Source organism: Diadema setosum, chromosome 19 (genome assembly GCF_964275005.1).
Source record: "Diadema setosum chromosome 19, eeDiaSeto1, whole genome shotgun sequence".
Classification (NCBI taxonomy): Eukaryota; Metazoa; Echinodermata; class Echinoidea; order Diadematoida; family Diadematidae; genus Diadema; species Diadema setosum.
This window is the reverse complement of record NC_092703.1, coordinates 10,691,540-10,827,254: the sequence shown is the minus strand read 5'-3', so window position 1 is coordinate 10,827,254 and position 135,715 is coordinate 10,691,540. Positions and strand designations below refer to the sequence as shown.

At 38.8% G+C, this 135,715-nt stretch overlaps 4 protein-coding genes across 4 annotated transcripts; 1 reads left to right on the top strand and 3 right to left on the bottom strand.

Annotated features, from left to right (window-relative positions):
* The first annotated feature begins 28,075 nt into the window (after positions 1-28,075).
* Positions 28,076-56,366, top strand: LOC140243129 (histone-binding protein RBBP4). Its single transcript, XM_072322857.1, has 12 exons — positions 28,076-28,202; positions 31,567-31,714; positions 38,500-38,550; positions 39,113-39,207; positions 39,852-40,025; positions 47,365-47,480; positions 48,322-48,482; positions 49,173-49,236; positions 50,280-50,342; positions 51,701-51,855; positions 53,583-53,751; positions 54,326-56,366. The coding sequence occupies exons 1-12, from the start codon at positions 28,184-28,186 to the stop codon at positions 54,395-54,397; spliced, it is 1,287 nt and encodes a 428-aa protein (XP_072178958.1). The 5' UTR covers positions 28,076-28,183; the 3' UTR covers positions 54,398-56,366.
* Positions 56,367-65,306: 8,940 nt separating this feature from the next.
* Positions 65,307-70,058, bottom strand: LOC140243014 (galactose-3-O-sulfotransferase 3-like). The gene is made up of 3 exons (XM_072322754.1): positions 69,993-70,058; positions 67,412-67,572; positions 65,307-66,438 (listed from the first exon to the last, which is right to left on the bottom strand). The coding sequence occupies exons 1-3, from the start codon at positions 70,056-70,058 to the stop codon at positions 65,454-65,456; spliced, it is 1,212 nt and encodes a 403-aa protein (XP_072178855.1). The 3' UTR covers positions 65,307-65,453.
* An 11,192-nt stretch (positions 70,059-81,250) lies between these two features.
* LOC140242747 (galactosylceramide sulfotransferase-like) lies at positions 81,251-104,262 on the bottom strand. The gene is made up of 3 exons (XM_072322505.1): positions 103,550-104,262; positions 85,468-85,655; positions 81,251-82,358 (listed from the first exon to the last, which is right to left on the bottom strand). The coding sequence occupies exons 2-3, from the start codon at positions 85,611-85,613 to the stop codon at positions 81,359-81,361; spliced, it is 1,146 nt and encodes a 381-aa protein (XP_072178606.1). The 5' UTR covers positions 85,614-85,655; positions 103,550-104,262; the 3' UTR covers positions 81,251-81,358.
* Positions 104,263-112,202: 7,940 nt separating this feature from the next.
* Positions 112,203-125,730, bottom strand: LOC140242799 (metabotropic glutamate receptor 2-like). The gene is made up of 4 exons (XM_072322554.1): positions 124,978-125,730; positions 121,435-121,675; positions 113,650-114,800; positions 112,203-112,994 (listed from the first exon to the last, which is right to left on the bottom strand). Exons 1-4 carry the CDS (start codon positions 125,728-125,730, stop codon positions 112,359-112,361), a joined length of 2,781 nt encoding a protein of 926 aa, XP_072178655.1. The 3' UTR covers positions 112,203-112,358.
* Positions 125,731-135,715: the final 9,985 nt, after the last annotated feature.

Here is a 135,715-nt window from a genome sequence, read left to right as displayed (position 1 = left end):
GAGTATAAAAACATAGAGCGGATAATGCTGCGACGTGAATTCTTACTTTGTTGTAACCGGAATTTTGTTATAGCCGTGTTCGTCATATATGATGGGGTGCGCTGTATTGTATGATACGCTAATCATCACCACTCAGTTGTGCCAAGGTTGTGCTCCTATCATGGTTATGAACAGGGCGTACTATACGTTTCACAACTGCGGCTCCCCAGGAAAACATGAAAAAGTTCCTCTTTCCGAGCTCTTAATTGATTTTCCTGCTCCACCTACAATAAATTGTTGCAAATGGAGGAAATCCTATGTATGTGTCAAAGTGCTGGGATCCAGCACAAACCGGGAATCCCCTGCCCCTGTCCCCGTCTCATAACTCCAGACACACTTACAAACACACACACACACACACACTTATGCAAATGCTTCCTTGAAAAATGATCCTTCAGACACAATAAGTTGTTTACGGCACAATATTTCTCTCTCTTTTTTTTTTCTTTTTCTTCCATGCACTTCCTCCTCACTTAAGCCAAGAGTTGGGGGGGGGGGGGGGGGGAAACTCTTCAATACTAGCTTTTTGATCGTTGTTATTATAGTCTCGTATTGATGAGGGATGCGATGTGAATTGTGTTGCTAGAATTCATTAACTTTCCACATTTTCATCTGCTGTAAGCCCCAAACTCCAAATTTCTGTCAGACTTTGGCGGGAATCATTTTGAGGGAAGGAGGATGCAAAGTTGTTCAGGTGGCCCCCAAGGAGGTCCCAGGGATGGAAACCAAAAAGGTCCTAAAGTGACTAGCTTTTCAAAGACCTCCAGATCCAAAAGGGGTGCAATGGACGACGAAGTCACACATTGCATGCCGGTGCTATTGGAGGTAACCGTTGTGAGTCGTTCGTGACATCATGCAGACAGTGGCACTGGTGGCTACGTGATCACCTAAGGTCAGGTAGCAAAGACCAAAAGTTGAGGATGGGACCCAAATTTTAAAAGTGACATATGATTTTATCCCTTGTAGTGCACAATCATTTTTATCCAATTTGATAATTAAGGATCAGTATACTATTGGATTGTTTCAGGAGCCTAAGAGCAAGCCCCCTACACAAAATTTCCAAAATTTTCTTTACTCAAAAATCCAAAGTAGTAATACAGCCAAGTTGTACTGTATATACTAGAAACTTTGCTTATTACAGTTTCAGTGATGGAAAAATTTTGGCCTCATATGAGGGGGTTAATATGTTGGGAGAGGGCATGCAAATTCCTAGAACTGACATATTATTCGTTACAAGGAAGAAAAACTGACCTGCCAAATTAAGGCCTAGAAGTTGTCATTTTCAGGGGTTTGGATATTGTTTCATGTTTTCCCACTTTTTGGCCTAGAAGTAAGACTATAAAGCAATAATGACGTAGAGATACACAGGACTAGATAACATGCTCTCCGGATCGAGTCAAGTTAAAATCCTTGTGTTGTGAGGTAGACGAACACCAATACAGATATAGTTGGGACCATACAAATCAACAAAAGTAATAAGGGAAATTATGGTATATGTAGTTTTAACGAACAGTTAATCAGCTCGTTTAAACGAAACATCTACGCACCAGCGTTTGTTATAAAGGGGCTCATGATATACACGGCAAAATAACAGATTTATTGACAGTTGCAGGGATAGTTAATTTGATGAAATACTTTTTCTGTTATTGTGCAAAAGGCATGAGACGTCATTCATAAGGAGATGGGATTATCTCATGAATACGTGATAACACATTATAACCCTCATGAAGGTCATGCCGGGGCGGAGCAAGCGAGGACGAAAGTACCATAAACTTTAATCCTCTCCTTTCTAGTCAGTTGCCGAGGTAAATTATATTGTGTGTGGATACATTTAAAGGTGCATTGGTCTTTAGCTACTTGAAAAGGTATAGTTAACATTTTCGGAGGGGGGGGGGGGCACCACAACGAAAATTCCTCTAAGGTTGAACTTGTCTTAAAAGCTTGGGGCAATGTCGAGCCAACGGGGGTCGTTTTTATAATTATTATATTTTTTTTAAGCTCAACAAAGTCAAAGAACTCGGGTCATTTTACTACAAGCGTATTCGATTTATTTTTTTTTTTCGTCCGTTTTCTCTTCTTTTCATCATGTTCATCTCTTGTTAAAACTGATTTCCGGCCTATCCAATAGATGCCCGTTTGAGAGCTTCGCGGAATCCCACTTTGCCTTCAGGGCCGTGAAGGGTCGTTTTTTTTTTTCTCTCTTTTTTTTTTGTGTGTGTGTTTTACGTGGGATTTGAGTGCAATATGTGTGTGTGTGTGTGTTTGCGTGTGTGTTCTCTTTTTTTTTCGGAGTGGGGGAGGGGAACCACATAAAAATCATTCGCTGTAACTACATGTATGTAAAGATTGTTGCTACAGTTTCGCATCAGTACTTGATAGATAACTAAATCAAAACTGTGTTTAGTATAGAAAGTTCTTTCGATTGTCGTGATAGAAGCAGTAATAATGATAACGATAATACGTTTCAATTTATACAGCGCGTGATAGTCTTAAAGATTCTTTGTTATATCATATGCGCTTTACATAACCTCCGTCTTATGCACCACCCCTCCCCCCGCTCAAAAAAAAAGAAGAAAAAAAGATAATTTTTCAAAGAATTTACAAATTGCTTAGTGTCTGTTTGACAACTTATTCCACAGAACAGGCGCTGCAACAACAAAAGAACGATCTTCATATAAAACAGGTGGATGAAACTTGTTCAGTATAAAGGAAATGCTCATTAGAAGACCGGAGGTTTCTTGAGTATAGCATAGGAAGAATATTACGATAGGCAGTAACCCAGAAACTGACCAGAATTACACAGTCGTCCAGCGTCGGGTATCAAATCGATTTTTTACTTGTATGACGACATCCAACGGAATTCCAACCCCCACCTCCCCCCCCCCCCACTAACACACACACACACACACACACACACACAAACAGCAAGATCCAACACACATTCAAATACTTCACCCCACCCTTCTCCATTAACACGATAAAGAAAGAGAAACTGATGTTCCATGTAAACAGGAAAAGAAAACGAAAATGTATTGTTCTATACTGTTTGTGTGGCTGAATTTATCACATGATTGTATTGCACAGGCTTTGTCGTGATGGTAAGACAATAATGTTTATTACTGTCTGTAATATGATCTTTCCTTTCGGAAGTTATTCTCCGAGGAGCAGTGTTCGAGTCACATGAGAATTACACAGCATTTTCTCCACCAGGCCAATTGCGATTCTCCCACACATCAAAACATACTTGATATACCAGTTGGGAGTGTATCATCATTACGCTATATTTCTGGATCCGTTCTTCTTTTTTAAACGACGGTTTTTCAGTCATCTTGCATGGTGTCTTTCTTCCCTTGTTGGCTTGATTTCTGTACCTCGTGGGAAACTGTGACTTTGTTTGTTTGTTTGTTTGGTTTGTTTGTTTGTTTCATGTAGTCAAGGAGATAAAAGCCCTCTATCAGCCGAGAGGCCTTTTCTCTAGACCTTTTTTATTTTCTCTAGACTGTGAAGTCATGATATAAAAAGAACAATTCAAAGAAACAAAGAAAAAAAGAACCATGGACCCCATGGAAGACCAGCTTAGCACACCCGAATATGGGCTCCTTAGGGTGGGATTTCACGGAGCACGCGAACGATTTGCAAAGGACGCGAATGGCAAAATCCAGCATTCGCATTTTGGTCTGCAAAAGATCGCCAAACGAACGTGAGGGTTCGGAAGCGTCGTCAATTGTTCGCGAATGTCGTTTTTACTTCGGCGAGAATTTCAAAAAAGTTTGAAATTTTCTGCGAACCTTTTCCGCACACTTGGTCGTGATTTGCTCGTGAATTGTTCTCGAAAGTGTCTTTAAAGCCTCGTCATAATATGCGCAAGACCTTCGCAAGACACGCGCGATGTTCGCAAAATATTCGTGAAACCCCAAACAGACTCGGAATCTTTGGAGAATGTCTCGCGTATGTTACGCGAAATCTGCGAAGTTTTTCCGATCATTTTACGACGTAATCGCAAACTGTTCGCGTACCTTTTGAGACATTCTCGCGAACGTTTAGCGCACGTTTGGGGGATGTATATACGTTTTATACGTTTTCTACAAATAAAAATCGTAGCATACACCTAAACATCAAACAGTTATTAACAACTATAGTAACATAAGAAATTAAAGACTAGCAAAGAGAAAGAAATATTTGATATACAAAAAAAATTGCAGAATACAGTTAAAATTAATCTAAAGTATGTACAATTTTATTTGAAGTGCAATTTTTATCATCAAAGTGCAATTTTTATGTACTTATACTTTAGGAAGATGCTTCCAAAATGTTTAATGAACTATTTTCAAATGAGTGATAATAGAGGATATGATAAGAGAATCAAAGATAGATTTACATTGCCTTATGCCAGAACTATGCCATCATATACTTCTATATTTTTTAATGGACCCAAAATTTGGAATGCTATTCCGGTCGAAATAAGACAGAGTTCATCGCTGAATGTGTTTAAAAGACAATTAAGATTGCATGTTTTAAATCAGTATGCCAGAATGGTGTAATAAACTTTTTTCTTGTAAAACATGTCAGTGTCGTGTATGTGTGTGTGCGCGTATGTATTTGTGTATTAACTCATAAAGAAATGTATTCATTCAATACTTTAATATCTTATGAATGAAATAGTATGGGGACAGGACTTTTATATAAGGCATAGCCTTTGTGTCTGTCTCCGAACACTTTCAAATGTATTGTATTTTCGTACTGATGCTTATTGTGATCATTCTTTTCTTGTTATTATGGTGTTGTCAATTTTCTGTATTCTCCTGTTTGTTTGTTTTTTTTTACAGAAAGTGTTGAATAAATCTGAATCTGAATCTGAATCTGAAAGTATAGAGATTATGTGTTGGAGGAACTGCAAAAAAAAAAGGAGATACGTCCTAGGAAAAAAAATGTAGGCAAGCACACAATAGAAAAATGAGAGAAAAAGAAAGGAGAAATAGAGGAAAGAAAAAATTCAACTCAAGACAGCTTCCACCTCTCCTTGGGTACATTTTCTCCCATGATTATTGAAAAATTTTCGTTGTTCGCATTTCCGTCGCGTGTTCTTCGTGTACGTAACATGCTGTACTTTAGCAATGATACACACGACATTCGCACATACGTCGTGGAAACTTCGCACAAATTGCGCAAGAATAGTGTTCGGCTTCATTGTCGGAAAACATTCGGAGAAAAACATTTCCGAATGTTGGATTTTGTCATTCGCGTCCTTCGCAAATCGTTCGCGTGCTCCGTGAAATCCCGTCTTGTGCCATCTTCTCAGATGGAAATGACCAAACAAACCATAACCTAAAAAAAAAAAGGAATAATCATGATATGAAAAGCAAAAACAACAAAAGCAATCATTCGAGGTGCTTGTCTTCTTGTGATCAATACGAACACTTCATTATCACATGAGCATGAGACGAAGATGATCAAATTTGACGCAGTTGTCAAGCACTAGCGATGTTGTGTCTCACCAAATGAGAACGCATCCACGGGAAAAAGGCGTGATAGAGGAAGGGTGATGGGCAGAGTGATATGCAAAGACGATAACTACGTACCGTAAAGAAGGATTGCAAAACAAAACAAAACAAAGCAAAAAGACTTCATGGTCGTTAGGGTGGGAGCATCCTGGAAATACATAAATCCCAACCTTAATGCCATATAAAATCAGACAGACAAACAAGGCCTTTGCAATGTTCAGTGGATAAAATAGAATACTCGAGAGTATCTCTTGATGGCCGAAACCATATTTTCATTCAGCCACTTATTCTTCTCGATGAAAAGTGCAGAATCCGCCATAATGGAATCAATCCTTGAAAAAGGTCGCCCCAAAGGCCAGAGAAGCCATCGCGTGACCCCGTAAATGACGTGTTTTTATAGTAATGAATATACACAAAATTATATTTTACTCTTTCAGGGAGCGTCGATGATTTAATTTTTTATTCAGCCTGAAAACCAGACAAACTGCCCCAACATGCCCAACGAATGATCTCGTGCCCCTCCGGCCTGTCCATTATAACATGACTGATATTATGCCTGTATTTGGAAAAGAGTTCTTAGCTGCACAATGTGCATGTTCCCTTTCAGCGAAACGTTGACATATAGATAAGCTCAGCTGCAATACTTAATTGCTTCAGCGATCCTTTGTGCACACTACGCTTGCGCACCGAAAAAGGAGGAGAAAAAGAAACGAACAAAACAGCAAAACAAGACCACAGGAAGACAACATGCATGCGGTATTTGTCAATTATTAGCATAATCATTGCCTAACTCTCTAACAGGCTTATTTCGGAATGTCGGATGTAACGAACCTTCTTTCATTTCGGATTAACGAACCTTCGAAATAAAGAACCTTACTTCATTTTTCGTATTTCTAACCTTCATAACTGTACGAACCAATGGATTAACGAAAATTTGGATCAACAAACTGTAGCTGGCTTACTATTACACGACTCTGAGTTAACCTCAAAATACGTGCAGCTTGAACTCCGAAGTTCATTGGCCCTCTGCCAAAAGCTAAGAAAATCCATCAAAAATCCGTGAAAATTCCCAGATTACTACCAAAATTTAATAATTCGTTCCTTGTGTCATTATGAACTTTTCCCGCAAGTTTCATTCAAACACGTTCACAACTTTTTGACTTATTTTGCAAACAGACAAACAAACAAACAAACGCCGATGAAAATATATCTCCTTCCTTGGCGATGATAAAAATGCAACTTCATACATGCAAACTAACTCACCCTTAACTGCGATCGATCGATTGATTGATTGAGTGAGTGAGTGAGTGAGTGAGTGATTAATTAACTATTTTCCATTTGTACGTGTATGACTACAATTTACGTATTATCATATTCTATGATGGGAAATGAAACTCATCTTGTCTGTGCAGAAAGAACTACGCTTGAAGTTTGGAAAGGCTGAAGTAACTCTTTTTATGCGGGTATTCAAAATTATCTTGATAAGGGTTTACATTCCTCTCACTTTATGGAAATCTGAAAGTAACCGTTATTATAAACGGTTTGATAATAACTGTTGACTAGGGTCCTTGTAGGCGATTATTTGGCTATAACTAGAGTGTAGAGCATCGAGGTCAATGAGAGAAAAGTATCACAGTCTGGGAAATCGGAGACACTTCAGTGTGTAAAGTGTCGGGGATCATGCACACTATTGCAAGTCATGTCACACACATTTATTCCACACCTTCCATCTGAGTCATCTACTGAAGATATGGAGTTATTTAAGTCGCATAAACCTGAAGAACTCTTCAGGAAAAACCCATCGCTAACGGTGTAAGTTACGGAACCAATTGTACCTATTTCAATAAGATGACAAGAAATTTTAAGAAGGGAATTTGGGAAATTTTCCTACATACGACGAGTAGATTTCGTAGAAGTTATTTAAACCATCTGCAAGGTCGTGGAGTACTCTCATCTCGAAGTAACTACTAAGTTCAACGTTCGGATTTTGTTACGTAACAGTTTATACTACCCGTGCACGGCTACGTTTCAAGGTGCCACACCAATATTTCGTCTGATTTTGAAGTGATGTACCTTTTTACAATATTGTTTGCTGAAAAGCCGTCTCAAGACTCCAAAGTTATATCTCAGCACATTGTTTCCTATCATGATTTTGATGGATGTCATCCGTCTAGATTTGGTCAAACATTATATCGGTCATGGCATCACCAATGCTTATGTTTGGCCTATCACTAATAATGCGCTTGCTATGAAATATGATTACAAAATTAACTAACCCTGAAATTTAGGAATAGGTAGGCCCATGGCATGTAACAAAAAGAAAAACGTCCTAATCACCCTGCTTGAAAGAACACGATGTGTTCATATACAATGTATGTGAAAACGCTCGAATTGAATAGTGTGAGGATGATTTAACACTGTGGTGCGGTTTTTTACAGAGTGTCCACATGCACATAATGTTCTGTTTCACACTGTGAATGACATTATTCACACAATTTGTTCACAATGTTGAAACGCTCGAGCATTTTACCATCTAAATGGTACTCTCAGATACTGCACGATAATTGAAATTGTGCTTTAATCATGTTTATTATTATTATTTCATTGCCACATGGGTAGCGAGGACCAATTTAATTTATTCAGTATTTCCTTTATTTTTTTTTTCTCCAATTTTGCAAGCGCCATTTGAGTTGAGCCACTTCGGCTGATGAAATTGGCTTGAATCATTAATCGTAATATCGTGATGTGTCCCTTCATGAGATTTGATTTGCCTATAATAATATGCCTTGTGCGTGGGTGTAATGAATTTGGTATCTTCTTCATTGTTTTTTTTTTCCCTCTGATATGGAGTTTCGCACTGCAAATTTCCTATTAGAGCGGTGTGTCTGAAAGAGAAAGTTTATCATTCATCATGAAAAATGTAAATTCATTGTTATTGATGTTGTTACTCGTTTGGTGTCAGTCACGCACTATCGATCACCATATCGCTTTACGGAGCACAGTTATTATTTCATTATAGCAGCTGAAAACTCACAAAATTCGTGAAAATTTACTGTCATAGATAGGTGCAATCCCCCCCCCCCCGCCCATCAAATATATATATATATATTTTTTTTTTAAGTACAGTAAAGTACGAGCCCGACACCCACGAGTCATACGGCCTATGAGCTAGGCAAATCACGAGCAATATGTGAAAAGGAGCAAATAATTTTGTGTGCTCCTGTAGTGCGTTCTGAAAAAACAAAAAAACAAAAAACAAAAAAAAACAATGAGGAATTGGGGGAGACAGGTGTGATCTATCTACCCCGTACGCCTCTGGGTGTCCGTCTCGGTGACACATGAATGGGCCCATAAGGCCCTCACCAAAATATAAATGAAATCCATAACGCAGCTAAAGAAAAACATTGCCAACATAACGATATAAATAAATGATACAAGTCGGATGAGAAGTAAGGATGATATGACATTTTAAAATGTCAGATTTTTTTTTCGGAAAGCATTCTTGACCAGTCTTTATGAGTATTCCAGTCATCAAGTTGACAATGTCATGCACTCTCTGCTCTGCCATGGACATCAGATCACTACTCGTTGGCGATCACTGATGCAGTAAGCTTTCTGTGAGTGCGTTGTCATGTATACTGGCACAATTTCTTATTCATTTCGTATACAGAAATGACAAAAATTTCATATTTCAGCTGTATAGATATAAAACTTGTCTTAAAACCACCCACAATAAAAAAGAACAAATGTCAATTCTGATATATTATCTTTGTGTTGGGAACATGCTTTTTCTATATATTAGCTAAAAATGACAATTTTGCCGAATTAAAGAGTGTGAGGTTATGACATCATCAACTCGTTTATTTGAATATTCATGAAGATTGGTCTAGATTTTTTTTTTTAAATGTGGAATTTCAAAATGTCATATCTTCTTTATTTCTTGTCCGAGTTTGGTCATTTTTGTATCATTCTGTAGGGAAATTGTTTTATCTTTCTTTTGAAGTTTATTAATTTTCGGGGTGGATTTCCTCTTTAAGTACTTCTTTAACGTTGTCAGAGGAACAGCTGCTCTAGAATCTAACAACCAGAATCAGTAGCCACCATGGTAGCGTCAGCTAGGTGGGGTTATTCTTTAAGACTCCACGTACATCTACCGGTCGGTGGAGGAGATCTTTAAGTTTGTGTATCATTGACCAGCTACACCGCAAAAACATAGATGTCAGATTAACACCCTGGGTGTTAGATGTAACACCAATAAAGTGTCAACAGAGGACCACACCGAGAGATGTAGAAAGTATGTTGTAATGGTGTTGAAAAGTGTTCAAATGACACTTCGTGGTGTTAATTTTGACACTGTAGCTGATGGTAGTATATTTGACACCTTTTCTTTTAAAAAATCAAGTACTTTACCGGAAAGTTCATCATCAGATCGAGCCAAATTAAACCTTTTTAGTAATACCTCACTTGTGACGTAACAAGGAATCTTCTAGAAGTTCTGATTGAAAATATCTTGTATCTTCTTATTATTTTCTTTGTTTTTTCGCAGCTTTAATTACGCATATCTCAAACTCAACAAGGATGGATTTTGCTCGTTTTGCGATAAACTCTTCATATGTATAGATGTACAGCGGTGAATAATGTATTTATAACAAGATTTGTGATTGGTCAAATTGATATCACGTGACATTCATTGATTTCGCTGTATAGTTAACGGTCGTGAATCATGCTCCCTGACTGATGAATAGTGAATCCCGTGTTTAAGCAAGTAGGAATAGGCCATGTTCTACCAATTCGATGTTCCTACTTCCTTGCTTTCACCTTTCCAATTCTCTCCCTCCCCCCCCCCCCCTCTCTCTCTCTCTCGCTCTCTTTACATCCTTCCTCTAATCTTCACTGTAATTCTAAGTTGTAATTCCTACTTTCATGTACCTGGTTACCGGCTGGACCATAAATTATACAAAATTTTGATATTTTTGACGTATTTTGCACAATTAATTTGATTATGCAACTCTCGAATTAGCGTTGCTGTTTCTTTCCAAAGCTACTTGTGTTTATCATGTATTGTTGATGGTTGATGTCGCTTGCGCTGCGCAACATTGTTCATCAGAAACTCCAGATCAAACAGTTACCTGGTTACCACTAGATTAAAGTTTAATTTTCTATAATCTTATCTGTCCTTGCATGTATACATATATATATATATATATATATATATATATATATATATATATATATTTATTTATATATATTTATTTATATATATATATATATATATATTATATATATATATATATATATATATATATATATATATATATATATATATATATATATTATATCATATATATATTTTTTTTCTTCATAATGTCGCGTGTTTGAATAATTACTTGCTGGCATAACATGCACACGCACTGCAAAAACGTTGGAGTTAAATCTAACACCTATTAAATGTCGATAGAGGACCACACCGACAGGTGTAGAAAACATGTGATGGTGTTGAAAAGTGTTCACGTGGCACTTCGTGGGGTTAATTTACTTGACACGGTAACTGATGATATTTTAGACACTGCGCTGGTGTTAAATCAACAATGACACTGCATGGTGTTGATTTGATATTGCTGGTGTTAATGTCAGTGGTATAACATCCGCCCAGTGTCAATAGGAGAACACACCAGCTGGTCTTACTGGGGTGTAAATGTGTTCACAACTTTTTAGGTTTTCTTTTTTTCAAAAATCAAGTACTTTATTGGAAAGTTCTTAATCGTCTTGTTGAAGTTCAAAATCGACAAGAAGAACAGTAACTAATTACCCATTAAAAAAAAACAGTTTTATATTTTGAACTGACACCCGGAGGTATAAATTTAACACCAGAAATAAACACAGGAAATTTACCACCAGCTCGGTGTTCCACATTCAACACCGGACTTTTTGTAGTGCACATACAATACTTCACACTTTGGGCAGCTCCGTCATCCTGTTCGTGCCTATATAAAGCGTGGATCGTCTTGTTTTTCATTTAACATCTCACACACACACACTCACATTCACACTCACATACACACACACACACACACACACACACACACACACACACACAAACACAAACACACTCACAATGCAATGAAACAATCGTGTAAACCATTCCAAATATAGAATACAAAAAACAATCGTGTAAACCATTCCAAATATAGAATACAAAACCAGAGAACAGAATATTTATTATAGGAAAGAAACAGACACCGATACACGGTTGTTTACAGATTTTCCCCAACCACTGCGTTTGGCCTACAATCTTTCTCGCTTACAAATCTACTTGATGGATAATGAACACAACGCAACTAAGAGAAGAAAAAAAAAAATCATTAAGAATGTCAGTCTTGGTAAAACAAGAACACAAACTTAAACAAACCATAAGAGGCGATACAATCACTCTGTGTAGATACATTTTACAGATATTATAGAAAACTCTCCTCGTTTTCATGGCATCTTCTGCTTTTTAGCTCAAGAAACCCTAGTGGGAGTCCAGCGCGTACGAATCAGCCTGAGTTCATGGTTTGAGACTCACAAAGCTGGCTTCACCTCCGCACGTCATATGAAACCTCACTATACTTTATTGTGCTCTCTAACTTAAAGTTAACCAGCAAAGAGTGCCCCATCGTTGGTGGTAAATAGCGCACGAAAATTATTTCAATAAATATGGGCCGTCAGAGCGATATATATATGATGTGGTTTTATCCGAGAAGCTAAAGATTTAAGTCAGTCCTCAATCGCGCTTTGCTGCGTTCAGGTGGTCAATATCCGATACCTATTTGCGTTGGTCTAATCCTGCTTAGATAGCACTATATAGCTACACCATGATTGACCTACCACCATCACTTATCGAGGATAACACTGCCATTGGTGTTGAAAAAATAGTATAATTTTTTAACATGGCGTATACTAGTAAATGTAACAGAGAGCGAAGAATGCTTCGTTGACTGGGGATTGACATTTGAAAGTGAAAATAGACAGTAAAAAGAGAATGCCGCGTTCACAATTACATATCTGTTAGGCCGACTACAATATTGCCAAATCAAAAGATAAACGCGGAACTGTCTGATGTTCAGAAAGGTGGATGGCCTTCGTCGCTTTCAGCTGAGGAGAGTGTAGTACAAGAGTGCTCCATAAATATACAAATTATTAATACATATTATATCACACCATTCGAGTGGAAAGGCAAATATACATGTATGACTTCAACGGACCGTCAGCACACGGACATTTTCAGTCCGGATTGGTTTTAGATCGACTAGTGAAAATACGGGTAGATGGTGGAGGATTTTAAATTGCCATTTAGCGCAATGCATCGATCCTCTTACAGACGTTAACAATCAATTACTGAAGAGCGCAGGAATTTGCCCGACAAAGTGGTAATGAAACATGCGATGTAATCACGCAATTTGTTCACATGTTGATTTAAGGCTAAAACAATAACAAGCAAAACAGCTCTTGATTCATATTTAAACAAAGTCTAGCTCCTTCAAGGTCAATTCGCATTTTAATTTCAATTTTCCCTTCACTCAAAACATGGATGATAATGTACAGTTTGTGGGTGTGGCAGATATTAAAATTTTCGATTTACTCGCTACCAATAATTTTATGAGATTGTTAGGCGATTTGATGAGAAACTGAGAAAAGTTGCAAATATTGATGTATGGTCGAGATTCGACGTAGTTTAAAATCGCCGTATTTCATGAATCAGATAAGACTATGATTGATTCAAGAAAAAAAAAAAAATCGGTAGATTCATGTGTCTCAGGCTGTCCCTGTGGAATGAAGACGACGCGACGCTGTTTGATGGTGCCGTGGCGGTCTATGACTGTGAAGAATCTGTTGACTTGAAGTCTGCGGTACAGACTGTAACGGACCGCTTGCTGCTGTGGAGATTGGCGTGTGTCTGACGACCAGAGAGTGGTTGACCGGAGGAGGAGGGTTAGATGACGGATGAGGATGTGTGGTTGTTGCCATGGAGACTGGGACTCTCTCTCTCTCTCTCTCTCTCCCACACACACACACACACGAGACACAGACACACAAACACACACACACAACATGCCCTCTCTCTCTCTCTCTCTCTCTCTCTCTCTCTCTCTGTCCCTATCTCTCCGTGTGTCTTCCTTCTAGAGGAATCGGGCGACGGCAAAGCTGAGCACGATGTAGCAGGCGCTGAACACGGCGCTGACCTGTGACCCACTGGTCGTCATCGCCATCGTGGTCATGGTGCCGTTCGTCATCGTCTGAGAAGGAGAAGGAGACAGAAATTATTAAAGGCCTCTGAGCAATCTTCATGGCATATATACTGTACACGATATATCACACGAGGGTTCATCCCACGAGACCGATACCCACGATGGCGAGTCATACAGCCCACGAGTTCGACAATGAAAGAAAGATCCATGAGTCATGCAACCCACGAGTCATACAGCCTATGAGTCCGACATTTAGGCAAATAACGCCTGTGATTCCGACACTAGGCAAACGAAGCTCACAAGTTCGACAGTAAACAAAAAAAGGCACACGAGTTCGATACTAGGCAAAAACGGCCCACAAGTTCGACATTATACATCACGGGGCTTAATGTGTCAGTCTCGTGGGCCTTGTCTGCCTTGTGTCGAACTCGTGGGCCTTGTTTACCTAGTGTCAGACTCATTGGACTTATTTGATTAAGAGTCGAACTTATGGGATGTATGCCTAGAGGATTGTATAACTCGTGGGCAGTATGACTCGTGTGCTGTATGATTCGTGAGTGTCGAACTCGTAACGTGAACCCGTCCACGAGGAGTTTGAGCATGCATGTCGCTGCAACATGCTCAAATTCTTGTGCAGCATCCTCAAAAGCCAGCAATATATGCAACATCCTCGAATATTGGCAACGTGCTCAACATAAAGTGTTATCTACATGTGAAAAAAAAAAACATGTGCAAACCTTTTGAGACAACATATTACAAAACAAATAAAACATGATACACAGAACACTGAAGCAGCACAACGGGAAATAAGTCGCGAAATATTGCGCCGCACTTGTGATGGGCACGCATTTACAATTTTCGCAATAATTTCACGTTAGAGCTGCAACGTGCTCAAATTTCAAGTTGTGTACCACCATTTATATTATACAAATTACACACGTCATATACATATATATATATATATATATATATATATATATATATATATATACATATGTATATATTTTTTTCATCGACATTTATGACCACTTGTTTGTATGGTAAACATTCTGATAGATATTGCTATGCAAATAAAGATTAATATAAGGACACAACTTAAGAATTTCAGACCACCAATGAAAAATAGTGATATCAATCTATAGATCCTGCATTTGGGTTGTTTCTTTGTCGCAAGTACATGGAATTTTGCGCAAGGTGATTTTTCGACATCATTTATGTTGGATTCTAACAAGAAGGCGATGAACATTTGATGAGAAAAAAAAACAATAGAATCCGTGCCCAAGCTCACAGTAAATAGAGTTGCCGAGCGCGCATTGCAGATAGACTAATCGGCAAGGCGGATAGAGTTTGAAACTTTGGTGATGAAAGTTTTACACACGTAGCGAAAGGAGACATTCATGGGAAAAAAAAAACCCGAAACCGAATGACAAAAAGAGCAACTGACACGCATGTACCACCTCTCTTTCTACACATATACATAAATTGAAAAATTAGATGACGACGATGGTGTAATGGTGATAGTGACGATGACACGGACAACGATATTTTACGACCAGGTAACATCCCTTCGTGTGGTGGTGGACGATAGCCAACAGTGATTCATTTTTACACTTGCTAAAGGAAAAGTTTAGCATCAAAATGTGTGTGCATTGAGTGCCAAATGCAGCAAAATTCCAGTAGAACACATCAGTGAAAGTTTGAGGAAAATCTGACAATCAGTTCAAAAGTTATATGAATTTTCTTAGAAACTTCACTAGAGTTTTCTGCCAATGCTGAATATTGCTGTCATTCACCCAAGCGACACATAACATTTGGATGAATTTGTCTTTTAATTTCAGCCGGGACCTATCGATTATAATATCATGTTGCAATCTTTTACAGGAGCTGTGAAATTGAATTCTTTTTTTTTTAATCTACCATCTCAAGGGAGAATGAAGAGAGAGGGCAGCACAAGCTCTTCAAGTCATGATGTTACGATGTCCGCTGTGATAGATTTTATTTCATGTAAAATATCTCCACTTGAAACTTCGCCTCCTGATTATCGTTATCATAATCATCATCACCAGACAACACTTTCATTCACACAGAGCTATATAATATATAATTACAACACGACGCGGAGTAGACTTGCATGATAATAATGGTGTTAGCATGAATCGTTGTTACTATATTGTATCTATAACAAGTAAACACACATTAAAAAAAAATGACTGGTAACAAGCTAATGATGTGATGACTAACAGACAAAGGTATCAGACGAAACTTTTGGTTCGTTCAACAACAACAACAAAAAAAACTCGTAGGACCTTTTTTCTGACTGTACAACCGCATGGCGTGAACATGGGTGAATCAAATACAGTAGGTGGAAACAAGTCAATGGTACGACAATCTAATGTAGATAAAACTTTGCCAAGCGAAAGGATGATAATGCAATTTTCACTGACACACTTCTTTTTTTTTTCTGATGAACTCTCATGATCAGGGTGCATTTTGACCTTCTTATATTTCATATACGATCCGATTGAATGTTTTCTGTTGTAGTTTGCTTGATTGATTTTTGCTTGTTTAAAGCCACCTTGGATAGTTTATGGAGTATTTATTGAGTAGCAAAGTCTCGGTTCCATGTTCTGATGGCATTGATGACGGCGACTGGACATATTTGTAGAGCTCACGATCCTTGCACACCTTGCACACCAGCCGACGTGTTATTATGACAACAATATTTTTTATGCGATGCACTCATCAACACGACGTGGGATCCATGGCGACGCCCATTTTTATGATGATGACTGGTGATAAAATTCCCTATAGCAATAGGACATAATAACGACAGGGAAAGATCTTATTACACTCATGATGCTCATTCAGTTCAATGTTGGGTCTTCGTGCACAAAACGAGCGATGGAAGTGAGATCAACGATCAATGTTTTAAAAAATCTCTTTCTCTCAATATCATACATCGCTGATAAAGAAGCAAGACGCGGGTATTCGACCACACCCCACCCCTTGAGAAATATCTAGTTATCTTTCTCACATTGCGTGATATAGTATTTATCTCAGAGTCCACTATATTCAGTTCCTTATTGCTGTCTTAACTGACGTGATCCGATAACGTTTATCTACACTTGTTCCTCTCTAAAGTATATGATGACGCCTGCTTTCAGAGGAAACGAGCTGTCGTTACATTATTTTCAACAATAATGTTGATAACGTTGTATATACGGCGTATGCGTCTAAATCGTGCACCAATGAGATATCACATACCTCTTTGAAGTTACACAAACGGGTCTCAAAGTATGCGCTGACGGTTGACTTGATTTTCATTAATACCACTAATATACCAAAGTAATAATGGATCTCACACAATTTCCCTTCACTGAAATGTATTTACTCAGTTAGGCGTGACTTGGTCAAAATACCTCGGATAATAGTCATAGAGTGACAGAAACATTAAACATCAAAGTGCCAAAGTTTTTTTGTTTCTACTTATATTTTTCGTTATGTTGCCTGTTGTTGCAGAAATATCATGAGCAGGGATGTAGTGAAAGGTTTTGTCACTGCTTAATGCAATCCCTAGTTTTGTTATTATTTTCTGGTTGCTAGAACAACAGCTAAGGCAACTACGCCTGTGTCTTCTGTTCGAGCAAGAACCTTGCGACAGTCCAGGAAAACGGCGTCAGCGATTATAAATTATCAATGTTATTATACCGTATACGTCATGGTACGTACAGTGATGCAGGGATCTGCCCTGCTCGTGATTGCACAAAGAAAATTATCACTATACTGGCCAAGTCTACAAAGTATGTGTGTATTGTATATCATCGGGAAAAACTAGAGACTGCTCTAGTCATGCTCTAAATCGTAAAAGCATGAAACCCATTTAACCATTAGGCCTATTGTGTATATGTTTTGAAAACATCTTCCCTGAGAGCGCTCGGCTTTTTTTTTTTTTTTTTTTTTTTTTTTTAAGCGCTAGGAAACGGTCGACACCACTGAAGTCGTGTATACAATTATTGTCTGCTGTGGTTCCTCACATTTCTTATCGGGCGTGGACAATCAACACTGTCTTCTTGATGATTATCTTTGAATATTATATTGTTTCACTTGAAGAGCATTGCTCTGATATAAACCTACGCTCAACAACAACAACAAAAAATATATAATAATCATGACACTCATCTTTCAGTGTAGAGTATTCAGGATAGTAAATCAGCTTTGATTTGACCATTGAGTACCACCGTGAGTACTCATCATCGATGTAGACTCGTATTACTGTCAGAATTTTGAAGGAAATTATTAAGAAATACAAGAACCATTTGTAATGGTACAAGCAGAAAAACCCGTCTGTTGAACGTCATTTTCTGTACGCTTATAGACAGACGAACGAAGTGTTCTCGGTGCTTAGCAACCATCCCTCTTTGATAGTTTCACATAATGTTACTCAAACATTTTTCTTGTCAAACAAGAGGTTATGAGCGCTTTAGAAATGTCTTTGACTTTGCTCGAAGACAAAATAAGGTGAAAAATTATAATGAAATCATTGAATGCTTTACGTGTAAATACCATGTATTTGTATTCATTCAACGGCCCTAGCCCGAACCAATTTTGTGCCTATATGTTTTATAGGGTTTAAACATTTTAATTCGCGTTTGGTGATTGGTGATTTTCGTGATTTTCGTATTTCCATGTGGTAACTATAATCTCACTGCAGGAAATAAGTATGAGTTTGTGGAGCAAATTATTTCATCGAGATGACACGCACCTGATTTGGGTTTATTTCTATAAGTATAGAGCCTCGGTAGTTAAGTTTAATCTGACAAGCAAGGTAAGAAAAAAAAAACTAAAGCTATGCAGTCAACACAGAGCCTGTTTGGTATAACGAGATCTCGATAAAATTTTGAGCTTGTCGAAAAAAGTATGGCACGGTATACTTTGTGAGCGTGTGGACATTTTGGAGCCGCTGCTAAGACGTGAAACAGCGTGATGATTATGCAGCAAGCGGTGACACATTTGTTCCTGCAACAGTTGCTCCGATCTTATTTTCTCCAAGGACAAAGGGTTAGGGTTAGGGTTGTGATAGGGTCTTATAGGTTTAGTTTGATGTGAAGATTAGGATTAGGGTTAGGGTGTGGGTAGAAGTCATGCTTGGCTTAGCGTGCAGATATTTCATTTGAGCAATTGTCGCAGAAGCAAATGTCGTGGAACCACAGCAAGCTCACTGGTTTTATTAAATGAAAACGGCTGATGATAGTCCCATAAGTTATTTTAGGTGTCACTTATCACGTGTGATTGATACGCTGTCGTTCATCCAGCTATATCAGTCATTTGAGTCGTTGATGCAAAATAGACCACTATATTATATCAAAATCGTTTGTTTGTTTGTTTGTTTGTTTGTTTGTTTGTTTGTTTGTTTGTTTATTTATTTATTTGTATCAAACAGGAGTTAAAATACTTGTATTTAGTCGATTGGCTGTTTTTCAGCAAGTCCGTGTGATATACAAAAACGAAGATTACAGTGAACATAGAGAAATACATACAATGTAACATCACATAGAAATTTGGAACAATGCGAAATTATCGGATAAGAAAAATTATGGAAATATTATTGAACATCAATCTTTGGTAAAAATCAGCTACTGAACTTTCGTATATACAAAATAATATATATAAAATATTCGGAATCGGAAAGGGTTCATAATATGAACACAAAATTGTTCCTAAACAAAAGATGGACTCATAATTCAAGTAATAAAACAGAATTAATATCCTTTAAAGAAAATTATTCTGCTAACCTTTACTTGTCTTAATGGGTTCCGATAACTGGTTAAATAATTGATTTGCTAAATGGTATTTTTTTTCCTTTGTTTTTACAAAACTGGGTCTAGATTTCGGTAAAAGAAGGCTTGTGTTAGATTCATGAGACTGTATTATTAGATATTTTGTGCTAACTCAACAAGACGAAAAATCAGGGGGGAGTTTAAGAACAAGGTCTTATCTTAATTTGACATTGAGTCAATCAGTGCGCAGTCTCCCATACAAAATAAATTGATGTTGTCTATATATTGTGACGTAATACACGTCTTGAGCATTTCGCAAAGCGCTGTTTTGGAGTACCTGGAGACTTTTTACGTTACCAAAATTCAGTTTCATCCCCATTACTCGAAGTGGGGTAGAATCATTGTATTACAGAGGATTAATTTATCTAACTGATTCATATGTTTGTTTGTTTGTTTGTTTGTTTGTTTGTTTGTTTTTGATAATTGTAACGCGCTTCGAAACATGTTTGTATGAAGCGCTATATAAATATTTCAGATTATTATCATTGTTATTGTTAATAATGCTATTGTTTGGTCAAAGTATATATTAGTTGTCTTGCCCTTCTTATTAAGCTTAAATATTATGGATCTAAATCACCGGCTCTGCTTTATCTCATGTAGTCTCCTTACACTGTCGTCAATGAAATGGCACTAATGGCTTGACACAACAGAATGATGTCAGAAGTTACCACATCACAGTTTCTGAAGAACTTTTATCAGTGTCCAGAGTATTTCTACAGCAATTGAGCGACCATGAGGATGATTGCATGGACATTTTGTAAAAGATGCGCCTTTTCGGATAAAATTAATATTTCCATGGGCGTGATGGACTAATTAATGTTTCAAAAAGGGAAGAAAGAGAGACTTTTATGAATGAAAGCTGAAGAATGTTGACTGCAATAGAATGGAATGTTTCGCCATGGCATGTGATTAGAGAGTACAGATTTCCCATAGCTACCTGCGTCGATTCAAAGAGTACCGTTGAAACCACAGAACTGTTTTCCGTAGATTCCGGCTGCTTATTATAGCAAAGTATTAATATCATTTGTTATATACACTATTTAGAAGATAAGACCAAAATGATACAGTCGGGAAATGTTGGCGAGTTTTAGCGTACTGTTTTGCATTCATGCTTCGTTTCGAGACTCAGAAACGAGTGTTAGATTTCACACTTGAAAGCATGGAACAATATTAGAGTAACGGTTACTTTCTTGCTCTTAATAATTTTCTTAATCTGTTGCTCTTATATCATTATGCGTGATCATGTATCTTAAAATCAAACGTGTGTGTTTTCTTTTAAAAGATATCCACTCAAACTCAAGCTGCTTTGGCAGTTTCGATTATGAATGTCAACATCAAGAGGATTTGCATTAATTGCCCCCATTTTAAAGCGTCTAAGGCATGGCGAGGAAAACAGGCCTTCTTAAACACAGCGTGCTAAACTGTTCGCCTGGCTTGCTCAAAAAAAAAAAAAAAAAAAAAAAGAACGGAAAGAAAAGGAAAGATGTGCACAAGAGAAACTAGGATCTTGATCATATTCAATGAAGAGTTTAACCTCAAAGCGGGTTAAGTGCTATTTTTAAACATTTTGTATAGTAAGTCCATCACCATGATTGTATGGAGCAAAATAAAACATTGCCAATGATACCTCACATATGGCATAACAAGGAATATTCTTGAAGTTATGATTAAAAGTATATATCGCATATTTTCTTTTAAAAGTATATCGCATATTTTCTTATCATTTTCTCTGTTTCTGGGAAGGTTGAATTGTAAATATCTAAAAATAACAAGAGTGGATCTAACTCGGGTTTTTTTTTTTCAATCAAACTCGTCATATTATCATGTTAGAGTTTCATTCAGGGACTCGAATTGAGGCTGTCTTTTAAGTGGGCTTGATCATCTGCACGATAAAGGGAAGAATACAACGACTCTCCACATTTCTGATTGATGGTAATAATTTCTTTTAGTCAAACTGGAGTAAAAGCAAGAACCAGCTGAACAAAATTATACTTATAAAAAGTGCAAAACTTTGTTGATCATAATAAACCAAGCCCATGAACTTCGATATCTGAATGTTGTAAAAATATAGGAAAAAGACAACAACGTGGAATTTAATTAATGACACTTTGACGAATAAAAACAGACCTCGAGGGACTTCAACCACGTCATCATGAAAATTAAATTGTATTCCCTGATGTCTGTAGTGCTGTTGGTATCCCAGACATCTGTTTATACGCTATACATTTCATTATTATTATCATTATTATTATTATTCATGATGTAATTGGAATCGGAAGCAAGTATCCCCCAGTGAGAAATAGAAGGCGAAAAGGCATTCCGCATCAGTCAAGCACGCCAGGAAAAATGAGTTTAATTTGTGCGATTAATTATCATGATGGCACTTAATTTAAGGTTACTGTTATCATTAGCATGCACATGCAGACAGGTTTATTCCCATTCTGGTGTGATTATGGGTTACTCTTAATCGATGAGGGGCTCATTAAGTGGATGCAGCCTTAAAACATGCAAAATTAACTATCATGATATTTAGTGTTAATTGGATTGTGTCTGACTTTTTAGCACAAGTCGATTGCTTTATTCACGTCAGTTCAGCTTATTTTCATCAAACAAAACGTAATACACGATACACAGCATACATTTTTGTCGACTCACTCTGTTGAGCAATTTGAAAAAAAAAATACAAGTCAATGAAATATGATACCAAATATATACATTGACATAAATAAGATAAATAGATAAATACACATAATAATTATTCTTATATATGCACAAAATGCACTAAAAATTAGACTTTTAGGAATGATGCACACACGTTGCAACACGGATGAAAATATTAACAGACATGGATGCAGGATATTTTTAAAGTTCATTACTTTTACCTCCTGTGTCGTCATAGGGCTATCCGTTGTGGCCTGTAAAGGTTGTGTTGACATAAAGAAAATTATGTGAAAATGGGCAAATATAACGGATTACCATCTTCACAATTCTCTTGCTGGCATTCAAATTGATGACTCCGATCGTTGGAAAAAGGAAGAAGATGAGAGAGAGAGAAAAAAAAAAGATCTGTGGCGTTCGCCCAGGGACACCTCATGCATGCGCAGGCAGAGTGTTTGTTTGTCTGTTTGTCTGTTTGTTTGTTTGCTTGTTTGTTTGTTTGTTTGTATGTTTGTTGTTTCTTCTTCTTCTTCTTCTTCTTCTTGGACGAATCGGAGGACTCCTGATTAACGCAATTTTTGAAGGAAAAATAATATTCATTTGTCATTCTTATCTGATTTCTGCAGTTGAAGGGACGGTGAGAGTGTGGTAATGTCCGTTCATAGCTAAACAACATCCCGTACTCAAATCACCCTTAATAAAAGGCGAGAGAGACAGAGATAAAAAAAAAAATCAAGGACTGCCACGGGGATCACACACAGGATATAAAACTTTGGAAATTTTATCAACAGTTTGACGTGTTTTCGCAGCACGTTGACACTAGTCACATACACAATCATATGGTAAAATGCAAAGCTTAGATTGGTGAAGATCAAATTATCCGACAAGTCGTCCACTCACTTTCCTCACAACTCATAAATTAATTCCCTCTCGTTTTAAATGAAATGATTTAACAGAGAAACGCTATCTGTTGTATCACACGATTGCAAATGAGTTAAAATGCTTACAAAAGACTTTTTCAATGCGGAAGTTGTATTATTATATTCAGTGTATTGAATACCGACAAAGATGAAAAGAATTGTAAGGAAGCAAGGAAGGCTGATGTCAAAAAAACTTTGATATTTATTGTCATATTCCATGTCCAATTGACACTGAATATCTATCATCATATCTGGTTTGTCAATTAACTGCAATAATCGTTTGTGTAAATGTACTCTATTCCTCAGGATGAACTTCAACATGAAGTATAATTAATTCCCTTTGACGGATTTCGACAAGTAAGTATGACAGTGAGTGTTATAGAAAGATATATATATATATATTATTTTTTTTACTACGAGTGTGTGATTAATATGTCCGATCAATTTTGGTACACAATTTTTATCACATGCATGTCATCATGTTAATAAATGACACGTTACAAGAAATGGATGCCGCTCATAAGCCGAAGAGCACTCCCGATCCCTAGTCATGCTAGTGGAAGGGGGAGGAATATCATCGTCCCCGGAAGAGCACGCCGCTGGATTATGTCCCGCTAATTACCACGACCCCCTTTCCTCTCACCCTTTGTCACCCCCTTGCAAATTACCGAGTCCGCCCCCGTGGAGTCACCTGTCTCCAGCTCTAGGAAATCGTACATTATATTATTTTCACCCCTTCCGGGTTCGCAAGAAGTCCAAGATAGCACGGATCTTAACGAAGCTTATAGAGTCACGCAGTGATCATGACTTATAGTGTAGTCCTGAAGTTGGGCATTAACAGCGATAAGGTCGTATTATAAAGACAGTTTGTTTCTTCGATTCCATTTCCACCAAAACTGCAATAAAAACATTTGAATATAGGGCCTATGATGATACAAAATCAGTACAACGATGTAATCAAGGAAAATATTGTGAACATTATTGTGAACAATAAAATTATGTTGTGACTTCTTTAAGCGAAGAAAGGAGGTTCCTATAGAGCGACACATGAAGACTGATTTATCTTTTAGAAAAAACCACACAGACTCCTCTGCCCACCATAAAGAGAAAGTAATATGTAATGTTTTTGGTGAAAAGAAAGTTGATACAAATTTCGAGGATAGTTTTCGAGAAATGAAAGTATACAAGATCAATCAAAAACAAGACATCAGTGAGATCATTTTTTTCTTTCATGTGTCATTTGATCTTACAGAATCTGAAATCGATTTGAATATCAGTGTCCGTTCGACTTTGTACCTAGATAAAATCCAACAGCTATCATATGGGACTCTCATTTTCACTTGCGACTGTCCAATGTTCAATACACCCAAACTACCACACTGAAGGGAGTAAATTCATAAAACAAATGATGAACATGCTGCCACTGACATCGTGCTCTCATGTGACCGAGGCGACTATTTCGACGCGCTCTTTCATAATTTTTCCAATTTCCAATTTCCAATCGTCATCTCGACGTTAGAAATTGTGCACTGGTCGATTGAGACGGCGTTCTCTTCCCATTCGCAATCGTCTCAGAATATCTTACCGTCGTTGAGGAAAATATAAATTCTAGTTACCGCACGAAGAATAATTGCACTCTTTTATACAACACCACCAAATTAAACAGTCAGCCCGTAAAAGTTAGATTCAAACATTTCACTTCATATTCCAATAAGTGATAATGATAGTGTACATCTGCATAATAACTTTGCCATAAGGGGGCTTCAACCGTTAATGTGTCACCATGAGAAGAGGTTTATCATACTTATAAAAATAACAATCCCGTTGACTTCTCCAGGACATTATCAAACCACTTTTACATTTTGAATTACAGTAAGAGCTATTGGATGCGGATTTTTTGTGGGTTTCTTTTTTATACTTTCATTGAGTCTGCGGGGGAAGACTCTCTGTTGGGAGAGGTTAGAATGGGCGGGTGCTATCGTCGGGAGAGCGATCTCGGATAGTCCTACCAGCGAGATCAAAAGGAGTCTTTAGGGAGTGGCTTTAAGGTTTAAAAGCGTGTGGATGGTTCAGACGTATTTGAAGCAGTTAGAATTCTTTGCCCGTGCATAGCAGGGGGAGAGAAGGGGAGTATTAGCGGTATAAGGCCATTTGAGATGACCAAAAAGTATCACATCCTTTCATAAGGAATATTCAACGATTTTCAATGCTGTGCAACCTTTCACAGATTTCATCTGTCTTCACCAATCCCGCATAAACTGGAAGACATTATAGTTTTACATTACTAAAGTGATGCTTCCAACACCTGAGGAAAAATAATCATGACATTTGCGGGTTTTTTTTTTTTTTTATTTGTACTATTATAGGAATTCAAAAAAAATCGAGAAAGCAGTTCAGCCGATATAACGATGGTGACATATTTACAGAAAAGAACAAAGTATATTTCATACTTACGTTGCTTGTCGCATTTGTCTGTGCGTAGGCTACCATAAATAAGGCAAAGGTGATGATACACACGAAAAGGGCCTTCATGTTGCTTGGTGGCTGGTGCGTAAGTTCCCAGATATGAAAAATGCAGGCAAAAATCCCTGAAAATGATTGGTTTCGTTGATTCTTTAATAAAACAAAAAGTTTGCCCCCGAGCGTGCAGTCGTATATTCACAACCGGTCTCTTCTGGCGAGAAAGTGGCTACTACTTGTAAAGGGCCGTCGGCGAGTAGATTGCCTTGCAACACTCACCGTCAGAAACAGAATGCTGATAACCCACTAACTCGTTGTAGGGTGTGGCGCGATACGACGTGCGCCAAACATTTGTCGAGAGCTGAAAGACTTCGTCCAATCATCGTGCAGATCGAAGCGCAGTCACATCTATGATACGGAAGTTATATGGTCGAAAAATGATTTAATCCCTAAATGGGAGACGGATCAATGGGGCAACGAATTCTTTCTCTCTCTTTCTCTCAGATGACATAGTTTGAATTATCTTAGTTTTTCGTTTCTTCCTATTGTGTGGGTGTTTGTTTTGTGTTTTTTCGGGTTATAAAAGTTTCATTGTCGTCATTGTTGAGAACCACACCCGTAGGCCGATTTTGAAACGGAGATAAAAACAAGATTGTGGTAAACTTGCCAATCATTGTCTTAAAAAAAAATGGGTGTATTCTGGTTCATATATTATGATTCACTATATTCTTATTATATTTGATGTACATTCCTTCATTGAGAAGTATGAAAATGTATTGAATTGAATTGAATTGAATATATAGTTTTAACAATAATATTTATAATAGCAAACTCAAACAAATCGTATTATTTTTGTTTTGTTAGCGTGTCAACCAATAATCAAATCGTCATAAAAAAAACACACACACATGTTTACATAAATATTATGTATGGCTGGTTGCGAACCTGTTAAGAACAAAGACCAGGGGGTATCTCTGTTATGGAAAACAAACGGAAAAATTAATGCAGTCATATTCGATCATATTATCATTCATGTACAAAAAGCGAATACAAAAAGAGTTTCGGATTCTCGCAGTTTACTAATAACGTGATTTCCCCGAAAAATCTAAAGCTATTATGATTATAACTGAATCCGATATGTAGGTTAAGAGATTAACATAACACAGGTCTGGATATGCACTTCAGTAAATGTTTACAAATTTGCCCGTGTAGAAACTCTTCCGCTTGCGGCCGTCTTTTATATCGAAATTTATCATTCTTACGACCATCAACAGAAAAAAAAAACCCAAGGCAAAACGAAGGTTAACATAATATAAATTGTCTTCTAGTTTCGTCTTGAAGGAACATTAGGGCTTGTCATTATTGTTTGAAGCAGATCAGTATTTGTACCAAAACCGTACAGTGCGTATTCCAGCCATGAATCGCGTGCTAGCGGGAGTGAGAGGGGGAGAGGCTTCTGGGAGGATATCTGTCAAGAGATGGCGCTATGTATAATAGCAAAACAATTTTTCTTTTCCCTCGTCCGCGGAGACTCATGTTTCTTTCAAAGTTTTTAAAGTAAGGCTACTGTGAGAAAAATGACCAAAAAAAAAAATATATATATATATATATATATATATTTTCATTAATACTAAACTCGTCACATAAAAAGAAATCTTTTTGGAAAACATCATTATATTATCACATGGAGTGCAAACCACGTTACAGGGATGGTATAGTTTTGGTTGAGATGGGACTTCATGTTTCCAACTTTTTTTGTGAGATTATTTGCAAGTTTTTTAATAAAAAATAACAAAAATAGGCCTAAATATTCATAGACAATGTGAATGGTTAAGGGTAGGCTTATGTTACCTCTTGATCCGCGTATACATCCTTAGTCTAGAATCAGACTATATTATATAGGCACCCTACGCATGGAGGTGGACGCAAAGGGATGAGTTTTGTCTTTTTCAGAATTGAAATTTAATTTGAATATGGTGCTCACTTTGGTGTGATATTTGCAAATTGTTCAATCCCAAAAGTAAGAACAGTAAGGGTCGGGTTATACTATGACCCTGACACCTTGACCACCAACTCTGACTTCCCCCGTCCTCCAGTTCCCCCCGAAAAAACGCTCCATGTCTCGCCCATTTCCAAGTCCTATGTTATGACCAACTCGATGGACATAAAGTTGCCGACCATAGTCCATAGCTGGAGGCAGGGAGGTAGGCTTCTAGTAGCTGGTGGAGTCAGGGAGGTGATAGGAATAACCAAAGAGCGTACAAGGTTTACGCTCTTTGGGAATAACCTCCCTCGGCTGGTCAGGACGTGGAGGCAAGCAGCGGAAATTGGAGACGAGGAGATAATGTGTGCTCCCCATAGAGCTGTATTTACATATAATATAAGGTGCTCCCTGAGTGGCTCCCTCTATTGGCCATCATTGGTAAATGTAGCGCGACATTTTGCTTGTTTGGCGGGGAAAATCCATTGTCCAAGACCGATAAAAAAAGGAGAGATATCTCCGGATTTTGTCTTGAATTCAGCAAAGAACTCCAGCAGCCATGGCTGAGAAAGATAATGGTATGTATTCGAGAGTGTTTCAAACTTGTATAAATGTACGTAAACTACCTTCGAGACGTTGGTGTAGTCTTTTGTTCCCGCGGTGTGAGAATGCACGTTCTCTTCTGATGTTGCGTTGGCCATGCTACTCTGTACGAGGCAAGGGATGCAGATCAATGGACACATGTATGCACGATCACAGGGCCGGGCGAGCTAGCCAGCCAGCCAGCCTGCGCCTGGTGCAGAGCAGTGACAGGGCCGGGCCTGGGGGTGTTTCACGAAGAATTTAATTCGAACTTAAAGTTTAAGATTGACTAAAAATTATGGTATGCTTTGTGTGTCATCAAATTCAATGTTGCTCAACTTTCGTAAGATTTTGGTGACTTTTGTCATGTAGGCCTAGCCATTGGCATTGCCATTCGATGATTCTAACGTTAGGGCTCCTGATTTGCTTCGGCACAGCACTGTCAGCAGCACAACGAACAAGCCAATAATAATCAAGAAATGGGGGGGGGGGGGGATGTTTTATGAAGTCGAACTTGATTTAGGATTGACTAGAAATTATGGTATGCCACGACATTAGCCTAATCATCACCCACTTCAAATTTTCAAATGTTTACAGAATAATTCCAGTGTGATTTTATATACAACTAGAACAAGTACAAAGCCCCTAATTTTCGGACACTTAAGCTTTAATTTATTGCAATATTTGTTCAACTCAGATAATACTCAGCACAATCATATTTATCATTATGTATGTTAAATATATCAACTTAATTTTTCCCAATATTGATTTTGTTAAATACATTATGAAGTTTCACAGAATCCCCAAATATTATCACCTTGTCAATTCCCCAAAATTCGGACAGCCTCTCCAAAATTTGGACACGCGCCGCGCTGTGCGCGTTCAATGTCAATATGCATACAAGGCTGCTGGAAATGAGCGCGCGCCGTACCTTGTTGGCACAAGGTTGCATCGGGGACATTGCGGCGCCTGTTCGTGTCCGAATTTTGGTGACTCGGCATTTGCATTCAGCCCCTATTATTCACTGCATCGGCACGTACAAACATTTTGTTTTTCTTTTGCGTTTTTGAGGATACAGTACCATCACACTTTGAGCTTGCAATAAGCGAAAAATCTTGCGAAAGAACGGTGTAATTTTTCATTTTTTAGTGCTTTTTCAGCGACCCTGATTCTTTACACGGGACTTAATTTGTGTGTGCTTTGGCAAAGTTGCCCTGATTCTGCATTTTTGACAGCAAAATTTGGGATTTTAGATGGATTTTTGGAGGTGACTCGGGCACTTTCCTGTGGTAAACGAGTGTGCCAGTATGTAAAATGATGTGATATGTTTGTGTTGTGACAATAGAATTTGCTGGCTTGTGATAAGTGAGAAGTGTCCGGATTTTGGAGGCCGGGCGAAAATTGGGGGTTTTACTCTAAATTTATTTGTGACCCGCTACAACAAAATGGTCCTAAAGTCGCGCACGGTCGAATCCGTGAAAATCGAGTTTGAAGTTAGAGCATCAAAATTGTTCAAAACTTACGATTTTCTGAATTTGACATATTATTAGAGTCTGACATGTCTTCTATCATCTGTCGAAATTTTGAAGCAAAATGATGAAAGGAAAGACCGAAAAATAGCGTTTTTCTGGGCCATGTTTTTTGGCGTTTCAACGAAGCAGAAACTGGTTCGAACATTTGGATTGAGCGCCACACATAGGCTCCGCCCCTAACAACGACCAGAGTGATCTCATTGGTCAGCTTGCTGCTTGCCGCTAACCGAAACGTGAAGCTCGCACACTGCCCAGTCGACTGTTGCGTGCGGGCGGGTTGCGCTATGCCTGAGCATTTCGGAGGTCGCTAGGGCTTAACTTCTATTGTCCGGAGGTGAATACTGACTTGCGTGTCTCACCTGATTGTGATTGCTTCGCAAGGAGAACTTTTAGGGCGCTTTTTCTCGAAACAGTGATTTCCAAGACGTCTTGACATGCTCTCATTTAAACATCGATATCTCCGCAGCCGATTATTTTTATAAGACGTGTTATATATCAATTTAAAGCAGAAAGATTAGGGAATTGTGTCGTGCAATTTTCAAATAATCGACCTCGCCCGACTTCAGGATCATTTTGTTGTAGCGGGTCACATTTTATCTTGTAGACTAGTATCAATGCGCCATTTTTTCCTTTAAAAGAGCAAAAAAAAAAAAAAGAGTCTAGCCCCTGGTTACTACTATGATGTTCTTGCAGTCATCTTGCAGAATGAAATGTCCACGCTGATATAGCCTATCATTGGTATATTTTAGAAAAAGAAATTGCCTGCCCCCCCCCCCCCCCCCAAAAAAAAAAAAGACCGGGGGGGGGGGGGGGGGAAGGATTATAGTGATTAGCTACTAGTAATTCAGTTCAAATCGCACAACCTCATCAACACAGTCACACAATCACACCGTTTACACACAACCTCAAAGGCAATATGTCACTGTGCATCACAAAACGAACAAAAAGTCGCACACACTGATTTTGTGTGAGGACTGAAAATCGGTGAAATGGGTCAACCTGGCCGATCTTGACTTTTTCATATTTTCTGAAAGAGCAAGTCTTCTTCGACATTATGCTAAAATTTGGGATCATAAAACGGGCAGGAAAGTGTGTTTTTTAGCAGTTTATCTCAAACATTTTTTGGTAGAATAGTGTGATTAGGTGTGTCTTTAGAGTCCCCTTTTCATTTCTTAAAAACCTTGTACACACTCTTCACTTTCAACTCTAACTTTTGAAAAGATGATGCTACTGCTTAGAAAGTTGGCATTAATTATGGACAGAATGTGTTAATAAGGCATGCTCAATTTCAGTTTAATCTGATAATCCCTTCATTGTTGTTACTCCAGTGGTTTACACGTACATCCTGTTTTTTTGTCCCATTCATCGCACAGCCAGCACGGCTTGGTAAAGATTAAGCACTTGAATAGACATTGTACTTCAGAGCCTCTTTTCTCAGTTCACACTTTTCCCCGAGTGTGTGCTTTCTTTCCAATATTTAGATAGGTTAGGAAAATCCATTTGATTTGAGTTATGCATCATTTTAAAGCTTAAAGTCTGTTCTTTTAGAATACTCTTCACTCAAATTTCATGTCTGGCGGCTTTTTTTTTTATCATGGCTACTACTAAGAACACTGATCAATTCAGTGCTTATTTACATCGATGCAGGGCAATTTGTCAATCAGTTGCAGTGAAAGCATCTCGACGGAAGAATTTCATGAATTTGGACTTTTTGTTTGTTTTGTGATGCAGGGTCACATATGAAGTAGTGGGTGGTCCTTAGACTTGTTTCGTGTTGTGTTTGTCCCTGCTTATCACTCCTGCTTCCCATTTTCATCTGCATCCATAGAAACATTCGATGACGCCGTCGAGGAGAGGGTGATCAACGAGGAGTACAAGATCTGGAAGAAGAACACGCCCTTCCTCTATGACCTTGTAATGACACATGCCCTGGAGTGGCCGAGTCTGACTTCACAGTGGCTTCCCGATGTCACCAAGTATGAAAATGTGTTTGTGTCTGTCTGTCTGTCTGTCTGTCTTTGTATCTGTCTCTTTCTTCCTTGTCTATCTCTGCCGACAAATTGGGAAACACTTGATTGAACATTTCTTTGTTTAGGAGAAACTTAGAGTTTATGTCAGGCTTACAAGTGGCCCTACTTTTCCTACTTTTTCCTACTTTTTTACTGCTGTCCCTACTTTTCCTACTTTTTTGCTCAAAATCCTACTTTTTCCTACTTTTTCCTACTTTTTTGGTGAAAAATCCCGCAAAAAAAAAAAAAATGTGCAAGGCTACCCGGTACTTGAATATTTTATATTCAGAAATGATAAGTAGACTCTAGTTGCAGATTCTTACTGGTGGGGAGAGCCTCTTCAGTATGAAAGAGGGATAACACAGACCAATCAACCACAAGACTGCTGCCAGCCTCAGCTTTTGCTCCTGTGCAGATGTGATTGATCCCACTGATATTGCAGCCTAGGACTTAGAGCAGTGCTCAACCAGCTCTCATCATCGCTCAAAATTACCAGGTAAGCTTGCCATGTACTTAAAAGTAGAATTTGACATGTGACTTCCAAAGAATACAACTGAGGGAAAAATGCTGCCTACAGCCAGTTTTAATGAATGTAGAGTTCAAGCATATCATGTCTAATGCATGTGCTGGCATGCAAATCCTCAGAAAACAGAAATTTCCTTTGCTAAAATATGGTTTACTACGTAAATCGTAAAGGTCATGTCAAAACAAGAAATGACACCTTCAGATCCCATTTGCCTGAAATCCTTCAGTAATATATGTTTTGATAATAATTAACAATGATTACAATATGAAAAACTTAATATAAAAGTAAGCTTTTCACCACAGAAACTCGATCTGGTTGATGTGAGGATGAGTTATTCCCAAGAAAGCATGGATTAGTAGGGACCCATTTGCATGAAACTTGCATATTACTGAGGCTAAATCAAAAGCACTGCTCCCAAAGGTAAACTGGACCTTTAACATGAGGCATATGACTTGTGATATCTATTTGAATCATGGGCAGGTGGTACATGTAGATATGACTACTAGAAACCTTAATTCATCTGAAGGTAAACAACTGAGGAAAGTTAGTTGCTGAAAAATCAGATGAACAAGAAGAAATTTTTAATTAACAGATCCCACAAATTGTTAACAAGGAGTGAGAACAACAGTAATTACTTAGCCATCGTGAAAGATAAAGACTAATAGAGCAGAAACCTCTTTATGGACAATCTTAAAAGTTGATAGCTTGTAATGTATCTTACAAGTATTGTTTAAGAGGTTGAATTGCATCATAGGTAAGACATACATTACCTCGAAGAACTTAAAAGAAAGTAGGAAATGGAAGAACTTCACAGAAAACAAACACAAAAATAATATTTCAGTAACGTTTAAAGATTGATTGAAGTTTAAACCATGAGACGTTGAAGTTCACTTCCTGATGACACTTACAAACTATCAGGAATATGTAGAGAGAAAAGCCATCTAAAGCATTACCTGAGAAAAACCCTAACATTTAGGAAAGATAATGAATGCATATTCCACAAATAAGAGCAAGTGTGTGGATGTTTTAAGTTGAACCGCCAAGAACAGTTTGTTAAGTTTGGAGGAAACAAGTTGCAGTAAAATTAGAAGCCATGATGTCTTTTTATTCCACAGATCTTGCAAATTTTAGTTAAGGCTGAACATCTTTTTATTACCCAGCTAGTTTGAACAAGATATGAGAAAATGGTAGAACAGAAATCTCGTAATGAAAGTGGTTCAAGTGTGATGAGTCATTTGAAGTGACATATCAAAAATATTGAACCATCTGAAAGAGTCTTGGTAAAATGTGAGACAGGGAAACTTCTTAAAGGACAAGTTCACCTTCATAAACATAAGGATTGAGAGAATGCTGCAATGTTAGTAGAATACATCAGTGAAAGTTTGAGGAAATTGGACAATTTAAAATTTTTGTGTTGGAACCGCTGGATGAGGAGACTACTAAGGCTCGTGATGTCATATGAGTACAACAGTATAAAGAAAATATAAAGAAAATTCAACATATTTTCACTTATTTTCACATAATAAAAGAGCACCTGACTTGCCTCTTTCTAAATGCAATGGGAATAATATTACCCATAACATATGTCAGTAACAAGTCAAGGGAATGAGTACTTTTTTTCAAAAAATAAAATTTTGTGAAATTCTCTTTATATTTTCCTTATATTGTTGTACACATGTGACATCATACACTGCAGTAGTCTTCTCATCCAGCGGTGACTGCACAAAAACTTCAAACATTCATAACTTTTGAACGGATTGTCCAATTTTCCTCAAACTTTCAATGATGTGTTCTATTAATGTTGCTACATTCTCTCAATCCTTATGTTAATGAAGGTGAACTTGTCCTTTAAAGAAGAAAAAAAGTGAATGGATGGATGTGTATGCCAATTGTGTCAACATACAAAACTTTAAGTTGAAGGTGAAAACCAACAGAACAATGGAGAGTATCAAAATTGAAAGGGCACAAATACACTGTATTTAAGGGGGGGGGGGGGAATTGGGAACTGCATGGTAAATATACAGATCTCCTAGAGTGTATTTGTACTCAAACAACCAGAGAAATCAGAGAAGCTAGCAAGGACTAAAATGATAATGACAGTCACTGTTTATTTATTCTCCAGATCTTGCAAAGAGTAGTTTATAAGATTAACATGCTGAAATACTGAGCCAGCAAAATATCTGGAGAATGAAAAGCAGAGTCTCAACCATGTAAAATTTCAAAGGCGGAAGGATGTAATATTCTCAAAAGATATGAAGAAGTTTGATTTCAAGAATATTGAATGAACTTAAAAGTGGCTGGAATAATTGCAAAATGGAGAATCTTCTTGAAAAGGTCAAATAGCTGTATGTGTATTCAACAAAAAGGGTCATGATGAGCTGAAAAAAAGTTGAATGTAAAGAACTATTAACTATGTCCAGTAAATGTGGCAAATATTGCAAACAGTAGTAAGTCATTGGAAAGTACAGAATGATTATTTTCTACAACTCTTTCTAAATTAACAAATGTAAGTTGATTCAAGAATATTGATGGAATCTAGCATCAACAGAACACCAAAGAAATGAAAACTTATTTATTTGTTATCTACAGAAAATTATCAAAAAATAGAGTCATTTTTTGCTACCTATAAAGTCGGTAAGACTTGTACAGTGAGTGAGAAACAAAAAGCAGATGTACATGTATGCTCCTCACATCTTGTAAAGTGGAGTCATTTGGTTATATTACAGTCTTATGTTACTCTACATGCAAGAATACTACATTTCTCTAATGCTGAAATGTAAAGTATTTACTTTTTTTCTCTCTCTCTGTGGCTGTTTTGTGTTCTAGTGGTTTAAGTGTTTCAAATTGAGCTTGCCTTGTGTTTCCGTCTATATCATATGATTATGAACTGAGAAGATAATCTATATCACTGGAAATTCAGTTGTGGACACTGCCATAAACTCACAGTATCTGAGTGTGTAGATTTGTAGTGGGTCAGGATTTGCAAAATAAAGATGTCAATTCATTGGTAGATATAATTTCACTTCGTAAGGCCTCACTGTCATGAGACAACCCATTTTTCATGCATGTCTTGCTAGAAATGTAATATGATAACACATGCTCTCAGAGAGTAATACCGAGCACTACATATAAGTAGTTCAAATTATCCTGTTATTTTGAAATGTTTGAACACATGTTAAGTGCTTACATGTATTTGAAATTGAAAGTCTCTTGGAAAGATATAATTTCACTTCGTAAGGCCTCACTGTCATGAGACAACCCATTCTTCATGCATGTCTTGCTAGAAATGTAATATGATAACACATGGTCTCAGAGACTGATACTGAGCACTACATATAAGTAGTTTAAATTATCCTGTTATTTTGAAATGTTTGAACACATGTTAAGTGCTTACATGTATTTGAAATTGAAAGTCTTTTGGAAAGTAAGTATATTGCTTATCTCATGGTCATTCAGCTGGAACCTGAAAGCATACTAAGTTGTTGTAAGCATCACTTGAATAACTTCAAATGAAAGTAGATAAAAGTGTCATGTTTTTTGTCCCCGCCGAACGAGTTCGAGCAGGGGACTATGAAACGGGCTCCGTACGTGTGTGTGTCCGTGTGTCCGTCCGTCCGTGTGTCCGTCCGTCCGTCCGTGTGTGTGTCCGTGTGTGATCAAAATCTTCAATTTGCTACTTCTCTGTCATTTATGAGCCAATTTTGATTCTGTTTGCTTTATATGATAGCACTACATGGGAGCTTTGAAACTTCTACACAGAATTTCAGTCGTGACCTTTGACCTTGACCTTTGACCTATATTGTACATTTTGCTACAAAATGCTACTCCTTCGCCATTTCTAACCCGATTTCGATTCTGTTTGCTTTATGTGATGGCACTAGGTGAGGGCTTCAAAACCTCTACACAGAATTTTGACCTTTGACTTCTTTGACCGTGACCTTGATTTTTGACCTGTATTGTACATTTTGCTACAAAATGCTACTCCTTCGCCATTTCTAACCCGATTTCGATTCCGTTTGCTTTATGTGATGGCACTAGGTGAGGGCTTCAAAACTTCCACACAGAATTTTGACCTTTGACTTCTTTGACCTTTGACCTTGATTTTTTGACCTATATTGTACATTTTGCTACAAAATGCTACTCCTTCGCCATTTCTAACCCGATTTCGATTCCGTTTGCTGTATGTGATGGCACTAGGTAAGGGCTTCAAAACTTCTACACAGAATTTTGACCTTTGGCTTCTTTGACCTCTGACCTTGATTTTTAACCTATATTGTACATTGGCTACAAAATGCTACTCCTTCGCCATTTCTAACCTGATTTCGATTCCGTTTGCTTTATGTAATGGCACTAGGTGAGGGCTTCAAAACTTCTACTCAGAATTTTGACCTTTGACTTCTTTGACCTTTGACCTTGATCTTTTTACCTATATTGTACATTTTGCTACTAGATGCTACTTCCGGCGGGGACATATATTACGCACCGCGTAATTTCTACTTTTCCTTGTTTAAGTTGCTTTTGTCAAATATCCTTATTTCCAATCTTTTTTACATTTTGGAATGAAACACATATCTTCACAACTTCAAAACATTCAAATGAATGTAGATAAAAGATGCCATCTTTTAATTATGGAAGTGTATAACATACCTTTGGCATAGGTGTATAACTTACACATCATGGAATGTTTATGTCATATTTTGTGGGATGATATGTGACCGTCCATCACAAAACCAACAAAAGGTTGCATGCACTGATTTTGTATTAGGACTGAAAATAGATGATATGGGCCAATCCCGCCAATCTTGAGTTTTTCATATTTTCTGAAAGAGCAAGTCTTCTTCTATAATATTATACTAAAGTGTAGGATCATAAAACAAAAAGGAAATTGTGTTTTTTAGCAGGTTTTTTTTTTTTTCTGGAACACTTTTTGGTAGAATAGTGTGATTAGGTCACTGGTGTTTCTCATAGAGTCATCTTTTCATTTCTTAAAAACCCTGTCCATACTTTTAACTTTTAACTCTAATAACTTTAGAAAGGACGATGCTTCTGCTTTGAAAGTTGGCATTGATCACCTACAGAATGTGTCAATAAAGCATGCGCAGCTTAATCTGATAATCTCTTCATTGTTGTAGCTCCAGTGGTTAACATTCTGGAGCCCCTTTTCTCAGTTCACATTTTCTGGAGTGTGTGCTTTCATTCCAATATAAGGATAGGTTTGGAGAGTCCATTTGAATCGAGTTATACATCATTTTTCATATTTAAGTTTGCTCTTTCAGAATCTGCTCTTAATTAAAAATCCATGTTTGGCAACTTTTTGTTGGTGTTGCGATGCAGGATCACATATATGGTAGGTGTTCATGTCAATCACAAAATTATGTCTTTTCTATTGTAATAAGTGATCAAGATTCATATTGACTGTACAGTTGAACATGCATTTGTGTTTGTTTCCTGACATTGTTCTAACAAACGTCTGCCTTTGTTGTATTTTTCAGGCTCTCCCAGGAGCAAAAGTGAGGCTGAGGCAGCAGGGTTGTGAGTACAAATTAAGATTTACATGTAACAGCAAGAGTTCTGGTGAGTATCGACGAAAACTACTCCAAAAAGCCTGCACATGTCCTGATTCATTCCTACTTTTTTTCTTTAATGCCCTACTTTTTCCCTTTCATGTCCTACTTTTTCCTACTTTTTTAGAGATTTTGTTCCTACTTTATTCCTACTTTTATACATTATCCTGCTTTAAAGCCTGTTATGTGTTTTATACCATTTTTTTCAGCGAGGAATGTACATTTTTTTTTATTACACTTTTTGGACTTTCAAGTCATTGTGTGTGTTGAAAGGTTGTTAGTGTTATTGTGACCACAATACTTTGAAGTTGTGTTTTTTGTGATTTCCTTCCCCCCCCCCCCCAAAAAAAAAAAACCGACACCTTTAAATCGTAACTACTTACTTGTGTGCCAGTCAGTGGGAGTCATGTGAATGGTCACCACATCATCTTTTGTGCATAAATATAGCAATAACCAATGTCGTCACGTGATTTCGTTGTGACTGCAGTAACATGCAAAATCCTTAACTGCCATTTTGTGTTGGAATTATATGAAGCTTTCACCAATCTGTTTGTTGTTGTCTATTAAAGTTAACTTACTACAGTGACAGGCATTGCATTTTGATGCAGATGATGAAGATGATCCACTGATATTTGCCTTTTTGTTTCATTTTTCTCCTACAGACCAGAAGGCAAAGACTATTCCGTTCACCGTCTTGTACTCGGTACTCACACGTAAGTTCATCAGTATGTGTGTGCTTGTAGGTGCAGAGTGATGATTTATTTTATCATTCGTGTGTCTTCACTCTCTTGTTGAGTTGCAAGAATTTTTTATGGTACATCTACAACCGATTAGGAATAATCCTACGTGAACAATACCTCAGCTAGTAAACTAACGATGTGGTCAGCATGGATTAAAACTTACTGTAAAACGAGGAATGTTCGCGTGCATTTTGATTTCGCGAGCGCCAAGATTCACGAAATTTAAAATACATGCAAAAGTTCTTGTCTACACTATATGCATTGAACGCCAGTAGCAATTCACGAAAATTAATGCTGCAAAAAAGGCCGTCGGCTACAATCCGTGAAAATTTCATGCCGCGAATATATCTTGTTTTACAGTATATTGTATTAGTGTTAGATGTGAGTAGGGTATTGTGTATGCACATGCAAAAGTAGACATACCAGAACACAATTTGCATGAAAGATCTGGTCAGTGTCTGTGCAGTACACAATTGAGTTTGCCCTTGTTTGAGACAAGACCTTACAAGTAAATCCCTTTCCATCCACTTTGTAGATCTGATGAACAGAACCACCTCGTCATTGCCAGTGTCCAGCTCCCAAACGATGATGCCCACATCGAGGCTGCCCATTACGACAGCGAGAAAGGAGGTGCGTTCTGACTTTCACACTGTTCCGGTCTTTCTTCACTGTACCTCAGTGATATGTTGTTGTGTATTTCTTTTTTTGATACTTCAACAAATTTGTAAAACCAGCGAGATATAGGTGTGTGAATCCTTTATACTTGGAGGAGATAAGAACAAATTTTAAACCATACATGTGCATCGTACAGAGGCATTCTATACATCTTGCATCAAAGTTTGTTTTTGTGAACAGACTATTCATATATTGAACAATAGAAGTCATCATTTATCAAATTTGGACAAGTTCTTCGTCCTCTTAGATGAGCATAAATATGTACATATGCATTTAATCATGAATGGGTGACTGAGATCACAAGAAATGTATAAAATGCAAATGATGCATCTGTATTGTGCATGCTGCCATTGATTTAGTGAGCTTCTGCTGTGGTTTCTAAGGGTTGTCAAAGACTTTCTCAAGTTGTATAATTTCAGTACCAGGTCATCCCTTCATAGTGGCACTACTTACTGCTGTACTGTGATTATCTGTACCTTGACATGTTACCTTATTTTTGTGGTGTCAACATACAGTACATTGTTTGCTATGTCTGTGTGATGCTGACTTGAACCAGAACTTACTTTGACACTGTTCTTTATGTCTCTTGACCGACGTAGAGTTTGGAGGCTTTGGTTCCGTGAGCGGCAAGATCGAGATCGAGATCAAGATCAACCATGAAGGGGAGGTGAATCGTGCCCGCTACATGCCCCAGAATGCAACAGTCATCGCAACCAAGACCCCAAGCAGTGACGTCCTAGTCTTCGATTACACCAAACACCCTTCAAAGCCAGGTGGGACAGGGTCAAAATTCTTCTCCTGTTTGCCTTGCTACATTAATTTCAATTTTGGTTCAAATCAATTCAATTCAATAGTTTATTTATTTCCTTTAAAAAAACAAAACAAAACAAAAACAAATAAACATGATACAAAGCGGTACATGTGCTGATTTTACTTTCATACACCTGGGAAGGACAGTTCAATGAACACAAAATGAAATACAGGGCTGCACACTAACCCATTTTTTCTGCCGGTCCAACCTGTCTCTGTCGGACCGGTAAATGCCCCGTTTTACCATTTTTTACCGGTCCGAACAGAAAATTTACCGGTCAACAACGACAACCTAAAAAAACATTAAATGACTTGCAAACTTATTTTCTTGTTTTTTATGGACGTACCCCCTTACCCATGTACATTTTACAGATTAATAGTTTTTTTTAAACTTGCATTATTTATTGCACAAGAAATTTTAAAAAAGATAGGAAAAAATAGAATGTTTGTTTGTGAATTACAGTGTAAAATGATAATGAACAAAATCAGATTGTATCAAATGCGTTTGTGACTTTTTCTAAACATCGGCGCACGAACTTGCTGCGTAACCTGCTCTTAGTGGTCAGTTGGATTGCGACGATTTAATGAATTATTTTAGCTGTGATATTTTCTGATGCACGCGCTTCAAGGGGTTCTTTATTTTTCTCCCGATAATCTATTCGCATTGTGCATGCGTTCTTGAAAGGTACACGACATGCAGGGCCGAATTCGCAATCCTTTCTGCGCCCATTTCCACCTCAAATATTAGCGGGATTGTGACGATTTCATAAATTACTTCGGCTGTAATATTTTCAGATGCTAGCGCCAAAAGAGGTTGAAAATGTGTCCTTTATTTTTCCCGATAAACTCTTCGAATTTCGTAAGTGCGTTCTTAAAAAAAGATGCACCACATGGCCGAATTCATGATACTTTTTGCGCCTATTTCTACCTCAAATATCAGCGGGATTGTGACGATTTCATAAATTACTTCGGCTGTAATCTTTTATGATGCAAGCGCCAAAAGAGGTTGAAAATGTGTCCGTTATTTTTCCCGATAAACTCTTCGAATTTCGTAAGTGCGTTCTTAAAAAGATGCACCACATGGCCGAATTCATGATACTTTTTGCGCCTATTTCTACCTCAAATATCAGCGGAATTGTGGCGATTTCATGAATTACTTCGGATGTAACTTTTTGTGATGCACGCACCGGCGAGAATGGTTGAAAATGCGTTCTTTATTTTTCTCCCCATAATCTCTTCGCATTCCGTACATGCGTTCTTGAAAGGTATACGACACGGCAGAATTCACGATCCTTTTTGCGCCTATTACTACCTAAAATATCAGCGGGATTGCGATGATTTTATGAATATAGTCAAGGCGCTAATTCCTGTAAGAGGCTTAATTAAGGAGTTCGTTCAACCCACCCCGCAGAAAAGGTTTGACCAGACAAGGTGGTAGATGGGACCTCTATGAACATCCCCAGGTAGTATGTGGTTCCAAATTGTGGTGTCAGTAGAATTTTACTGGCCACTTTTCATCATGATTTGTTGGAACAAACGTAAAAGAGTCTGCACACGCCAAGACTATTACACGCACCACTAACACTGCTACAGGCGCCAGTGCCAATGCTCCGTGTAGTAGTCTCAGCGCACATATACTTTTTCTTCGATAAACAAGGGTTTTGCCTGCAAACTAACTTTTCACGCCAAGCTGGGTTCGGTGTAGTGTAGTTTCTAGCCGTTTTTATTTCATCTTTATTTCAAGAGTTCAAGCAAGCCGAGTGAGAGCGCATACCCGGTGATTGTGACGACCGAATCGCAATCACTAGGTGTGTGCTCTCATTCCACTTAGCGCAATATATACAGCGGGCTTCTGCATAATACACAAGCTGCAACTCAGAGAAATAAAGACGAAAAAACGGCTGGAAATTAAGACTAGGGTCGGTAAACGCTTGTCGCTATTTGGGGCACTGAAAACGACAAACTCACACAGTTTTTACATTTATTTCATGAAGAATTCATCAAAACTGCATAAAACTTTATATGTACGTGTTGCTAGAGATGTCATCCATACAGTGGGATTCATTGTAAGTTATAATATTGTGCATGGTTACCATGGTAACCGGATGCCTAAAGGTGACTGGTAACCCCAAAATGCCTCCTGCTGCTGCAAACATTGTTTTTTTTTTAATCTTATAGATGCAATAAAAAAACACACAATTTTTTATTGATTTTCGTTAAAAAAGTTTTCCCTGTTGCCATGGCAACAAGTATTATCCAATCAGAATTTAGTTGTCAGTAACTCAAAAACTAAAGCCCATAATTTCAAAAAGCTCAATAAGCATGTCCTTCCTTCTGCATAAAGTGTACGACATCAGGTATATGGGAAGAATATTTTGAAGCATTCTCAAGTTACAGCAAAATTTGTAAGCAAAGGCATAATAAACAGCCATTGAAAGAAAGATATCATTTTCAAATAGTAAAATGCATGAAAAAGTAGCATCCGTCGTACTTTCAACACAAATTTGACTTCAAAGCATAGGCAAATGTATATAGTTTTTAATAATGTATGGACACAAATTTCCCTTAAAAATAAGATGAATACAGAAAGCAAAGCCAATATTCTATAGTAGCTCTTTCGAGTATTTACAGAGCGATGGTTATTCAAAACAATCCTGGAAAAGAGCAGAGGAAAGCAATTGATTGTTTATGTTCTTAAAGGAAGTTTATTCAAGAATACCGATAAATTCCTTTCTAAAGAAGGAATATACACGTGCGTTGGATTAGCCATCAAAGAATTAAGCGTACTTTTGTGTTCGTTAGCTATTGTTAAAAAAAAAAAAAATAAAAATATATATATATATATATATATATATATATATATATATGAAATGAAATATCATGATATGTAAATTTTATTCAAAGCGTGCAGTAATGAATTAATGCTGAGGAGAGAATGAGGGAAAAATCTTGGGCGTCTTTTCCCTTTTTATCCAGACTAATTTTACAGTGTAGAGCTCATCTACAATGAATGATGTGCACGAAAGGCAAAAGAAACAAACCTGTCTAAATTCCAGATATTTTTGGGAGTTACCAATCACCTGTAGGCATCCGGTTACCATGGTAACCATGCACAATTTCATACCTTACAATGTATCCCATTGTATTGCTGACATCTCTAGCAACATGCACATATATAGTTTTAAGGCGTTTCGATGAATCCTTCATGAAATAAATGCAAAAACTGTGATAATTTTGTCATTTTCAGTGCCCCAATAGCAACAAGCGTTAACGACCCTAGTCTTAATTTCTAGCTGTTTTTATTTCGCCTTTATTTCTCTGAGTTACAGCCCGTGTATTGTGCAGAAGCCCGCTGCATTGCGCTAAGCCGAGTGAGGGTGCGTGCTCAATGATTGCCACAAAAATCGGTTCGGGCGTCACAATCGCTGGGTATGCACTCTCACTTGGCTTGCTTCAACTTGGAGAAATAAAGACGAAATAAAAACGTCTGGAAACTACACTACACCGACCCCAGCTTAGCGTGAAAAGTTAGTTTGCAGGCAAAAACCGATGTTTGTCGCGGAAAAAGTCTTTGTACGCTAAGACTATAACAGGCACCACTGGCATTGGCGCCTGTAGCAGTGCTAGTGGTACGTGTAGTAGTCTTAGTGTGCGCAGACGCTTCCTCGAAGAATATGGTCATGTCGCAACTAAAATGGCCTGTAAAATTTCATTGATACCACAATTTGATATCACATACTACCTAGGGGTGTTCCAGAGGGTCCAACCGACCACCCCATGCAGTCAAACCTTTTCTGCGGGGTGGGTTGAATGAAGTCAGTTTTTCTGGGTCGCTGCGCCTGGACTAATAACTTCGGCTGTAATCTTTTATGATAACGCGCCAAAATGGGTTGAAAATGTGTCCTTTATTTTTCCCGGATAAACTCTTCGCATTTCGTAAATGCGTGCTTAAAAGATATACGACACGGCCAAAAATCATGATTCTTTTTGCGCCTATTGTTTCCTCAAACTTCAACGGGATTGCGATGATTTCATGAATTATTATTCGGCTGTAATCTTTATGATGCACGGGCCAAAAGGGGTTGAAAATGTGTCCTGTATTTTTCTCCCAATAATCTCTTCGCATTTCGTACATGCGTATACGACACGGCTGAATTCACGATCCTTTTATCGCCTATTTCTACATTAAATATCAGCCGAATTGTGGCAATTTCATGAATTACTTCTGATGTAATCTTTAGTGATGCACGCACCAGCTAGAATGGTTGAAAATGCGTTCTTTATTTTTCTCCCCATAATTTCTTTGCATTCCGTACATGCGTTCTTGAAAGGTATATGACACGGCAGAATTCACAATCCTTTTTGCGTCTGTTTCTACCTGAAATATCAGCGGGATTGCGATGATTTCATGTATGACTTCGGATGCAATCTTTTATGATACACGCGCCAAAAGGGGTTTGAAATGTGTCCTTTATTTTTCCGCGATAAACTCTTCGCATTTCGTAAATGTGTTCTTAAAAGATACACGACACGGCCAAAAATCATGATTCTTTTGCGCCTATCGTTTCCTCAAACTTCAACGGGATTGCGATGATTTTATGAATTATTATTCGGCTCTAATCTTTATGATGCACGGGCCAAAAGGGTTTGAACACTCTAAAAACACAAATGTTGAATTAGCATTTAAAAGGGCCGAGGAGTGACAACATTTTCAAAGTGTTGGTTTTCCTGCTAGATTCAACATTTAAAATGTTATCTTGAAAGTTGGATGCAACACTTCAAAAAATGCTGTCACTCCTCGGCCCTTTTAAATGTTGATTCAACATTTGCGTTTTTAGAGTGAATATGTGTCCTGTATTTTTTACCCAATAATCACTTCTCATTGCGTACATGCCTATACGACACGGCCGAATTCACGATCCTTTTAGCGCCTATTTCTACATCAAATATCAGCGGGATTGCGATATGTCATTAATTATTTTGGCTGAAATCTTTTATGATACATTCACCAGAAGGGTTGAAAATGCGTTGCTTATTTTTCTCCCGATAGTTTCTTCGCATTTGTGCATGCGTTTTCAAAATTATACATTGCATGCAGGGCCGAATTCGATATTCTTTTTGCGCCTATTATTGTTTACTCAAATTCCAACGGGATTGCGAAATTTTCATGAATTACTATTTGGCTGTAATCTATATGATGCAAGCGCCAAAAGGGGTGAAAATGTGTCCTTTATTTTTCTCCCGCTAATCTTTTCCCATTTCGTACATGCGTTCTTAAAAGGTATACGACACGGCCGAATTCACAATCCTTTTTGCGCCTATTTCTACCTCAAATATCAGCGGGATTGTGGCGATTTCATGAATTACTTCAGATGTGATTTTTTTATGATGCACCAGAAGGGTAAAATGTGTTTTTTATTTTTCTCCCGATAATCTCGTCGCATTTGTGCATGCGTTTTTGATAACCAACACGGCATGCAGGACTGAATTCAAGATTCTTTTTGCGCCTATTATTTCCTCAAATTTCAACGGGATTGCGTTGATTTCATGAACTGTTATTCGGCTGTAATCTTTTATGATGCACTCACCAAAATGTGTCCTTTATTTATTTTTTTCTCCTCTATAATCTCTTCGCATTTCGTACATAAGCTTTTGAAAGATACGACGCGGCCGGTCGAATTCATGATCCTTTTTGGGACGATTTCTACCTCAAATATGTAAGCGGGACTGCCATGATTTCATGATTTTTTTCCTCCCTAGTATTATCTATTCACATTTTGTGCATGCGTTCTTAAAAAGTACACGAAAGAGCCGATTTCGTGATCCTTTTTGCGCCTATCTTCATTATGAGACCATTCTGAGAGTATGAAAATATTCATTTGTGAAATGACTGTGTAAAATGAAAATCGCTGAATCGCTGAATATCGAATGTGTTTTTACTTTTTCTAAAAAATCGACACAAGTAAATTAGTTCTGACGTAACTGCCATGCTGCTGCGAAGCCGGTATCGGATCGATCTTGCGTTAAAAAATTCATGAGTAAAATGACCCAGAAATGCGTGCGCTTCTATCAATGCTTCTTGTCTGGCATGACCGCCGATCGCAAGCAAACGAAAAGCAGTTACACTGTACATGCTCTGCATGTATTGCATTGCATGGCAGTGCGTGAGCAGCGCCAAATGCGCAAGCGAGGGCGAATAACTGGTCGACTGCTAGAGCTCAAAACTAATGTATGTTTACTGTACAAAGTGCACCGGTAGACATAAACAAAAACTTGCGTAAAACTTGTTGAACAGTGCGATATCTTGCATTCTGTTTCTCCCTGATCGGGGCTGCTCTTTTTCTTTCTACTGACCCCACCAATGCTTTTTTTTTTTTTTTTTACTGGTCATGTCGGACCGGTAACTTGTAGATTTCCTGAAAAGTTACCGGTCCGACAGTGACTTTTACTGGTCTTTGACCGTCGGACCGGCGCCAGTGTGCAGCCCTGTGAGATATATATGCATGAATGGTATTATAAAAAAAAAAAAAAAAAAAAAAAAAAAAAAAAAAAAAAAAAAAACGTGTACACTTTGTCATGGTAACAAAAAAGAATGAATATTTGTGTTCCCCCTTGTTCCCAGGAAAAGTGAATTGCTCTGTTTTTGGTAAGATATTCATACCCATAATAAAAAAAAAAAGATTGAATGTATGAATATAAAATGTGATGTCATGATAATAAACTGTTTACAAATATAAGTTCCCATAATGTCATACTGCATTTTACACTCATTTTACCAGCTTGTTCATGTTCAGGATGTCATACATTGTAGCTTCATGTGGATGGTTGCATGAGTCAACCAAACTTGGTTTTGAGCAAATTCGAAGGCGAGGCTCCTGCCTTTTCAAGGCTTGAGCACCTACTTATCTGCTGCTTAGTGATTTATTCAGTAGTATTACTATCTCTTCTTTCTTACTCGAGTATCGGATGCGTGATAGCATTCATCTGCTACTCTAATTATCCTGAACTGCGTGATTTCACAGACCCCACATTTTCTGAATGAAGATCCAATTTTTGAAAGTAGTTGTTGAATTCTATTGGCCATTGACAATGTCAGTATAATTAATAGTATTCAGGCATGATGACACATTACCACTTTGTGCACTGTGGGCTCAGTAGTGAAAACTGACCATTTCCCCCATGAGCTTTTTGCCATTATAATATTGCGGTAACCAGAAAGCACTGTGTGTATACACCTGTACTGTGCAGCTTTCCTTACAGTTTTCCCTTATTCTTTGCTTTGATGCTTTCTTGACCACATAGATGTGAATGGTCAATGTAAGCCAGACCTCAGGCTACGTGGTCACTCCAAGGAAGGTTATGGTCTCTCCTGGAATCCAAACCTGCACGGACACCTCCTCAGTGCGTCAGATGACCATGTGAGTGCTTTGATCCCACCTATAGATATCTGTGTCTGGGACACTGTGTCTGTAGTGTGTTAGTGTACATCTGAAGTCCCATTTATACATGTCCTGTGGCCCGTTGCATAAAACGTACCGTTGAATTTCAATGGTAACTACCGTCAAAATAAGGCACTACAGCCAATCAGCATCAAGGATTTTAAACTTTACCGCTAATTTGAAGAATTACCGCTAGAAAGGAGTGGTAAGTCCAGCGGTAAGGGTTTTATGCAACAGGGCACAGGTGTAGATGTCTCAGAAGTTTGTGATTCTCATTCATTTTTGGGTATTATAGATGTGGCTGTGTTTGTTATTGTAGAAATTGTGTAATTGAATCCATGAATTGGATAGTAATTGAACATACAGATTTATTACACACACACACACACTCACACACACAAAAAAACTAGTGTGTGATGTATTACTTCTTTCTCTGTATTTTTCTGTTGATATACTCTAAAACCAGAAATGTTTGTGTGTATTTTAATTTTGCAAACTTCGCTTGAGCCAAGATTCAGAAAATGATATGCACACAAAAATTCATGTCTACGCTGTATGCATTGAATGCCAGTGGCAATTCACGAAAATTGTATGCCGAAAAAAAAAAAAAAAAAAAAATGTTGTTGGCTCCAATCCACAAAAATGTTATACCGCAAACATTTTTGGTTTTAGAGTATACACTATATGTTCTTGGCTGCAAACAGACCAGGACTATCTGGCAAATACAGGAGTAAAGGGTTTGTTGAATCAAGTGAAGGCTGTTGCTTCCCTTGTTTGTTACACAATAAACTTTGGAGTTTTTGTTTGTGGCTTTTTAAAGACCATCTGCCTGTGGGACATCAACGCCAACTGCAAGGAGAACCGAGTGGTGGACGCCAAGATCATCTTCACCGGTCATTCCGCCGTGGTGGAGGACGTATCCTGGCACCTCCTGCATGAGAGTCTCTTTGGTTCCGTGGCAGACGACCAGAAACTCATGATGTGAGTGTGTCTTTTTTGCAGGTCTTTTTTTTTTTTTTTGGGGGGGGGGGGTAGTCGGGAGAACCAGTGGTCCAAAGGTATGAATGGTATTCTTGCATGTGTGTCTAATTGAGAGGAGGAGACAATGTTCAGATTTTCTGATTAAAGTTTTCACTATTTGATGATAAGTATTTTTCCAGTATCTATGTGTGGTTGATATATGTTAGTGCTGAATGTACTATGACACACAAATATTCTTATTCTGGTATTGACTGCTAGTATTGTATGATGAGTTTTGTATAGTATCTGTGTTTGGTTGATATGTTTCATCACTAATAACATGTGATGATACATGCATGTAGATCATGTAGATAAATATGCATCAAAACCAGTTTTGTAAAGGGTAAATTCTCGTGTGAGTAATTCTTTTATGCTCTGCTTGTTAGATGAATTTTTCATGTTTGTGTTCCACAGTATCAGAACATCAAATAGTGTTATAAATAACATGTTATAAGTAACAACAACAACAAAAAAATATATATGCTTTTATTTTCACACTTTTTTCATGTTGTACATAATGCCTGAAAATATCCATGCCACAAAAGTGTCCAATTTTACAATAACCACTGCCCCCACCTCTCCCCCCCCCCCCCCAAAAAAAAAAAAATGGTATGATTCAAACTTCTATGTTATTTTTCATCTTTTCTTCAGCTGGGATACAAGAGTTAACAACACTACCAAAGCAAGACACTCTGTTGATGCTCATACTGCTGAGGTAAGACAAGATCTTCTTACTAACCAGTGGTTATGATTAGGTCTAGATCTCACCTGCTATTACTATATTTTTTTTTGTTTGTTATCAAACTAGTATCTCTGCACAAACCCTGTGTCACCTAAATAAGGGTATAAGAAGTCATGCTATAGGGCATACGGCTATAGGGGCATTATAGGGCAGTGATTTGGCTCAGTTGGTAGCGTGTCTGCCTCCAGATCAAAAGGACCCGGGTTCAATTTCCAAGTCTGTAAGAAGCAAATCACTCTGTCCGTTTGATAGGACATAAAATGGCGGTCTGTATGTGAAAGTGTCACAAATCATGCGCGCAAAAGACCCCTCTTCATCTATTCATCGCAAAGAGCAGGGTGCATAACCTAGTAAAATGGTCCTGTCTCACATCCAACTGAACCCCATGGAAGACCAGCTATTGCAAAGTGCTGATTGTGCTAATGGGCTATCCAACCATCTTCTCAGATGGAAAAATGAAACATGCACTCATGCTGTTGGTACTCGCACCTTTGCAATGGGACACAAATTCCTAATTCTGAATGATTCGAGCCAGTGTTGTCCTTTGCGCAAGACTTTTGCTCTGATCAAACAAAGATTGGATTGGAGAGGGATTGATGTGAAACAACCTATTTATAAGAGTTTGCATATAAAAAAGTTCTTCAGTGTAAGTTCAATATTTAAAAAAAAAAAAAAAAAAAAATCTTTTTGACTGATGTATTTGTTCATTGTATCAGATACCTTGTCGTATCTTGATCCAAAACAAAAGCAACAGAAGAAAATGCCCTATTGAGAAAGGGAGGATGAAATATTGAGTATATCATGTCTCTTTGTACTAAGGGTCCACTGTAGTTAATGTACAGGATCATATGTTTGATATTCTTAAAATTAATGTTTTCAATGCAGAAGTATGTGTAAGTGATGTGACAGTGATAGCTATCTATGCAGTATCGACTCAAGTTTTAGGCTTGAAATTTGATCAGTGATAAAATCAGATCAACATTTGTCCTTTCATGTTTTTCTGCTGCTCCCTGCAGGTGAACTGCCTCTCATTCAATCCATACAGTGAATACATCTTGGCTACGGGGTCAGCTGACAAGGTAAGAAAGTGCCAGAGTCATAGGGTGGTAAGGTAACCTTTTTATAAAATGGGCTTTAGAATGTCTTCAATCTGATTGGTCAATCATCATGCACTGATTTTTACTGATCCACACTGAGCCATGCGTCTGGCAAAATTCAAAAGTGTGGCTCACGTAGTTGTACAGTGTTGTAGGTGTACCAGATGCATGATGGGGCAAAAAGTTGAATTTCATGTATTTACGGGCCCAGGACAGATGCTCTTGTTTAACTTTGGAAACAGTCTAGAACCCACTCGGTGCACTCATGGGTTTAAATAGTTCCAAAGTTAAACTCGTGCATCCAATTCTCACCGATCCACTCTGTCCTGTGCATCATTTTTATACTGACTCATATGTCATGTCTTCACAGATGCATTACAAGGAGATGTCTCTTGAGTAATAATTCCTGTTCATGCACTGCTGTTGTTCAGGTTTTTTGTCAGAAATATCCGTGTGTTCTGTAATTTAAATTCAAAGATATTACCACAACTGCCAGGATCATCATTGAAGTATCACATGGCAAATCTATTGAAATGAAGCAGCATTTTGTTTTTTAACACACTATTCCGGATCTTAGACAAAAGTATATGTATCACGCTTGTAGACACACATGGATATTGCATACACCCACCTCTTCACAATGTGGCCATAATGAGAGGATTAATGGTTTATCTGTCTGAATGAAAAAATACTTCTCAGGCATATGTGAATTTGAAAGGAGCAGTGAAAAAAAAAAAAAAAAAGATTGCCAAGATGACTGTTGGAAATTTAAGATTACAGTTGATATAAGTTCAAAGCTATCTACAGGTACTGAACATAAATGTTAACCTGTTGAGGACAAGTCCTGAGTATACTCAGGCAAGTGGGAAATGCGTGTTGTAGCAAAATCAGCCTGTCCTCAACGGGTTATTAACTTATTTTTTTTTAGTTGAATTAAGCCACATCAAGGAATGTGTATATCCACTGGTTAGACAGTTTGTATGATAGTGTGAGAAGGATGAGGAGGGAGCACTTGTTTTATCCACGAGGAACATTCTGCTATGTTTGATTTAATGCAAGTTTGCATTAACTGGTATTACTTCCGTGAACAAGAATCACAGCTTGTAGACGTATGTTAGCTTTTTTGTTGGTGTAATGTTGCTTTCCCAGTCTTAGAATCACTGTATGCATTTATGAATGCTACAATGTTTTTAAGATGCATTGGGATGCATTGTAGGTCCTCTTCATAACATAAGGTTCCTATTACCACACAACACTGAACATTTTTTGAAAGTGTGACTTACGAACGGGAATGGTGGAGTTTAATGGTGACGTGTTGTTTCTGTGACGTGTCTTTTCAGACCGTGGCGTTGTGGGACCTGCGGAACCTGAAACTCAAGCTGCACTCGTTTGAATCGCACAAGGACGAGATCTTCCAGGTCCAGTGGTCGCCGCATAATGAAACCATCCTTGCTTCCAGTGGCACCGACAGGAGACTCAATGTGTGGGACTTAAGGTAAGAACACTTTGAAGAACCTATCAGAGCTTCCAGCCAGTAACTGATTCACATATTGTTTTTGTATATTTGTTTGTGTTTCTTCATCCAAGTAAAGCAGTCTTTTTAAACATTGTTCTTTTTTGTCTGCCAAAATTTTCATTTATAATTCATACTTTGAGCCATCTTTCTGTTGTTGAAACGAAATATGACTTTTGCCTTTAAATTGTATCTTTTACTGTGCTTCAATGTGTTTTTGATATGAAAAATGTCTCAGCTTATGAGTTTGATGGCAAAAGAAGTTAACTCCATTCATTTCACTTTGATATACTTGTCATAAACCTACTTAAAAACAAAGGAAATTGTGCAAAAATATGGGATGTCATAAATTCAAGAATAAACCATGTTATGCAGCGCGTGAGGTATCATTGGAAAGGTTTATTTTGCTTCATCTGATGATGGACTTACTTTAACCCTATTCTAACTGGGGGGGGGGGGGTCAAATTGACCCCCCCCCTCGACGTTTCGCGCCACGATTTCGCAACGCGCAAAAGATTTTGCCGCGTCGTTCCACGACTTTTTTCATTTGAGTCTCCCGCATATTTTGAGACCAAATTTGCGATGTCTGGATACACCGTTCTGAAGTTATGCAATGTTTTGCATATGCATGTCAACCCGAAAACCGCTCAAATTCATGATTTTGTGTGCAAATTCAATGCAAACTATGGTTTTTTGTTTAATTGATATAAATTAGATTATTTCAACTTTTAGCCATTGAAATAAATCAATTCTAATGTAGATAAGCTTGAAAAAGTGCCTCCAACAAATTTTGGCAAAAAAACAATAGAAAACAAAAGATCAAAAAAACAATAAGATACATAAGAAATTAACAAAACAATAAAAAACAAAAGAAAATGATTTTGATTGCGCTATTTTTTTTACAAGAAAATTGTTTGATGTGTCTTGAGGAACTTTGACACAAAAATTTAATAATCCTTCAGTCTTTTTGATGGAGTTATAGGTAAAAACATGATTTCATGTGTTAATTTGCAAAATTAATTTATTAAAAAATATGAAATCCAAATTTTTCTATTGTATGACCATGTAATCTTGTAGTTGACATCCGGCTCTATGTTCAGGCAAAATTTTGCGGCGATCGCGTGATCGGCGGCCGAGATCTGAAGTAAAAACTTGGTCTCAAATAGCCCAGTTAGAATAGGGTTAAAGTTTTCAAAAATGGCACTTAACCCTTTTTGGGATCAAACTATTCAAATGATAGTAATGACAAAAATGATGATGATAAAATGATAATGATAATGGTAACAGTTGTTTCGTGTGGAACACCTTCCCATTATGTGCCATGGTGCTTAAAGTGTTGTACAACATTTCCCCCCCCCCCCCCCCCCCCCCCCCGGGCAGTTGAAACAATTGTGCATTGAGTGATAATTGTGACAGTATACCAGAGTGTTTTTGAAATGCTCTATTCATCTGACCTACCGCTAGGTGCTCCAAATGCAGTGCACATCTACATGACAGTCACTTATCTAATCTGATCCATGGAATCTACCGGTCAAATTGTGACAGTATACCAGAGTGTTTTTGAAATGCTCTATTCATCTGACCTACCGCTAGGTGCTCCAAATGCAGTGCACGTCTACATGACAGTCACTTATCTAATCTGATCCATGGAATCTACCAGTCTTGCCACACCCATCTCACTTCCTCGCACATTTTCTCTCCTTTTTCAGCAAAATCGGCGAGGACCAGACACCAGAAGATGCAGAGGACGGTCCCCCGGAGCTCCTCTTTATCCACGGAGGACACACGGCCAAGATTTCGGACTTCTCCTGGAACCCCAACGACCCCTGGGTGATCTGCTCCGTCTCCGAGGACAACATCATGCAAGTCTGGCAGATGGTGAGTTGGAGATTGTGGGAGAAGGTGAAGTGGATGCTGAGATGTTTTACTGATTCATTTTATTGAGCACAGGGGCTGCTTTATTCACTGCACTCCAGTACAGTGCACTCCTGTTACAACGGACACGGTTGTAACAACATTCTTGTTACACCAAAGAAAAACATTCAGGTCCCAAAATTATCATTTATATATCTTTATTTACTTTACTGTTCGGCTATAACAATATCTTCATATATAACGAAAGAATACTGCTGGTTCTGAGGACTTTGTTGTAATGGGAGTCGTCTGTACTGACTTTTTGTCAGTGTCAAACATGTCATTCCTTGGAAATGATCAGTGATGTTGCGCTCTCAGTCTGTGCGTTCTTGTGAATCTTGAAATCTTTGATGTTAAAAAACTTGAATCTTTGTTCAAATGTGAGATCCTGTGAGCTGAGTTAACTTGACTGCCCCTGAAGAGTCTTTGGTCAAGTCTTGTTTTAATTAATGAAGTGGTGATTATGCTTTAAAAAAAGAAATCTCATTCCCTTTTCTCCCTTTCTTTGTCTAAAATTGTGTCATCCGACATATCACAGGCGGAGAATATCTACAATGACGAGGAGCCAGAGGTGGTAGCAGCTGACCTCGAGCAGCAGTCATCCTCGTAAGAACAAAAAGTATTTTTCAGCTCCAGATGGGGACCAGAGATTGTTTTCATCACCATCTTCCCCTACCCCCACCCCCTCTTCATGAACGTGCCAAGCCTACCAGAGCACACACTTTCACCAAGTCATCTCATTTGCTGACACCCAAGAGCAGGACAATCACGTTTGCGTGGGGATGATCCGAAAGCAGGACTTTTCTGGGGGATACTGGTAATTGGATCTTGGTCCTTGCTTATCAGGTGGTTCAAGCATCGACTCTTTGCTCATTCAAAAATGTTTTGTTTATGTATGTGTTGGTGGTTCAATTTCTGCCATAATTTGTGGATTCAGGTGTGCAGGAAAGTCTGTCTTGTGATAAATATATTTTTCATCTTTTTTTTTTTTTATGTGTTCGGTGATTGTAGAATTTCATTCCTGTAGTTCCAATACAGTTGTACAGTAGGTAAGCCAGCACAGCTCTGGTGAAGTTGAGCAGTAGCAACATGAACGCTGAGTACCTGAAAGGGATGATGATCTTCATGTGTCACGAAGAGCAATTCAATAATTTATTTTTGAATTGCCATAATATCTGAAGCCGCACATAGGTTACTCTGAATGCTGTGGAATTTTGCAGTGCAGGTGAGGAATGGAACATTTGATACTGAGACAAGTTACATGTCCACACTTTTTGCCACACTCTTGCATTTTCAAAAGGGCATCAGTGACATCGAGTCCTTTTAGAATCGTGAGAGCTTTGCGTAGGCCTAAGCGGATGCATAAACATTGGGTACTCTCCCTGAATGTTGTGTGGTTTGGTTCTCTGTCGGTCCTTACAATGGGTTGACTTGAAACGCTGTGTAAAGCTAGAAATTTGGCGAGAATCTTCAGCTTGACTGAAGAAGGATTGTAATTGTTTCGAAAGTTTCTACCATATTGAGGAGTGATGGAAGTTTCACGGGTGAAACTGTAGCACTGGATCTTTTGCATATTTTCAGTATTTATGGACTCATCAGATTATGAAAAGGAAGCAGATTGCATGTACACATACTTGTACTTAACATTTAAAGTAGAAGGTTCTAGGTTTGTTTGGGTTTTTTTTTTTGGGGGGGGGGATGGGGGGTTGGGTTCAAGGTAATGAGTAGGGTGGTTGCTAAAATGAAATTGTAAGCTTTGATAAATCAGCTTGAATCGCAACTTCTGTTTCCTGTCTCTTGTGCGACAGTGCTGTTAAGCACTACTCTTCTTTTCATCACCAGTGTATGGAGAAAAATCACATCATATGTAATGTTGGTAATGAGATGACATTTGGCAGATATATTATGTAAATATATATTTCACCAATGCGCTGTAGACAGCAATGTGTGCAAGAAAAACTGGCGTGACTCTTTGATATGGTTTACATAATTTCTTCCACATGAAGTACTGTTAGTGTATGAATATGTATTTTTGTGAGTACCTCTGGATGTGTGGTTAGTTCAGGGCACAATGTTGAAATTCATGACGTGAACATATTGTTCAACATATGTCACAAATGCAAAATGCAAGATGCCCGATGCTGCAAACCCGTTACACACCCATTTTAATGCTGATTCATAGTGTTCATGTATCTAATGTTGCATTCTCATGTAGGGCTTGTTCATTGAAGATTGATTTAGTTTTCGGTAGCTTTTCCTTAACTCTCCATTGAAATCTTACATATTTTGTTGTCTATTTTTTTTTTTTTTTTTTTTTTTTAATGGTAAGACAATTGGATCTGTCTTTAAACAGCAGGTAGAGAAAAAGAAAAGTTGTTGAATGATTATGCACATACATGTATATGGGAACTTTTGTGAAAGACAAATTAGCTACCAAACATGAAATCCATTTTTTTTTCATCAATATTCTTGTACATGTACTGACATACTTCTTAAATTATACATTGCATTGCTTTCTAGCGAAAGTGGGTGCTTCGTTTCAATTTGCTTTGATAAAGAACACTTCATATTTGTACAAACTTCTGTAAACTGTTTTCTTGTCCCCTTTTCATCGTGTATCTTTACCAGCCTCAAATACAATATCTTGTATATACAAATGTATATATATACACATTGTTTTTATGTGCATATATGTAATTATATATATATATATATATATATATATATATATATATATATACACACACACATATGTATATATGCATATAAATGTGTGTTTTGTGTATAATGCGTTGAACACTTCATCTTTTCGCACTACATATATATATATATATATATATATATATATATATACAGAGTATATACAGTATAGTCGAGACCTGACGATGTTTGTAGTCTGCATGTTGGTACCAGTACAGAAAAGATGATGAAGTAAGGTAATTATGCATTGCAGTCCAACTGTGATATTTATTCAAACCAAATTTTTGACGCATACACACGTCTTCTTCATTGTTCATGTCGACCCTGTCATCTTATATAATGTGGCCTGCGTTCCAAAGGGGGTTATCACAAAAATATATTGTATACATAGTCGATCGAAGGGAAGAGAAGGGCAAAGACAAATAATTATATGTGTGAATAGTTTAAAGGACATGTTCACTCTAAAAACGTGGATTGAATGAATACCGCAATATTAATAGAACACATCAGCAAGAGTTTGAAGATGATCGAACAATCTGTTTAAAAGTTATGATTTTTTTTTTAAGTTTCTGCTCAGTCACTGCTGGATGAGAAGACTACTACAGCTTGTGACGTCACATGTGTACAACAATATAAAGAAAATATGAAGAAAATTCAACATATTTTCACTTTCCTTGCATTATAAAAGAAAACTTGACTTCCCTCTTTAAGAAGGCAAGGGGAAATAATATTACCCTCAGTATACGTCAGTGACGAGTTGAGGAAATGCGCACTTTTTTCGAAAAGTAAAATTTTGTGAAATTCTTTTTACATTTTCCTTACAGCATTGTACGCATGTGACATCATACTCTGTAGTCTCCTCTTCCAGCAGTCTCAGTGCAGATACTTTAAAAATCCATTACTTTTGAACGGATTGTCCTATTTTCCCCAAACTTTCACTGATGTGTTCTACTAGTATTGCTGCATTCACTCGATCCACATGTATATGAAGGTGGACTTGTGAATCTGGTGGGTTTTTTTTTTTTCTCTCTCTCTCTCTCTCTCTTTTGTTACGTTCTATAAGGAATGTGTAGCATGGTTTGTTATTTACAGTGATCTATGATACTGTATTGACATGATAGCATGGTGGTTATATATTGCATATTTCATAAAGTAGTGCAAGTTCCCAGAGACGAGACAAAAACAATGAAATTCAATGTTAAATAATTTTATTCAGAGTGATCATATACCACAAAGTGACATCGCATGATAAGGAATAATTACATACACCATATTAGTAAAAAAAAAAAAATTATAATAATAATAATAATGACCATAATAATTGTGCAGAGTGAATATTTCAACAACAACAACAAACTGAACTACAACGAATACCTACTCAGTTACTCTCAGAGGTGGAGACGAAACACCCAAACATACAGGTACATACTGGTTGTAATTCAACATGAAATACATGTTGATGAAAGCAAAATAATGAACTGCCCGCAACGAAAATGAGGCGTTATTTCATCAACAGTAGACGATGTCTCCTGCCAAGTTTGAGTTGAGTTTCACTGTACATACAAAATAATCAGATCCTCTTGGCTTCAATAACATTATCAGGTCCCCATAGACCGTTTCATGACATACACATAGGTTACAGCAAGTCATAATTATGTATCAAAAGTAGCATAAAAAGATTGGTGATCGTTTGGTCCGAGATATATAGTATTTGGCAAGCAAGTGCAGGGGTGTAATGACAACAAATGCAACACGGCTGTTTGTTTTTAATGTTTTTGTGTTTTTTCCTAGTACATTGTAATGCTTTTCTAGATCTTCTGTCGATACCTTCTATGAAGGTGAACATTTCCCTGAGTGCAAATTATTTTCATCATCACTCGTCACCAGTGTACATACAGGAACTTGTAGAGTTAAAAACGTCATTTCAAACATCTTATCACCTCCGAAGTTCACGGGATCAAACATTATTGAAATATCCATCAGGGAAATCAAAAGTTACTCTTGGTGACAGGGCATTTTTGTATGCTGCACCAAAACTATGGAATAATCTCCCTTTGTAAGACAAGCAGTTACAATTAATGAGTTTAAAGGGGGTGGCTAGTACCTGGTTCCAGGTTAGCATGCCTGTACAGTGTCGGGGCGATCGTTAACGGGCTGTTAACGATCGCCCCGACACTGTACAGGCATGCTAACCTGGAAACATTGAACTGCACATTACTTGAATATGAGACCATTCTGAAGCAAATAATTTTCATACAACAATAGATATATATAGTGTACTCTTAAATGAATCCACAAGGATTGGAACAGTCATCCCCCAGCATTCCCACTGATCAGGTACTATAGCCATCCCCTTTAAGGTCAGGTTTAAAAGTCATCTCTTGAAGTAATGTATTCTATGTTTGAATTTCTTGTATGTATGTTATTTTGCAATGCGCAGTAGAGTATATTATTATAGTAGCTGCGCAATATAAATGTCCTTTATTGTTATTATTAATAGTGCATGACGCATCCAACACGCCATAAGTTCACAAGAACTCGCTCAAGTTGTTGACTTTCGACTAACGCACCACCAGTGCTCTCACTGGTTGGATATTTGTTAGCAGTCAGCCTTGGTTTTAACTTACCAAGAGCTAACGATTCTTAAAGAGATCCGATTTAACTCAGTCAGCCTGCAAATTGATGTCTCTGTGGAATGCTAGAAGCGATTACATAAATTGTATATCATTAATGGCAAGAACCGAAAAAAAAAAAATCCAATTGTCCGGTTTATCTATAAATGACTGAGTGAACAAACAAAAAGATTTGCGTCTCCTTACGTAATACTTCTTTCATTACATATGAATTATTTGAATGTACTGTATACATGCACATCCACTTCAAGGTTCACTTTGAACTTTGGCTATCTTGTTTTTTTTTTGTTTTGTTTTGTTTTGTTTTGTTTTTTGGGGTGGGGGTGGGGGTGGGGTTGGGTTGGGGGTTGGGGTTGGTGTGGGTTTCAATGGATTGTCCTGACAAGACCCGAGGAAATGTTCCGCCCTGCATATGAGCCTAGTCCATCCAATCCTTTTTTTTTTTTTTTTGTTCTTTTTTTTTGTTCTGAACTACTGAAATGCCTTCGCGATACCATGAAGCAGATGTCAGTGTGAATTTCTTACAAAAAAAAAAAAACCCGGAAAACAAAAGAAAAAATGCTTGCTCGTGTAGATGGTCGCTTTTTTTATGTGCACGTACATTTCCATGTACAATATGTGTTTATTTGGGGAGTTCAGAATTGCAACAGGCGCATGCAAGAAGGGCTTAACTACACCGTTGGTTATATAATCATATAAATTAAATAGTTAAATAGTTACACTGGAGGCACCTACAAAACTGTCCTCGCTGGTTCACTTTTGTCAATTGGTAATTGTTGTGTGTACACGTGCCACTATGCCAATTAGTGCGACAAAATTTCTTCGTTTTATTGATTTGGTGAATGTTCATGTATTAGAATACAGGAACGGTATTTACAAGCTAAACTATTTGTCTTAGAATAGCGTATTAATCATCGCATTAGTCAGTCCTGCACTAATCTATTTTATTTTATTTTTTTTTGGTTTTCAGTAAACTAATCAAAGAAAAGGAGGGGGCATTTCTCTTGTGCGACCATTTCTCCATGGCTATTTTTGTTAGTGTGCTTCAGATTCGATGCCACCTGAATCGGATATCAACATAGATATATGAACACTGGATGAGTGAATGACTAAATAAATGAATAAAGGAATAAAGGAATGAATGAATGGATGGATGAATGAATGAATGGATGGATGGATGAATGAATGAATGAATGGATGAATAAATAAACAAATAAAACGAATACATATATCAACGAGACATGAAAACTCGTCACATTGAGGACGAGTTAGGTGATACGCTTGTGGTCATCAGATGACAGTCATCTGTGATCGACAAAGAAAAGAATGTGATATAGGCACCTTGAAGTTATATTGAGCGTGCATGCGAAACCGTTTCTGTAACCACTCGGCCACGGGTCATCCACGGAAATGGTAAGACAAAAAAACAACAACAATGTATAGATATAACAGGGGGAAAGTCAATGCCCACTCAACTAACGTGGCCGTGTGAACATCTATTGCATTGCTAGACGGAAAAGCGGCCTTGTAACGACTGAGGTCGCTATGCCATTTCTGGCAACTTGGGAAAAATACGTCCCGCAGACATAAAACCTATAATCGGGTGGTTTTGATACCTTGCCTTTAATCACAATTTTCAATGTAATGACGTCATCAAATTACAAAACAATGACATCGTCTTGAAAGACAATTGTTCAAAGTACAACACCTCAGTCGTCGTCATTACATACTATGATCGCTTTGACAAAGTCAACCTGCAAAATTTGCTGCAGTCGAAGCAATGTGGTCTCCAACACACAAAAAAGAGGGATATGGCGTGTGTGTGTGTCTCTGTGTGTGTATAGGTGCGTTTATATACGAACGTGATTTCTACATGGACGAATATGTAATACAAAATTGAAGAAAAAAAAATAGTAAAGTATCTAAATATTTTGTTTCGTGATCTTGTGGGGTTCGAACCCGCAACCTCACGTCTCTGAGAAGTCGCCTTTAACCACTCGGCCACACGTCTCGACGGGAAAATATGGGGAACGTTATGGACTTGAAAGACAGTTGTTCAATGTATAACACATTCATCGTACGTTGTCAGTTTGCTACTGACACGACAAACTACCACATGAAGATGAGGCAGGTATTAGTACCTGTATGAAATTATTATAGGCATGGTTATCAAATTGCCCTAAAATTTCCTTATAATTGCCTTATTTTTACACACAGTTATGCTATCCCTTTAAACTCGTCACAGTTTAATTAGAATCATTAACATCATACATTAGTACCTTATTCAGTTCCATAGCTGATCACGTTTGCTAATCAATTAAGATTAATTGTCTAGAATGTGTTATATGGCCAACCTGTATACACACGTATATACACACACACAATGCTAAATGTATGTATCAAACATCTGTAACACAACTTTGAACTAACTGTAGGAATTATCGCTGCACTTTAATATCATCCATACTTTTTATCACTATCTGAAACTCCACAAAAACCACTAAATGACAAATAATCATCAATACAGAAGACTGAATACCTTTTTAAAAATGTATAGCTTGTTACATGTATAAATCAGCACAAAGTAACCACGACTACATTGTGTTACTGAATTGATATGAACAAATTTCACTTTGATAAATATACTATATCAGTTTGAAAAGCCCAGCCTGCAAAATTTTGCAGCAGTCGAAGTAATGCAGTCTCCAACGCAAAACAAAGGTATACTGTGTGAGTGTGTGCGTATAGGTGTGTTTACATGCAAACGTGATTTCTACATGGACGAAGGTGTAGTACTCCATTGAAGAAAAAAAGTAAAAAAAAAATTATTTTCTTTCGTGCTCTTGTGAGGATCGAACCCGTACGTGTGCAACCTCACGTTTCTAAGACGACGCCTCTAACCACTCGGCCATACGTCTCGACGAGAAAAGTAGAGGAACGTAAACTTATGTACGTGAAAGATGAATCAGGAATCGTTTGGTCCGCATTCCATTCTCATTTTCAGTTTTAAACTGCAAAATTGTCAACCTCATGAGAAGATTTCAAAGAACAAAATGCATGATTACTGCAGCTTATTGTCTCAGCTACAACATACTTAAATTTCAGAGGAAATGAAGCAAAATCAGCTGAGATAAAGGTGCTTAAACGTTGTCAAGTCAATGGATGGTTTTAAAAAAAATCACCTCCCATAGACATAACACGTAAACTTGTCCGATTTTGCATCTTTACTTTCAATCACAATTTAAAGTATGATGACGTCATCAAATTTCAAAACCATGACATAGACTTGAAAGGCAAATGTTTAAAGTACAACATATGTGAATTTGGGATAATATTGAGCTTAAACAACAGAGATACGAGCAAATGAATGTCAGAAACAGTACCTCAAAAAAATCAATTCCACTTTTTTTATTTAAAATGACGATATGATGACGTCATCGCGTTTTCCTGGCAATATTGATACTAGCAATGTTATTTACAATTCACATACTTTTGTAATATGCAATAGAAATATAGGGTCAACGGACGATTTAAAGAGCTATGGCTAAATAAACAAAGACATGTTTTTTCACTATATTTGCAGAAAGACGCGCACGTGGAATTTCAACTTTGACGCCAGTGCATTCCTTTGTTATAGGTCGAAATCGATCGAAAATCAATGGATGTTGTTACTCAAAGTATCAGGAATCCAAATCAGTCAAAAAAATTGCATTTTCATGTTGCTTACGCCCTCTGCGCGCGAAATTGCGCGGACGGACGCGCACGCGAGAAAATGTTTGAAACGCTTAAAATTGTCTGAAACTTCGAGATTTCCCATTGGGAAGTCGTTTTGAGCCTTTTAAAATTTTGACGCGCGCGTACGCGCGCGTAATGAAGACCTGGGTAACTAGCGTTAAAAGGTAAGATAGAGCGTGACCTGAACTTCATGTCCACCGAAAATGATACAGAAATGACATCTAGTTATGAAGTTATGATCGATCATGTGACAAGGTCCGAAAATCACAAAATGGCGCCTAGATGACGTCATAGATATGTTACTGTCATGAAAACCTTATTGTGGCTAGATATTGTTATGAGACATGTTGACTGAAAATTTCATGTCATTCCGTAATGTCATTGTTGAGATATTGACGACACAAAATTGTCCAGAAAGAAAGAAGAATAAAAAAAAAATAAAGAGAGATTTTGACAATCACAATAGGTGATACGCTGATAGCGTATCACCTAATGAGGTGATTGTCAAACAAATATGTGTTTACACGGCTGAAAGAATAAATACATTAACAAATAGTCAAGACAACAATTTGCACAAAAAGGAAACAGAAGAGAGTATCACGACAGGAAATAAATGTGATACAGGAATCTATACTTTGGTCATACATTGTATTGTTATTTTAGCAGACACTCTGGTATGTTACCACGTGAGGTGAGTTTTGTCTCAACAGTTCAAACCGGAGTCATCACGTGTGACGTCACCAGCCTTGCCAGTTTCCAGTCGTAGAGATTTGACATGCTGAACTTACACTGTACATATCAATATCTTCGAGAACTCGTTAAAGTGAAGCATTCTTCTCTGAAATTCTCTTCGCTTGCAGTGGAAGAAGGAAACAAGAGAGTAAATGCACATGGTATACAAATCATGTTCATTTTGCCAACATACACAAGACTAGCGCGACAGTTTCAATTAGCGCGCGAAGTATTAAGAACTGCGAAGTACGAGAATAGCAGCAGCAAAGCGATAAAAATGGTTCTTTGAGCACTGACCAATGATTGACCTTTAATCCTACGTATATACACACGTGATACTTTCGAATTCAGTTCACACCCTTACACACACACACACACACACACACACACACACGAACACACAAACACACACACACACACACACACACACACACAAACAAACAAACAAACAACCATACTGTAATTTTGGCGAACCTCATTTTTCTTATTTCAAGTTAATTTTGAGTTGCCATTGACCATGACCTTTGAATTTTAATCCTCACAATTTCCGGCAACTAGACTGTAATTAGGCATAATTCCGTGTCTTCATTTTTTTCTTTTTCCTTCTTCTTTTTTCTTATCCTATTACCAGATAGCACAGCCACTGGACAGTCCCTGATGCACAAATGGCTGGAACTGATAGTAGAGAAATAACCCAAAGAGATGCTACCCCTATTAAATCTCTTCATCTTAACCAAAGTAGAGTGACTTTCGACCTTTGACCTTCCACCAATAGATTGCTCTGGAAATGACTGTCAAATCATCTTTACCCTGTTTTCCAATGTACATCACAACTGGACTTTACTATAAGAAGTAATGGCTGGCAGTGAGGTCTTTCCTCCTTTTTTTTTTAGGGGGGGGGGGGCAGTAGTATATGATATTTGATCTTGACTTTGATCTGTAATCACAATCATTTCCCAAAATTTCTACTAATTTCTAGCCTTCTAATATATTACGATGGACACTCCGACAGGAAGTTATAGCTGAAAAGGCTAATAATTTATTTGCCAAGGTTAAGTGATCTTTGACATTCATAGATTGTGACCTTTGACCCTTATGTATTGGTTGCCCAAGATCTGACTGAGGCATCCACACTTAATGTATTATTCTTGTGCAAGATACCTAAGCATATTATGTGGTTTTCTAAAATCGCAAAAGCGTGCTGTGGGACAGAAGGACTTACGGACTAAAGGGCAATTCAAGTACTTAAGATTGATGGCTAAATACATTATCGGTAATAAATGCCTTGAATGAGGGAGAATAGAGTGATAGATAAATTGACGGTGGAACAAATAAATAAATAAATAATTTGAATAAAATTAATCTTTAACGCGTGCAGCATCATCAGAATGAATATCATCCCAAAAATTAAACTTGTCATGTATTTAGCTTATACGTAATGAAATAAAACAACAACAACAACAACATAGTTTATGTACCCACACTGGGAATTGTCTGGATTATCTGAGTGACAGAATTCTATAAGTCACCTGAATTCAGTGAGGTTTCCTGGAAAAATAAGAAAGAAAGAACGAAACAAACGCACGAACGAACATATTGAGGTATTTTCCGAAAGCAGTAGAAAAAACAAAGCGTGAAAGAAAAAAAAAAAACAAAGTGGGCTATGCATGGTCACAAATGTAACTACACTGATAGCTCGTGAAATTACGGTGCAAAAAGTACTGGAGGGACGGAACCCAGCGGATGCCGTGTTTGAGACTGTCATGGATATTGGCTCAGCCATGTAGGGATGGTTTTAGTGACAGAGAATTAGTTACTGTTTAAAAGGCGAAATGTCAAAAAGAGCTCCCTGGCAAAGGGAGTATATCATTTCCGTTTGGGAGGAATGTTCATCTTGTCGGCCATGGCAAGAACAACGTGTCTGTGACTTTTCACTTGTTCCTTGGTCACGTTCTTCAAACGTTTCCTGAATTCGCTCAGCTCGTCCTCGAATGTTGGCCCGTACTCGGCGATGCGCCGCCACAACGTCCTATTGAAATGATCGTACAACTGCACGTCCGCGGCATTCCAGCGGCGGATCTTCCGTCGCATCGCCCTTGTCGCAGTAAACGCCTGCGTGGTGTTGTGCACCATCTTGCGGACGTAGAAAATGTCCGCGGTGTCCCAGCAGAGGACCTTCCGCATGAGTATGAGCGACTCGTCGAAATGCTCGGTGATCAGCACGAGGTCCATCTCCTCGTCGAGACGTGCGATGGCGGCGTCAACCGCGTCCGGGTCGTCGGAAAAATCCGTGTTCAGGCCGAGGTCAAAGAACTGTTGATTGTGGATGACGTGACGCAGAGGATGATCCTCGAGAAGCTTGAAATTCTTCTCTGGATCATTCAGGAACTCCTCCAGGACGTTCTTGTACCTCCGACCATCTCTGTCGAATTTGCGGCGGAGCCTTTCGTCGAAATGGAAGAAGACGAAGGCAGAGACGAACTGCGAGGCCGGATCACGGAGGACGGTCACGTACTTGGCATCGGGCACCACCGCGTCCATTTCCAGACGGTTGTACCGCGCGTGGCTAGAGAAGATGTTCACGCTCACCCTCCCCTCCTCCCCATCGCCTACCGACTGAGGCGTGTTGGCCATCATGTCTCGGTGGAAGAGCTTGGTGCGATGCATATAGGGCTGACGGTCCTGCGGAATGGCTACGGAGAGGTTGTTCCGCACCGCAAAATTATCGAAGATGCTAGCTGCGGTGGTGCTGGCCGTCTTGTGGGTCTTGATGAAAACGATGTTCTGCTGTGGCTTGCACGCTGTAGCCTTTGGCGGGGCCAATTTAAACGAGTCTCCATTTGTGAGTAATCTAACGCAATGTAGGAAACAAAAACAAAAATAATTTGATTATTAATTTGATTAAAGTTAATCATATTAAAGTGCAATTCCATACCAAATTCAGTCATATTTTTAAGACGATGAAAAAAAAATCAAACTTGGATATAAGTAATGGGATTTTTCAGGAATTGTTCTCACAGCAGGGTGGTATACCATTGGTTAAATTAGAAGAGGTAAAGGTGTCATGAATCTAAACCCTCTAATTAGTTGCGCACAAAAAATATACAAAATATGAACGATTATAATCTTATTCTGTAATTCTGAACGTCTCCCATCCATCCCCATTCCCCCCCCCCAAAAAAAAAGAAGAAATCATCATTGCTATTCAATCATATATGAAAACCAATATATATATCTGTATATATATATATATATATATATATATATATATATATATATATATATATATAATGCAATTGGAACAAGTCGATGATGTAGACATCATCTTTGGTATGGAATAATTTAGTACGGCAACGTGTGTGTGTTTGTGTGTAGACAAAACATGAACAAGATTTGTGTATTCCCACCATAATAAAGTGATACGAGTCAACTTTGAGTCGCAACCATTTCCCTAAGTCTTTCAAGACTTAAATGACAAGTTCACTCAAATAGCACTATAATGTGTGTGGATTGGGTGAATGCAGCAATATTAGTAGAACACATCAGTGAAAGTTTGAGGAAAATTAGACAGTCAAAAGAATATTTACGACTATAAGACACTTGTAAATAATCAATCACATCGCAACAGTCTCTTCCTGCCATAACGGAATTATCACTACCACTACTGGTATGCCCCGCCTACATGAACTCACTATTACTGATGACAATGATCAAGGATGATGATAACAATATAATTACAACGAAATAATTGAAAATGAAAATTATAATTCATACAAACTTGGGCTAAAACGAAAGTCAATCTACAAGTAACATTGAGAAGTTACCTCGTTCCGCCGCCAATAATTGGTGACAGAATGCCATTCTCTGAGTCGTTCCTGATGTCGATGACGAATCCGAGGAGGATGATGACCACCAGTCCGATGATGACGCCGTAAGCTAAATATGCTTTAGAAGCCATGTTGTTTGCCCTCTGCGTCAAAAGGTCCTGAAAGACAAGTGACGAAGTACACCGGATTTTTGTGGACGGATGGTTCATTTCAGAACAGATTGTCTATCAGGCAACGTGTGACCATGAATGAAAGTAGGATAAGAACTTCGCGTACCTCGCGTACCTCGAAGTATCTCTGGATATATCTCCATTTCTTCGTCTCCTGTTTTAATATCCCCCTCCCCACATTGAACAGTGGTAATTATGGTACCCCATATCCAACGATTTCTTCTCATGTAAATAGCTCTTCACATCAAACATTCAGAAATATTTCATGTCAATATGCTCAAATGTTATTAATGATTGATTTGTGTTCATATTGGATTGACACGTCATAGGAAAACTTACAATAAATGCCCCACTTTAGTTAAATGTCGTTGACTTTTGAGCTTGACCTTTAACCTGCGTATTTACTGAAATCATTTCAGCGAAATACTAACTGCTTATTAATTTCTACCCGTCAAACCAAATTGATTAATCGCTTAACATTTTCACCTGAACATTTAACCTCTGTTCCTGAGGTTTTACTTAATTCAATTTGACAATCTAATGTATATATCTCGGTCAGGAAAAAAGAAAATTGCTTGTGCAGATTCTCTGAATCACAAACATGAAGTGGGTGGGATGGCAGTACAAACGAAAGGGCGGGTAATCCATATTGATAATGCCTCCAGCAGTTTCGAAACGGAGGCATAAAACGAGATGAAAAAAAAAAAATCCGTGATTATTATCATCTCATTCAAATAGTTCCAGGTTATTCTATTTGTAGACCCAATAAGAAGTAGAAGTCAACAGTTTACATGGATCATTAGATGTCAGCGGTGGGGTCGTGGTTAATGAACGAGTGCACAATATTACGCAGTTATCTCCATCCCCAAAGTCCCAAAACTTCCCTGCGGGTAAAATGGTATAAGGGAGGAGGGGGTTAATACTCTGGGACCAGAGATGATTATCATTGTGAAATTGTCTGATTGAGATGTCCGAGAGCGCAATGAAATGTGGAGTACGTTGCTGTAAGAGATAAGCGATCACTGTCCATGAACATTTTGTTTGTCTTTTTTTTTTATTCGAATTAAATGTGAAATCTTAACAGTGACATCACTGCAAAAGCGGGCCATGCAGTCATGATCATTAAAAGTGTGTAATATTGTATTATTATATTCCCAAATTTGACATTTTATATGTTCATCCTCAACTATGTAATGAATGGGAAGAGACAACGGTTCCACGTTTCCGATTCCACATCCACATCACAAAAATGAGATCAGCGCTTTACGTTTGAGGCATCTGGACAAGGGGCATCTATGGATTTGTGTGCCAGCGCACCCGAATGTTTGCGTTCCCCTATACAAACAAATAAATCGTAACAAACCAAGACTAGCAGAAATAAAACAAAAATAATAAAATATCCCTTTCTCCTGCTCATTGACTGACAAGCAACTTGCTCATTGATAGTAGATTTAATTCCAAATAGGAGGCCAGTTCCGCATCAATCATTCGGGCGACGAGCATCCCCACTATCGAAAAGCATTCCTCATACATTATGGATAACTTACTCAAACGCAATGCCGCATTAAAATGAGAAAAATCGGCAAAGACATCTGGAAAGATCATAAGTTCGAGTAATTCGGGTCACCAAGAGTGTAGTTAAATTGTTTTTGAAAGGTTGTTTTGCCTAGTTGCTAACGTCGGAATCGCTATAATTTTCCTTGTTTCAACAATTGTAACCTGCTTTGCACGATTGTGACGCTGGAGTCGTGCAATAACCAGTTAGCACATGGTGTGGACATGTTGGACGGGTGTTGGAGTTCTATATCAGAGAGAAATGTAGAAGGAAGGAAGCTACGTGATCTGAAACAGACAGCTCTCGCCATATATTACAATTAAAGGCGTTTACAAAAGGTATGGGCACAAGACCACTGAGTTTGCCCCTGGTCCGAAATAGTGTGACTGCGTAAGGAAGCAGAGGCATCGCGCTCGACTGCGCTCTGTAGTGGACTTGCTCTAACTCCGTGATCGTTTCTGGGCCGGCGCTGCGTTTTCAAAGGGAAGGGGGCAGTTTGCATTTCTGCAGGTGCCACTTCCGGGTTTCATCGGCTGACAAGTGTATTCCTACTGATATGCAAAAATAACCCGAAACGTATACTGCTTCGATATATTACATTGGACTACATGCAGATAAATGAGGTGACTGGTGGTGGATCTGCTTCTAACATAAACATGCACTATCCTGCATAATAATTCAGCAGCTGCAACGTAACCGTCTTTATTTCCTCTGCAGTGGCAAAGCTTCCGAGTATTCTTTTCCTATGTTTTCATGTGCTTTTGTTGCAACGCTGCGCCATTAATTATCGATGAAGTTCCTGCTGACGCATACCGGAGGCGCCAAATCTAGAGAGTATCACTAACATACTCACCTTCGACAAGTCCGCTTCTGAATAACCAGGTGGTCTTGCTGGCAGACTTGCTTTCATACTCCCCATCTCTTGCCTCGAATTTTGATTTGTGAAAAAAAAAAATCCTCTCCAAATAATCTCACACCTTTATCTCGGTGTCTCCAAGTTACATTTACAGCGAGAGGATTGATGTTTGATTATTTTCACTAAACTTCTACCTGATTGGTTAGTCCGTCTGTTCCTGATGTGTTTCGGATCCTTCGATATCTGTACCAACCAAATCCAGATATCTGAAGGGCATAACACGACTCTCTAAGTGGCAGTGACAGGCGACTGTTTTCAACCTCCCGGACAAGCCCCCATTTTCCAGCATGAGCCACTCACGTAACATTTGGAAACATTTGGAAGCGGCAATGGTCAGTCCCTATGTTCTCAGATCCCCATACACACACACACATACACACACACACACGAAAACACACGTAAAAATAAATCTTATACCAATATCTTCTTTTATGTAAAGCTTTAGTTGATTCTTAATCAGAATACAACACGCCAAGTCCCATCCTTTAAAGGAGGTAGCACAGTTATATGAGGAGAAATAGATTAGACAACTATGTCTCGATGGTTGGAAATGGACAGACATCAGTCTTATCGCTCTGTTTACCCAACTAAACACGTTTTATATATTTTCTCTTTTTTGTCAAAAGAAAATGTTACAGGGTATAATTATAAAGCATTTCCACTGAAATATTGAAGACCCTTTTGCGATGGCACTTAGGTCTATGAAGATCAATTTTAAAATTTGGCATCTTGGTTGCTAACAAGTCTTAGACGGCCAGTCAACGACCACTGTTTTACGCTCGCTGCAACAGCCGTCCGTGCCATTTTCTAAGAAAAAAAAAAAGTATAGCATCGTTTTGACAATATTGCGGTCAGCATGTCTGTCTGCTATAGATAGCGGGCAACGGTCGGCCTTGAACTACACGTAACAGTGCACTTCAATGCTCAACCCATGTCGTCTCCACGACGGAATACGATCACTGCCAAGACTGGTCATGCAAGAAACGTCCACGCTTCAGTGAAAAATGGCAGCCTATACGGTGGCGCTGCTTGCTCCGTGGGGAATTTACGCCCGATGTAGCATGTTCCTGGTCTCAAGATCTGTTTATTCATGCCACACTGAGGATGCTATATGGACTGCATGATATCACAACCTCGGTCATTCATCAAAAATTCATTATGTGTTTCCTGTTTGGCGTCCAATAGGTCAATTTGCCAATGTATTCAACTTCATCGTAATGGTTCTTGATGCAACTATCAGCAAGCTATTCAGCTTACCTATTCGTAGGTAAAACACATGCAAATACCTGAATTCAACTTTGCGTGTGTCTATTGTTCCTAAATATTGGGCAAGTCTACTGTCAGAAGCCTTTGATTTGAAAACAGACATACACGCGAATATAATAGTAAACGAGTCTGGACATCTATTTTCACTTCAAATCTTGTTTCTTATTAGTTTTTATATGTTTACATCAATTTAATCATGTTCATTCATTCTTACAAATAAAATGGTATATTAACATTTCAACTGTTGTCACTGCTCCAACCTTTTGTTAAATGTTAAATTTAACCCTCAAAATGTTAGAGTACCATTTCCAACATGATAAATCCAACATTTTGAGTGTTCGATATAACATTTACAATAAGGCTGGAGGAGTGACAACAGGGATTTTAAAATGTTGATTTCAACATTTCACTTTTAGAGTACTCATGTCCGTTTTGTTGAAACTCCAAAAAGCTTCATATTGCTTATGCTGTGGTTTTTTACTCCTCTGTCTTCAGTTAATGTACATGAAGATTTCATGGAGGCATCAGACCTCATCAATCACAGCTGACGTATTATCAAACTGACATGTAGTCACTTTTATGACTTTGTTTCCGAGTATTTTCATAGTGTCACTGATGTACAAAAGCCCGGAAAATTGCACTGTATTGACAGGTGTGAGACCTCCGCTTCACGACTATCAGCGAGGCATAAAATAACACGCTATCTCCATTCTGTGGTCTCTGGAATTAACCGTTCGCCTGACACGTTAGACGGAAGATGCAATTGAAACCCACTCAACTTCCCTGTTTGTGCGCGATCTCGCTCTGAACAATAGAAAAATCATACTGTCTGAGGAAAGAACTCATCATCCTTGAGGATTCCGGTCGTCTCGTGAAAACGTTGAACTTTTATCGTGTCATCCAAACCATGTTTAAGTTGGCTTTGCTTAACAGAGAAGATCACACATCAACATGTGACGCAAAATATTATAGTTCAAAGTTTTCAAGTTCTACAAAATGTCTCACATTTTTGTTTTTGTTTTTGAGTAACAATACACACAGAATAACCTACAAACCATGATTTTCGGTAGACAGGTTTGTACTTGATTGTCGATTTAAACATAGCTTTTAAGATATTGATGTGAACAAAGCACATGTAAACGGAGTTTAAATGTGATGGCATTGCATTACCTCGCCTAATTTACATAATTTAGTAGCGACCATCACTGCAGAGTATACTTATACAAAAATGTGAACTTTGACCATTCTGTTTGTGTCACATGTATCACCGCATTCCAATATTACTGAGATGCATGCTACATAATTTTTACGGATCTTTGCTTTTAAGAATATTCAAACAGGCCATGGCAATATAAATATTCCTCTCTGAATAGATGACGACTTAGCCCCCCCCCCCCCCAAAAAAAAAAGAGTAAATGGCTGTGTCGTAAGAGCTATCAATCAAGACAAAATATCGTGTAAGCAGTGACAAATCATTCTCTCTTGAATTAATTCTTTGCATCCGTGTTTTACCATGTTCTAGAAAAGGTAAGTTTCCGAAATACCGGTATCATTGTGTATACCCCATACTCGTAACAATTCAAACGGTTATGGTGTGTTGGATTCAGGATGTCTGCACTTTGATATGTTTTTTCCTTCTTTCTTTCTTTTTTCTCCAGGAATCCCCAGTTTCCTCTACAAAGCCACACGGTGCACTGCCATACCGTTCCTTCTCGTATCTTCCAACAATTCTTGTTTACGAGCGTGATAACTATCACGCCGAATTGCAAATTTCAGTAGCCATAATCCAAGTAGTCATGGCAACCGGTAGTGCCATTTTCATTTCTGTTTGCAACACCGACTTGACTTGTTCCTCGCTCGCACAGATACCCCTAAAAATTTCGCGTATGCGTAGTGAAGGCGTGTGTGCGTGTTTGTGATCTACCGTTCGTATATAATTTGCATGATTATTTGAGATGATTATCTTGCACAGAGAAGCTTTGAGACTGACAGTAAATTGAGCAAAATTAAGGAATATGCGCGTGAAAATGTAAGCTTAAATTAGAGAAATGATAGATTATATAACTTTTGAATATCAATCTATCATCTTACGTTGCATGTGTGCTTTGTTGTATCAGTCCCCTGATCGATCAGGAACATGAATTGCATGTGTGACTGTGCAGCCAGTTTAAGGGAAACCAAAGCCTAACTATAAATTTGGATTGAGTGAGAGCAGCAAATTTAATAGAACACATCAGTGGAAGTTTGAGAAAAATCAGACAATCGATTCATTATAAGGTATTAATTTTCAAAATTTCGGTGTGGTTACTGTTGAATGACATTACTACAGATCGTGGTATAAGAAATCACTTTGAACAATATAATGAAAATGATTAAGGAAATCCACAAAAATTTCACTTTTCATGAAACATGCACATTCCATTGACTTGTTACTGACATAATGTTCATATCATTCCCTCCGCTTTCTGAAAGAGTTAAGTCAAGTGCTCTTTTAATATGCTAGAAAAGTTCAAATATTTTTAATTTCTTCATATTTTCTTTATAAAGTCGGGCAAAATGAGGTCATGAGCAGTCTCCTTATCCAGCAATGACGGCACGGAAACTTTAATAAGAATTAATAACTTTCGAATCGATTGTGTGTGTGTGTGTGTGCGCGCGCGCGCGTGCGATCAAACATTTGCATTCTAAAAACTTCAAGATTTTATTTAATTTTGAGGTTAACGAACGTGGAGAAGCGTCACTTTCATAATCCAAGTTCGCTCATAATTGGACAGAAATGTAAGCTTTTATGCTGTTACTATTTCACATAATAGTAATTATCTTCCTCTCTGTAAGTCCTCTTTGGTCTATAAAAAATGAACAAAAAAGTTTGTCGTCTTCAGATCTTTTCACGTCTGATCAGGAATAAACTCAAACTCATCCAAACGCTGTCTAGGTACAACATTGATACTATTTACAAAATGATGAGCCGACAAGGTTATACAGAAGTACTTGGCCACATTGACAAAAACTATACGGAAACTCCAATGATGTATAATGGGGTCAAACAGTTAGCCACAGAGTAAGCAAAGCATTGTTGATGCGTGTTTTGGGGTATAGAGTAGAAAACAATGTATTAAGGAATAGCTGTGCAAGTCTGCTTTGTGTAAGGACGAATTGTGCTTCAATGTGAAATGTACTATTGTATACTGTGATAATCATGTGCGAAGTTGAATTAGAGGTGCAATAAGGAGTTACAGCGCAGTTTTAATCGTTACTGTTGACTAAACTACTGGTGCTGAAGAAAACTGAAAAAAATATATGAAATTGTCACTGTGATTTGAACAGGAGGAATGAAATTAAAAGCCACTTACGCTCTAAGTAAACACAAGACACAATAACATGGCTGCCTTGTCACTTCAACAAAATCTCATTTCAGCATGCTGCTTATTTTATTCTGCCGACTTTTCTTGCATACATGACGTAGCATAAATTATCAGACGTTATTACACCACAGTCACACCATGCTGTACCATGGGCATTTTTCTATTAGGCCCTACTTCGTTACATTCGCTTTTTGCAGGAAGATACAAGATGATGACTGAAGATACAGACAACTCTGATTGTCAACTACAAGGACACATACAATATCTCGAGAGATGCTTGTGCGAGGGTACAAAACGTTCTATGGAAGTGGTCGGAAAACGCACAGGTAATCCTTTATAGTATAAGAGTTCATTTCTTTAGCGTGACAGCTCGTCTCACGCGATCATCACAAGAAAATGATACCATAAGTTACTTGAGAAGAACAGCATGGAGAAGCAGAGCAGAGAAAGAGCAAATACAGCTACACGGTCCGTCGATGTTCCTAGGCGCATTCGGCTACGATAGATGAGAGAGGGTGAGACATCTCGATGGGTGCACCACATATTTTGGTGCAGCACAAATTTTGCCACAAAAACCATGTAGATTTCATGTAAGACTGCACCATGATCATCCAGGATTTAACCCAGGTCATGGTGTAATTAAACGGGTAATCGCTATTTAATTAACATAATACTCTTAAGTCCCGAATTCACGAAGGTGGTACAAATGGAACCACGGTTTAAACCATGGACAAAAACCGCGGAGCGCCAAGTGTCGCATGGAATATTTCGCTACGAAATCAGTCATTTCGTCGATGAATATTATTTTGTAACTAAATGAACATTTCGTCTACGAAATGGTCATGTTGTCGACGAAATGACCAATATCGTAACGAAATATTTCGTGCGACACTTGGCGCTCCATGGTTTTTGTCCATGGTTTAAACCATGGTTTCATTTGTACCACCTTCGTGAATTCGGGCCTAAAAGTGCAATTTGGCCAAAGGGGCATGGTATTCTGTCGACTATCGATATCAAGTGCGCACAAGGACCATCGTTTTTCAACGCAAAAGAATCTTTATGAAAGCTATATATGTAATCATTTACGCATCTACTAGTCGCATTCGTCACTGAAGGAATCGGAGAAACACTTATTTGAAACTGATTTTCACAGAAATGCGTAGATTAAAGTTAAGGCCGTACACAAGTAGTTTCAGTTGACCCATCTTAAGAATTCACACGGCATATCACAATACAGTAATAGAGGAAATCCCAACGAACGACGCTATGACAACCAAATCTTGACAGACAAATCTTTAGTAAACACAAGCGTACAGACATACGAAAGAAAGCATACACACGCAGACAAATCAAGCGTAGACACGTCCAAGTTTCGCAGGCAGAATGGAAGATAAAGCGTTAAGTCTAAACATTGCAGTGCTAAGCTTTAATACTGTAGACATCCAAGGTTTTTCGTCTGACACAGAGAGTCAAGAGTTAATAATAAAACTTATCATTTTTTTTCTACCCATCTGTATTTACTTAATGTTCTGCAAGTATGGGGTCAAGAATGCACTGAACTTGAACGTGGGGAGCAGTGCGTGCGTCCCGATTGTATATGTGTGAACAAGAAAAATCAAGCAAAAGATACTTCAATCATGAATGATGAACAACGCGACTGCTTTGTACACACAAAATTCAATAACACTATCATAGAAATTTAAAGAAAGTTCGTCGTTCTCGTATGGAAAGGATAGATAGATTTACGACAGGGCATATCTACGTTGATTCACACATTTAGCATTGAATGCTGTCATGATAAAAGCGATCAGTAACTCGGCGGCTCAGCCACCTTTAAACATTCCAACGTGGCTTCAAGTCAGAAGAGAAAAATGTAAAGTCACTTAAAATACAAATTTCAGATGATTCATATAATTACACGTAAAAGCATAATTCAATGGAAAATAAATACGCGGTGACAAAGAAAACTAGAAATGTCGCTATGACGAATGGTATGCCGCCGCCATAATGCATGATTCTCCTAATCGGTCTATAGTACATCTTGACAATGTGTGAGGACAAAGTTAAAATGACATGTTTGTCACAAATGTGTTGAATGTTGCCTTTCCTCGAAGTATAGGTTTAATAAATGAATGGTTATATTTTCTAAGAGAGCATGTATTTAGGGATTTGAGGACTTTTACTTGAGTTTATAGTAAATGAGGGAAAAAGTGAAATTTTGAAGAGTTGACCTTGACCTTTCAAGCATGACCTTTAACCCCATGACCCTAAATTCCCTTGATAATCACTGTCATTCAGAACATACATATTATGTACTATGTTCCATGAAGATACCTTGAACCATTTCCGAGATATGGAGGAAAAAAACTGAAATTTTAACGTTTTCACTTGACCTTTGATTTTTGACCTCATGACCTGAAACTCTCACCAGAAAATCTTTATTGGGTAGTATTGTACATGGGTACACTAAGTTTCAAGAAAATACCTTTATTGCATCGCAGAGATATGGAGAAAGTAGTGAAATTTAGAGCATTTGACGTTGACCTTTGATCTTCAGCATCTGCACGCCAAAGTAACTGTTGATAGGCACAACTTCATCCCCTCATACATATGCATGCAAAGTTTCATTGGGATACCTCAAACGGTTTTAGTTACGCTGTCCACAAAATTGATTACGAACGGAAGGACGGACGGACGGACGGACGAACGAACGGAGGGGCGGATACCCCGAAAGCATAATGTCTCCGGCACCACTTCGTGGCGGAGGCATTAAAAAAACAAAAACCAAAAAAAAAAAAAAACAGTAAAAGAAATTTATCATAGACATCCATGCACCAAAAGTCGACTTTGCACAGTTGTACACACGTATTTTGATTTTACTCTTTGACGAAAAAAGCAGTCGGAAGAACCCGGCTTATTTAACCAATACCGTTAAGACAGGAACAAAATGCCCAGTTTTCTACATAAAAATTCACGTGGCTCCTAAAAATAGTTAAATAGTTAAAATACTACGAAGTCCATTTAAATAAAATATGAAGAAACGCATGGTATACATTGTGCAAATAAACAGTACATCTATAACATGTAACCAGTATCTATTATCCCATCACATTAGTGTTTGATTTCTTTGACAAATACATAATAAAATATGATCACATTGGCCCGAATTCACGAAGGTGGTTCAAATGGAACCATGGTCTAAACCATGGACAAAAACCATGGAGCGCCAAGACCCTTTAGTGTCGCATGGAATATTTCGCTACGAAATCGGTTATTTCGTCAATGAAATGATTATTTTGTAACGAAATGACATTTTGTAACTAAATGAACATTTCGTCCACGAAATGATAATTTCGTTAACGAAACGGTCACTTTGTCGACGAAATGACCAATTTCGTAACGAAATATTTCGTGCGACACTTGGCGCTCCATGGTTTTTGTCCACGGTTTAAACCATGGTTTCATTTGTACCACCTTCGTGAATTCGGGCCATTGAGTTTATATAGGCGCCTACATTGTTTCTGATCGCTACGTTTGCAATCAATCATGTACGTTTTATAACAATCATGTACGTTTATATCGTCTATACGCCCTTGAAATGACGGGGGGTTCCCCTGCAAGCACAAACGGTTGAATGATCGCTGCAATGAACTCACTTATGCACCATCCACTATGTCTGTTTCTGACATGATACATGGGGACGATACGCGAAAAATATTCCACAGGCTAAAGGTACGATACATACGTTACACACTCACTAACAATTTAACAAGCACTTTGGCATGAGCACGGCCTCTCTACAAACGCGGATTTTAAAGTCTTTCAAGGGCGCATCACGATATTGTAAAAATAGCATGTACTGGTCATTTTCTTTTTCTTTTTTTTCTTGCTCAAAAAAAGCAAAGAAAGTTGACCTTGCGTCATTTCAGTGTATGTCTTTTCACAGCATGTCAACCAAATGCTGAAAGCACCATTTTTAACATTATGCATCTTAGTTTTAGGTAATACAACGAAAAGATCTTAGCTTTCCATTCCACTGATGAGTTATTTTTGCACGCAATATCTAATGGAGATGTCGAAGAATCGGTACATTTAGCGAATCAAATTCATCCACAAAATAACAATTTTCATTGGAAGTGGGCTCATGCCTATAAACCAATTCCAATGAGAAGAAAAGCAGGGACGAAGGTGAATACGGACACGGAATAAATCCTAGCGGGTAACAGAAACAGGCAATTAATGGCAGAAGTTTACATCGTAATACGATGACTTCCGCTACGGTCATACCTTTGCGTATTCGACTTGCGTATTGTTGCGTATTGCTTAAACGCAGACATACGCAGTCTTACCCGTTAAAGCGCAACGAAACGTGCTCACTACGTACTCTGTACGCAGACGACGCAAAGGTCTGTGCTAGTCGCTCGCTATACAGTTGGTTGGGGTTGTTTTCAATCAAATTATCGCAAGCAGAGTAAATTGCTTTTAATACGAGCGGATACGAGTGGCAACCAGCTAATGCGAGAAACAGCGAGCAATGAGCTAGTGGCAGCGAGTGGCCTAGCGCAGCTATACACATACAAGCACGACGATAAAGGGTCTGATTAAAAAAGAAAATCACACAGAAAAGAGATTTATAGCTGTTCTTATGAAATCAAGCGATTGAATACATCTACAAAGTATTCATGTTTATTGATATTTCAGTTTTCTGTCCACTTCCCAATAAAAACAATTTTGACAAAGGACTGACATTAACTTCGTGAATAACGCTCTCGTCACAGATCATGAGGGTCCAAAAGTGTAATATATGTCATGCGCCACAATAAGTCATTGTAATGTCTCTCCACCAAAACATTTAATAATAATACTAAGAATATAAGCGAGATGAGCATGGCGACATAAGTGTAGGCATAGGCAGTTAATACGATTGCGACAGAGTTTGAGTCAATGATGTCAAATCTAAAACTCAAAGCTTTCACTCCTGCCAGGGAAAAGAACTTGCATTTGCTCACATCATTAGATTGGGTTATTCTGAAAAAAAAAAACAATGAGAAAAATACTTTTCAGATTTATTATCAATATCAATATTATAATTTCTATCATCATTATCAATAATGATAGTAACAATGATAATAATATCAATATTATCAATTTATTATTATCATCATCATTATTCAGACTCAGAAGATAAGATGTAGGCCAACACGTCTGGTTCTACAAAATGGCTGGTTCTACAAAATGGCTCGTATTTTACACCGACGCAGCCCAGGCGAGCTGTTCCGCTGTAGAGCGAGCTGGCACGGGGCAACACGAACAACACACCAGCTACAGCGAGGGAACACTCAGCGAGACGCAACGAGACCAACTGGTACGAGCGGCTAGTGAGCAGCTAACGAGCAGAGAACGAGCTGCATACGCAACGTGACGAGCAGACGATACGTATTCACTCGTACCGCTATGAGCAGAAGGGAACTGTAGTGGGGGTAGCACGCAATAATACGCAAACCGAGCGCAGTCATTGTACGGGCGGCGTACAATGCGAGCAAAATACGCAATAGCGTGACGACAACCTTTGTGTTTTTATAAGCACGGCAATACGCAGCAATATACGCAAAGGTGTGACCCTAGCATTAGAATCTATAATTACGATATTTACATATCATAATTATGTGAAAATCCTTTAAAAGGTGAATTATAGTGAAAACGGACACTCCCACATGCGGTGTTGATTACACGTATACAATTACAATTCACGTAAATTTGAGTTAGATATTATGCATGCACTTTCATTCTCTCTATCGCTCTCTCTCTCTCTGGGCGTCCGTCGTGCCGACGATTCGTCACCATCAGGTTACTGTTATAGTTATTGACAGGAAGAACATTATCTTGTAAATAAACATGGAATGCAAAGCAGAGTTGTTTGGATGACGAAGTTTTTACAGAAAATTGCGACTTTGGGCGCTTTGCGATATTAATATCTCCCCAAAATATGTACACAAAGTACTAGTAAACTATCAGAAAAACAAATCAGGCATTGTATATCTTATTCTATAGCATAAGTTAGTGGATTTAATTTTTCCCATGTTCTGTGTAGGCCCACTCATCAAGTTTTAACACTCTATTATACATCAATACAAAGAGAACGACAGATAAAAATCAGATGTGGCCACGACACAGATTTAAAAAGCATACAGTAAAAACGATCAAACAATGCCACACGGATCTGAATAAATAGTGACAATGTAGACTGATAATGGTCCTTACCACATACCTGTACTAGCGTTGATCACGACAAAAAGACAAATTGAGCCAACAAGGTAAAATGTAACACAGGAAATATGATGCAACGCACAAATACACACACAGAGAACACCCCCCCCCCCCATAATGTATACACTCACACACATGCACATTCAGCTTTGCTCAAACACACACATACAAACACGTACACACAAATGTGTATTTCTTCGTAAATGCACTTTCAGTATAACAAAATTTAAACATGGACAGCCAACTCGTCTGACGGAGCTGTCATATTTGTGATAGAATTAACCCCAAAGATTGCCATTACCTCTTGATGCTATTACATTAACATTCAATGCGGCAAACATAGTAATTCACAGCTAAAAAACCAACAAATCAAAGGTTACGCAAGGGAGAATGGAGACACATTAACTATCTAACTAGTATTCCTCTGTCCTTCATTCGCTTGATCAACTTTTTGGTGTCTCTCGAATGCTTTCCGGTTTTTCTTGGGGACGTTTGCTGGAGCATTTGACGGAAGCGGCGTAGTTCATCGTCGAATCGAGGTCCGTAGGCAGCGATTCGCTGCCACAACGTCCTATTAAAGTAGTCATAAAGTCGCGTATCAGCGGCATTCCACTCACTAATCCGCTGTCGCGTGGCCTCGTCTACTGGAATCTCACTGCTCGAATTTCTGACCAACCTCTGCGTGTACAGGATGTCTTCGGTGTCCCAGCACAAGGTGTCGCGCAGCAGCAGGAGCGACTCGTCATAGTACTCCGTGATCATGACCAAGTCCACTTCCTCGGCAAGTCGCGCGATGGTCTCGTCGACAGCGGTTTGATCGTCAAAGTACGAGGTGTTCAGCCCAAGGTCAAATATCTGCTGGTTCCACAGCACGTGCGAGTAGGTCCGGTGGACCATCTGGCGGTAGTTCCCTGCAGGATCTCTGAAGAAGCCGTCAATGACATTTGGATAAGCCTCGCCGCGTGCCTCAAAGATTCGTTCGAAGCGGTCAGCAAAGTTGAAGTACACGAACGAAGACACGAACTGGGACCGGGGGTCGCGAAGAATAGTGACGTATTTGGCATTGTGTACCACGGCGTCCATCTCGGGTCGATTGTAACGCGCATGGCTCGTCAGCATGTTGAAGCCATCCTCTTTGCGCCAACCGATTCCAAAGTCTCGCGTTTTGGCGATCATGTCACGCTGAAACGGCAGCTTCCTATCCATGTATGGCTGCCCACCGGGCGGCACGGCAACGGTCAGATTGTTCTTATAAGCATAGTGATCGAAAATTCCCGAAGTGGTGCTGCTGGCTGTTTTGTGCGTCTTTACGAAGACCACGTTGTCGTGGGGATGGCAATATGGCTTTCTTACATGACCAGAAGCCATCCACTTATTTCTGACACGTGGAACGTCGAAACTCCGGCTGCATGAATGATCAACGAGGTAGTGGCAAGACAAAAATGAAGAGTGTGGGGCATTTATCATTGAGATACTTAAAACTACATCTCCCTGGACCGGGACACCTTGAAAATTGTATTGTGAGTGGTCATCTTCCCATCCCTCTCTGTTCTTTCGTTCCTTCCCATCATGGAAATGAAATGACTCCCTTGGGAACTGGCATTAGAAAGTTGTCACTTTAAAACCTTAGTAACGAAATACGACAGAGGCAATGGATTCACAACGGCCTGATGAAATGTTGCACAATGGCGCAAACATCTTGATCGACGGCAAAGGATGACAACTACCAAACCCACATCGCTTAAATACTCCGGCCAAATTTCACCCAACATATTCTACTGTATTAACAGAGTTAAAGAATACATTAACTGTGCTCTCCCTTATTCTCCCAGTTTTCTTTGAATAACACATTAAACTAGCATCGAAAACTCCTGACATCTAAAAATTCACCATTTTCCATCCGAACTGATCCAACCTTGTAACACGCAGCCACTTTTAACAGAACAGAGTTGGTTTCCAGTAGTCACTTCGAGCAACTTTATCACAAGGTTTATGAATAAACATGGCATAGAGTCCAGGCGTATTTCTTTATTTTTTTTTTTTTGTTGAAGGGCGCCTCTTTTCCAGTTTTGATATGCTGATATTGTTTTCTCAGCTAACAAACTTGGAACGTGGAAAGTACGATGTAATAGTCGCACATGCACCGCATATCCTTCGTGCAAGAATTATTGATCACTGCCCATTGGTTGGGCCATCGCAATGCCTCTCAAGCTAATTCTGCCCCCGTTTTGTGCCAGCGAGAGAGTTCATGAATTACCCACCGCTTCAATAATTGGGTAGCTGAAACGGCAGCCAACTGGAGGCCATCGATCACAGAGAAGTTCCATGCATTTTACATTATCCCGCAGGTATTTCAAACCTGGGTGATCGGAGTAAGGAGAGAACAGCATTCCTACCACTCTACTTTACGCATCCAAAGATGTTATCCCTCCAAAATCTCAAGTGATTTGAAAAAAAAAAATCTGATTTCCTCGAAGAAATAGCACTAACGGACGAACAATCGTTAATACTGTTAGTGTCCAGAAACAATCAAATTTGATATTACTATACGATATAATGTTCCGTCCCGTCCTTTATCCAAACCCTTTTTACACCCGTTTTTTCTCCTGAACTCAATATTCCCCACAACGCTCAAGACGTGCTGTGAAGTGTTCTTCTGACCTTTCTCACAGCAATTTCACGCCTCAAGGTTATAAGGTTACTCAGTTTTATCGAATGTTTCCTGGATTACCCTTTTCGCTTCCTCCAAATTGAACGTTTAGATTAATTTACATACATTCTGTTGAATTCATTCATTCTACAAAACTTGATGGAATTCCCTTCCGTGTCCCTCGAGCGGCTCTCTATAAGGATTTGCATTGGAACAATTTCAAGATAAATTCCGTCGATTACTTTCGATATCAATTTACTATAAGTTATAAAAATGATTTACGCTTGACCTTGTTTAAAACTTCAGTATCTAGCATATTACACTCTCAACATTCCGATTTGAATTCAGATTGTGAGCTAAATCTGTAACCGTACAATATTTAACCCCTTATCAGCCATGTCGATTCTACCGTGTTGGAACGAATTTCGCAAGATGCTTCCGATATCATGTCCTAATATCCTAATAACATGAAACTGGGAAGTGGTCCTACTAAATGAATACTTCATAAAGACAAAAAGAGCATGTGCCTTCTTCCCCGAGCGTTCAGAAATGATATTCGTAAATCAAAGGCTGTCAAAAAGTTTTCAAATCGATCTCAACTTATGTGATCATTAATATCAAGTGACTTCAATGCCCGACCATGAGTGAACAATACCGGTCAATATTTTTGATGTTCAAAGTAAGGTGCAAGGATTCGCTGCTTGACTCCCACCCCTTAGAAGAACATGTCGATGAATATAGCTCTATAATGACACTGCTAGATATTGTATAAACGCGAATGCTTCTGTGTGAGTCAAGAAACTGCAGTGACTATCAGTATTATAAATGAGTCATTTCACCTATCGTCAATCGATTAAACCCCATTCAAGCCCACCAACAGTGACAGCCCGCTCTAGAGCTAAGCGATTGGAATCGTTCTCCGATGGTACCCCGAACGTGTGTAACAGAATTACAAACGAGCTCGACCTACATCCACTTTTTATTAGATTGGACCCAGGTGCAAACACATGCTACCGGGCTGGAGAAAGGGGCACCCACAACCTAGTACGGTGACAAAACATCCATCCATCGTGCATTTTACTCACTGGTTTTGCTTGATGGGACTCAAACGCTCTAAAAACGTCTGTTATGGCCAGTCAGAAACAGTCAGGATATAATTCGGCGTATTTTAAGAGAATCCCACAAAGTGGAATACTGGAGCTGGGTGATACCCATTCATGCCCGCGGTTACCCGTTCTTACCCCCTTCCCTAATCCTGCCGAATCCATTATCCCACTCTTTTGTACTTCCTGCTTGTTTCAATGGAATGTAACCGGTCTTTCCAAGTGATGAAAATTACACGACTATACAGTTAAGACACAAGAAGCGTAATCTGTGTCACGGTAAAAGACACGAGATATCGACAACTGCAGTTTATGCCCTTAGACTCCCAATATTCAAACATGTCGTTTTCAATATACTATACGTCCATACTGTGAGAGCAATTGTCTTCACAAAAATCGGCAAATATACCCTCATTCATTTCATTATCACGGGTTTTCTACAGAGCTCACAACACCCCCCCCCCCCCCCTCATGAATGAGAAAATGAAGAATAGTTTAAAACTCCGGAACAATATCAGAAGAATCAAATGTGAATCCGGAGTGCTGATACAAAATCAATTGTGATTATTCCATTAAGCACTCTTTCTCATAAAAGGTGTTGTGGAAACGCACTAGTTAGTTAAGGTCAAAGGTGCAACAAATAGTTAATCCATATTAGTACCAAATTTGATATCATTATCCTAACGATAAGTAGGGTGAAATTTCCGATTGTGCATAATAATAATAATTATTATTATTATTATCATTATTATTATTGTTACCTTGCCGACAGCCCACTGTGATCCAGAATGGTGAGGTGTCGTGTTAAGGAATCCCTTTTGTCGGTGACCACCAGAGTGGAGATCAAAAAGAGTGCAAATATGACCAGAACGGCGAGTAGAGCAACGATCACACGTCTGCGTGCCATTTTGGAAGGGTCTTTAACCTCACCACATGTCTTTAGGAGTACCTACAGCACAGACAAGGGGGTGGGACAGTCAGGACGAGAGAAGAGCGAAAGAACGCATGTCAAGATCCCAAAGAAGGGGGGAAAGGCACATCGAAAACAGTATGAAGGAACCGATTAAATTCAATCAAACGTTAAAATGCGGTGCAGTGTACACTTATTATGGTAAATGAAGTAATATAAGAGGCTTTAACCAGTGTTCCCAGGTGTCAAAGTGGAAAGAAATGTCATACAATATCAATTTTATCATTTACCGGCTAACTATATCAACGATCGCGTTAGTAGCAAAGTATCGACTACTTTTATATGTTCAGGACAGTCACTGAAGGGCAGATAAAAACAATCAAACAAATCTGAAACAAAAACGGCAACCCTAAAATACGACGTGTGTGAAACAAAATAAGACAAAACTATTTTTCAGAAGTAATATGTCATTTGTACACGCACCTCGTCTGGTATACCCAGGGAGGTGAGTGCACCTCCCTGGTATACCCCAGGAGGTACCTCCTTGACAGGCCTATTACCGTCAGCTTGTCTCTACGAATTGTGACCTACGTGTACCAGACGGGATCAGTGAAGCATGAGAGCATAATGCACAACACACTGTGCACTGTGGCCAGTTGGAGTTCTTCCACAAATCAAACCACATACACCAATGCCAGTACACAAGCAGATACATGTCACTATAGTAAATGCCAGAGAGAGCCCCTTTTCTTGAGAGTGAGCGAGCTTATTTTTCGCGACAAACTCCGTTGAGGTGAGCACCATGAAATGCACAATTGGGAACAACGATAAGCAGTCTTTTCACAATAAGTATGCAGGATTCACCTATTGAACTTTCTACAAAGGCTTCAGTGCGTACAAAGTCTCTCCTACCGAATCCCTTGCCCCCATCACACCCATACAAAGTTCCCAAACAACAACAGTTATTCCTCTCCCGACCTCGACAGGTTCCTGTCACATGCATTCAAGGCGACACACTTTGTAGACGGGATACAATCGAAGAACTCTAAGGGGGGGGGGGGGGGGGGAGAGAACAAAAAAAAAAAAAAACACGTCAGAATGTCTTTAAAAAACACGAATGTAACTGGATGTTCATCATGCTTGCATGCATGGAAATCGAAAGTGAACAATCCAATCAGAGTATCGGGCCTACTTGAGGCAGCGTACATCATGCGGAAATGGCAAGACTTGTCACGGTACGAACAATCTACCCCTACCCCTTTCTTGGGGTCCATCTACCTAGAGGACCCCCTCCTCTTTCCCTCTCTTCCCACCTCCCTGCTCTCACCCTGCCCCATCGTCCCTTTATATCTCCTCTTACTAAACTCTCTGGGCTGACAAGAAGGTAAGGACTGATTTTAGGTGCTCTCCTTACTCCTATATCAAGCTCCTTGCTCCTATCAACCCGACACTGTCGACTGGTACTCCAAGCCTACTTCTTGCTCCCTCGATTCCTACCGCTCGTATCCATGCTATTTATTTTCTCCCCCTTTTTTCCATTCAGCAAATCCACCTTGGGCTATTTTCTATTAAATAGAGAGAGAGAGATGCGTATGCCAAAACGCGGATGCCAAGACTCGACGGCTTCGACGTGTACAGGCCCGAGGTCAACAACCCATCGGATAGCCTGTGCCCTTTTAAATTCCTGCCTTCATGCTCCGACCCCGTTCTTTCCCGTGCTGAAGAGATGTACCACTTCCCAGTCTATGTACTACTGTATTCATCAAAATCTAATCACTACAATATGTCTGGTGGGAATCCTCTTCCTGAAGGATTTGAATTAACCATTGACGTGAAAAAAGTATTAATAATGATATAAATGAATACACAATTTACAATATAATTATGTCAGAAGATTTTGCTTCTGAAGAACAATGAAGGCATGTTTACCATCCTTCACTTTTCCGGTTGTTGTTTTTTGTGTGTTTTTTGTTTGTTTGTTTTTTGTCCTGTGAAATTTTCTCGTTTTGCGGGAAATCACTATTAACACACTCATAAGTTCATTCAAGTCAAAAATTCATTCAACAGAGTAATCAAAAGATCACTGGATTCACCATAGTTACATTTAATCGTCCACTGATCGCGAGAAGATGGGTTGTGCTTCTTTAACATAATATTCACACTATTTTTCTCACTCGCAACATGCCGTCGAATCTAACCTTTCTCGTTTCTAACACTATCAGCCTCCCCGACAACTTCTCCGACCACCCAATCCAATGCATTATTCATACGCGACTTCTCGCAGCGACATGCCAACGAAGCGTGCGCTAACTCTACGCGCTTCACTCGTCACTGGATGGATCCTACGATCACGGCAAAGGTCAACCGTGTCAAACTGAGCAGTGGTGTCTTCATGTTGCTCAATATACCCCGTGCAAGCGAGCATGCGGGGTGCGATGACTTAAGAATCAATATCACAGCTGATGCTGGGTCCACCAGGAAGGAGGAATCAGTCGGTTCTTATCAGGACTACATGATGTATTCATGGGGAAGCGGGGCTCTTATTGCAACGTTTTCATCATGCAGTATTCATCAACCAGCAGAGGTGCCGTGAAAATAAATAATCGTTCAACAATGTAAAGGAGAGAATGACAAGAATGCGATGCAACTTAAAGTATCTGTACATAAAGCTAAGGAAACAATACCCACAACGCATTACAGTGCATTGTTTAATACCGCCATGAAAATTTCCACAGCCTATACAACAAGAAAAAGATTGCAACACGAACACGTTTTTCAAAGAATAAAATCATAATTACAGGAGAAGAAATTTGTTATGATATTTTCATCTTTCATCGGCTGTCCATGCAAGTGCTGCACATGCTAGGAACTTGGTACAACACTAACTGGTGTGGAAAGTGATGTGCTGATGCCTGCTAGTGCCCTAAGAAGCGATACAGAGTCGCAAAACAAGGAGTTGCGGAGCCAAAAAGGATTCCATCCATTAGCTAAAGGGAAAGGGGGTGGGCGTGTCAGTAAGAGATACAATGAACAGGCTATACGATTGTTGCCTCACATTTTCACAACGTCTAGACGTTACAAGCCGTACAATTTTTATTGTGTGTTCATTTGTTTCTCCCTATTATGTGGTCATTTCTTTGGGTACAGCAACACAATACCATTGGATAGCCACAGACCATCATCTCAACCTTGTGACGTCACAGCGTTTGTTCTGATTCATCTCTCGGAGACCAGTCATTACTAAGTACTCTGAAACCACAACAGTTACAGTCACTATACTATAAAAGCCAAATGTTTCTTGACAATTCAAAGGAGATACTGTAAGCGAGCTCACCTAGTATCTCTTGTCACAAATCAACTACTGTATTAAAAAAAAAAAAAAAAACAGTACCACATATAAAGCCGATGATATTATGTTTGGGCGCATAAACACCGTGAATCTTCTTTTTTTTCTTTCTTTCTTTCTTTCTTTCTTTTACGGTCCGAAAGATCTTTTATTTCTCAGAAACATTATGGTGACTTATGCCTTGATTCGTATTTTTGTTTGAGAGCTTGTTTGTCATGAGTTTGCCTCTCTTTTATCTTATTCAAGAACCGCACATCAATATTACAATCCGCTTCTTCTGAGCACTAATCAGAAGAAACTCAGTCCATTCATTTCGCTGCACGGCATTAAAAAAGCAGAGCCAAAGAATCAATAGGGCAACATTACATCGTAAGTAATTCATCGAAAGTAAAGTTACACTGCACTTCTGAGTGATGTTCTCTCCCCCCCCCCCCCTCTCTTTCTGCCATTTACAATTGTTTTGGTTTGGTTTGTTTTTGTTTTTGCGTTTGTATAATAAAGTCAATCAATGCGCATTGTGTGCACATAGAAAGGCATATATCAAATACACACTCTTTGGCATGTACTACGGATTATGCGATAGCAGAAAGATGAACGTGGTCAAAGCAAAAAGCAGCGTCTGGAAAAATGTGACTGCTACTGTACCATGTCGTGGTCGAGAGACGACAGATGGGTCGACGCCCGAATCGTCTGTCTATACCCCTGACTCATCGATACAATGATGTAAACAAGGATTACTCAGCGCCAGAAATAAGATTTATGACGTGTCGAGTGTGTCATCTGGGTTCCAGACTCGTCGATATCTCACAAAAGCGTGGATTCCATTACGGGAGCGCACGAAACGCGATGAGATTGATTAGTTTGCCCCAAGACTTTGGTGTTGCTCATTATATGAGTACACAGTGTCAGTTCCCAGCAGCAATGGGTTAAAGTTTGCACTGTCCTGTTGTCTGTTTGGTCTTAATTATTTGACAATGATTTCAGGACTGAATGAAACACACACACACACACACACACACACACCCATTATCGGGTTAATACCGTTTAGCCAAGGAGCTTCGAAGCTCCTTGGTTCAGACCACTAAACTGTAGTCACATTGTGTGACTATTTTGGCGACTTCCTTTAACCCCAAACCAAACCTCCGTCCTGATTCTAAGGAAAGAACTGTCCCTCACAACTTCCTAGTATTACTAGCGAGCTTTAACCCTATAAAGCCCAAGCTATTTTGACCCCTTCCAGGCCCAAGGGGGGGGGGGGGGGCACATTGTGCCCCCCCCCCTATATAACTTCTTTATTATATGATGTATGACCGTCATATTTGGCACATGGGTAGAGCAACTCATTCTCTACATGACCCAACATTTGAAATTTCTCAAGGTCAGCCACTGAGGGCGCTATTTACCTAAATATACAGAAATACATAGGAAATACGCTAAAATCATGTTTTTTCTTTTTATTTCTTTATCCCCAGTATATATGTTTTTATTTCATATCAATCATTTTCATATTTACCAAAGAGGAAAAGCAAGTCAACCTTCACTATTTGTTATGGTTGAAATTTCTCAAGGTCAACACGTGGGGGCGCTACTCGTTACAATATAAAGAAATATATTAAACCTATGATGTATTGCTTGGAATGGGTACATATATTGGTATCACATTTCATATCTCCAAAATATTGATATTTTGAGTTTGCAGATTGATAATATGATAAAAAATGATATTACAGGCAAAGCTTGTGTGAAGATAACACAAAATAAAAGGGTAGTCTTTGGAAAATGCTGTATTTTCGATTATTTCTATTATATCTATTGTTTGATGCCTAATGTCATATAAAAATAAAGGAAATAATAAGAAGTCCATTTCAGGGTAATTCACAACCATAATTACTTCATATTTTGGTCCTTCAGCAAATTACAGCCAAGAAAACCCCCATTTCATCCATTATTATATTGTTAAGTGAAATTGGAACAGAAAATCATTCAAAATCTGACTGACATGGTTGTCAGTTTACGGTTGCCATGGCAACCAGCAATATCGGACATAGCTAAATTATATATCAAAATGTTCGCAATAAGATTTTAGGAAAAGTCACCAAATTTGGTTGAAATCGAGTAAAATGTATAGGAGTGGCAAATGAAAATATGGTGGGGGGGGGGCACAATGTGCCCCCCCTTGGGCTTTATAGGGTTAACTCTGCGACGTGAACGCTAAGACGACGCTAACAAGGCAAAAAATGGCGTCTGCACATGCGTTAGACAGCTGTTTCCATTGTTCAACCTGGGAGGCTGCGTCATCTCACCGTTCGCGTCGCAGATCTAAAGCTCACTATTACACTATCGTTACGGCTCGCGTCCCTCACCTGACTGTTGCCACTGCATAGGAAGAAGTCGGGTGACAACATAGGACGTGTCCATTCTTTATTAATGTATTAATATGAAGACAATTATCATTTCCCATCCTACGTCTTAATGGTGCCCATTTTAAAGGGACATTCCCGACAGTGACAGATAAAATAACCCCGCAGTTGTCATTGTTTTCAAGTATGTCCTATCATATGCAAATGGCCCCGTGCAATTGCGTGTGGTATCAAAGATTTAAAAAAAAAACAAAAACAACTCGATGGCACCCGAATATTAGGGTCATCTACCCATATACACGCATGTAACATAAGTTAACCTGTGCAAGTAGGAGGACTCCTTTAAATACACTGTGCGCAGATGCCAGTGACATTATACAATCATGATAACGATCTAATTTCACAATCTCCCATAACGTATTACAAGATTGGTAGCATTATATACAACTAGAAATGTCGCTACGGCGACTGGTATGCCTCCGCCATAATGCATGGTTCTCCTAAAAGGTCTATAGTACATGTGGACAATGTGTGATTACATTTTCACAAAATTGGCAAAATATTAAAATGACAAGTTTGTCACAAATGTTTTATAAGCTCACCTTCCTTGACCTAGGTTTAATTGGATGAATAGGAGAGCATGTATTTGGAGATTTAAGAACTTGAACTTGACTTTGATCCATTCATAAGTTTATGCACTGAGTAATTTCCAAGGTATGGAGAAAAAGTGCAATTTCTGTATTGAATAGTAAATTGTTGCCATTTTCATCTGGCCTTTGACCCTAAAATTCATATTAAGTTAATTACTGTCAGGCAGAACATGCATAAATATGTGGTAAGTTTCAAGATAACTTGAACCATTTCCTAGATAGTATTATGGAGGAAGCAGTTAGTTCAGCACTCTCACTTGATCTTTGACCTTTTGACCTTTGAGGCAAAAAAAAAAAGAAAAGAAACTTAACAGAGAATCTCTATTGGGTTATACATGCATACACCAAGTGTAAAAAAAAAAAAATCCTGCTGGCATTGCATAAATATGAGGAAAATAGTAAAATTTTGAAGTGTTGCCCTTGACCTCTGAGCAATGACCTTTGACCTTATGAACCCTAAATTCTCTAGATAATCACTGCCAGTCAGTACATGTATATATACTACGTTCCATGAAGACACCTTGAACAATTTCCAAGGTACAGAGAAAAAAGTAAAATTTTAATATTTTTACTTGACCTTTTGACCTTTGACCTCATGACCCCAAACTTTCACCAGAGAATCTTTATTGGGTAATACATGTATACACTAAGTTTCAAGAAAATATCTTCAGGCAATGCGTAGATATGGAAGAAATTGTGAAATTTTATGTATTTGACCTTGACCTTTTGACCTTGAGCACGTGCACCCAAAAGTTGATAGACACAACTTCACCCCCTAATACACATACATGTACATGCCAAGTTTCATTAGGATACCTGTAAAAGTTTTTTAGTTACGCTTGCCACAAAATTCATTATGGACGGACGGAAGGACGGACGGACAACCCAAAAACATAATGCCTCCGGCACCACTTCGTGGCGGAGGCATTTCAAAAACCAGGGAGGATTCCCACCTCCCTGCACAAACCCTACCCGGAATATACTGTACGTGCAGTTTGTAGTACGTACAATTTGTACATTGTAAGCACAATACAAATTATTGTTACTTGCAAGCAGCGACACCGAACCCGTCAGAAAAAGAGATGTTCCCTCGAACTTTTTTCTTTTCTTTTAACGAAACAGAAAAGTCTGAGACAAAATTACCCGAAAAATTTACGTGATAGGAAATGAGATCTTCGGAACGACGTAAGACATTGTTGATGTCCGTTAATGAAATTTTACGGTACCGACATGGACGCTAGCTCTGATTGGAAGGGCGAGCATCTGTGATTGAACTAGCGTGAAGTACGGCACGGCGCGTTTCACCTGGTAGGCACAGAACGTGAAGTCGCAGACGCGCTTCCGATTAACAGTCACCGCCGCGTACGAGAGGAAAACGGGAGCAGACAAACACCAAACTAACAACCTCATGCTCTTTGGCGAATGACGTCTATGCAATTTAAAAGTTCTAGGCCTTCATATCTCACAAAGTAGCCACAAGACTGAAAAAAAAAAAGGAATAAACGGATAAAACATGAATGTTGCAGCAAGCCGACGCTCAATTTAATTCTCAATTAATGTGTTGGCTGCAAGACATATTATATTGCACAACCCCAGTGTACTAGTATTCAATACCTATCCTGTTTGTCGCCTGGTATCATCACTGTATGTACACAAAGGAACTACACATTTGTCTAATCACTCTTTTACTCTGCATAAAGCTGGATACATTGTACTATACATAAAGCACTTGAAATGGGGGAAAAGTCAGCCAACAATGTAGGAAATTAGTCAAGGAGAGGGGGAGTCAGGGCCCCACTAGTCTCAAGACCGTATCGTGGTTTGCGCCGAAATCTTCGTCCGTTCTCTTATATAGGTATTGAGGGCATCATTTATTAATTTATTATCATCCTCGTGTTTCTGTGATTGATGGTTCTTCTCTATTGGGCAATGTACAATAATCATATCGTAGACATTTCGCAAAACGAGCGCATAAAGAAACCAACAACATTCAGTGCACATTGTAACTGAAATAGTATGCATGTCCAATACGCAAATAACGTCAGTGGAAAGAAAACGCGACCTTTCGACTTGCACAATAATCTCCATCTTTAATACATTGTAGGTAATATAAAGATTTATATTTTGGATGAAACAAAAATATTCCCTAGTGATTGGTTGAAAGAGCTTCATGTGATAATCAGTATTTTCAGCTACACGTACAGTATGTCAAAAAGTTGGAATGTTTGACATTCCATAAAGTACTATTTGCAAAATGACGTCACTTCTGACATTTTGCAAATAGTATACTATTCGCAAAAGGATGACATACAGCAATTCTAAAATAATTGTACACACTTTGTACTCGTCACTCTGTGAAAGGTAGTACATTGTCGTAATTTTTTTTTTTTACATTATGACATCACAAAGCAATTCTGACATCGACCACTGCGCCGTATTAGTAGTACTCTGTGAAAAGGTAACAATTTCTAACAAAAAAATTGTGACGCCACAAAGCAATTTTGACATTGCGCACTGCTCGTGCTGTCACTCTGTGAAATGTGTCAATTTCTAACAAAACAATTGTGACGTCACAAAAAGCAATTCTGACATTGCGCACTGCTTCGTAACGTCGCGACGGTGTCGCTCTGTGAAAATAACATTTTTTTTTTAAACAAACGTCACAAAGCAGTTCTGACATTGTACGCTGCTTTTTATTATCAATGGGGGATCCCTTCACAATATTTGGCAAAGAATATTTTGAATATTAAATAACATATTTTGCCTTGTGAGTCTTTAACTATGGGCCAGAGGTGACTGCCATGTACAATGTATACTATTCAATGAGGGGCACAGCTCTGAAGTGAATATCACTAAAAAGGAGAATTCCGGTACAGATGAAAGTTACATGTAGTCTGACAAAAAAAGAGCAAAATTTGACAAGCAGTCTGCACAACTATGAAAATTTAGTCAAAATCGGAATGAAAATAATGAAGCTATGAAATTTCAAAGATTCGGGAGTAAATGAGGGAGCTGATGATGTCATCACCTTCCAATTTTTCATTGATCGCGCACAAAAATGTCAAAAATTACATTCTTTGCTGAAATAACAAAAACTTCACACATTTCATAACTTCTCTAAATTCTCCTCCAAGTTTGATCAAATTTTTATTGTTTTGCTTTAATAGAAAATTCTACTTTCATTTCACACTAAGTCTTTACTGGCCAGGATTTCTTCTTTTCTTTTTTTTTTTTAAGAGGATACAAAGTGTAAGTCCCAAAATTTTAATCAGAAACTTGAAATTAGGCATTCAGAGTATACTTGTTAAAAATGTAAATAAATTTGGATCAAAATTTAAAACAAAAGAAGGAAAAAAAGAGGCGGGAAATCGTGTGGTGGATGTGAGTTGTGGAGGGATCCTGTAGTGACCATATACGACGCACGAAGCAGCGATAGACAATGGTGTAACAATGGAAGATTTTTAAAGCGCGCTCAGTGCACCACTGTGTGTAGTGAGTGCATAGGAATCTTTGGTAATAAAAAAAAAGTGTACTATTTGGAAAATATTGTCATTAACAGTAACATAATTTTCCATAGGATGCCATGGAGAGTCGAAAATTTGAATGCCGGAGAGCCGGCATTCTAAAATACATGCACAGTAGTTGAAAATTATTCATTCCAAATATAACAGGTGATGTAGCAATATGAAGATAGTCTATACAGAAACTTTTACAAAATATTCGGATATCTGTGCATGACATTTCAATGCCTGCATGACACAAGAATTTTTTTTCGTGGGATAAAAACTGCTTACAGAAATTGTCCAATGCAGTGATATACATTGTACATGTACATTGTACACAGGGGAAATTTCAGAGTGGAACTTTAAAATATTGTACGATCTGTTGATTTTCACTAGAAAATTAACAATAAAGAAAGGGAGCACTAAAATTTCACTCCACTTAAGTCAACAATAAGAAAGTGATGAAAAGGTAAAATATTGCACAACAGTGTCTTTGACCACAATCACATGCATATGTCCACTGATTAATCACTCTCAAATGCAAATGTGTGACATCACCGCCTTCTACAATGTATGCTCTCTCATTGGTTAGTAAACTTAGTGAAGATTGATGTGGGTGCAAATGTGAGACTTGTGAGCCCTTGGCATTACCTTAGATTCTTATCCAATTTGCACAATTCTGTGATTCCCATGATATACAGTACATCACTGTCCTAGAAAATGTGTGAAACTAAAATTCTCATGACCTCGTTTTGTTTAGTCAGACTTTAAGGACACTCACTTTCTCTTTCTGATTCTTTTGATTACCTTCTACAAACATTGACTGAACTTAACATTAGAGTGTAGAGCCACTGTAAATGATATCAGTAGATCGAAAGAGGGCATACAAGTGGGTGTACAACCTACATTGTGTATGTACCTGCACAAATGCATTGTTCGCAAATCTGAAGATCAAAAACCCAATTGAAATCACTGCAAGCTTGAGGTTAAGATCGCCGCTACTGGATGAAAGACATATACACGGTATGTACACTACACAATGCACTCCAAGAACCTACTAGCCAGTCACCAGACCGAGGATGTAAATGATACATTACGGCAACAAAACAACTTGCTTTTAAGGGTGTCAGCTCCCCATAATTAGAGCATGTATCAGAAAATAGACAGATTTACTTACAGAAGGGATCACCTCCCTGCTTACAGCATGGGACTTGCACACAAATGTACATACCCTTATGAATAGGCTTTCCTACAGTATTTTGCAATACACTGTACAATGTAAAATGTTATTGCCATTATCACTGCTTCCACTGTACGAAAAAGTATCAGAATAAATATAACATCACTATAACAATTGTTTTGCAATGTTATACAATTGTACAAGTATCAAGATCTGTGCCAGTTAGTGTGGCAACAGGAGAAGCACAGTCAAAGCAGCTGGCTCAGGTGAACAAGCAATAGCACGCACGTGTATAACAAATGGTATCTCCCCTTTACATGGTGCATTGTATGCGCCAACATGTAAAAGGAAAGGGAAGACTTGTAAAAAGATACATTTTCTTCCTTGAAGTGGAAATGAGGATAACATCTGTGACTTACAATACAATTGTAATAGGAGTAAACATGTTCAAGTTGACTATTAAAATTATGCCAAATTATGTTCTGCATGGTTTTCACAATGGATTGATGTTGTGTTGCAACAACATACATTTTTTTGTAAATCTTAGATGAGGCAATGCCATCTTTTATTACCAGTCTCCCATCTGTATCTTATAATTATACAGTGTACATGTACACTACTGTAAAACATGATACATATTCGCGGCATGAACATTTCGCGAATTGGAGCTGACGGCCTTTCTCGCAACATGAAATTTTCGCGAATTGCCACTGGCATTCAATGCATATTGTGTAGGCAAAACTTTCGCATACATTTTAATTTCGCGAAGGTAAATTGGCACCTCGTCTACACCCACCCTGTCCACTGTCCACCTAGTCTAATGCCATCTCGTCTAAACCCATTTCGTCTACTACCAACTCTTCTACCAACCATATTGTCTATATGCCAATTAGTCTAATTGTCATTTCGTCTACTAGCCATTTTATCTAATGTCCAATTTGTCTAAGTCACATTTCGTCTAACACCCATTATGTCTATTGACCATTTCGTCTAGTAATCATAAGGTCTATGAATAGAATAGTCTACAGCTCATTTTGTCTAATACCTAATTGGTCTACAACTCATTGTCTAATGGTCAATTAATCTAATAACCAGTCAGTCTACTGCCAACTAGTCTACTGCCAACTGGTCTACTCCCAACTCGTCTACTCCCAATTGGTCTACACCCAATTGGTCTACTCCCAACTCGTCTACTCCCAATTGGTCTACTCCCAACTCGTCTACACCCAAGTGGTCTACTCCCAACTCGTCTACTCCCAACTAGTCTACACCCAACTTGTCTACTGCCAACTCGTCTACTCCCAACTCGTCTACTCCCAATTGGTCTACACCCAACTCGTCTACTGCCAACCCATATCTACTGCCAACTCGTCTACTGCCAACTCGTCTACCGCCAACTAATCTACTCCCAACTGGTCTACTACTAGTTATATATATATATATATATATATATATTTATTTTTTTTTTATTTAAGTTTACTTCATCCATTTTCTTTTTTTCCCAGTTAAATAGGTTGAACACTCTTGGTGCCCCATTTGGTTTAAATTTTTATGTTCTAATTATGACAATTTTTTAGGAAAAAAAGATAATGTCACAGTGTGAAAAACTTGCTGTGTTATTTTTGTGTTGGATGTGTAATTTATATCAGAAGCAATCATGCAGCATTTATATGTCCAAACTTCAACACTCCATCCATTCAACTTTGATACACAATCATAAGTATGGTAAAAATGAAAAGGAACACATTAGAAGTACATTATCAGTATTCTTTATTCTGTGTGCCACGTACTGATGTATGTAAACGGTTAAATGCACAAAAAAGGTTGAAACATATACAAAAAAATATGATTCATGTACAATTTATAGCTACTACTAAGATGAATAATTTACTTGCCTGCAATGTACTCAATACACGTTTCGCGAGGAACCCTAAATAAGCATTTATATGTCCAAACTTCAACACTCCATCCATTCAACTTTGATACACAATCATAAGAATGGTAAAAATGAAAAGGAACACTTTATAAGTACATTATCAGTATTTTTTATTCTGTCTGCCACGTACTGATGTATGTAAACGGTTAAATGCACCAAAAAAGGTTGAAACATATACACAAAAATATGATTCATGCCAATATATAGCTACTACTAAGATGAATAATTTACTTGCCTGCAATGTACTCAATACACGTTTCGCGAGGAACCCTAAATAAGCATGTCCAAACTTCAACACTCCATCCATTCAACTTTGATACACAATCATAAGAATAATAATCCATCCAACTACACGCCCACATCGTAACAACTAGAATAGCCTAATATTGATTTTTGTGCTAATCAAGGGCAGGGTTTGATATGAATAGTTCATGACAGTGAGACGGACTGGACATTAGACAAAGTGGTATATTCATTATTAGCATGACCAGATGGAAATGATCAGTCTGGGTAAATTGTTGAGAGTAAAACTATATCAGTTGGGAGTACACCAATTGGGTATAGACGAGTATAGACCAATTGGGAGTAGACCAGTTGGGAGTAGACCAGTTGGGAGTAGACCAATTGGGAGTAGACCAATTGGGAGTAGACGAGTTGGGAGTAGACCAGTTGGGAGTAGACCAGTTGGTAGTAGACCAGTTAGGAGTAGACCAATTGGGAGTAGACCAATTGGGAGTAGACCAATTGGGAGTAGACGAGTTGGGAGTAGACCAGTTGGTAGTAGACCAGTTGGGAGTAGACGAGTTGGGAGTAGACCAGATGGGTATAGACCATATTGGGTATGGACAAACTAAGGGTTGGACGATATGATAACTAGACAAAGTGAATGTAGACTGAATGACTTGTAGACGAGGTGGGAGTAGACTAACTAGTAGTAGACGAAATAGATATTAGACGACATGGCAAATAGACATTGTGAGTGTAGACGATTTGGCTATTAGATCAATTGTTTTGTAGATGAAATGCTCCTTAGACGAGTTGGGTATTAGACAATACGGGTAGTGGGCAAAGTGACTATTAGACAATATGGGTACTGGACAAAACGAGTTGTAGACCAAATGGGTATTAGACTAATCGGTAATAGACGATATGCCAGTAGACCAATTGGAAAATAGACATAGTGGCTGTAGACGAGGTTACTATAAACCTTCGCGAATGTTGGCGCTCTCGAAATTCTCGAAATTAAAATACATGTGAACAGTTCTCGTTTTACAGTGTGTACATGTATGTACCATGGAGCTACCGTAGCTCCATGGTATGTACACAGTTAAAATACATTTTGTAAATTGTAATATTATAAAAAGTTTCCACTGATAAAAGAATTGCAACATTGCATAGACACTTCCCCCTATTCAGCTGTTAGCCACAATAAATTGCTACAATTTGTATAGACTGTTACAACTCATCAGAACAATACCTTAAAAACAGGGATACATGTGCAATGTTTAGTTCTAATGCAGGAAAATTAGTGAAGTCTTGTGCACACGTGAATGGGAGACTTGAGAAGCAGGGATATCATTTACCTCATTTAATTTGCATACAATGGTAACACATTTACTATACATGCTTGTCACCACTGACATTGTTTCATGAATACCAGTATTCATACAGTAGTCTCACTGCACTACATAGTACAGTATGTACGTGTACATGTACAGTATCCAATACTCCATGTCTGAGTTTAATGAAACTTCTACTACGGTGTATTCTACGGTCTATTACTGTGATGTACTTGTATTTTCAATCTGTTTGCTTTGATGTACCTATTGTAAAGCGCCTTGAGCATTTAATCAAAGTGGAGAACGGCGCTATAGAAATTGCATGTATTATTATTATTATTATTATTCTGTTTGTTTAGTATAGATTGAACTCCATTGTACTGTACATGGGGTGAAATTCAACTGACGAGGAATTTTACTATAATTCATAAACTGGCAAAGGGACCTTGTACAGTCCACTGCCATTCCAATCACACCCTGCCTTCTCAATGACATTGAACATCTTGGCATACATTTGTACATACACACTAACAATACTACAGTTGCATAAAGTGGTAACTTGTGGACACTACTACTTTTAAAGCTCCTTGCTGCTATCTTGTGGCCTACATGTAGATGCTTTTTGTGTTTAAGCTTACTGATTGCACTACCCTGTTTAATCTGATTCAGCATGTAAGATGGCACCGATTTGACTTTGTTTTAATACAATAGTATAACCCCTCCCCATTCTCTCCCCCTCTACAGCTGTACTCTTTCTCCCTCTCATTGTGTACAATATCCTCAAATGGCACATTCAGAGGCCCGTTGCATAAAAGTTACAATTATGGTGACTTTGCCATCCAGTGGTAATTACCATGGCAACACTACTCAACAGCCAATCAAAATCAAGAATTCCATGGTAGTTACCATTGGATGGCAATGTTACCATAATAGCAACTTTTATGCAACGGGCCCCAGATTTGCTTGATGTCCTTACTGAAAATGCCACGCATCACTTTTTATGTCCATGTATATGTACTTTAAAAAAACTAAGGATATAAACACAAATTTGAAGCACACAAAGTCTGAAAAGTCTTAAATGTCCTCTCTCCAAGCTGCATTAAAGGACAAGTTCACCTTCATTAACATAAGGATTGAGAGAATGTAGCAATATTAGTAGAACACATCATTGAAAGTTTGAGGAAAACCGGACGATCCGTTCAAAAGTTATGAATTTTGGAAGTTTTTGTGCAGTCACCGCTGGATGAGAAGACTACTGCAGTGTATGATGTCACATGCGTAAAAAAATATAAGGAAACTATAAAGAGAATTTCACAAAATTTCATCTTTTGAAAAAAGTACACATTCCCTTGACTCGTTACTGACATAATGTTATGGGCAATATTATTCCCAATGCCTTTAGAAAGAGGCAAGTCAAGTGCTCTTTTATTATGTGAAAAAAGTGAAAATATGTTAAATTTTCTTTACATTTTCTTTATACTGTTGTACTCATATGACATCACGAGCCTTAGTAGTCTCCTAATCCAGCGGTTCCAACACAAAAATCTTAAAAATTCATAACTTTTGCATCGATTATCCAATTTTCCTCAAACTTTCACTGATGTGTTCTACTAATATTGCTGCATTCTCTCAATCCTTATGTTTATGAAGGTGAACTTGTCCTTTAATGCCTCCACTGTCATTATGCACGTGTCTACAAAAAACCTCTACCGTATACTCAGCTTCCTCTTGCAGGAAGTATGTAAACAGATTATTTCCGATCTTCACATCATACAAGTATATCTTATCCTCCAGATTTTATTGTGTCTCACCAATCATATCCCATTATCTGTATCATAACTGCAGGAAGTACAATGTACTTATGTATTTCTGATCTTGTATACAGTAAATCTCATTTCCAAGCTTTTATCATGTCTCAACTATACTTAATCCCTTATAATATAAATGTACCGGTAGTCAATGCACACGATTGTACAAGTGTACATGTATAGTATACGGATTACCAAACAAATGTACACTGTGCACTCAGAATGAAAGGTGAGTTCTCCTACAAGTTGTACAGCTGTACAATATTTAGGGAAAATGTTACAGTGTGCATCATTTATTAATACACAGGTACAGTATGGTACAAAGTGTGAAATGTTTACATTGTTGTTTTCCTTTTGGGGGGAATTATTTATCAAAGTCAATTACCTCTCCACCCTTTGCACATCCAAATGAACTTGTACTTTCAACTTTCAATTATTACACTGCACAAAGTGTGGAAAAGTAGAAGGACCCCAGAAAGGAAGGAGTTGTTGTAATGTTGATGAAAGAGCTACCCGTACCATATTTATTTTACTTGTTGCGTACAACTGTACATCAGTTGTACGGTACATCAAGAAATTTGTATTTAAAATCAAACACACAAATAAGAATATTCTGTTGAATGTCAGTGTTGAAGGAATGGTTTGTATCAAGACACTGCACAATCATAATGTTTGATACAGATGAAAATGCATGTTTGTTGTTGTTGTTGTTTGTATCCCAATTCCTTCATGAAAATTTTCTGCTTTGTTTACATTTCAGATGCATGACATCCAAAGCACTTACATACAACATCAAGTGGGACAGCCTATCCTTTGACATGCTGTGACATGGTGGCTTCATTTTTGGGGTAAGACAACTAGGACTTGGACAGGGCATCATTTAACTGATTATCTGACCATTAATCTTAACCCATCGAGGTTGAGTCCAGAGTATACTCTGGCAAGCGTCTATGGGAAATGCATGTTGTTGCAAAATCAAACTGTCCTCAAAGGGTTAAAAAGTCATTTTTTGTCAAAATTTGAGACACAAGCTCTTCATCCCAGCAATGATATACAAGTGTACCTGTATAGGAGGAATGAATGGGCAATCAACACTGTTATGATGCTAGTATTACAGTACTACTGCTGAGTGCTCCTACATGTAATAATTACTTTAATAGTAATACATAATTACTAGAGGTCTACAACGTATGTATTCAACTGAAAAAGAGGTCATGATGTGGCAAGAGTTCCTTTTGAGACAGCCACCCAAAAGTGAGTAGGTGGGTCTACATGCGTGCATCCGTGCGTATCGCAAAGGAAGGTTAGGCTAGGTAGAGTTGTATAGATCTGCACTTATTTACATGTAGTACTATAGTGTGATTGGGGTTGCTGTCTCAAAAGGAAGTCTTTCCCATGATGTTTGTCACACATCAGTGAATGTGCAGTGCTGCATGGTTATGATGATGCAAGGCAAAATGAGTGCAACAAATGAATTTCTCTAAATAAATTTATTGCCGACTGGTTATGAATGGCAGCAATGAGATTAGAAGGTAAATTACAAACATGTAGAACAGTAACTGCGTCACTGAATGAAGGGAATTTAACTCACCTTTCTGTTGGATGACAAACAATGCCTTCAAACACCCTGTGAGTTAGGCGTAGATATTATCTACACTGTGTACTACGTATGACGTAGATAGAGAGGTCTGGTCGAGCTGCCGTCGTCGAGTCGATGGCTAGGCGTCTGGGACGTGTCCGGAGCGATAATATGGACAAGTTTCTGGTCAGCCGAGATTCGTGACTAACCACACACAAAAGGGCAAGAATATCGAAATTGAAGAAAGATATTCTGTAACCGCAGAGACAAAGCAGAGTCTCCTAGAATTACTCGGTGTCAAGAGTTGCATGTCCAAGAGCACAATACTGATTTATCTCTCCCAGCAATCGAGTGTAGAAAGGCAAGTCTCCACTGACCTGTGGCCATGAGTGGTGATGAAGAGGGTAGGGTTTCTATGCAGTACCAGTTCGACCCTGTATTGTACCAGTTCAGTACAAGGCTTCGCTGCAAGTACAAGTGCGCAGATTGTGTAGTAATTCTACCTCTGTTGTCTTCAGCCCGAGATTTACCTCTGCTTCAGCTTCGTGGGGGTACTGAACAAGCATCCTGAGTTGTCTGCGTGGTAATTGGGAAAGGATGAAGGATGTCCCCACCGCATTAATTCAGCCTGTCAGCTGGTGGGTGAATAAACCCACTGGGAAAGGAGGTAATTCGTAGATTTCACGACATTTTGCCCGGGATTTGGGGATGGGTTGTAGTGGCTGTCAAACTGCGAGCAGCTTCGCGGAAAGTAGCGCACGACGCGCGCCCGCCCGTGCACAGCAGCACACACCAAGATGAAACTTACGATGCTACTTCAAATTCAGGTAGCGAACAGCTCGCGCTCGTGATCCTTGAGGTTTACACGCAGGCAGATTATGGTACCTGTACAAAGAACTCTCCGATGGCTCAAGAAAAAGGGAGTACAGTACGCGTGCGGTACAATGTACCGGTACCTTGTACCTGTATCTCGGAACGGTGGTACAGCGTAGTATGTCAACCTGCTGGATGTACCTCCGACGTACTGGTTCTGGAAGAGAGGCGTGGGATAAACCCAGAGATGAAACCATAATCTGTGCGTCTGTACTTCGGGAAAAGAAAATGACTGTAGGTAATCTCATGCAATCGCTAGTAATGATTGTAAAAGGGGTTCTTGAAAATTTGACATCAAGTTCACTGGATTTCATTCAGAGATATTCAATGTGAGATCGAGACTCGACACTCCTTCGCACAGAATGGAAGAGGGTTTTTCCAAGTCATATAAATATATTCATTTCCTTTCATTTATTTATTTCCATATCCAAATACAGTGTAATATATTACACTAAAGTATTTTTATTGCAAAATAGAATAATCCATCGAGTACTTACAAGGAGGTGTCAAAGTGTCATGAACCACTGATGGAAATGCAAACAGATAATACAAAAGTATAGTACATGTGGAGCTGCATCTACAAACAGACATGGATACACGTGGTTTACATAGTTCATCATCATGAATTCACTGTGAATAGAAATGGCCCTCGCTAGTAGGGAATATTGGGGAATGTGGATATGGAGGGAACTAACAGACAAACCAACGCCGATCTATCACTTGATCTTCATCTTTCCTTGGCGGAGGTAATTAGCAAGTTCCGTGACAAAACAACAACAACAACAACAAATTTAAAGGGGATGCATGGTTAGTAACTGATCAGTGGGAATCAGTGGGAATGCTGGGGGATGATCGTTAACGGCCCGTTAACGATTGCCCCGTCACTGTACAGGCATGCTAACCTGGGAACATTAAACTGCACATTACTTGAATATGAGAACATTCTGAAGCAAATCTATTATTTTCTCACAACAATAGATATATAATCAGGGAGGTGCTATACCTCCCTGATATAATGTACTCTTAAATGAATCCCACAAGGATTGGAACAATCATCCCCAGCATCCCCACTGATTCCCACTGATCACTTACTAGCCAGTCCCCTATAAGTCTTTGCATACGTGCGTATACATGAAGAAGTGGGCATAACGATTCAGAGGGGATAAGAAGATATACAAGTAAAAGCACTGGGACAATGACAGACACACACATCTAAATATATTGTTCGCTTACATCTGCCAGTTGGCAACAATGACCTGTGGAGGAAACGCGGAAATGAAGCTGCAAAAAATAGATTATCTATTAAGGAGAAAAGATTATTGTCATGTCTTTTTTTCCCCAGTGGGAGAGTTTTGATTAGATGAAATCACTTGGATGTGTGGATTGTGACCAATACATCACTTTTCTGTAGAAAATAACAAAGTAAAACTTTAAGAATTCTTTAGTCTATCCTCGCGGCTAAAGTCGACATTGTCTCCATCGTTATTATTGTTCAAAACAGTCTCCAAGTGGTCACTGGATGAGGCGAAATTTTAACGACTGTTCAGCAATTTCTTGAAGAGGAAATACACCCCAAAATGAAAAGAAAGAGGAAAAAAATCCCTACATAACGTTACAAGACAAAATCGGATAAGAATTAGGAAGATATGACATTTTTAAAATGTCACTTTTTTCGGAAATCATTTCTTGACCAGTAATTTTGAATATTCTAATGAGCGAGTTGACGATGTCATGCTGTCACAATCTTTTTTTTTTCATTTACGTGAAATTTTACATGAATTTCGAAATATATATATATTTGTAGCTAATACAGGTGAAAGCATATTTCCATTCCAAAATAAACCAGAGGCAACATTATTATTCTTTTATGTGGTTTTAAGGGAAAATTTATATTTATACACCTGAAATATGAGATTTTTGTCATTTCTGTATATGAAATAGTAAGAAATTGTGAGAGCATGACATCATCAAGTTGCTGATTTCAATATTCATAACGACTGGTCAAGAAGTGTTTTCTGAGAAAATTTTTAGAATTCAGAATGTCATAACTTCTTTCTTTCTCATCCGATTTTGATCATTTTTGCACTGTTCTGCCGGGAGTTTTTCCCCTCTTTCTTATGAAACGTATAAAAATTTGGAGTGGATTTCTTCTTTAAACGAGTCTTCAACGGTTCACTATTTTTTTCCAATTATGATAACACATACCAATCTGTAAACGAAGGCAATATATTGGGGCGATTCTTTCCCCTAATTGCGGAGGTATCAGAAAAAAGGAGTCAAAAACCCTTTATGAATACCACTGAAATGCATGTAGGCCTAGTAAATAGAGATTGCCAGAGAACTAATGAGAGATCGGTGAGAATGGCTGTGCCCACAGTGAGTGCTGGATGATTGTAGGAGAATTTTTACACGGACAATAATTTGACTGCCGATAGGTAGGTCTCAACGCCGATTTATTGGTCGCTCAGAGGTAAGCAAAGAGGAGGTAAGTGCTCTGGATTGGGACGGGGCTCTTGCAATGTCATTGGAAGGCTGATTACGATATGGCGCCACCTATCGAGAGGCTCAAACCAATGGAGGTTTTCATACACAACGCGTCCCTTCAAATACTCGGTAAAGGCCGTGTCACACTAGCCTTGCGTGCGACTTCCGAAGAACATTTTTGCTATCCGGAGGTCCCCGCAGATGACCCGCACATGATAGTACCTAGCATGTATCTCAAAAGTAGTTACCCGGAGGTGCGCACGCTGGCTCTATTTACCCGCTGCCAAAAAAGGCCCTGTCATACCAGCTAAGCGGGCTTATTGCGTATGGGGATTTTTCAGCACGCAGAATAATTTCTGCAGCCGGACAAGGTTTAGGGCGAGTTTGGCGTGGGTATTACATGATAAACGCGTGATACCTAAGTCCTTCTTGCGTGTATTCCGTTGAACTGCATGTTAGGCGCGTGGGTGTCACGTGATAGCTTCATGATAGCTTCTTTTATGTCAGTTACGGGCGACGTACGGGCTCTGCGAAGTACCTGCGCCACAACTGCGTGTTATGCGTACTAGTCGCCTGCGAGGTGAGTGCTAGCCTGAACAATAGGCTGGTTCGAGTGGATGGGCAAACAATCATTTGTCAACTAGCTTTCAAGAAGTGAAGATGCCCCGTAGACGGAAAGTGCACAAGGGCAGAGAACGTCCAGTGGATGGGCAGCCACAAAGCACGGAAGATTCACAGCAAATGCATCAAATTGCTGCTGAAGTCCATTCGGCGGATGAAGTCCTGTCCGAAAGGGACCAGGTAGTCCTCGACGCCACAGAGGACAGAGGACAAAGAAGAGAATGAGCGCAAATGGTACGCACTCTCTTCATATAGGCATAGATCAGCGGGCAACTTACCTACTTCAAGTGGGTCAAATGCCTGTGAATTGCGGCGGCTACGACCCTCCTACGGGTGTTCTGCGTGGAACTCTTCGGGCAATCCTCGCGACTCATCCGGAAATAGTTTTGGTCATGCTCAAAACTTTGCTGCGGGAAAATTGGACTAGCGTGCGCACCTTCGGGCAACTAAGGACGAGATAAGTGCTAGGGTACTGTCAAGTTCGGGCCAACTGCGGAGAGCTCCGGGTAGCAAATTTTCCCGCAAGTCAAGCCGCAAAACTTCCCCAGATACTGTATGACAAGGCCTTGAGCATGCTCAAAACTTGTTCCGGAAGAGTCACGGGAGTTGCCCGTAGAGGTACGCGCAGAACACAAGTAGGAAACCCTTACCGGTAGCACCTTACAGGCAACTCCAAAGCAGGTACTTCGCAATCCCCGTAAGTCGCTCGTAACAGAAAATGGATCGGTTTCAAAGCTCTCACGCGAGTCACACGGAACTCACGCAAGTAGAAGCTAAGTAGCACGCGTCTAGTACTCAGTAAGTAAGAAACAAGTGCGAAAATTGCAAACATTCTTGTCCGCCCGCGGAAAATCTTCTACGTGCTTTAAACTACCTCCTCGCCACAAGCCCGCGTAGCTTGCCCGGACAGGTGTGACACCGCCTTAAGCACTGGTAAGGGACAAAGTTTATTGAAGTAATACATATGACGTATAAGTCTGAATGAATACGAGATAATTTGTGTAGTGATTAGGCCTAGCTCTTTTTTTAAGCCGTTTTATCTTAGTGCTGTTAGTACGTCACCGTTGTATTCGGGAGTCTGTCATAATGTTGTTCTTGTCCGGCGAACAGAAGTGCGTGTAGTGCGTAAACTTTCTTGTATACGCGATGAAGAAGTGCAATATAGATACCAGATTATAGGTTAGCACCCTCAAAGATTTAATACCCTATACAGGTATATAAAGTTTTGATCCATCGTGGACATATTTTTGCGTCCTTGACAGAGGTATTTTATGTCATGAAGAAAGCGCTCGCATATTGTTTCTATCACTACGTATGATATATTCAATTAAGAGGTATTCAAGAGCGCGAGTGCTATGGTAGAGGTTAATCTGCCAGTAATGTTTACATTTTCATAATGGGAGACCTTACCACTCTTTGCCATAATATAGCGTTACTTTGTCGTTTATGCTGTCATTTCGTTATGCTAGTTATGTTTTGTTATGCCATTTTAGGCTCGGCTTTGTCCTGCTTCGTTGTGCCGTTTAATGTCACTATTTTTTTTTTTAATGATATGTTATAACCGCAGGGGATATTGCTATTTCGGAGTCACCGATGCCCACAATTTCGAGCAGAAATTCTCAAGGCAAAGTATATTTATGAAATATTTATGTCATGTTCTGTAATGTTAGTGCTTGAATACAGATCATCTTCCAGTAAATGAAAGTTCATAGACAGAAGGAAGAAAAAAAAAACCTCGTTGAGTAAATTTAACTGTATTTGATGACTGTTAATTCTTGAACATCTAAAGTGGTAAATAATTAGGTACAATTATATCAATTAATATCAAACACACACACAAATAGATAAAATGCGCAATATATAGCGTAACGGAAAGAAATTTAAATACGTCTTACTCATGGCGAAGTAGTAGTATCAGTAGGCCTATCGCAGTAGACTTCTTTCAGTATCGATTACGAGTATGGGTATATGAGTATGAATATGAGAACGAGTATGAGTATGTAAACATAAGAGTATAAGTATGGGTGTTATAGTATTCGTATTATTAAAGTAGTACAAATTTGTAGTATTGGTATTGGTATTCGTATAAATATTCTTATTTGTATTTTTTTATTTGACCAGTGCGCAATTGGCTGTGGTACAAATAACCCCGAATTGTTAAACATCAACACAAAAGACTTGTCCCTTCTTTCTTTAATACTCAATCCGACATTCATATACAGCATTAACAAATTCCCTTGAGGGTTTGGATTGATCTTTCATTGCAACGAAAGAAACCGTTAGGGCACTGTCCACGACATTGCTCATGACAACCCTAAATCACGTCGGGTTTGTTTGTTTGTTTGTTGTTGTTGTTGTTGTTGTATTTTCATGTGAACTTTATCTTCTCATATCTTCTCAATATAAAAAATCGAACTGGTTTATTGACAGCATTGGTTTATCGAAATGGTTTATTCTTTAATACTCAATTTGACATTATGTATTAACAATTCCCTTGAGGGTTTGGATTGCTCTTTCATTGCAACGAAAGAAACCGGTAAAGCACTGTCCACGACATTGCTCATGACAACCCTAAATCACGTCGGGTTTGTTTGTTTTTGTTTTGTTTTTTTGTTTGTTGGTTGGTTTTTTTCCTGTGAACTTTATCTTCTCATATGCGTAACATTTAAAAAAAAAATCGAACTGGTTTATAGACAGCAGAAGTACAAGTAGACGTATAGATGAAGTAAAAAGAAAAAGTACAAGAGCCTATGGGACACCAACAGTTCAAGTACAGACAAAACATGGTAGAAAAAGAAAACAAACCAAAAACAACACCAGCAACATAAAAAAGCAAACAAAATACAAAATTTAGCCTTCTTTTCTTTTATAAATATTACATTTTACATGAAAATTGAGGCAATGTCACTCAAATTGTATACAATGATGATGATTGAAATACGTATATGAAATTATGCTCTTATGATAGCTGCGGATATACGCTAAGTCAGTTATGAGCTTTTTAAAGTCTTGCTGTGATAAAAATCAATCGTTGCAGGTAACATAATTCAAGTGTTATGTGCAAACATAATTATTTATCAGTGCGATGGGACCCTAAAATTGTCATTGAAAATGACTATATTGCACAAACATTACAAAATAGTGGCGAAAAACGAATAATATATAAAATAGTTATTAAGGAATGCGTATAGGGCAAGTTTGTATACTTAATGCGCAGATCCGTGAACAATAATACATTTTCCTCGTGTGATGATAATGAGTAGCGATATCAAATGAAAACCAGACTTGTAAAGAGATTGACTAGAAAGGTATATAAAATTGATGAAACAATTATCAAGGTCTCACACCTGTAAATAAACACAGCATATGTAATCCCGTGGTCAGTTAATTAGGAATCGATTATGATACATTAAACTAACCTGTCTCACTTCAATCCTGAAAATTAATACACATTGTATAACAATAATTATCGGGATTTTATGTTATTTTGGAGTTCGATAATGTGTTTTTCTTTTGCTCAAGTTTATCTTCTTCTTTTTTTTCTCAGAGTTCCTTCAAGAAGACTACGGTTTCACCAAGAAAAAAAAAGAAAATGTATGCGTTTTCTTAATCATTGTCGAAACAACTGCGATGTAGTCCCCTCAAGGAAAGAGAAAAACGTATTACGCGTCAAAACGGGAATTGATTTGAAAATGGGATGAAATTGAATTGAAAAATGGGATACATTTTGTCAAAGAAATCAACCTCATCAACCATAATATCTACAGATCTTTTCTTAGCATTTTCTTTTTTTAGCTGTCCCTTTCTTGTATGACATATTTTGTCACATTCGTTTCAGTATCTCTTTTGAGGAAAAAGTTCTAGTAATGGAGGTTGGGAAGGTCCATTTTGATTACAGTTCATATTGGAGTTTTGACTTGTGATGCTCACATTGCGGGATTGATAATCGTCAAGGCTTCCGAATCCGGTCCTTATGTCTGCCATTGAATATCGAACTATCCGGACTTAAAAACAAGAAAAACAGAGAAATGATAACTTGAGTTTTTTTTTTATCAGATTGTTGTTTGTTGGTTTGTTATTTGTATGCACATGGGTGGGTGTGTATATGATTAAGTGAACGTAAGGTAATTTATGTGTCATGGCGCTTAGCTTTGGAACGGTTTTTGCGTTTTACGTACCATCTTTTATTACAGCTGTATAACTTTTTTGCTGGCAAGCTATCCAATATGTAGAGTATATACGATTATAAGATAAAACTTCGCAAGGGTGTGACAGAGAAAACTTGAAAATCATCCAAGTTTCTCAATACCCTTTTTTGAACGCGTGTGAAGTAAAGATGTCATTTATGATACAAGCTGAAAGATTAAACTTTGCACGGGTGTAACAGAGAAAACTCAATACTAAGTTATCTAAGTTTCTCAATAACCTTCTTCGAACGCGCGCGAAGTCAAGATGTCGTTTATAATACAAGCTACACATTTCTATACCTAATGCAGGCCTCGACACATTTTTCTCTAAAGTTTTGAAATCTGAAATTTTGGTGGCCTGAAATAAAACCAAACGTAACAATCTGTACTTCAAATCTTAGTTGCCCGATTGGGCCACCAAAAGGTAACCGCTTTCGAAATTTCGTGGCCTGACATCAATTTTTAGTTGTCACGGGCCACTGCTAATGTCGAGCCCTATACCTAAAGTTATAGTACGCCAATGACCGCAGGTTCTCAATCCTTTTACATGGCTTCATCCAGACGCAATATCAGTCAATATCCCTGTGAAAGCCCTTGATACTTTGGATATTCAAGCTTTCAAATTCATAAGCAAAGAGCATTATAGGCATTTCTATTCAAAGTCTGGTACTCTCAGTTTGTGTATTGCCGCTGCTAGTTCCGTTTGCCTCCGGGCGTATATCGCTGAACGTGACTTCCTTGGACGCCTTTGATTTGCCCTTAGGCCTTTGCAGAAGGTTCGTCGTACTCGAGCCCACCCGGATGTCTGTACTGCTCGTCGTCCGGGTGCGGGCGCGTTCCTTGTACACCGATGTCGCGGTCCCTGCCAGGGCGCTGCTCACCATGGACGGGACGGCGGGCGTGACGTGGATGACGGCGTAGAGCTTGATGATAAAGACGCAGACGAGGACAAGCATGGAGTTGACGCCCGCCAGGATGGCAGCGTAGAGAAAGCCCTCGAAGGCACGACTCGCCGTGATGTAGGGCACGCAAAAGGCGGCGATCAGGATGCAGCTTCCGAAGGAGGAGAAGGTGATAAAACGAGTCTCGTGGTAGTTGTCCGGAAGGTGACGGGCCAGGATGCTGAAGATGCAACAGAGCAGCAGGAAGGAGATGTTGTAGAGGATGGTGGTCAGCGGCTCGGCCCAAAAGACGTCGCAAGCCATCTGGATGACGAGATCGTCGTTGACCGTGAAGGGATAGGGGATGATGGCTGAAGGTTTCATATACAACCATACCGTTGATATCCCGGCCTAGAGATAAAAGACGAATATATTGCATTTGTATCAATCAAATATTATGATAGGCGTACCAAGTTGCACAGTCATATTATAATGTTGTTCTCTAATACAAAACGATTCCCAGGTAATGATAATGATAACATAGTCTTCTTTATCCAGGTAGCCTCTTCAATTTTGACTGTTCTATAACAGAGGGCCCTGCAATTACTACCCTACAGCGTTGCCAAATAACCATCTATACACCTGGTTCGCAAGAGACATGGTGGGTAAAAATATCTTGTCCAACGATGGAAGCACCGAACTGGATTCGAACCCAGGACTTCCGATTGAGAGTCAGAAGTCTTACCCACTATGCCACAGTCCCCCACTAATGATAACAAACTACCAATGATGTAATGACGATAATGGCACAACGGCACAATGATGAAATGATACTGATCTTACTCATTTGCATGATGCATCCAAATATCTTTAATATGACGTCATCAGGTATCAGGATTATATGCATCAACTGGTGAAATAAACGCAACATAAAAACTTGCCTGTTAACAGGGCGCACAACCTTTTTTTAAATCAATGGCTCAATTATGAAAACGTGTGAGTAAGTATCTAGAGTTTGCGTAAAGTTATTCAATATAACCTGGATGGGAAACGAGGTGCACTATACCTGTCCAAGGACGCCGAAGGCAAAGAGAGTAAGCTGGCAAGGGAGGCTCAGTAAGTGAGCCTCTTCCTGCGAGTCGGTCGCTTTGGCCTTCTTGAAGATGCGGTAGAGGCGCACACTCTTGATAGCAAGGGGGACGTAGATCACTGTGTAACTCAGAGAAGTTGCTAGTCTGGTGAAGGTGCAGACAGGAGCCAGTGGCGGGAAGATCACCGTCAAACCGACAGCGAAAGCGAGGAAGATGCCCACGAGGATGATGAAGAGGAGTACGGGCTCGGAGCGTTGGATGAGGGCATCTTTGATGTTGACGACGAGGAGGATCAAGACAACACAGGCGATGAGGCAACCAAGCGCGGAGACACCGACGAGGCAGGGTCCGAGCCAGCTGTAATACAGAAGCGGGACCAGCTCCACCTGTTGGCACATGGTGTAGCCGCTGGCTGGATCGGGAAGGGCATCTGCAGGACACGGTTTGCATTCGGTAAGGTTGGCCACAACCTCGTCGCGCTCACACTGCTGGCAATTCCAGCAGCAGATGGCCGTATCCTGCACGTGGACCCTTGCGTACTTCGGTGGGCACTCTTCGCTGCAGAAGGACGTGGGTGGCTCTGTGGTATTCCATCCTGCGTCCGTGTAGAAGAGAATATCCGCACCATCCAGCACCAGCCGTTTCTCCTTCTCGCGGGTTTCCCGCCACGAGCCCACGTAGACCGCCTTCAGGTCCCCAGTAGCCGTCATTTGGTAGTTCTCTAGTGCGTATCTGCCTTCCCCGTTACCGTCTGCGGTAAAGCTGAAGTTACCGTTTGCAAGGCTCTCAAAAGACGTCTCCTTTAGGTAAGACAAAAGGCGAGTCCCATTTTGACTCCGGGTCACCAGACAGTATTTCCTGCTCTCTTCGCTGAAGTCCTCACATTCTTTCCTCATCAGAGTGTCCATGGCGTGAGCGAAGGCGTACACCGCGTCCATAACCAGCGTTTCTTGGCTAGGAGTCTGGACCACTGGTTCGCGGCAAGGCAAGTCCTCTAACGCGCACGGGATGTATCTCCTGAAGAACTCGGGCGCCCAAGGGTTGTCTGTATTGTCCGGAACAAGCTGGACGAATTTTTTCTCAAACGCCTCCAGAGTATTTGAGAAGGGAACCGTGGCCAACATTCCTGTACAGAACAAAGCCAAACAAAATCTAATGATTGAAAATGTAATCAACAAGTTCATCTCTTTCTCTTAATGTCATGCATTTTTAAATAGTGGAAGACGCGCTGTGGGCCCTACTTTGTCTTTGTTGAACATAATACACGTACGTTTGTATATGTCTGCTGCTGTAATCAAAGGCATCGTACTCATGCAAAATGTTTAAATCATTACTGATGTATATACACAAATCACGTGATAGGATTAAGTGTTATTCACTCCATCATTCAATTACCATCAAAACAATCGGAATCAGAATTATCATTGTTATTGCTTTCATGATGCACACCATAAGAAGGATTATGATTATGATTGTCATGATTTTTGATGAGCTTCAGGCATGATGAAATATCGGTGCCGATCGGAAAACTCGTCTAAAACTTTCCCTTTTTGCAAAAGCTATAAAATAGCATGGCAAAGTTTTTTTTATCCGGTACATCCATCGATATCAGCTCCCCTCAGGTCAACAGTACTTGATTTTGCGATGGTTCTGCCCTCACTGCACCAACTTAATCCATTTCCTATGAAATCCCCGAATCCCTAGAGTGTCGGAATGGCTCCCGTAGGCAATAGGCTCAGAGGGATGGTATCATGCCTATACAGAAAGAGAGCAATATCATGTCATCAACAAATATGTTATGACAAGCACACTAATGAATTGCAGTCACGGCGCCATCAGGTTGCCATCCGAGCATAAGCTTTTCTGTAGATTATCGGTTGCTATAGATTACTGTTCATAGACGTGAGAAACACGTCTGCTGAAATTAGGGAGGGGGGGGGGGAGGGGGACAACCAAAATTCCCCATTGGTCCGAAGGAGTTTATAGCGGCGATAAAAAGTGACAAGGGCTTCGATCAAAATCCTTGATATTCTTCAAAATTCTAAAATGTTGGTAAATAGAGAGTTTTGTCTTTGTATATTCTCGTTGTTTTTGAATAATTCATCTCATCTCGTTTGCATTAGAAAAAAAAACCAAAGTGAGTAGGTATTTTTATACAATTCAATACAAAAAAAAAAGACATCTCAAGTAGCGTGCAGCCAATTTCCTTCACAAGTATAAAGGTATCAATGCAGACCTTAACTACTTGACAAAGTGTCCGCGGGGAAATAAATATTCTACTCCGTTTCATTTCAAATTGTGCAGTGTCCTGCATAGGTAATCAGCCAAGCTCTATATTGAATCTTTTTCATCCATCGTTTCTATCCCTTCTTTGTGATTTGTCTTCCTCTAAATGAATGCACATGAATTGTGAGTGTATTCAGCGCCATGCGACTAAACAAGCCCCCTCCCCTCCACTCCCCTCCCCTCCCCCAGTATATTGGCGCTCCAAAAATGCACATAAAGATCACCCAAGGCCATAATTGAAAGGGATCGCTGAATTATCATACCTCAGTATTCCCCCACATGATACTACGCGTTGCTGAAACCCACTAACATATCGGCAGGTGTATAGTGAAAGATGAAAGCTTATCATCTGGCGATATTTTCAAATGCGCACCCTCGAAGTTAATTTCAGCTAGCTACGTGGTGTGACATCTGTATAATATCAGTTATTATATTAATTTTTCTCCCTCCCTCCCCTCTCCCTCTCTTTCTTTCTTTCTATACTTGACAGATTGAAAGGACACGCTGATTATTGCTTTGACTCAGAAATGAACGCGGGCGCTGAAAATCAATTTCATTCGATTAACTCAAATAGGCCGATGCAACGGGTGGCGGTTGCGAGATGATCACCTGAGAATATGAATCAAAATCCCAATTGAATGAGAAGGTCAACTTTCATTTTGGCTGTAACGAGTTTCTGTCGCAGGGATTAAAAAAGAATAACACAAAAGGGTCTACACATACACACAGATACACACAATTGTGCAAACACATAAAATCACACGCACGTTGGCGAGAAAGAAAAAAAAAACACCAAATGCCAATCTTTTATCATACCTAATCACTTAGGTCAGGAGGGACGTAAGTGAATAAAACAACGACTGATACACAGAGAGGAGGGAATTCGATAGTCTGCCAAATTAGAAAAGAAAAGCAGAATGAATTTTTTTTTTCTGTTTCCATCAAACAAAAGGCATTGTAACGAAACGAATGCAATGGAACTGCTCGTGTCAATAGAGTCACTTGCCATTACGAAAATTTGGCGCCCGCAAAGCGCAAAAGCGCTGGGCGCACTAAGAATAGCATTTTCTTTGCTTAATTTCGTTTTGTGCTCATTCTCTAACCACATGATTAAGTGATTATAATCCGGTTGCTATGAGCAACTCTGCTCCACCGTGAACTACAACAAAAACATTTTTAATTATTATGCGACAGTTTGTTGTATATGTGAGCCACACAAGTAGCATTACCGTTTTGAATAAATTGTAGCCTTTGTAATAAATATACGTTAACTTTATGAGACAAGGAATAAAAAAAAAAATGGATGATTTGGAGGTCAACCTGTTAGTTGATTTATTTTCAAAGCTCGCAAGTCTTCCATTACATTATTGTGTATGTTTGTGTGTGTTTACAAAAGCGTGTGTGTGTGTGTGTGTGTGTGTGTGTGTGTGTGCTTGTCCATGCAAAGACAATTTTTGTGTGTGTGATTGATCAATATCCTGCGATACAACAATTTTACCTTCTTTCCCGGATGATAATTAAATTTTGATGATTATTACTGGACAGGTTGAGTCACGTTTTGTAGCAGCAGGTCGAGAAACTGCTCCATTGTCCTGATCAATACGTGGCTTTATGATTGTTACAAGAGATTGTGTTAGTTTTAGTTTCAGTTTCAGTTTAAGTTTATTTAGCACCAAGCATAAAGATAATGATTAACGATATCTCTGTATTTGTATCTCATCTTCTACCTTCTTGTTTTAGTGTATGTTCTCTATATCATACTGAACATACACTAAAACAAGATGGTACAAGATGAAATACAATACAGAAAGTTCATAAATCATACAATAATCATACACCTAGAACATTCACAGACTATGTGTATATACTCTTCCAAAAGAAATTGTTTATATTCAATTTTGAAATTATTTATGGATTTTGACGTTTTGATTTCTCTGTAGGGATAAAATACCATGTATAAGGACCTTGATATATAACCGAATTTTTCAAAAAAAAAATGATATATACAAATATGGTATAGATGATAGTTCGAGAATTTCTAGTTCTGTAATTATTTTTTCCGGTTCAGCGAAAAATTGTCTAAAAGGGATTCTGGACGTAACTTTTTGTAACATAAATGCATAATATACCCAACTGTAAAAGCTGAATATCTTCATAAGATTGCAGTTTTTGCGTTTTATACAAACGAAAGATTGGTTATTATAAAAGCAATCTGAATAATCTACAACGTGTTGGACTCAATAATGTTTTGATAGTAGTCTGTTGGTAGAAATTGTTGTTCCTTTCAACATCAAAAACTATCAATCGTCTGTAATGGCGCGCTGCACTATAACACCCATGTATGGCCCGAATTCACGAAGGTGGTACAAACAAAACCATGGTTTAAACCATGGACAAAAACCATGGAGCGCCAAGTGTCGCACGGATTATTTCGTTACGAAATTGGTCATTTCGTCGATAAAATGACAGGTTTCGTTAACGAAATTATCATTCCGTGGACGAAATGTTCCTTTAGTTACAAAATGTTGTCATTTTGTTACAAAATAATAATTTCATCGACGAAATGACTGATCTCGTGACGAAATATTCCATGCGACACTTGGCGCTCCATGGTTTAAACCATGGTTTCATTTGTACCACCTTCGTGAATTCGGGCCATACAGTCTATTTGTCCATGACGTACCACATTCCATGTCTATTATAAATGTGAAACACGTGCTCTCGTTTGTGATCTTGTACCTCCTTTTTATTCTTTCTTTACACTTCGTCTTTTGCTTCCCTTCCTTGGATAATAGGGTCTATACCCTCCCTGTGCTTCCACAGATCTTTCACCTGCTTTTTCACTGTCATGCTTAATATTATGTTGTTGTTGTTTTTAAAGATACACTTGGATGTGTGCGTTCGGCAGTGCTTTTACGAAACACAGCCGCGTTGTGTCCTGAAGCGAAAGTACTGCAAAGAACATGATGAATCATGTAACTTAAAGGGATCGTACAGTTTTGGTTGAGACCTAATTTCAGGTTTCTAACATTTTTTGGTGAGATAATGAGAAACCTCTTATGAAATATGAAAGAGCATGTAATTCTATGAGGAATTCAACGTTTATTTGATGAAAATTGGTTTCGAAATTGCTGAGATATCCAAAAAAGAGCGATTCTAATAAAGTGTGGGACCCACACTTTATTGCGATCGTCTTGTTTTACTTTGTTTTTGGATATTTCAGTCATTCCAAACCCGATTTTCATCAAATAAACTTTGAATTCCTCTTAAAATGGTATGCTCTGTACTATATCATAAGTGTTTTCTTGGTATCTCGCAAAAAGTTAAAAGCCCAATTCTCATCTCCACCAGCACTGTATCATCCCTTTAATATGACAAGGAACATAAAAATAACACAGAGACAGAAGAGAGAGAGGGAGAGAGAGAAGCAACATGTAACTGAACTTCAAATGTACGAGGGATTTTGTGTTCACCTTCGACATACTATTGTGCCCTCAAGTGATGTGTATCATTCCTATAACTTCCGTCGGCCGTCACTACGATATTAAAGGGGAAAATCCATTCAAAATATAAGTTAGTCTGATAAGAAAGAGTAAAATATTACGAGTTCAACAGTAAAATTTTGATCGAAATCGGGTGAAAAAGAAGGAAGCTATGACATTTTGAAATTTCGCTAATTTTTCAGGAAACAGTTCTTGAACGGTCAATATGAATATGCAAATGGCAAAGTGAGCGTGTCATTCCCTCACAACTTGCCATATAGTTTGTACATACAATTTTGAAATTTCCAGTTTTTCATTCAAACACAATATTATGCCCGAGGCTCAAATCCTGGTATATCTTACTGATCACTATTCTGAAATTATTCAACCAGGAATAACATCATATTTTAAACTTCAATAACAGAAACAGTGAATTTTCATCAATTTTTGTACATGATCAATGGAAGATTGTAAGGTTATGACATGTTATCTCACTCATTTGCATATTCATATCCACTGTACGAGAATTGTTTTGCAGAAGTTAGTAAAACTTCAAAATGTCATATAATATAACTTCCTTTTCTTTCATCCGATTTCAGTCAACTTTTTACCGTTGAATTCGTAACATATTACTCCTTTTTTTTTATTAGACTAACTTATTTTTGGACTATATTTCTCCTTTATAAATGACAGATGATTTAGACATTTAAAAAAATCATTTGACAGGGATTCTTTATTTTCTGTCTTTTGCCTTCCTTGCGCATTATGTGTTTTTAATGCAACACTGCTTGATATTTTCAAATATACTATAAATAAAACCCGTGATCTCTTACTTGATCGTGGCATGCTTACATTATAATCTTATCTGGAAGCCTTTCTTTTCCAGCAGAATGCTTATGATGTACAACATACGCAATTCACATAAAAATATATTGAATTATTTGTAAAGGTAATCTTAAATCAGGGAAATACACAATATTATTGGTTCTTATGTTTATGACTTTCCTTGCCACCAAGGATTGCTCAGATCTCCGTTGCATCTAAACACGAAGGCCATAAGACAGTGTTCCCATCGAAGCAGTTTCAAAGACAAACGCAAGCTACATCCCCTTACACACACACACACACACACACACACACACACACACACACATTTCCTTGATTTTTTTCTCTCTCTCGCCAGAACCACCTTTCGTGACCCTCTGTAATCAATATCATATCTTGTGTGTGTGTTTTCCCGACATTGATGAGTATGTTATGCATATTGAAGAGCATGTATATCAAGGTGATGAGAGACGGTAAGTGTTTGATGAGAATCTGAGGCGGCACCGCGCGGCAAACAGACGCTCGTGAGAATGCAAACGGCATCGAAATTTGTACGCCTGTACACTTGAGTGTGCGGGAGAGAATTCGAGAGAAAAAGTGAGGGAGATTGCCAAAAGCACTAGATGGATTGTTTTTGAGGGAATGGAAGCGCTAACTCACTCTCCCACCTTGCAGTATACCAACCTGACGAACAGCCAATGTAGCTCTATCAGTAGGCCTATTAGTACATATCTATAACACATTATGCGTGCATGCATTGCCTCTTTGATAGTGTGTGAATTAGAAATGGTCGGACGTGGAAATAAGAGTAAAGGTTTTCATGGAGAGGGAATGAAACAGTCAAATGATCTAAGAAGTTTCTCATATATAAAATTTTGAGAACAAGCTACATATTCATGTGATAACATTTATAGGCTAACACGCGCGAGATGTCGGTGTGTTTGATAAGGCCCTATATTATGCGTTCTTCAGCAGTGTTATGGTGTCACTGAAATTGTCGTTTCCTTACTTCTACAAGGAGATTGAAAGGAATATTTTACTCATTTCCATGTGCACTGTGATTTTCTACGCAATGCAAGCATCATTATTATTATTTAAATGATTCTCCAAATGCATGTAACTTGCGAAGCCTATAAGAATTGTTTATTATGAACTCTAGGATTTTACCGACTGCTGCTGTCTCCAGATTCAACGCCTGAAACATCTCGGCTCCAATGTTTCCTACGGCGTCGCTGACGACCCAGGTGAACGCGCTGGTGATCGCCCCCCTCAGCGACGCCTCGAATATTTTCCTGGCGCCCTGAGCGTGGGTGAAGAGGACGACGGCCTTCGCTCGCTGATACTGATCCGACAGCAGCTGCAGGTAGATTTCATCGTACACGGCTGCGTCGGCGTCTTCGTCGAGTGCCTGTGATGACGACAGAATAAAAGTCGGGATCTATGATCACCATTTCGGTGATATCACGATAACAGACTAGACCGAGAGCGACAAAATCGGCTAAATTCATGGTCTCTCGCATAGATGCTCTTGTCTATTTTCAAGAGATGATTTCATTTAAAGCATTAAAAAATCATTTTAATCATTTAAAACAACAGAATAGTAAAATCAAGTTAATAGAACAGTAAGAGTTTCATTTAAAAAAAAAACAGAAAAATGAAAGAAGTTGAAGATAACTACATGTAACGTGACTATTTTGGTCACAATCACAAATGCAAATTGATGTCGTGATGACATATAATTCCTGCCCTCTGTTATGAATGTCAACTTGTATATGGATTGGGGATCCTCTTCAATTCATTTTGATTATCCGTCAAGTCAACAAATCATGCACCTGCATACCCAGACTTTATAACCGTTTGTTTGCGAGATTCTGAAATCTGCTCAGACTCTTCTCAGAGCTCAACAGGCTGATGTAGACAATGGAGTTAGTGGCATTTTGATATATACATGTCATGTCATGAAGTTCTACAGATTTTGGAACATTTTGATATCGAAATAATATGAACTACACTGGACAGCAAAAGAAAGTACCCACTTCTGTCAAAGGCCGCATATAAAAATTCACCACCTAGAAATAAACAATTTTGGTACACAGGTATGCTGCAATATCCATTTGTAATCACATACCCAATGCAAGTTATTATCTTTATTACAAAGAAAAAAAGATGACATGCACAGCATCTTGGTCAATGAATCAAAAGTCCCACACAACAGCACTTTCCACCATGCAAAAATGGCCACTGAATGGATAACATTTTTAAACAACCAATATGTCAAATGAACATCTGTTTTGTCAAAATGATGTTAATGAGTGTATTCTGTATTTAGGGATGCTACCCTTCCTGATTATGCTAATTCTCAGAATAAAATCAGTTAGCTCTTCAGACTGGACATTACTTTGCTCTGGTCTAAGCAAGCTTCCATTAGAAAATTATGCCACGTCTTGTACGGCTTGTGAGGCTCATTCTGTTACATTTTGTGATTTTTGATTCAGTGACCAAGATGCTGTGCATGCCATTTTTTTCTTTGTAATAAAGATAATCACGTGCTATTGGGTATGTGATTACTAATGGATATTGCAGCATACCTGTGTACAAAAATTGTCTATTTCTAGGTGGTGAATTTTTGTGTGCAGCCTTTGACAGAAGTGGGTACTTTCTTTTGCTGTCCAGTACATAAGAAAAATGAAAACCTAACATTGCAGATTAAAGGGGATGCATGGCTAGTAACTGATCAGTGGGAATCAGTGGGAATGCTGGGGATGATTGTTCCAATCCTTGTGGGATTCATTTAAGAGTACATTATGTATCTATTGTTGTGTGAAAATTATTTGCTTCAGATTAGTCTCATATTCAAGTAATGTGCAGTTTAATCTCCCCGTCACTGTACAGGCATGCTAACCTGGAAACATTAAACTGCACATTACTTGAATATGAGACCATTCTGAAGCAAATAATTTTTCACACAACAATATATACATACTGTACTCTTAAATGAATCCCACAAGGATTGGAACGATCATCCCCCAGCATTCCCACTGATTCCCACTGATCAGTTACTAGCTATCCCCTTTAAATGCGAATCAACAATGGGGTACGTTATTACAATCATGCACGTGATTCGCCAGGTTTATGAAAGTCGAATACTTTTTAACAAAGGGAAAGGGGTCATGCAGAACATGAATTAAACAATTTCCTTTCAGACTGGACGTGTTTCGGTTGGAATGATCAAACGTAAAGTGAAACTTTTAGGAATTCGAGGTTAGTAGCTGGGTCACTTAATTGATTACCTGGGTCTCAATGTGAGAGAAGTCATCCTTAAACGATAATATCTCGAGCTACATTTAACAAAGTACTTTAACGAAATCCCTGCCAGTAACAAGAGAATAACGTAACTGCAATGATATTCTTAGCTTCAGACATATCTTTTAGTATGTTTGCATGTTCGTTCGTTTGTTTAATTTTCCATCTATTAAAGAAGATGGCTGGATAGCCCATCTCTTTTAGCTGGTTTCCATGGGGTCCAGTTTTATGTGAGGCGGGACTACTCCACCGGGCTATGCACCCTGTTTTTTTCGATGAATGAATGAAGCGGGATCTTTTACGTGCATGAGTTGTGACTCGCTCACACACGGGTGCTCCACTTATAATGTCCTATTCGAGGAATAGAGTGTTCTGTCTCTTACTATATAGATGCGACGGTAAAATTGTACATACAGTATTGCTCAGATAGACTCGGGAATCGAACCCGGGTCCTTTGGATCTGGAGACAGACGCGCTACCGACTGAGCCAAGTGACCGCCCTAGTCTAATTATCACTTCAAGCATCCAGGCTTCAAGCTCTTGCGGTGCATTAGAATAATGTGTAATTTTGGCGCCTTACGAATTCATGATCGGTATGGTTATCATATTACTTTTATGATATTATACTCGTTCATCACTATAATTTGATTGCATTCGTGTTATACAGCATCACAGGTGCGCTGCTGCCCGGTACTGGTCACGTCATGGCACAATGATGATGATAATTACTATAATTTAAAATAGGGTAATTTCTCTTGTGTGGGAATTCACATATTACGAGCATCCACGAGTAAATTGTAACAGAACGGTCACGCGACAAACTTGCACCCTTGTCTGTAGCCTTATGTCAAGTCACAAGACGGAAAATAAAGCTTGGTAAATCGATACGTGATGACTACTAGTGAGCAGCAATAGCATAGCTTTCATAGAAATGTAGAATATATATTTTGATATAATACTGTAATTATTGTTACTATCATTACTCTAATTAAATACTAAACATAATTTAATATAACAATATAATTCATATTTTCATGATCTCAAATTTTCTGGTCTTGGCGCTTTGATTAGATTTTCATTTCATTACATTACATCCCACTGTATACTGAAGTATATCTTTCTGAGTCCATTATGATAAAGTGGAAGGGAAAGACAAAGTAGCGTTTGATGTTGGTGCGAATAACCCAGACTTAGGGGAAATAAGTGAAACAAATGCCTTAGTACTCCTTTTCTAGCATCTTTTTTTTAGCTTTTCCTTCAAGATTTGACAGTCCTCACAAATTTTGCAATCCCCAGATAATGAAAACCATCCTTTACCTTCTCTTTTACCACCTGCATTACAGTGACTTTTTAAGACTAACCAACTTCCCAAGAGTTCAACCAAGGCAACTAAGGACTATTTCTCACCTCGAAATAGGCCGTGCATATCCCAGCCTGCTGCGTCTGCTCTCTGAACGAATCATAGGCACTCTGGCCGTACTCGTCGTCGGAGTAGAGGAAGGACACGTAGCTCCATCCGAAGTGGAGAATGATGTCGACGATGACGCTGACCTGGTGCCGATCTGGAGGCACGGTACGCAGGAAGTACGGGAAGGAGGCCCTGTTGCTCAGGGTGTCGCTGGTCGACAGGTAGCTGATTTGCGGCGTTTCGTACAGGCCCATCAGCGTTGCCGTCTGCATGCTGGCTTCGCTTCGCTCGGCGCCCACCAGTCCGACCAAGGCCGTGCCGGAACAGCATGTCGACATTGTTTCTGTGGCTTCGACGACTCCTGAGTATTTAGTTTCGCACCCTCCCGACGGTGTGACAATGGGATCGCTCTCCGCCACGTTCACACATGAGCAGATTTCGCCGCTGCGATCCGGGATGAAATTCATCGACCGTCCCAGAGCGACGACATCGTAGAAACAAGTATCGTAGATCTCGAAACCGATGTTGACACCGGGAAGAAGAGTTTCATCCGCGTTGATGCGGTCGATGGCGTACGTCATCGCTTCGACCCGCTTCAGGGTCTGGAATTCTCGCAGGATGCGGCAGGCGTTGGCGTTCCTCGTCGTGTAGTGCAGGCCGAACAGGCCCCCGAGCACGACATCGCCGCTCCTGCGGTAGACGATTTCGGGCTGAGGACCCTCGCATCGCGAGAGGTACACCATGGTTGCCATGGCAACACAAGCAGTTATCGCCGGAAGACGATTCATCATGAACGGCTGGCAGATGACGCTGCAAATCCGGCGCAAACAAAAGGAATCAATGCGACGAGGTATCAGTGGGCAAAGAGTAGACACATCACCACTCACAAAGACCCACTTCCTCACATCAGACAATTATTAGATGTGAATGATGATCGTTGTGGGATGAGGCAGAAACTCGCCTGATGAGAACTCATATCAGGAGTCAATTGATTTCATGTCAGTGTGTGTTTAGACAGTAATGCCATCTCCATTTGATCTCTGTCGTAGCATATCTCACTTTCAGATATTTTGAATTGATTTTCCTGTAGACACGAAATGTAAAGGTAGAGTGGAAGAAAAGTAAACGACAAGAAAGATAACGCTTACTGCGCCTTTGAATAAAGTCTCTTTGCACGATCATATCCACAGCAACGAGCAATCACACACACACACACAACCACACACGCACACACATACATACACACACACACACACGCACACATACAGCATAAAATTAATGCACATAATAATAATAATCTTGCTCTGCTTGTTATAAACAACGACATCCCCATGTCGGCTGCCATGCTCAATGCGTATCGTCATGATTAATCTATTAGCGCGTATATGTATATTTGCAATCCATAATCCGCAGCTATATAGATTGATTTCGATACGTAATACGACGGGTGACGTGTGACGGTGACAAATCGAAAGGGTATTTTGCTAATTGTTGTTTTTTTGCGGGGAGATTTTCATCTTCAGAGTGAAGTCTTCTACATGTAGCAGCAGCGCTGGTCTCTCATCGATTGCACTAGAACAAATATTTGATTTAGAAAGATGGGCCAACACAGATCCATTTCATTCATCAACACTGTCTTCTGTTAAAGGGACCTCAGCATGCTCAGTGAATACAATCACATTGAAACAATCACAGTATTTTCTCTTGATAGATTGGTACACTTTCAGAATTCCACTTGCGACAGCAGCAGCCACACGAAACGAAAACAGCCACAATATTGAAGTAGTTTTTAAACTTGAATGATATGGGGATAAACTGCGATATACCAGTGGTGTGTTTTAACCCTTTCTCTGCCAATGAGTCAAATATATGCACAAATTTCGCACACACAAACCTATATGGACGGAGAATTCATGTGGCAAACAGACGGTTAAAGTAATATCTCGCGTGTTTAGTGTTGATTATTAGAGGCAAACATAGCAGTATGATTTAAGTGGAGGCTTAATGCAAATTTCTTCATTAGGTATTTTCATGAAATCATCAAAATTCTCACAGGAAATATACGAGATTTGACTTGAACGCAGCCAATTCAAGACTGCTTGTCTGACTGTAAATATCGCTATACATGTACCGCGTTTTCACCCGCAGCATTCATCAAGCGATTGAATCATATACTAATAGTATTATAGAATGCTGTCTGAACAAATGATTTGGTTGTACCATGATTATATCGCACAGATTACGTTCTGAAGTGCATTACGTCCATATAATTCAGGAGAAATCTAATTCTTTACATTGGCATAAGAATATGGTCAGCACACATTGGTTTGCTACATTGGATTGCACGCAGAAATTAGTTCTTGATCTGCCGACATGGAACATACAATAGAACTGAGAAGGTATTAACATGATCAACGCTCCAAATAGTATAGGCTATTCTCAAAACGTGGAAATCCCGATTAAAAGATTCATATGCATAATGTCTGTCGATCTGACTGTGTTTATGTATGTATGTTGGTATATGTATACATGTATATATTTACTTATTTATCTATTCATTCATTCATTCATTCATTTAATCACTTCTAATGGGGCGAACAGAAGTGAACATGAGAAATTGTTCGTTAGAATGAAGAGAAATGATTATGAATATGATAAAGAATATGGAACGTTCTACCTAATCATCATGTCATTATATTGTGAGACTTAAAAAAAACCCCACACGAACAAAAACAACATGCCTATATCAAGCATATCATAAAAACCTAATTCTATAGGGTTCTATAGGGTTCGAGAGCAATCGACAACCCAAATTTGTAAGAAAAATGTATAAGAAAGATGACTATTTACAATTTGCCAGACCAATACGTATCGAATAAAATGTGTCATCAGTAAGACGTATAGCCGGGTTGTCTATACACATATACATGTAAATGCTTACTGCGTTCGTGTTCTAAAAGTGACAGATCACAAGTTTACGGTCGATGTGACAATAGAAGTATGTACACACGTACCTTGCTCCACTATCAAACTGTTACGACACTTTTCTTTACAAGAAGCCGCGGGGATGATATCATATTTACTACACCTGTTAATTTTACGGAGAGTGGGTACATAACAAATAAGTCTATAAAGCATTTTGGAAAAACTTACCGTGTGCTTATGCTGTCGAATGCGATGACATTGCTCCCAAAGCTATTTACTTTTCTTTCCAGTGACAACTAACATATTGTGTAGCCTCAAGACGTAACTCATATTAACTGCAGTGTGTGATACGGAGCCTTGATAAACCCATGACTCAAGTTCTACGGACGGAGTTACGATGGCACCTGCATTCTTGGACTTTGGAGTGTGGCCCAGAAGGAGATAACGACTATGTAAACGTCTAATTTGTGTCGGTCTATAGTAATCCTCGAATTAACTTGTCCAAACATTGATGGGGGTAATAATCGCCGTTCAGAGCCCCATAACTTGCCCGTACCGTCCAAGACAGCCCGCCTGCGCCTCAGCTGCTAGAGGAAAGAGTGCGCTCTTGATGATCCAGGTAGACTGCGATCACTTGATCTGCAATCGATATCAACCGCTCGAGCGACTTACTGTGATAGACAGGTGGATCGTCTGAGCGACAGCGAACTCACGGCACACGCGCTAGATCGCATTCGAAGGCTCAAGAAGCGCAACGTAGGTCCTATTTCTGTTTGGTAAAATACCTCCATGGTTCGTAGCCATATAATTATGACCAACTGCAACAACGAGTATTTCTCGCTCCTAACTTACTTCAGTGAACAGAGCTGTCAGCGGTGCGTGAAAGCGACGTGCGACCCGTAAATTAGCGATGCTCCGTAGAGTAAACACATTAATGTATCGCCTGAATGGACAAACATCGGCGCGCTGTCACGTTCTGACGCGCGCTGACAGCATTCCAACATCTCTCCTCACGACATCGCCTTCCATTGGTAATCGTAGACGTATGTAGTCATAGTAATTTGGTAATAGATGTTTGCCAATCGACGTCGCTCACTGAGTCAGCTGAAAAACTGCTATACTTGTGAACAACCTGCTCTGGGAGAAGGTTTGTTGTTGCAGTCGTTGTTCATAATCGCAATATCTTTTATTTTCGTCATTACGAATAGTTTTAGCCCTTCATTTACTAAGTGAGAACTCAATTGCATAGTTACGTGGGTACATTTGAAAATCATTATGTACTACTGCCATCGTGAGCTTATTACGTACCAGGTAAGCTATGGGGAATCAGTTAATTGAGCATTGTTCATTACTCAACAGCGAAATCGGGAATATACACCATAAACTGTTGTCTCGACAATAAATATGAAAAGGGAGGAATATACTCGTAGATCAAACTTGACATTGAAGCTATGATGTCTACAGCTTTTTGTAATAGAGATTCTCCCATGGGGCTACTGCCATCTTCCTCGGCAGCCCATGACTGAAGGAGCATGGCTATGCAAATTCAAGAATAGCCGCTAAAGACGACGGAGACTAAAGCTTTATACACCATACATTCACGATCATTTTACATGTTCCTTGGTCATTTTGTTTAAATCATTACAAGAATAAGTATGCGGAACATAACCATAATACCCTACACTGCCAACAATTCACTCCGAGGTTTGGATTGTTGCAGGTGTACCCCTGGATTTTGATCTCGTCATAAACTTCGATTGCATGACTTTTACATTAAAGGGACATTCCAGACGATTTTCATAATTTCACATCATGTAGTACATAAATCAACAACTCCACGTATAGATTTGTTGAATTTATTGTGGTTCTTGAGCAGAGAAACAATACTTTAAAAACCCTTAAACAAATTACACTGAACAAGGATGATGACATAGGAGGCTCACATATTTCAGAAATGTAGCAGTGTAATTCCCATTACAATACCGCTTGCTTGCGAGTTCACCTGTGTATAATCTATGCATGCCTTCTTCTTTTGTTCTACTTCCTTGAGCCCCAACTCATGCATTCTTATGGTGACTCTGCCATGTCATCATCCTTGTTCATTGCAATTTGTTCTAAGTTTTGAAAATATTCTTATTTTTCATCTGGATTATCATAAATTCTGAAACTCTGTCCTCAGTATAACTAATTTATAGTTGTTTAAATGTAAAAATCTGAAAATCATCCGGAGGTCTCCTTTAAGGCTGTATTCGTCCTTTCCCACGAACTAACCTTTCAAACGTAGTAATAGTTTCAAGTACTTGATTCCTAGAACTAAACACAGATGATGGCGCTACACTAAATACCAGGCTTCCGAATCGCTGTATTCTCGACTGATAGTCTAAAGGCCGTGTCAGACCTTTCCAGGCAAGCCTTGCGTGCGACTTTTTTTGCTACCCGCAGGTCCCCGCAGATGACCCGCACATGACAGTATCTAGCACGTATCTCGCCCGTAGTTACTCGGAGTTGCGCACTCTATTCCCATTTACCCGCAGCCAAGTTTAGGCCCTGTCACACCTTTCCGGGCAAGCTACGCGGGCTTGTTGCGTTTGGGGTTTTCCAGCACGCAGGACAATTTTTGCGTGGCCGACAAGGATTTGGGCGAGTTTCGCGTACGTCCGTATACATGCTGGACCCGTGCTACGTACGTTCTACTTTCTTGCATTCCATGTGACCTGCGTGTCAGGCGCATGTGTGGCGAGTGAGGGCTGACAACTTGGTGAAGGAACCCCTCTGAAGGAATTTGATACGGCAGAACTTCCACAGAATGCCATTATCTTCGCTGCATAGGCATAGATCCATGGGCAAGTACTTCAAGCGGGTCAACTGCTTGTGACTTGCGGCAGCTTCGGGCCTCCTACTGGTGTTCTGCGTGGACCACTGCGGGCAATTCCCGCGACTCACCCGGAAAAAGTTTTAGTCATGCTCAAAACTTGGCTGCGGTTAAATCGGACTAGCGTGCGCACCTCCGGGCAACTACAGGCGAGGTACGTGGTAAGTACTGTCAGGTGCGGGCCAACTGCGGGGAGCTCCGGGAAGCAAAACTTTTTTCCCGCAAGTCAACCCGCAAGGCTTCCCAAGACACGGTTTGACAAGGCCTTGAGCATGCTCAAAACTTTTTCCGGGTGAGTCACGGGGGATTGCCCTCAGAGGTACACGCAGAACACTCGTAGGAGGCCCTTAGCGGCAGCACCTCGTAGGCAACTCCCACGCAGGTACTTCGCAGTCCCCGTGAGTCGTTTGTAACTGAAAACGGATCGGTTTCGAAGTTCTCACGCAGGTCACACGGAATATAGGCAGGTAGCAGATAAGTAACTCGCGTCTAGCAGGTAAGACGCAAGTACGGATCTGAACTCGCCAACATCCTTGTCCGCCCACAGAAAATCATCCTACGTGCTGGAAAATCCCTACTCGCAACAAACCCGCGTAGCTTACCCGGAAAGGTGTGACAGGGTCTTAAAGTAGGTACCCAAATGCTATTGCGGGACCCGTGTCAGTGAAGATCACGGATGAGATACGATCAGTGTTGAATGTGAACCCCTGGATTATGTGAAAATGGCACATTTGGTTGGCATTGATGCTAATAATTATGTTCCCAGAAGAAGGCGGGGGGGGGGGGGGTAAAGATAAAAATCAGAACATTTACACGACAGGACAGAAATAGGAAATGTACATACATAGGCTGATACATATTAATAATGGGTGGTTTTATGTAGCACCGTGTCAGACATCAATTAATTTCCTGGGGCCCGTTGCATAAAACTCCAACCGGATTCTTTCCGGTTGAAATCACAAAATTCCGGTTGGAAGCTCCCAACCAGAGTTTTTATGCAACGGATTTTACATTCTTAGATTAGCAACCTTAAAAAATTCGGGTTGGGCAAATCGCAACCTGAATTTTTTAAGGTTGCTAAAAAGTGTTATGCAACGGGACCCTGAACAGTGTCCACCCGTTATAACGAATTCCTTTGGACAGCAATTTTCTTTTGTTTTAACGAAATCTATATATAACGAAACAGAACACTGTATAAAGACATTATAGATGATAATTTTGAACCTGAAGTTTGATTTCGTTGTAACGACAATTTCATTCATAACCGTGTTCGGTTCGAACGAGAGTGCACTGTACATGTCGGGGCAGGTCATTGATTTTAGACTGGAATCTACGGCGTTTTCACTACTCATCTGTATGATTTCTCCGTCCCTTTTCCACATTATCATTAACATTAAATTAACATCATTATCATTAAATTATCATTAGCATTGAATTAACATCATTATCATTAAATTATCATTTCCTTTCCTTCTGCAAAAGCTATGGAAAAATACTCTCCTAGTATCCCTGAAATATGGATTTTCGTGATTTTGGGGGATGGCATTTCTGTATCCTGGTCGTTCTACGGCTGTGAAATCATGAATTGTTGTAGAGATCTCATCTATAGAGGGCGGCACACAGACTTAGCAAAAACTTGCAAAAATTATTCATTACTTCTGAACAGATAACTCTATTATTTTCATCAAATTTCAATAAGTGCGACCCTAATCATTCTACAATTGCAGAATCCACGTATATGTTAAAAAAAAATGATATTTCAAAAGTTGGGTTGTCAACAATATCGATATCTTGCTTACATGCTAGCCATTGCAGGACCCGGAACACACGGACCGTGACGTCGTCATCGTCAGATACTTTTCATATTATGCTCATAGACGAGCTAAAGACAGACAACGGACAGCTGTAAGTCCCCGCCAAACGACAAGGTAACAATGACATTCTAAAACCTCCTTGCTCTAACAGAGCCTTGACTTTCGGCACAGTCAAGAAGGTATGTGTGTAATACCTCCTTGGCGCAACGGTTACAGCATGTTGCCAGAGGATTCGAACGAAGGACTTCACGATTGAGAATTCGTATAATGTTTCCATAACTGCTCCACAGTATAGAACGATTTGTTGTAATTCGCTCTGAGCACAGTACGTCGTGTTGGAAAAGCGCGACGTAATAATTTTCAATATGCCTCAGTAATTCAATAAATCAAACAATGGATTTCATTCCATTTTCACTTCATTTCTTTATTCAAGCACGGCACATAGGCCTTCTTTTAGTCCGGAGACTGGTCTTCCGCAGGTCCGTGCTGATAGAATACAACATAAATGTATTAGAAATGAAAACAAAACTCATAATGATAATAACAATGATAATAATAATAATGATAACAATAATAATGATATTAATAATGATAATGATAATAATGATAACAATAATTAATTAATTATCATTATTGTTATTATTATTATTATTATTATTATTATTATTATTATTATTATTATTGTTATTATTATCATTATCATTATCATTATTGTTATATCATTATCATTATCACACACTATACTTTAAAATATTTGCTCAGCATGGCCATACTAAGAAAAATGTTTCACACTCATAAACGTGGATTTATCAAAATATTTGGCACAATCCGTTTGGCGTAGCCTACATATGCAGTCCCCTGAGCAAAGAAGCAGATTATTTAGAGGACGAAAACATGGGAAAGAACACTGATGAATGAGCATATATGATTTGCAAACATTTTGTCATGGAAACGCTTTGTGCTTCTCACCCAGCAATAAAACTATCCTGTATGAGATGGAGACAGGAAATGAAGGACATGTGTGTCGAAATCTCTCTCATCCCTCACCCCCACCCCCTTTCAAATGATAGAAGGGATGTTTGCCAAACGAGCTATTTAAAGGAGAGCTCCGGATGATTTTCAGACTTTTGCCTTTAAATATCTACGAATTTGTTATATTACACCGGGTTACAGATTTACAGAAATTATAGTGATTGGGATAAGGATAAGAATGTTTTCAAAATTCATATAACAACTCACAGTAAACAAGGACGATGATAGCTTCACGTAAGAACGTATGATGCTAATGGGATGGAAGCAGAACAAAAAAAGAAAAAAGAAAACATGCATAGATTTATAAATAAGTGATGTTGTGATGGAAACACATTGCTACATTACCAAAATATATGTGAGACTCCTGATGTGTCATCATCATTGCTCAGTGTGACGTAATTATGTTTTGGGGTTTTTTCACAGTATTGGTTTGTCTGCTCAAGGACCACAATAAAGTCCACAAATCTATACATGGCACTATAAATTTATGTGTTAGGCCTACATAATGTAAAATAATATAGACCGTCTCTACAATGTCCCTTTAACGGGACGAATCGAGTTTCTTTCTTTCTTCTGTTCCATGTTCTCAGATGCGTCCAAAACCAGCGGTCTCAGTCATACGTGTTGCCAACTGCGGATGCCATATTATTTCATCTTGCCTATAGATTTTCAGCAGGTCTTTCCGAAGACTTCGGTAATAGATGACTAAGCTAAACTCGTGATAACCTCCAGAACAAAGCTCCGCTCCAAAGTTGACCTTTCTTCTTGTCAATACGTGCTTGATTATCTCGATAAAGTTTGTACGCATTCTATGAATTCATATTTTAGGCTTTTAAGGCGAATGCAAATATGAGAATTATTTCGAAAATGTCGCATGCAGTGTGTCTCACGTTTGGAGCAATGTCTATAGACATTTCGTGACGTGTACATCACTGGTTAAAGGGATTGTGTAGTATTGGTGGAGATGAGAATTGGACTTTAACTTTTTTTGTGAGATATCAAGAAACCACTTATGAAATAGTACATGCAGAGCATGCAATTTTAAAGAGGAATTCAAAGTTTATTAGATGAAAATCGGTTTGGGTATCACTGAGACATCAAAAAACAAAGTAAAACAAAGCGATACTAACAAAAGTTTGGTCCCGCTTATTATTAGGTATGCTCTTTTTGGATATCTCAGCCATTTCAAAACTGATTTCATCAAATAAACGTTGAATCCCTCTTGAACTTACATGCTCTTTCATATTTCATGAGAAGTTTCTCACTATCTCACAAAAGAAAAAAAAAATTAGAAAACTTAAGTTAGGTCTCAATCAAATCTATACGTTAACTTTTAACACAAACAGAGAGAGAAAGAGAGAGGGGGGGGGGAGAGATGGACTGGTTGAGAAAGATAACAAGGAAACAGGAAAGACAGAAAGATGAAACTAAAGAGTAATATTAAGCAATTTAATGAAAATTGAGAAGGGGAAGAAACAAAACAGGCGACCATTTCTACCAAAAATATACACCATTCATAGTAAAACAAACAATGCGTATTATTTTAAACTTTGCAAACCCTATAACCGGATAAAACTTTCAATGTACCTTCAACGTGAAAATAGTGTTGAAGTCAATAAGGTTTGCAGCAGAAGAGGGCTATACTACATGACCATATAAAGACATGAACCAGAGTGTGTCTCGTCTTGAATGTAGAGATGATATAATCTAATTAAATTCGGCTTTCGTTGCTGATTTGTGACAGTCATTTGGGTCGTGATATGAAATAACTGTAAGAAGGCAAGGATCATACTAAAATGATGAGAAGTAACGTTATACCGCTGCTCCCTGATAAGGGTTTCGCGGGGGAGAAAAAAAAGTAGTTCTGGAAAACGAAAGCGAGGGAAGATATAGTTCACGGCGGGAAACACTAATCATAAACCTCACTCATCTCTGTCTCTCGGTCTCTGCAGGAGAAAAACAGGCTTTAGCTGAGCACTTTAACGGATATATTCCGGCAAGTTACCCGAAGAAGAATTCCACGGTAATTTGCGTTACACCAAATTCAAGAAGTGTTCTCTACACCTGGTGTTGAACTTTTATTCTCCGAGGACT

What these genes read in the sequence shown, in the direction of transcription:
- LOC140242799 (XM_072322554.1), bottom strand. Translation starts at nt 125,730, where the DNA reads ATGGCAACCATGGTGTACCTCTCGCGATGCGAGGGTCCTCAGCCCGAA. An exon ending in TATGCACGGCCTATTTCGAG is followed by an intron (nt 121,676 to 124,977) that starts GTGAGAAATAGT and finishes TCGTCATCACAG; the next exon opens with GCACTCGACGAAGACGCCGA. An exon ending in TCTGGAGACAGCAGCAGTCG is followed by an intron (nt 114,801 to 121,434) that starts GTAAAATCCTAG and finishes TGTTCTGTACAG; the next exon opens with GAATGTTGGCCACGGTTCCC.
- LOC140243129 (XM_072322857.1), top strand. An exon ending in CTTGTACTCGGTACTCACAC is followed by an intron (nt 38,551 to 39,112) that starts GTAAGTTCATCA and finishes TCCACTTTGTAG; the next exon opens with ATCTGATGAACAGAACCACC. An exon ending in TCATGCAAGTCTGGCAGATG is followed by an intron (nt 53,752 to 54,325) that starts GTGAGTTGGAGA and finishes GACATATCACAG; the next exon opens with GCGGAGAATATCTACAATGA.
- LOC140242747 (XM_072322505.1), bottom strand. Translation starts at nt 85,613, where the DNA reads ATGGCACGCAGACGTGTGATCGTTGCTCTACTCGCCGTTCTGGTCATA. An exon ending in CACAGTGGGCTGTCGGCAAG is followed by an intron (nt 82,359 to 85,467) that starts GTAACAATAATA and finishes TCATTCATGCAG; the next exon opens with CCGGAGTTTCGACGTTCCAC.
- LOC140243014 (XM_072322754.1), bottom strand. Translation starts at nt 70,058, where the DNA reads ATGGGGAGTATGAAAGCAAGTCTGCCAGCAAGACCACCTGGTTATTCA. An exon ending in CAGAAGCGGACTTGTCGAAG is followed by an intron (nt 67,573 to 69,992) that starts GTGAGTATGTTA and finishes CTTGTCTTTCAG; the next exon opens with GACCTTTTGACGCAGAGGGC. An exon ending in ATTATTGGCGGCGGAACGAG is followed by an intron (nt 66,439 to 67,411) that starts GTAACTTCTCAA and finishes ACATTGCGTTAG; the next exon opens with ATTACTCACAAATGGAGACT.